Source organism: Phocoena phocoena, chromosome 7, assembly GCF_963924675.1.
Source record: "Phocoena phocoena chromosome 7, mPhoPho1.1, whole genome shotgun sequence".
NCBI classification, from domain to species: Eukaryota; Metazoa; Chordata; class Mammalia; order Artiodactyla; family Phocoenidae; genus Phocoena; species Phocoena phocoena.
Window position 1 is genome coordinate 68,109,778 of NC_089225.1, and position 144,179 is coordinate 68,253,956.

A 144,179-nucleotide genomic window follows, 5' to 3' on the forward strand; every position below is an offset into this window, starting at 1 on the left:
AAACGTTCTTAACCCTTACATAAATATATATCTAATATGTTTAATATGTTATTAAATCTAACTCTGTTCCTCTAGGAACAATGGTTCAGTATTTGCTAATTGAATGTTTGCAGTGACTATATAAAATATAACAAGAAAAATATGAATTGATTACATACAAAATTTTATATGCATTATAAAAATATACAAATGAAACAGAACAATACTACATAACATTAATAAAAGAAGTAATGGCTGACATTTACTGAACAGTTCCTATAGCAAGAAGCTCTAAGTATACGTTATTTTGTTATCTCCTTTAGGCTCTGTTTTTTCTCCCCCTATACAGTTGAGAAAACTGAGGCCGAGAATCTTCTGTAAATCACATAGCTGTGAGGGGTGGATACCAGAGCCGTCTGACTCTGGGCTCTTCTCCATTAACTAACAGTTCTGCCGCTTTAAAATCGATTTGTTGATTTAATCAACCAAGTAATCAGACAACCACTGTTGGGCGTTGTGGCAGGAGCTGGAGATACAGCTGTGAACGTGATGGCCCTGACCCTTGTGGAGCCTACACTGGTGAGGATACAGGCAAGAAAATATCCACTTTAAGTAACAGAGTCCTACGGGGAAATACAAGGGTCATGAAAGTTCATAGCAAGGGCTCCTAATCAAAGCCAAGGGTGTCAGGGAAAGTACCCTAGAGGAAGTAATACCTAAGCTAACCTTGAGGCTCTGTGGGAGCCTGTCAGTTAGAGATGAGGGAGTAGAGTTCCAGGCGAGGAAATCAGTATGTGCAACCTAAATAAGTCTAGTTCAAGGGAATAAAAGAAATCCTTCGTTTCCCTTCCCTTCCCTCCCCCCACCAACCCCCATCTCTGTGTTTATGTAGGATATATTAAAAGATGAGCCTGCATAGTCAGAGGATATATTGTGAAGGACTTTGTAAACCTGTTGGGGATTCTGGACGTTATGCTAAGAGCAACGAGGAGGTACCAGTAGATCTTAAGCAGGGAAGAATTATTATATATGTATGGTATTACAATCTATTTTCCGATGGCTCTTGCAGTATATTTATAAAAATGAAGACATTCTAACATTAATGATTACATTGTATTAAGCATGAACAGTATCATGGATTAGGAACCTGAAAATAACTTCCTAGATCAACCAGCATCTTCCATTCCTTTGTAAAACACACTGGCTGACATGTAAAGTACATGAAATTAGCAGGATACCCTTTCCTGAACATCTGCTTGGTTTTGCCCCCACCGGTTGGTCTGTGTCTGTGCCGAAAGTCAGTTATGTTTGTTTACACAGTTGTTTTTGGCAGTTCTATGTGTTATAAGGTATGGATGAAATATAAATTTAAATGAAGTGTATTTTTCTATGAAAACTAAGTTTAATACTAAGTGGGTGAGAAAATGGTAAAATTGGGGAAAAATTGAAAATAGAAGGATTTGGCATTCGAATTGTTTGTCAGGAGTTTTTAAGAACTCCTTCCACTTAATCGAAAACTGCAATTAATAATAGGGATGCATTGTAATTGTGGTTTACTACTTCAAACCCTAGGATGTGGTTAGATTTAAAAAAAATTATTGGCCCTACATCAAAAGATTGGTAAATGAATATATATTTGCCTATTTTAAGATAAAATAAGCAACATAAAATATATTTTAAATATATTGATTTTTTTTTTTTTTTGTCTCTTGACCTGCTTTTTTGATTCACCAACTACTAGCCCTGATTGCATCCAATAATACGGCTTTTGTATATTGCACAGAAATTAAGCATAAACTATATGAGTAATGGAGCATTTAAAAACCATCTAAAACCCATCTTGATTAGCAAAGCTTATTTCTTTTAAACAGTCTGTAGTATTGAAGGATTTCACATCTACCCTCCACTGAGGGCTGTGAAATCAGCAACTTTGCCTCTGGAAGGTCAGCTTCTAATATATTAAAGATGACTTGGCCACCGTAAGGCAGGATGACAGAAATCCTGGCAGCATTCCTTTCCTTCTGATCTGCCAGTCAGGATTCTGGAGCCATTTCCATTTTCTCCTTTCTTCTCTCCAGGAGCAGAGGTAAATTGGAGGAAAATGCAACAAAAACAGCTTGATGAAACTAATGAAGACTCTCTGCATTCAGCCTCCCCCCCCCCCCCATAATTCCTGCTCACACAGGCGAGGCAAAGCCATGATGGAATAGTGGTGTTTTGTGTGAGGGACCTCACTTTGGCATCTGTCTTCAAAAAATTATGTAGCCCACATTATGTAGTTTATTTTCATCTAAAAAGCAATGCAAGCTCATGGCGAAAGTTTCAAACAGTGCTGAAAGGTAAAGTCACTTCTTATTAGTGTAGCCTTGGGCAAGACAGTTGCCTCTCTGATCTTCAGTGTTTCCATTTGCTAAACAGAATAATGAGAGCTAATTTGTAGGACTGCTTTGAGGATACGAGATAATGTATGTAAAATGCCTATTATTATTAGTTATAGTTATAACTATATAACTATAGTTATAACTATATAACTATATAGTTATGGTTATATAGGCACTAGTTTCACATCCTTGACCAAAGAATAACTTTCCACTAGTGAGAAATTTGTTCTTTTCCGGCATGTTGGAAACATTGGGACGAACACACAAAAGAGTGGTGAGTGTGGAAAGGGACTGTCCAATCAGCCAAATCATCTGAATCAACTATGATGGTAAAGGATGTGATGTCACAGATCACATTTTACATATATTATGAGATGTCCCACAGACATTCCAAATACAAAGAGACTACAACTGAACAAGCCATGGCTTATCACTTATTCTGTAGTCAGTAGTACCAGCTAATCTTGATAATGTCATAAGCAGCCACCCAAGATCTCAATCTGGCAATTTAAGTGTCATACTAGACGTACCCATCTTTCTCCTTTTCTCTTCCTCACCCAAACAATCAACCATTTTTGCTGATTCTAGCCCTACATACTGAATCTCCCACTCCTTTTTTCTCCTTTCTGGTCTCACAAGGTATCTCCTCACTGGCTTTTGCAAACACCACTAAACTGGCCTCCTCTCCGCCAATCTATCCCTCTTCCTCTTCCACACCGATAGCAAAGTGAAAACGCAGACTGGTAGCAAGTCCCTTCCCTGATTAATTTCTTTCACTATTTCATAATCACTTGCAATGTAAATTTCAGTTTCCTTATATAGCATCCAAGGTTATTACAGGAGTTAATGTATATAAAGTGCTTGAACAGTGCCTGGACACAGTAAGTACTATAGAAGTGTTTGCCGTTATTTATTTTTTAAAAAATTTTATTTATTTTTGGCTGCGTTGGGTCTTCGTTGCCGTGCACGGGCTTTCTCTAGTTGCAGAGAGTGGGGGCTACTCTTCGTTGCGGTGCGCGGGCTTCTCATTGGGTGGCTTCTCTTGTTGCGGAGCACCGGCTCCAGGTGCGCAGGCTTTAGTAGTTGTGGCCTGCTGGCTCAGTAGTTGTGGCACACGCGCTTATTTGCTCCGCGGCATATGGGATCTTCCCGGACCAGGGCCCGAACCCGTGTCCCCTGCATTGGCAGGGAGATTCTTAACCACTGCAGCACCAGGAAAGTCCCTGCTATTATTTTTTTAATGACCTGATCTCCACTCTCCTTTTCAATCTAAAACACTGTCACTCTGTCACAATCATTGCTGACAATTTTCCAAGCACACTGTGCTGTTGCACACCTCTGGGCACGTGTGCACGGGCATACACACACACATACACACACAGCTACACTTTTTAGATGACCTGGTTACACCCACCTATGTGTGGAACTCTTATTCTTCTTTAAACCCCAGCTTTCCTAGTGTTTCATAGCCCCCATCCATATACCACATTGTTAATTTCTTCCAATTCAGTGCAATCTCTGCATGCTGTAGTGTTTCTCCAGTGGCAGGCACCACCCTGGATTATAATGTTTATATGTTCCTCTGTCCTAACAGGTAATGAGCTCCTAGAACGCAGGGATTGTATGTTGCTTATTCCAAGCACCTGACTAAATACTGGCACGTGGTAAGCACCTAGCAGGCATTTAGAAAAATATTTTTTGAGCAAATGAAAAGTATAGACTATAATTAGGCAAAACGTAATTAAGAATATTTTACAATATAGAAAGAAATTCCAATTTGGGCAGATAGAGGAATTTAATCAAAATCTGGAGAGCCGCAGTTTAATTTCTAGCTAACCAGTGATGGCTGTGATGCCCCAAAGCCCACATGGTTAAGAGATCCTGGCTTTTTGATCTGCTGGTGCTGCGTTAAGTGTTGTGGGAGCGTAATCAATACACCACCTTCTCTTCTACTTTGCGGTCAGGTGGAGGGAATTTTATTCCACTTTCTGCAAAATTTCCCGGTGTCTCGGTAGGGGCTAGAGGATCTGAAGGTCTACCAGACCCCAGAAAGGCTCTCCTTTTTCGTTTACCCTAGGAAGCCACCACCAGCACAGCGCCCCAGCACCCCGCCGAGCGCGCGCGTCCGGAGCAGCTGAGCCCGGGGTGAGAGCGTAGACGCGGCGCCGGGCGTGGGGCTCGCCCCACCCCGCCCCGCGCGTCACGTGCGCGAGGATGCTAACTTCCCCCTCCTCCTCCTCCCCCGGCGTCTCCGCCGCCCCAGCCTCCTCCTCCTGGTGAGGGTGTGCGAGGCAGACCGAGCGAGGGGGACTGAGCGGGCGGGCGCTGCCAGAGCCCGCAGCCCTGGCGCCCGCTGCCGCCGCCCGGACCTCCGCCGCAATATGCCGCCGCGGCCCTCCGGCTCTCGGCCATGGCGAGGCTCAGCCGGCGCGTCCCTTGCACCCTGCTCCTCGGCCTGGCCGCGGTGCTGCTGAAGGCGAGGCTGGTCCCTGCGGCCGCCAGAGCTGAGCTCAGCCGCTCCGACCTCAGCCTCATCCAGCAGCAGCAGCAGCAGCAACGGCAGCGGGAGGAAGCTGAGGAGGAGAGGCCAGAGGTGCCCGGGGCATCCTCTACCATCACTGCTCCCGGTAGGTCCCGGCAGCCCGGCCCTGCCGTTCCTCCTCTGGTCTTGCTGGCCTCCTCGCCGCTTCCCTAGCCAGATGGTTTCCCATCGCCTGCCTCTACCCCCCCCCCCACCCCAACCCCCCCAAACGCCTGCCTGCGTGACCCGGATTCGGGCTCTACTTTGGTTTTGGGAATCTGCCCTTTGGGTGGTGAGCTTTCTGGGAAGCGCAGAGCACTGCAGTGAGGTGGGGAGGGGTCGGGAGGGATGGGAGTGAGTGACTGCCTGGATTGATCTTTTTCTTCTCCCTCCCTTCCTGAATTTTTCCCTCCGCCCTGGGAATGATTGTATACACACACACACACACACACACACACACACACACTTCTCACATCCTTTTAGCCTTCTGTTCTTTATCCTTTTCTCTCCTAGAGACTGAAAAATCTTGCAGTAGACACCCACACACCCCTTTTCACCATCTCGCTCCGCCTATATATTTAAATTTAGCTCTGGAGAAAAGAAATCTTAATTTATTTTATTATTTATTTCTGTCTCTTCTTATCCCAGGAATGGTTGAAGGCAGTTTGCAAGAATGCCTTCAGTATAATAAGATGAAACAAACCAAAAAAGAAATAGGAGCTTGTGGCTGAAGGAAAGGGAAGAGGAGAGGGGGCTGGATGAGGTGAAGTCTGTAGCGGATGTTAGTACAGCAAAGCCTGCCCCCAGAGAGGGGAATCTCCTTACTTGTTAGTAGAAGGTAATGAGGCAGATTCTCCACACTATTCAGCTGAGGGTGAGGAAAGCCCTTTTGGTATACGTGGCTGTAACAGTCCCTCAGTTCCTGCCTGTTTCCCCTCCATTAAAGCTACACCGGTAAGCAAAAAGCTGGATTATCCATATTAATAGCTTCTCCCTACCCCCCAACCCCAGTCCCCTTCCCAACTGTAGAAGCTGCCTGCTCTTTGGAAAGAAAAAAAGCCATCAGTTTTTTTTGGCAAGTGGGCTTAGGTTTCTGCAAAACCAAACTGAATTATAACATTTGTTTTCGCTTTAAAATCCTGCCTAGTAACGTTATACGAGATGCCAAAAATGAGATTTTAAAGAGTAGGGTTCGGTATCTTATTTTGTACTGCTTGCTCATCATCAAAGAGCAATACTCAGGTACACCAGCTGCGATTCCTGACACAGCCAGAATGATTTAATTTATCAGAGTGCTCTGAGCGTAGGATGAAATCACCAAAGTGTGCCGGAAAGCATGTGTTTCTGACACCCTCTCAAACCATTTAATAACACTTGAGCGTGGCTGAAACTCCTGAAAAATGTGCTGTGTGTGGTGGTTTTCCTACCTGGCTTTTTATAACTGAAAGTGCTAACCACAGGGTACAGGCGAGGCAGCGATTAGATATGCTGTTGGGTAAACTTAAGGAAATGAGAGATAGGAGAGTGATCGAGAGCCTGTCTTCATTATGAGAGGAATTTCATAAATGATGAAACAGAAGTCAGAGTGGTGATGGATTTTATGATTTGCAGTATATTTTTATTTCGATTTATCGTCTTTCTGGAATATTAGTTAAATGGGTTTTGGCTACTACCATATAGATAGGTTGTGATGAAGGTTACAAATAACGGAAATAATATGAGAAACTTCTGTATCCAGCGTATGTGTGAAAATACTTGTTTTCTGATATTTGTGATGTAATATTTTTGAAAAGGGTTATTTTAGGGGAAACTAGCAGTTTTTGTCTTATTTACCTATTAGATTAATGGAGATAAAGGAACCATTAGCCAACAGATCAAACTACAGCCTGAAAAGTAACATAAGATGACTCTTGCATTTCCCTCAAAAACTCTAACCCTCCAAGCCAGTGGCAAACAAGAGAGCAATTCAATTGACTGCTGTTTTAGTTACAGGAGTATTTGGTTTGTATAATGAAACATAACCTATAAACAAATGAACTTAAAATGTTCCTCTGAGCACATTGTGATCTCTAGGTTGAACTGGTCTTCCTGCTTCAACCTTTGTTCCTCTGTCTGTTCTCCTCACACAGTTAGTGATTTTTTTTTTTTTTTGCGGTACGCGGGCCTCTCACTGTTGTGGCCTCTCCCGTTGCCGAGCACAAGCTCCGGACGCACAGGCTAGGCGGCCATGGCTCACGGGCCCAGCAGCTTCGTGGCATGTGGGATCTTCCCGGACCGGGGCACGAACCCGTGTCCCCTTCATCGGCAGGCTGACTCTCAACCACTGCGCCACCAGGGAAGCCCTAGTGATTTTTTTTTTTTTTCCTAGTGATCTTTCTAAAAACATTAAATAGGATCATTTCTGCTCACAGCCCTCCAATGGCTTCCCATCTCCCTCACACTAGATGCCCAGACCCTGAAAATGGCCCACAAAGGCTGAGATCCTCTGTGGCCCTCTCACTCCCGTCTCCCTCAGCTCTGACACTAATTCAGCGCTGGGGCCACACTGGCTCTTTGTTTCTTCAGTTTGCAAGTGGGTTGTGGTGTGGGGCCTTTGCACTTGTCATTTTCTCTGCCTGGAATTCTGGACCTTCGATTCTTCAGGTTTGCTCCAATCACGCTAACAGAAGCCTTTCCTGACAGCTGTATTAAATAGCCATCTGCATGCCCTTTCCTACTGATTCTCCTCCATGGCACTTACTATCCTCAGCCCTTCTTGTAAGCCTATCTCCCCTTACTAGAATGTAAACTCTCTGAGGGCATGAACTTTGCTTTGTTCATTATTACATTGAATTATTACATATATTTCTAGCACCTAGAAGAGCACTTGCTACTCATAGGAACACATATTTTTGAATGAATGAATGAATGAATGAACAAAAATGCTGGCATCAAGGATCTCCTTTACTTTATGAGTATTTGTTATTGCACATCTTGTGAAATTCTTCATTGGAATTTAGCAGGGTCATATAAACAAAGAAATGTTAGGTAGAAATATTTGTAAGTGGAGGTTAGAAAGTATATATATTTTAGACTTTTAATTTTAGCTAATTTCAGTGTTTATCTTATGTTCACTACAGAGAACTGCTAGATACAATACTTAAGTCCACTTTTTAGGTTCTGTCAAGGAGATTCTTTACCCAGGTGCACTTATAATCCTCTTATGGGTATTAACATACCTTTAAATAGCTCTAGGAGGGTATTAACATACCTTTAAATAGCTCTGACTGAGCTTTAATTCATTCTTTGCCTCTGTGTGGTGCTTCTGATTCTTTGGACATGTTTTGTGAAAAGCTATAGGACTTTTCTCAGGCAATATTTAGAAAACTAATAAGACTTGTTTAGTGACTGATACATGATTGAGCCTCATAAGTCCATAGTAGAGAAACTGACTGCTGACTCTGGTTACTCTGGATTTTATTATTTTGAAAATTTATGTCTCTTCATATAAGAAAATGAGGTTAAAAGAAGTTGAATATGAGATTTTAAAAAATCAGGATGTAAAAAAAGTAAATTTTCATTTTCTCATTAACTTCTAAAACACCATCCTCAGAGAGTAATGAGAATAAAGACTAAGGTTGAGATCTGTTTTCTCCGGTGTCTGCAGCAGCTCTGATTTCTCCATCTGCACCAGTATTTGTTAGAAATAAATATTCGAGGGATGAGGGAAGAATTAATTTGGGGGTTGGTGGTAGCTGAGACAACCATATCATATTCAGTCTGATGGCCCATTAGATGGGAGGCATGCTGGGGATGGGGGCAAGGGGAGCTGGAGAAAATAACAAGCTCCATTTCAAATTCTCCATGCGAAGCACAGACACTGGGGATCTCCGTGGATTTTTATAAAAGTCTTCTGAATACAGAGAAAGCCTCTTGAGGGATATATTTTCACAGTATAAACATTTTTGATTGTACGTTTCACTGATCTATATTTTTAAACCTTTTACCTTGGAAAACGTCAAATATATAGAAAGTAAACAGGATAGTATTAAAAACAGCCCATACCCATTACTCAGCTTTAACAATGATCAAATTCTGCTGTGACTGTTTCACTCACACCTCCATCCATTTCCATTATGTGGGATTTTTGGGGGGAGCGGGGAGGTAAAATGTACATACATTAAAATGTACATACCTAAACTGTACTCCTTTTTTTTTTAACAATAAACTATAGTTTATTGGGTGGGGAAAGTGGTGTTTGATTTACAGAGTTGCCACATTATATATATATATTTTTAAATATTAAAAAAAAATATATATATATATATTTTTTGCGGTACACGGGCCTCTCACTGTTGTGGCCTCTCCCGTTGCCGTCCGGATGCGCAGGCTCAGTGGCCATGGCTCACGGGCCCAGCCGCTCCGTGGCATATGGGATCTTCCCGGACCGGGGCACGAACCCGTGTCCCCTGCATCGGCAGGCGGACTCTCAACCACTGCGCCACCAGGGAAGCCCAAAATATATATCTTTTAATTGATGTTAAAATTTTATTATCACTCTGTTTGCCTTACAAAAATATTCAAAAGTAATTTTCAAGTGAGCTTATGATTATATACATTTTGTAAGTATTGGTTTAAAAATATCAAAAGTCATAAAATGAAAAAAAGCTGTAAAAGCTACTTAATGGATGTCCATACTTCAGATTCTGGTATTAACATAAACTGTATTCTCATGACAAATGGATATACCTTTGTAACCATTACCATATCAAGATATAGAACATTTATATCACCTTAGAAAATTCCCTCATGCCCCCAGGCAGTCTTTGCTCCTGACCCATGGACAACTGTTCTGATTGTTTTCGTCACTGATTAATTTTGTGTTTTCTAGAACTTCATAAAATAGAACCATATAGCATGTACTTTTTTGTGTCTAGCTTCTTCAGCTCAGTCTAATTTCCATAGGTTTCATCCATGTTGTTGCATGGATGTGCATAGTTTATTCCTTTCTACTGCTGAGCAGTATTCCATTGTATCAATTACTGCAGTTTGGTTTATCACTTCTGATGGATATTTGGATTATTTCCAGTTTTAGCTATTGTAAATGAAGCTGCTACATTCTTGTACTTTTAAAGTTAAAGATTTTTTTCATATTCTATGTAGCTGGGACCTACGTAACAAAATTTAAAAATACTGAAATTCAGTATAGAGTATTACTGTATACTTTTTATTAAATTCAAATAACTTGATTTAAACTTTGATTTAAGCAAACCTGATTGAAAATCTCCTATCCATGAAAGCATTTGTTTTGTTTTTTTTCCGTTCAAGGAATTTGAAAATCAATAGAGTGGGACTAGACATTGGCTGTTTTATCTAAAGTACTGGTGCTTTGAAGGCCGTATTCCCAGATGGGGTAATTATGATTTCTTTCCAGATTTTAATAACCAAAGGGAGCTATTTCTTGGTGTTGATTACAGGTTGAAAAACACATGCCATTGTGTTGAATTTCAGTCCAGTTTGTTTTAGTGGTGGTTTTTCAGTGTTCTTAATGTGCCTGAACAGAAACAACCAAATATTTTTCTGAAACAGAACTCTTCCCCCTAAGTATATAAATATTGAACTTAATTCTCTTTCAGCGTTCTGACTAGGTACTAGCTGCAGTATTGTTGTCATTCATTGACTTGGCTTAGTGTAATGTGTCTTAATTTCCTTTCCTCCAAGTTGCCTTAGCTAGGAAATGGACATAATATTTTCCATCTGCTATTGATAAAAAGTATGCTTTGGAATAGTTACCTGGAAAATTCTAAAACTATGAAAGCTATGCATTGTAGTGAAATACATCATAGGCTTAAGAAAACAGCTTCTGTTTGCTTTGAAGATTCTGTTTGGAGATGTCTCTTTAATTGCCCTTTTGTATAAGCACAACCCATATGTCCAAGACATATCAGATTCTGTGCCTCTTAAATTTTTGTTTTTTTTTTTTTTTTTCGGTACGTGGGCCTCTCACTGTTGTGGTCTCTCCCGTTGCGGAGCACAGGCTCCGGACGCGCAGGCTCAGCGGCCATGGCTCACGGGCCCAGCCGCTCCGTGGCACGTGGGATCTTCCCGGACCAGGGCACGAACCCGTGTCCCCTGCATCGGCAGGCGGACTTTTAACCACTGCGCCACCAGGGAAGCCCTTAAATTTTTTTTTATGACTGTCTATGTTATGAGGACTAGGCAGTATTCTTAACTACTTGTTGATAATGTCTCGGAGTATAATTAGGCCAGTTCACTTGGGCCTGAAATGAGGAATGGTTTCTGGGTGCCCTTTCATGTAGGGTAGAGGGTGTCAAGGAAATGGCAATTGCTTTCCATGTTAATAACGTGTCAAATCTGTGACCTAGTGAACCTAGACTGTAAAATGTCTCAGCAACGTCTTGGGCTTCTCTGAAGCCTTGAGTTGATAATGCCTGTTAGTTTCTCCATGTTAAGTTTCTGTGTCTTGCACAAAAACCAAGATTTAAAATTAATTTTATTTATATGTGACAGAGATTTCAATTGTTATTTAATGTGGTTTTTTTTCTCAAGTAGGTTTCTATATCATGACACGAGGGTCTAATTTAAAATTAAACATTTGCCAGTATTATCAGTTATTGTACTTAGTTTAGTTTTGTTCCTATTCACTAGAGAAACAGCACTTAGAAACTATATAGTTTTAGTTCACTTGTTAGCTCTGCTAAAATTTAGAACACATATATAGCTAAGCCATTAGCAGTTCATATCTGTGGACCTAAATACTAGTTGGGCTTTCAGTGACCACTTGATCAGTTGGAAACTCTAAGAAATGTCCAGCCTCACCTGGGGCTCATGCTGTAAGGCCTTTGGCTTACCTCGGGGGTAAGTGCTCCAGGGATGTTGTAGAATTCCGTATTCATTGTCCTTTCTAAAATAAAATAAGACCAGTGTCCGTGGTTTTATTCACACCTACCTGTTCCGCCACTTTTTTGTAATAGGAATGTGACACAAACAGAAACAGGATGGTTAGATGGATTATTTGTTTTTTCTAATGGGTTAACTATAACCAGGAGTTGAATAGAAGCTGCAAAGGTCCTGGATTTTGTGACCCATTCCACCCTTGCCTGTTTCCCACCCCTGCCCCCAACTGCCAGTGTTTTTGAAAATGATAGAAATTAAGCTGTCAAAATATGGCTCTATATAGTTAAATGGATTATGTTTCTTCAAAACTTTAAACATGCTGCTAATGTTTTCATATTTGTATGAGTAGGATTTGTTTATAAATGTCTGGGTGACTGAGACAGGATTACCAAAAGAATATCCATTTACTGTAAAAATGAAGTAGAGGGAGGCCACACTTTTTGCGTAAGGGGAAAAATGTCAACAAGGATAATGGGTATAGTATGACTTATTTAATTATTTTACTAAGTAAAATGAACCATGTAAACCAGTAAAATGATCAATAAGTGTGTCATGAAGCTCAGATTATGATTAATTCAGTTTGTGTGCCTGAAGTTAAAAAAAAATCTATCTGGTCACTTACTTTTAAATGAATTGGTGTATTACAAATATTTGCATTTAAAAACAAATTACTTCTCCTCATAAAATAAGTACTTTGCAAAATATATTTTACAATATTTTTATGCTGTTAGATTCTGGACTTTTAGCAGAAAAGCTAGGATTTAATAATTCCCCAAATTCCAGTGTTTCTTTAAAGTAATCAGAATTTAAGTCTCATTCATAATCATATGCAAGAAAAGTATCTCTGTACTAATGTATGAAACAACTAATCTGATCTTCTAATGCTATTTATAACGAAATAATGTCTAATATCAATTAAAATATGCAGTAATTTAAAAAAAACAAAAGTTTTCACTTCATAGATTAAAATAAGACTTGGAATCATAGGCTCTTGGAACTGGGATGAGGTAGAAATGACCTCCTAAGTGCTTTGCTCTGGCAGTGTTTTAAAAGTATATAACATAAGCTGGAACACATCCACGTCTTTTCTTTTTGTTTTTAATCTGGTAATTTGTAAATTTTCTTTTTTTTAAAGACAGTTATTTTATTTTTTATTGAAGTGTCACTGATTTACAATGTTATATTTCAGGTATACAACATAATGATTCACAATTCTTAAAGGTTATTATACACCATTTATAATAATTATTAAATATTGGCTATCTTCTCTGTGCTGTACAATATATCCTTGTAGCTTATTTATCTCATACATAGTAGTTTGTACCTCTTAATCCCCTACCCCTGTCTTCCCCCATCCCTGTAAACACTAGTTTGTTCTCTATATCTGAAGTACTATTTGTTTTATTTTTATTTAAAAATTTTTATTGAAGTATAGTTGCTTTACGATGTTGTGTTAGTTTCTCGTGTACAGCAAAGTGATTCATTTATACATACACATATACTGAATAATATATATTTTTTTTCAGATTTTTTTCCATTCTAGTTTCTTAACAAGATATTGAATATAGTTCCAGTGCTATGCAGTAGGTCCTTGTTGTTTATGCGCTACTCCTAAATTTCTATATGTTATTCCCAAATTTCTAATTTATCCCTCCCCCCGCCTTTCTCCTTTCGTAACCATGTTTGTTTTCTATGTCTGTGAGTCTGTTTCTGTTCTGTAAATAAGTTCATTGTATCATTTTTTTAGATTTCACGTATAAGTGATATACGATATTTGTCTCTCTGACTTACTTCAATTAGTATGATAATCTCTAGGTGCCACATTCACATCTTAAAAGAAATTGTGGTACCACCTGGCAGTTACAGATTCTGATAAAACTGTTACTTAAGGATAACTTGATGATTTTCTTCATAGCAAATATAACTAAGATAAGTGAGCTTTTTAATAGTTTTTCCCTACCAATGGATTCAATTTTGTGAATCAGAATAGTCAAAAGAATGTGCCTTTTAAAATTGCTTCTGTGCCATAGTATTTCAAATAGGAAAGAAGTCTTGTGAATCTGTAAAGCTTGGTAAATATAGGGTGTCAAGATGGAAAAGGTGAAGATTTTGGAGGCTCATAAGAAAAGAGAGAGGTAATATAATTCGCTGTGACAAGTTTGAGGGGAGGTCAAGTAAGTTCATAGGGAGAGAAAGTACTCACAGATGGTGAATCTTCTTCTCCCCTGTTTGTGTAAGGGACTCACTGTCCCTTATACCCTATATGGCAGAGGTTCTAGGGAACCAGTGGAAGGGTGTAGAGGATTTATGAACACCCTGAAATTAATTATACAATCTCAGTTATCTAGTGTTGAGATCATCTGTAAGATTTTCAAAGGAATCCTTGACCACCCCCAAAAGGTTAAGAAAACCTGCCATGGTTGATTAGACCTTTGTAAGTGGACTCAATAAGAAAAGAACAAAGGTAACGTTCAGACTCAAATAACATTTTTGTGTTTTCTTAACATGCGAGGTTTCTGTTATTGTGTACATGTGATGGGTAAAATTAGTAAGCGTGACAGCAACATAACCCGTCCTGCCAGAAGGCCTTAACCCTTGAAGAAACTGATTGTGTGGGATGCACGTACCTTGGTCAGTTCTTTCAACCTTTGGCTTTTCTTTCAACCTTTGGCTTTTCCATTCTGTTTGTATAATGTCTACTAAAATGCAATAATTATCTTTTGATAAACCACATGACTCTGAATTGTTTTATATCCAGGTTTCATTATATAATAACCTAGAGGGATATCTTATACCTGAAAAAACCCTCTGTTCAGAATTTTTTGGCAGTCAACCCAGAAACTCTCTGCATCTTGGCTCCTGGCTCTTGCACTGAAGGATCGGGTCACTAAGACTAAGTTAATAATCTTAATAAGGGCTCTGATTACTTTGTGATTCATCCAGTCCCTCAGGCCTGATTATAAACTTCAATGCATTTTAGCAGATGAGGGCCTGCCCTGGTTGTTATTAGCCTTCAGAGAAGGCATTTATAAAAACCTAAGCCATTTCCCACCTGCTGAAACAAGTACTAATCTTTGGTTTTTTAACAGTTTGGGGGTCAAAATAGTAATTTCAGGCTACTGTGACTTACATCTGTGATTGAACTTGCTCTTTTCATCACCAGTGCTCTTCTCGACTTTCAGAATTAATATCATCGCTAAACTCATTGAAACTTATGTTTTCCTTATTTACTTTTTTTGATTCACACCTCTCCTGGTTTCACTAATAACTGACTACATTGGGAAAGCTAGAAGCTAGGAAGAGTGAATAGCAGAGCGATTCCTTGTTTTGAGGAATGGATTTATATTGCAAAATACTTCTTTCATTTGAAAGTCCAAATGGAAAAATTTGTATTTCAACACATTCTGATGTTCCAAAGATAAATAATAGCATGTGCTGAGACTTGGAAAGCTACAACTTCAGAGAATGGCATGGGGGCACAGACAGGGACGTAAAAAAAGACATAAGCTTCCCCTGACAAATCCATCTTACTGTGGCCTTTGTGTTTCCTGTATGTAAGGACTGGCTCACAGACTGGAACTGTATGCAGGGACTGTATATGGGGCCCTTCATGGATCCAGCAGCTTAGAGATAGATCTGACAAAGGAAGATGAAAATATGGTGACCCAATTTACTCCCGTTTCTTCCCTATCAATATCCTTTGTCAGTAATACAGTCTCAAGTCTGTAACTCTTAAATAATTTGCTATGCAATAATTACATTATATTGTAAAATTATACTTAAGTATTATAGGCATAAAATATTTGATACTGTAATATGTAGGTAATTAAAATATCTTTATATTCTAAAAGTAGAAAAAAATTTTTTCCATTTAATTTAACATTCTCTCTTCTCATTCTCCTCTCTCACAAGGTGATCTCATCCACTCCAGTTGCTTTAAATACCACCTATATGCTAAGACTTCCCAGAGTGCACTCCTGAATATACCCACCAATTATTTTGACATCTTTATGTGGATAGATCACAGGTATTTCAGTTTAAGCATGTCTAAGTCTGGACTCTTCATTTCTCACCAGACCTTCCAGGATAAAAAAAAGTCCCCTTCTTATTTTTTTTAAACTAGGGTCATCATGCTGTACATTACCTTCCAGAACTTACAACTGGCAGTTTTCAGCTTTCGACCACCTTCACCATTCATCCTTCCTTTTGTTACTAAAAACCCCACTGTTATTAAAGTGCCCCTCTGGCCAATAAGGAGAGTTGAGGGTGCTGTCCTTGCCGCTTCCTCTACCTTCCTCTCCTAGTCCATCACCAAACCCACCAAGTCTATCTCCTAAATATTCCTCATCTGTTAACTTCTCTTCATCTTCACTGCCCCGGCTCTAGCCCAGGTCACTCTTAACACTCTAGTTCAGGTTAGCATATTAACTGGCCTCCTTGTTCCATTCTTGGTGTTCTAAAAATCCATACTCCAGTTATGGGAATCCTCCCCCAACACCCTACAAATAGTGTTTATTTTTAAGAACAAATTTTATCAGGCTTCCCATGACATTGAAAACCAGTGACCTATAAGGGCCTGCATGCTTTTCCAACCCCAGTCTCAGCTCCAGTTGAGTGTGACAGGTTTTGTACCTCAGGGCCCTTGTACAGGTTGTTCCTCTGTATTTCTGCTTGCAGTACTTCCCTGATCCATCCAACACACACACACACACACACACACACACACACACACACACACACACACGTACTCTCTCTCTCTGCCCTGGCTAAATTCATTTAAACTTCAGGTATTAGCTTAAGTGCCATTTCATTTAAACAGATTTTCTTTGGCTTTCCAGTCTGAGCTAGGTTCCTTTGTTAATGTGCTCTTGTAAGCACCTCCTAATCGCTCATGGTCTGTAGTTGATCTGTAGCTAGGCATCTATTCCATAATTCCATATTTGTCTTCACCTCGAGATTGGAAGCAAGATGAAGCCAGGCGCAATAACTGTTTTGGTTGGGACTGTATTCCTGTATAAATAGTTGTTGAGTGAATAAATGAATGACTGAATATAGATAGATAATTGTGCAGTTGATTATCTTCTTTCATCCCCAAGCTTGAGCGGGCTTCTCTAGAGAGTATATATATGAAAAGAATATTGTATAGGGAAAAGACTGTAAGACATGCAGAATGAAGTGGCCAAAGTATGCAGGTTTTATATAAAGAGCAATTCCATGATTTGAAAAAAATATACTGAAAGAGGAACTGGTATTTATTTGGATTTAACACATCATATGTTGGTTTATATATGGGGCTAGAGATAACATAAAGATTCCTACAGTAAATGATTTCATTCATTTTTTTCTTCTTTTTTTTTTTTTTTTAAACAAATCGTACTAATTGCAGAGAACACTTGGTGGGGACATAGAGAGACCACAAATGATAAGAGTGTGATAAGTGCTTTATTTGAGGAGTATATAGGAGACTGTGGGAACACAGGTTTGAGGGGAAATAATTTGGCCTGTTTCCTGGAAGAATGCACATTTAAAGTGTGTCCCAAAGTGATATAGAAAAGCAAAAGGAAATAATTTATTATTTTTGATTTAGGTCTATTTTTTCCATTTCTTTTGTGATTAACAGTATAATAATTCTGTTCCTTTTATCATCATTCCATGCTGTTAGAAAATAATAACATAGTTCTTCCACCGTTTCCTCATTTCTTGAAGACACCAGATGTGCCCTCTCCTTTCTAAACAAAGGGATTGAATTCAGGATTTAAACATAAGCCCCATTTCTATCAATTTAGGTCTGCTGTGAATTAGCAGTGACTGTGTCTTGCCTTTACATTGATATATAGCAGAAATAACTCTCCCCTGCCTTTAACAGTGGGGTATCACCACCTTGACCAAATTGTGCTGTTTTCTTAACATCTCAGTTCTCGACATGAACACAGCACAGAAAGCTGTGTCTTGACGTCTCCTGTAACCTCTCTCTCCCATCTGGGCCAGCCTGTTGGCCATTTCCCCACCCTATCATGGGAACAACTTGGCTTCTCTTCTTTCCTCCTTGGTGACCCCAAATTTCATTTCCACACCCCACCACAAGGCAGTGAGTGATTTAAGATTTATTTTGTTAATGATTGTGTTTGCACCATCCTAATTGAGACTTTAAAAAAATGTAATTGCACATAGCAGTTGCCTGGTTTTCTGCTTAATCAGAAAGAATATGAAAAATAATAGATAGGAATTTTATATATTCATGAACTTTTTCTCCATTAAGGTTAATCTAGAGGTGTACTCATAGCAAGAGGCCATTTAGCTGAAATTACCAATGCATGAGAAAAGTTCTCACATTTACTTGCAGCTATATACATTGAGGTATTTTTGTGGATATAATCGAAGTTTGCTCTTACCACTTTAAGGCACCCTATTATGCAGTTTCTGCATTTTTAAAAAATCCCTGAAATTCTGTAAATCTTCCAGGCTAGGGGAACTGAGACACTGAAACAGGTGGCTTAACAGGGGGAGCATATGGGCTGACTCTGGCTGTTTTCCCCCAGGCTCTAGCCCAGTGTGTCTGCCTCTCGTTCTTAGGGTGCTTGTGTGGTACGTTGTCTTTGGGTTTTCACGGACTATAGGAGGAGATTATACCACATAGTCAGCATATGAACTATATTTACATGGAAGAGGCAATATATTAACGTATTTAATGAAAGACATTGTCTTAACCCGACAAATCTGTTCCCTGCTTTAGACCTTATCTATTTCTATCCCTTCCCTAATCATTTGACTTGGGGAACCAGAGATCATCATTGATTCTGTCTTCTCTCTCTCCCACACTCACCTGTCACTCACTGGGTTCTTTTAAGTATTCATCACAGTCTTTAGTATCCATTCCTTCTGTTTCATTTTCACAGCCACCTTCTCAGTCCAGCCCGTTGCTGCCCTGCGCCCCATCTGTTTGGACTTACACAGTAATCTCTTAGGTCTCTTATTTTTTACTACTTCTAATTCAAACCATACCCTTTCTACATGTATCTTCCTGAAATACTACTTTCATTTTTTATGCTTTCATTATATTGTCATTTAAAATTTGAAGTCTTCTGTCAGGCTTCTACTTCCCTCCAAATTTTTAGAATGAATACTTTGAAATATTGTATACTGAAAAATTCAATTAGTGTAATGGGTATCCATATATCCTCCAAGATGCAATAGTTGTTAACATTTGTCATTTTTGCTTTATCTCTATTATTGTCTTTACACACACACACACACACACACACACACACACACACGGTATTGCAGAACCAATTGAAACTTAAATTTATACATCCTGACTTCTCATCCCTAAAAGCTTTAGCATGCTTCTCTTAAGATCTGGGGAACATTCAGTGGGCAAGTAACACTTTTTTTGAAATGGTAAAACAATTATTAAAAAATTTTAATTGAACTGTATAAACATCAATGAAGAAAAGGTATAGAGCTTCAAGTAAAGAATGAATGAGTAAATGAATCTTATAGATTGTATATAGAATTTTTAAGAAGGTTTCACTTTGGCTTGTTATATTTGTGCAAATAACACATTACACATCCACCAGGTTGTGATAAGACTGAGTTTTGTATAAAGGTAGCAATTTAGCTACATTATGCTACAAAATGGGAGGTTCTGCCAGGCTTTCAAGTTACTTTGTTTTTTGGTCATTTCCCACCAATCTAGGATCAATTCCCATTAATCAAATTTTTACTTGTAACTTTTATGGTGGATGTATATAGAACTGTCTGTCTGGTACCTATCTTCCCCTTTCTTCTGCTTATGCCGCCCTTATCCATCCACATTTGATGTTGGAAATGGTAAGATGTAAAACCTGAGAGTTGTCATCAGCCATGCTGCCTACCATGTGGAGAAAGCCTATGAATGGAAATGATGAAGCCAGTATTCAGAGATGGAGTTCCTGGTCCCAGTCATTCTCCAGATCAGCTGGATAGTTGCCATCCCTGTGGTTTTCTTGTACAACCCTTTCTTGTATCCATCAGTTGATAAATTTCCGTTTTGCCTCAGGAAACTCTGGTTGGATTTCTATAACTTTAGTCGAAAAAGTCATAACTAGCTTAATAGCTTAATATGTTATTTCCCAAGCTAAGTCCTAGCTCCAAGGAAATTTTAAATCCTTTGACTCTTTTCCCTCCCCGTTGGCACTGCCCTACCTCTTTTTTATCTCTAACTCCACCAGAAACCAACTTAGCTCTACTGTTTTTTTTTTTTTTTTGCAGTACGTGGCCCTCTCACTGTTGTGGACTCTCCCGTTGCGGAGCACAGGCCTGGACGCACAGGCTGAGTGGCCATGGCTCACGGGCCCAGCCGCTGTGCGGCATGTGGGCCGGACCGGGGCACGAACCCGTGTCCCCTGCATCGGCAGGCGGACTCTCAACCACTGCGCCACCAGGGAAGCCCAGCTGTACTTTTCTCATGAAGCTTTTTCGGTCCACAATTATTTTCTCTTACTACATCAGTCAGTCTCTATTTGGTGATTCAGTACTTGATAATATGGTGTTTAGAATTAGTCCCTAATTGTTTCTGGTGTGTTTATTTTGTCTTTCTTGCGCTTCTGAATTCCTTTAGAGCATAGATATATTCCTTCATTCGTTTTTACATTCCAGAATACCTAACACTCAGTAAGTGCTCAATAAAAGCATGGCATGTTGATTCGTAACATGCTATGATAGTATATATTAAGAGAACTATCTAAGAACCAAGGATCTTTTGTTATTCATATTATTCATTTACTCCTCATGCCTATCACGGTGCTAGACACAGGGTAGGTGCTTTAGAATTCATGTTAATGAAAAAATATTTGTTCTTAGATTTATGAGTTTGGGGTAAATGCTGATGATATTAAAATGAATTTGAGGATGATGATTTGAATAATACTTTATGATGCTTTAAGATTGTGAACTGTCAGTCTTAAACCCAGAGTACTTTGTCAGAGCCATTTTCTTTCCCTTTTCTATATTTTTGTTTCCTTTTACTCCTACCTTTATTTTTTATCTCTCATTAGCACTTAGTTTTGTCACTTTCTGGTCCGTGATGAAAAAACATCATGCCTCTCACTCCCGCTTCCCATTTTTTCTCACTTACATTTCCCCCTCACTTCACAGTACTAATTTAGATGTCCTTAGGTTTCCATAAAGGGATCTTATTTTCTCCGAATATTGCCCTCAGGCCTCTGACTCACAGAAGCAAATTTCTAAATCTACATTGCAAACACGTACATTTAATTAATCTAGTCCTCAATAATTATCAAATAAAAGTTCTGTGTCACAAAAAGCATAATAAATGAGGGTAGTCGTTAAAGATTATTTTTTGGCACTTTAAAAAACTGGGCGACTAGCTGAATTGCGGTTCATGATTGTAATTTTGGAGAGGAAAGGCCTTGGTGAGTTTGAGCTGTGGAAGAAGGCCTGTGTGGCTGCCCTGGGGAGAGTGAGATGAGAGGGTGGGGGGATGGGGTGGTAAAGGGATGCAGGGCTCAGGTATGGTTGGTTATGGCAGCACATTGGCTTCCGTGCACTCCTACTTGCTTCTGTGGTTGATGTCTTTACCAGAAGAGGAATCCTTCTAGGGTGCATGGTTTGGTGGCTAGACCATGGCCTTTGGAGTTTGAGCAACTGGAGTTCAAAATCTGCACTGCCTCTTCTTAGGTATGCTCTTGGGCAAACTAATTAAACTTTCTCTGAGACAGAGATAATGATACTTACCTTGCAGCATTGTTAAGTATTAGAGGTGATGTATGTGAAATACCTAGAACTTAACAGATACCTATCAATTACTGCTAGTATTAGAGATGATTTTTAGTAAATTAAATACTTCAGAGATATGAATATTCTGTCTTGATTTATATCCTATGGTGGTAAGGATTGAATAAGTAGACAGAAAAGGTAACGTGTCAGTTTTACCACTTTCTAGTAAATGAGGCTGGATTTCTTTTCATTGCTTTATTGCGTTTCCTATAAATTGACTCTAAAGAGAATATGTTTATATAGTAAGACGTATTAAAACATATCGTGGAATAAAATTTCTGTTTTTCCTTTAAAGCAACCTAGAAACAACATTGTCTTTGGAACGTTACCTCAAGCAAGCAAGCAAAATATATTTGAAAGCCAAAAATCAGAGGGAGGGTATTCATCTGTGAGCTTCATGTTTTCACTACTATATTGATTCCTTTTGTTTTGCTGAGAAGACAAATTGGCTCTTAAGAAAGGCTGAATTCAAACAGTAGTTTTTATTATTCTTTTTTCTGTCTAGAAAATCTTAACATGAGCTGGAATATTCTCAGCATACAAATAAGCCAATGGATACTGGCTGTGGTCCTTTGGAAAACTTTGTATGGAAAAGAGTGTTTCTTCTTTATGGAACAAACAGGAATGTTTTGCAGCTCGCCTCCTTTCTCTTTTTGCTAGCCTTGGCATTGTGCTGGGGAGTCAGATCTGTCCATTAAAATGGTGTGTCTTGAAACATTCTCTTTAGAAAAGAATTCTGCAAAGCAGACGAAATCTTAATTTATTTTTGAATACGTGTCTCAGAGGAGTAGTAAACTATGTTTCTTTGTAGTATTGCGGTTACTACCCCACAGCAGAGAAGGGCATTGACATCCTAGTGGAGCCAGCTGATTGATTAACGTTATTGATTAGATCTGGAAGACTGTGTTCTGTAAAATTCAAGGCTGATTGAATTCTCGATTGGTATGGCAGTTGCATCTAACCAGTTTAAAATTTTCTAATGTTAACAACATTCACAAGTAAAACAACATTTTAAGGAGTTTTCATTAAAAGATGGGATGAAAGAATGAAACAGAATTATTATAAACTACACATTAAGAGAAAAGGATTCTGAAATTATTTGCCATTCTTCTCGCTATAAGTAGGAAGCAGGAGACAGTCATGAATTGTAAAGGCCAAATAGGATTCATCAGGAGTTTACTGAAAATTCCTAGTCATGATGATACAGTTGTGTTCAAATTTAAGTAGTAAACCAGGTGAAGGTTTACAAAGTTCGTAGGACAAAAATAAATCAGAGCAAGTAGTTTAGGAATTATTTTTAGTCCACTTTGAACGTACATGGAAACAAAGGATTCAGCTATGTCAGACTGATTTTTTTTTTTTCCTCTGTACTTTCAGAGCCTGGCAAGTGGCAGGAAGGCATTATCAACCCTGGACTTGTGTTGGGTTCACAGTAATAGCTTACTGAATGGTTGGATCAGTGGATAAATGTATGCTTCCTGATGGGTTAGGTGGAATTGATTGACCGGTGTGGCAAAGGCTAATAAGGCAGCTGTGTCTAAAGTGATGGCTGGCTAAATATAAGATTTGATCTCTACTGCTCAGTTCTTAACCTAAAGCAGCTTTTGCTATCTTCTCAGGCATTGTCATGAGAAAGAATTAGAAGCACTTAGTTTAGAAGCGGTAGTTTCTTAATCTCTTAAGTCCAACAGTTAAAAATTAAATGATATACTGAAGTTCTAAGATGGAAAATTATTCAGTCAGAGAGATGGGCGTATAGTCTAAACACTCAACGTCAATATAGCAACTGCAGGTGAACATTTATTATGCAAAGTCTCTTTGACTTTTTGAAGGAACTTTGAAAAGTAAGGTTTTTGCTCTCAAGATACTTAACATTTAATTGATGGAGAGGGCATAAACATATGTAAATATAATTTAACATAAGTTGCCATAATATGCCCCATTAAGAGTTTCAAAGTGCTGTGGGAACCTAAGGGAAGGAGAGACAAACTTTCAATCATTAAGGGACTGATTTCCCAACTGCTTATGGTTTAATTACCTGCTTTTTCGTCACCACAGTTTTAGAGCCTACATTACAGGGGGTGGCTCGAAAGCAAGAAGGAGAATGTTTTTTGTGCTGATTGTCTCTCAGTAGAAGGCCAGATGGTAGAAGGAGGAAATAGAAACTAAGATTTTTGTTTGTGTTTTTATATTTACTCACCTATTCACTGTAGGAATACATTTTCCCACTTCTATTCTGTTTTTATTTTTTACGATTTCATCTTAATTATAAAAGATTTCAAACATAGAAATATAGTCTATATAGTTTCATCACTGAAATTAATCAAATATTAGCCTTTTGCTCTATTTGTTTCAGATTTCTCTCTCCGTCTTTTTTTAGGAAATAAAAATTAAAGGTCAAATCAAGCCCCACTTTCATCCCCTTTCCCTCATTATCCAGAATTCATCACTATCCTGAAACTGGTGTTAATCTGTTTCAAAAACTGGAACAGATGTGCATACATATTATACATATCCTTTAGCAGTTTGATTTTTTTTTACTCAATATCATGTTCATTGTTGATACATTAACATCTCATTAATTCAGCTTAATTGCTCCATAATATTCCATTGTATAAAAAAGCCACACTGATGGGCAGTTAGATTTTATCTAGTGTTTTTTCAGTTTTCAATAAGCTTCAAGAAATATGAGAAAATTTAAAAAGCGCCTATACTTTTTATTCAATATGTACAGTTATTTGTATTTGGTGCATAATAATTATTTAAATATGTATTCTGTTCTCTTTATGAAGTAATACTGCTTTCAAAGCATTCAAAATGAAAGCAATTCATAAGGAAAACGATTCATGTCATACCTAGTATTGGTGTGAAGGATGCGGTCTTAGGCTTGGAAGGGTGTTAGCAAAATTACTTTTTAATGTGGTAAATATTACTTTCGATGTTTGCTTAGGCCTGACACAGCATGCTTTGTGTCGAAGGATGAGACGACCTTTCGGTATCTGAAACAAAAGCAAAATGCTGAATTTGTTGCATGCTTGATAGGGAGAGCTATGTTGGTCGGGCACAGTTTTTCTCAGTAGAGCAGGAAACTGACCTTACATGGAGGTTTTTGAGGAAGTGTTGAGTTCTGGGATTGGCGGGCTTTCAGAGGTGTTGTGGGATGACGTTGGCAGAGGAATCTGGCTTCTCCGGTGAGGCTTTTGCTGTTTGGGTGGCAGGGCAGAGGCACAGTCGCTGCAGAGTCTGCTCCCGATTGGCTGATGCTCAGGAGTGTTGGTCACTGAGTGGTTGCCTTACAGAGGGGCGTTCACTGAGGCAACTTGTCAATGTTTGATTGGTTAAAGGAGTTGCAGACCAATTCTGTGAAACTGAAGGCCCCTAACTTTGGTGCCCTTTCTCATGCTAGTCCTTCTTCCTGATGTGACCTTGCGTCAAGTCTGCATTTTAAAATTTAGCTACTCTTTCGAGTTTAGCCTCAGTTAATTCCTACTTGAAAATACCTCACATTCTCACTTAGAATTCATATTTCCCTTTTCTGCATACCTATAATACTTTGTTCATATCATTTTTGTATGCCTTTCCTGCTAGGTTTTGAACTGTTTCAGACCTGAAACTAGGTACTATTAAATAGAATAACATAAAAATTTAGCAGAGCATAGTTTCTGATACAAAGATGGTGTTGAATAAATAAAAGTTATGATATGTGCTCCACTGGATCTGGCATTTAACCTGATGCCTGGTCAATATTCAATAACTGGTTACTCAAGTGAATTTCATCTGGAGTTTTGAAAATATTGTGATGCTACCTATGGACCTTTCTTTCATACAAAATGCATACTGCTTTACCTTTTAAGATCTTTTGATTTCATGTTATTATTTTCACTGAAAAAAGAAATTAATGATTTGTTTTGCTTGAAATTTCCAGGCCAGTATATTGCCTCTCTGCTAATACTGTAAACTGCATCCCATTCAGGCTGTAGTAGTCATGCTATGGTCATGCTTTAGGCACTCGTTCTTCAAACACCTGAATTTCTGTTTACTGGTCAGTATTCCTTTCAGATGTCTAATTAAAGGGAAATTGCTACATTTTACTAAGTTGTCAGAGGAGCATTGGAGAAAATTCTGGTACTCATTCTGTTTAAATCTAACCACTCTCCCCACAGGGTGGGTCTCATCTGCTTAAACGAAATGCTGACAGTGAGTTTAAAACCCTTTTAAAAAAGCCATGCTGAAGCATGTATCTGGCAGGTTCTAAATAAGTTCCATTTTCTCTGTACCGATTTAGACATATTTTGCATGTAGAAAGAACAAGGAGAGAACAAGGAGAATGTCTTCTGAAAAAGGGAAAATGGATGTTTTATTAAGTCCTTTCCACTTTATTTTACCGTGAATAAAGTCTATAAATTCACCAATGCCATCCCAGAACAACAAAATACGTAGTATATGTTGGGCTCTTTCTCAGGCTATTGTTTGTCTATTTAGTTTTGTTCATAAGAAAGCTCTCTCAACCTATCAAGAGGGTGTGAGGGAAAAAAACAACAACTAACAGTGTTAGGAATGAAATTTAAAGTAGAAGGAAAATAGAATAAATGATTTCAAAACTTTACTGAATATTTTTCATGGTAACTCCCTGGGGAGACAGGAGCAGTCATATTGATATATTGACTACAGCAAAATAAAATATGAATACTCTTCTGTTTACACTATAATTGGTATCATATTCTGGAAAGCAGTTTAATAATACATATCAAGAAGCTTTAAACAGTTTATACATTTTGGCCTATTATTTTTCCTCCCAAGGAAATAATTGAAAATTCAGATGGAGATATATGTACATGGATTTTAATTAAAGCATTGTTTGCAAATGCGAAAAATTATAAATGACTAAACATACACTAATGGGAGAATAGGTAAATGAATAACAACCCATAGAATATTCTTCACTAATGAATATGGTAATTTTGAAAAATATTTAATAACATGGATACATGTTCACAACACAATCTTAACTGAAAAACACAGCATATAACATTCTTTATCTATTTTCTTTTTTCTTCTTACTATAATGCATTCTCACTGTAGTAAGTCACATCACATGTTGTATGTAGTAAGTCAGATAGTATCACCCCATGACCCAATTAATAATAGTCAGTGTTGGGCTTCCCTGGTGGTACAGTGGTTGAGGGTCCGCCTGCCGATCTAGGGGACACGGGTGCGTGCCCCGATCCGGGAGGATCCCACATGCCGTAGAGCGGCTGGACCCGTGAGCCATGGCCGCTGAGCCTGCGCGTCCGGAGCCTGTGCTCCGCAACGGGAGAGGCCACAGCAGTGAGAGGCCCGCGTATCGCAAAAAAAAAAAAATAATAATAATAATAGTGTTAACAATTTGGTCAGTTTCCTTCACACCTTACTTCATGCTTATATAAACATATACACAATTATATACATATATACAATATGTTTTTAATTTTATAAATCTATTTATAGATTTTAAAAGTACTGGGTGGAATCCAGTACTGTATGGAATCCAGTACTTTTTAAATCTATAAGTAACTTGGATGGAATCCAAGTTATTTCTGAGAAATTGGATTAGGAAATTTTTTTTATTTTTCTGTATTTTCCAAATTACCTATATAGAACATTAAAAAAAACAGAGTGAAGCCATACCTGAGTTAACCAGGTATTTTGAATGTGAGAAGGACACAGAGATAAATGATTAAAAAATAGCAGATATCAGTGATTTAAAAAATACCCAAAACCACCAACAATAACTATTAGTAGACGTAGCCACCAAGGTCAGCTTTCTTTCATGTCAGTATCCCACATCTCTGATTCCCTGGGGTGCTTATGCAAGCCATGGAATAAATGTGCATGCCTGTTTCAAAGATAAGAAGTTTAAATTCTTTTATAGTAAAAGAAACAGAATACTTGAAGAGGATGGCTTTAGGTCATGACCCTATCCCCTTGGGATATACTTATTGTTTAGGTCAGTGGTTCTCAACCTTGGCTGTACATTAGAACCATCTGGGACCTTATGAAAATTTGATTCCCTGGACTGCATCTGCAATGATTCTGACTTAATTGGACTGGGGTGGGGCCTGGGAATATACTAAAGGTTCCCCAGGTAATTTTGATATCTACACAGGGTTGAGAACCACTGTCCTAGGCCAAGAGAGTTGCACATGCTGGAAAAGGTAACAATAGTAACACATCATGCAAATTGATAATTTTGAGGTTTTGTTAGATTTTCATTTAATATTTCATGTATTTGTTTATTCAAGCAATTAGTCACACATTCAGAAAATAATTGAGTAGACACATGCATGTTTACAATTCTAAATGTGTTTTTTCCAAAGAACAGTTGTTTTCTGGAATGTTCTTACTAAGACAAAGTGAACAGGCACTTTTAGAAAGATGGATGCTAAGAGTTCACATGTGACTCGTTTCTTGCCTAACATTGTTAACCAGAATAATTTGATCATACAATTCTCTTAACTCAAACATCTTATGTGCACTTTTTTTTGGCACTATCACTCTTTTCATTTGATTCTCTCAGGTAGATATTTGAAGGCAACTAATGTCTTTGTATCTCTCACAGTGACTAGTACAGATCATGCATATTGTAGGTGCATGTATAGCATAAAATGACTGCTCAAACCCAGACTCTGGAACTTTCTTGGTTCACAGTCCTTTTAGTGCCTCAGTAATTTTTTTTTTGTGGCCGGACAGCAACTTCTAACAACTTAGTAGTCATTTGAAAAAAATAATCCATATTTGCTAATAACTTAATGGGATGTACTTGTCTGTTAGACACTGCACAACTTCTCTGACCCTGGAGTGAGACGGAACACTGCCATCCTCATTTCTGTTCAACATTGGTTTTCATGCAGTGTTTACTTTTTAGCAGAACAATCACTGAGCACTCAACTTCTCAAAGATCTCATGTCATTGATTTGAGTATAGAATGTTGAATTATGGACTCTCAAATTAGTTTGCTTTCATGAAAATTTCAAATATCTTCTGACGCCTCTGAGTTTGTTGTGTCACCTTTGGTGGCTTCGAGCATAGTTTAGGTTTTTGTGGCCCCAAATCTGGGGCTTCTGATGTTTTTCTGTTATAGGCACGACAGAGGATTTGTCTACTAAGTTTTTGTTGATTATGTTGTTTGCTTTAGATATCCAATTGCTAAGCCTACGCATACATTCTAACAGAAGACTAATCATGGTCTTTCTTTTTTATAGCATTAAGATGTGGAACCACTAAAAATAGATACTTAAAAAAAGCACTTGGATTCAAGGCACTGTACTAATAAGTACTTTATAGTATCATATTCTTTGATTCTATCATGTTTTTGAAATTGAACGATCTCACAAAACTTCCCTGCTGCAGGACAGAGAGGAATAGGCTGTCTGTCCTGTTGTGTTGGGCTTAGAGATGGTGGTGTTTGGGCAGTGCTTGACTGTTCTCTTGGCAGGAGGTGGAGGGTGCTGGCCATTCCAGTTGGGATGGACCGTGACCCTACCTGAAAGCTCATTCCGGAGAAACGTGATAACACGGGCTCCAGGAATGAGTTCTCTCTTACGCCAGGTCCCCTGCGGCCCAAAATAATAATCACACTTTACAATTATTTGCTCTTTGGAGTATTACATCCTTTCTGGGAACTTGGTGGGGAATATTACTTTGAGGGAGGCATTTTTAGTTTGGTACACTAAATCTTTTTCAGGATATTAATTATATAAATAGCAATAGCTTGATTCTCCTATTGGCCTGGATGACATAGTCCTTTCCAGACTTCATCCATCAATTTTACTAAATTAGGGATACTTAAGGAAATTGAGTCATTAAGTTGCAAAGGAGGCTAGAGTACTCTGTGTTCAGTTCAAAGAGTTCATACTTAATTCATTCCCAAGCGGGTATTGTACACCAGCTAACACATCTAACCCGATTTCCATTGTTACATTCACGAGAGGGAACATTCATTGATTGTTGGTTCTCTAAAGGTCTTCTCTCCTATATACGATCATTAATATATTTGAAATACCTAAGGGAAAAACATTTACCACTCACAGATTCCTAATGGACTTTTCCTTTTAAATAGCGTTTTATTAAGAAACCTGAGTCTGTGTGAAATAGATTTTGTAACAACTTTATATTTTTAAATTCAATTATTTTCCCAAATGGGTTTTTTTCCCTTATAGCAGTCTCTTGTTTTCACCCATATTACTTGTTTCCATTTTTATTGTCAACTTCAATTTTGGCTCCTTGATGATCTGCCACAGAGATTTTTCCAATTAATTATTTAGAATTGGGTAATAATTGGTAGAACTTAATCTTCATTTAATTGCTTTTCTAAGGAAAAGCCACAATGGTTGCCCTAATCTTGTTTTGTAAAGTCCTTTCTCAACATTACAAGAGTGAACATATCTGTTGAAGAAGTTACTGAAAGAAGAACTGGTAAAGAATCAAAGAATCTGTACTCTGCTTAAAGTACGTAACTTATGAATGTTCTCTGCACAGAAATGGTTGCTTACACATTATCTCCTTGCCCCTCCCTCCACTGCAAGATGTATGTACTTCATATTCACACACTTGAATCCTCCCTTGCAGTTATTAAGTGGACCTCTCTGGGCATGGCTGATGCATTTATTTTTCATGTTGTTTTTTACTCTTTATCCTTTTGCTGTTACAAATCTTAGTTGTGAGTGTGACCTGCCAGTAAGTGGTACCTTTTGCCTTCTGCCGAATCACTGAACGTGAAAGTGGTCTTGGGACCCCTGAGACATAGAGCAAGAAGGACTGGGAGGGTAGGACTCATGAGAAGTATAATTTTGACACAGACTTTAAGGAGGTGAGAGTAAGACATTTGGATATGTGGGAGGGGGCGGGGGGTGGGAGAGAGAACTCTAGGCAGAAGGAACAGCCTGTGCAAAGACCCATAGGTGGGCACTTGCCTGGCTCAAGGAAGTGCAAGGGGCCGATGTGGATCAGAGGAGTGAGGATGGAGTGGCGAGGATTAAGCTCAAAGACTCAGTGGGACACGTCATCTCAGGCAAGGACCTTCTTGAGGGAAGGGGATGATGTCAGTCAGCATATGCTTGCTGGGTAAGTCACTAAATTCCCGTCTTTCCTCTAAGGAGGAATATCTGCTTCTCACATTTTCTTAGCTCAATCATTTGTCTTTGGTGGAGACTTCACATATTCTGTTTAACCTCATTGTTCTTTCCTCAGTCTTTAAAATTTTTTTTGCTGATTTTTCTCAGGAAATGAAGTCTCTCTTTCTCTCAGTCTTTTCATCTGTGATGCCATTGGGCTGTCAGTTCTTCTGTCACTCCATACTTAGCACCTTCGTATATAGTGTACGTAATTAATGCATGTTGGGCGAAATTTGTGAGTGAATGAATAATTGTGATTCTGAGGCAGGATGAAAAATTGAGAAGACAAGATAAAAGTTAGGATGAGAAATGCCTGTGGAGTGAGCTTGGGCAATATGTTTTAGGATTTTGATTTGTTTATTTATCAAACTGATTTATTTCTACTGAGGGAAGGGGCCCTTTGGGTAGGCAAGAAGGAACTGAGTCCAAGTACTAATGGTTCACTTTCTCATTTGTTCCCTATTCAGTCATCTGCAATGTGCTTGTTCTTAAGTTATAAGGACTCTTTTTTATGTCATTCATTAGTTTTGGTGAAACACACTCATTTAAGATTCTGGTCCTAATGGAGAAAATGTGCACTTTACTTGGTCTATAACATTTTTCACCTTTGGAGATCATGTCCTTATTCTATCTCTGTAATTTCTTCTTAGATTTGACATTTTCTCTGTAATGAATATTAGTACAATAAATTTGTTTTTGCTTCAAACAGGCACAGATTTTTTTTCTCTTAAACTCCACAGCCAGTACGAATTTTGGATCCAATCTGATGCTTAAGCAATGAAAAGGAGGCTTTTCTAACTTATTGAACTTTTTCTTTAATTCAGCTCCCTTTTGTTCCTTTAAAAGAAGGAGGCTGTGTGTCCATATTTGAAATGCTGTAAAGATTAAACTGTTGAAGCCCTTTCCACCCTGCTTTACAGAATGTGGAATAATATGTTCCTTTCTTTCACAAGCCCCTTTGTTGTCCTCACTCTTTCCTAAACTTTTGGCCCTCCTTCCAATTAAATAGGGAAATTGTGCTGGTACCCGGGAGAGAGAATTTTAAAACTACTTTGTTGGTATTGTTTTGTAATAGTGAAAGTAAAGTTAATCTTTGATGTAATACAATTGCATTATATTTATTTAGCAAGTTTTGCTACTTATGTGTTCTCTAGTCAAAATTTCCAAGTTAAATATTCTTAGAAAGAAGGAAAAGTCGTATTAATTTCCAAAAGGAAAAGGAATCTTAATATTTGTTTTTGTGATTATTGTAATAATGTAAAATGTTTCTTATTGGCAACTGTGGGATTAAGCTCAAAATTTCACCAAATACTGGGGCCGGAAAGCTGGCTGTAATTTCAAGTGGCTTCTGTAGAAATCCTATAATTATTCTTTCCCCAGTTCGTGGTCACTTCTGATCATCTCTTCCTCTCTTCCTTCATTTCTTCTCTTTTTCCTGCTCTTCTCATCTTCCCTCCCTTCCTCCCCACCCCTGTTGCATTCATCTAGAATCTACATGCTAAACTCTGGCAAAACACAAGGCTGAGTTTGAAACAGTATTGGCTGTCAAGGAGATTGTTCTCACAGAGAAGACAAATGCACAGAAAGTAAAACATACACCATAATATACTATGTGCTATCAGACGAATCAGTACAGAAGAAAAGAGCCCATCTAACTGGGATAAGGCCACATTTATTTGAAGAGTGTCATTTGACCTAAACTTTGAAGGATAGCTTAGGATTTTTGATGGGTAGAGATTAAAATTAAGATTTTTTTCAGATAGAAGAAAGGAATGATATAGCAGGAGAGTGGGTTGGTCTTGGATAGTGACTAGTGACCCACACATGTGACGATATAAAGCAGAGTTCTGCAAACTTTTTCTGTAAAGTGCCAGAGAGCAAATAATTTCTTCGTAGACCATATGGCCTGTGCTGTTGAAGCAAAAGCAGCCATAGGTAATCCATAAATGAGTATATTGGCAGTGTTCCAATAAAACTTTATTTACAAAAACAGGCTGCAGGTCAGAGTTGGCCTGCGGGCTGTAGTTTGCTAATCCCCATAAAAGAGTGGTTAGTGGGAAATACGGCTGGAATGGAAGGTGGTAGCCAGATGTCAGCTTTTGAATGCTAGGCTAAAGACTTGGGAATTAATTGAAACTCTCTTTAGTGAAACCATGATGATGTCTCTACTAAAGGCTTTAAATACCTTAACATTTAAATGTGGAACCAGATGTTTTCTATTTACATCCTAAGATATCTGTATAGCTAGCTCTATACCAAGATTTCTCTGAATATCTTGTATGAAAATGGTGGGTGGAGAGCAAACTCTAGGCCTCTGAATGCCCCCAGTAAAGTTTGATTTGAGTCATAACATCTTTGAGTCATAACATAAAGTCTCCACTGGAATGGACCAAAAAGTCAGATCATGGAAAACAGGAGAGAATGAATGGGCAGGCCCTTTGGAGATCTGAGCTCAAAATGTCCACAGTTTCCCTGTTCAAAAAATGATAATGTGAACTGATTCCAAAATAGATACGAGATCCACATTTTTTAAAAACCCTTTTATTGAGGCATGGTTGACATGTAAAGGCTGTAGATATTTAATGTATGTAACTTAATGAGTTTGGGGCTAACTATACACCTGTGAAAACATCGCTACCATCAAAACCATAGACATATCCATCACTTCCCAAAGTTTCTTCCCGCCCCTATTATTATTATTATTTTGTGGTAAGAACACTTAAAGTAAGATCAATTCTCTTAGGAAATGTTAAATATATAGTACAGTATTGTTAGCAATAGGCACAGTGCTGTATACTAAATCTCTAGTATTATTTATCTTGCGTAACTGAGACTTCACACCCTTTGACCATCACCTCCCCATTTCCCCCTCCTCTCAGCCCCTGGCAATTACCATTCTAATCTCTGCTTCCATGAGTTTGAGTATTTAGTTTCCACATATAAGTGAGATCATACATTATCTTCTTCCTGTGTCTGGCTTATTCCACTTAGCATAATGTCCTCCAGCTCCATCCATGTTGTTGCAAGTGGCAGGATTTCCTTTTTTTTTAAAGGCTGAATAATATCTCATTGCATGTATATACGAGTTTTCTTTATCTGTTCATCTGCTGATGGACGTTTAGGTTGTTTCCATATCTTGGCTATTGGGAATAATGCTGCAGTGAACATAGGAGTGCAGGCATCTCTCTTTGAGACTGATACTTATAGGAATAGTGACACATGTTGATTCTGAATTTCTACATAATTTCATAGAAGGTTGTATTAGGTACTATAGAAAGTTGTTCTTGGTTTCAATATTGCCTTTTTAAAACTTCCTCTATAGTAATATCAGATAATTCTGCAGTACTGTTTTTTCACGTTTCCTTAGAATCTTCCTCAGGGTAAGAATGCATCCTATTAATGTTTGCAGCCCCATTACCTAGCTAGTGCGGATCTGGCCAAAGTCAGGCAGTCAATAAATATTTGTTGAATGAATCAATGTAGGTAAACATTTCTAATTGTTCCCAACCAATTATTTAATTTCACTATATTTTTGTGTTCTTTATTTTTTTATAGCTCTCATTTAGAATGCATAAGCCTCAAAGTTTTAAAATTTTCATTGTTAAAATATTTTATTAAATTTTATCTGTGATCTGTTTATAAAAACTTTATCTACCTAGTATATTTTTAGCACTATATTCCTAGAGAGGAAAAAGGTTGTATATTAAATTATTGTAGATGCTTGAAACATAATTGAAAAGAAGTAGCCTAGTTTTTGTACTTGGAGAAATCTGAAAAAGTTTCTCCATGGGTATAGTTGTAACCTACATAATAGTAACAACATAATAAGATGATGTCAGATTCTCTTGAAAAGAAGTGGGGTTGTAATTTCTCAGCGCACCCCACTCCAGATGTCGTCAAATAAATAGCTATTTTGGACTTTGATTTACCTATCTATATCCTGTAGCAAAAGCATAATACAGTGTTGATTCTAATATGCTTTTTCAAGAACATTTCTTTATACCTATTTGTCTTTTGAATTTGTGATTCTCATTCCTTAATGCTTCTAATCATGTGGTAAGTAGTTAAATCTTTGTCAGCAACCTCAGACCTTGCTCATGGGTGTGTATTTTATTTTTCCTTGTTTCTCTCAACATTTAGATTATATGTTTTCTTAGGGTGCAGTTGAAATCATTTGATATTGAACCATTTTTAAACCAATGGTGACATACTGAAAAGAAAATTATGTGGGCAAGACATAATGATTATAGTTACATGACAGAGAAAATAATATGGGCATGGAAAGCTGAAAAATACAATGGAGAAGAGTAGGTAGATTATGGAGACAATAGCACCTCTGGTTGAAAATCATTTATTTAATCACACAATCTGCCCCGTCTAAATGCCAGAGTATTTTTGTTGGAGAAGAGAGCTAGTGATGGGGATTATTATGGATATATATTACTTCTGGCTGCCAGTGCTGTTTGCCCGGTCAAATTTGACATCACAGAAGTCAGAGGCATTCTGTTTAAGTCAATGGCAGGTAATTCTTTATAACTTTTTATTTGAAGGAAAAAGAGTTGTTTGTGCCTCTTTAATTGCTGTAACCAGGCTTTCAGCCAAGATTTTGTTTTTCGGGTTTTTGTTTTTTTTTTAAATGCTATTTTTGCTGCTGCTTATGTCGGGGCCAGAAAAACCAGGCTGAGAGAGGGAATGAGCAGGTCAGAGAATCAGCAAATGAGTACTTCCTTCTCTGCACTGGTTGGGAGGAAATAAGTGAGCTAGTGAATATGATGGAAACCAAATTCCTAAGGCTTTTCAATGAGAAAGAATGTGGAGTAAAACACATGGAACTTGGAGTAAAATGAACCTGTTCATCCTGCCTGTAATTTATTAGCTGCTCAACTTTAGCCTCGATTTCCTTGCCTTAAAAGGGGGAAGTTTTGCAGGTTTGTATTAGGATAAAATTGGACAACATGTGTAAAGTTTCTAGAACTGGGCCTGAGGGAGCAGGGTGTGTGTGTGAATGTGTGTGTATTATACAAATAGCTAGTTTTTCCCATTTGAGCTAGAGAGGACAGTGCTGGTCAGGCCTACAGTATGTCTTAAGTCTGTTAGGCAATCTAAGGTACAGATATAGGGGATCTCCACAGACAGGCTATGAGTTTGATAGCCAAGATTTGACCTTTGCAAATTGTTTTTTCTGAATTTGATACTCATTTTCTCATCAAATTTATTACATTAACATTAGCACATGTGGAAAAAAATCATCCATTCTGGATTAGAAAACATTTTATGAATCAAACCCAGCTTCAGAATGCCAGGAGGCTTTAGGGTGTCTTATTTTGGCAACTGTACTTTTACAAAGATGAAACATATGGAATATGCAGTTTTTTTTTTTTTTTTAATGAGTTTAGCTTAAGATCTTACTACACATTGGACTTTGTCTATAAATCCAAAGGCTCTGAGAATTTCTAAAATCTTTGGAGCAAACAAATTAATAAAAATTCCCTGTTGAGTCCCATTCCTGAAAATGCTGTTGAAGGAACCATTGTAGGTACATTTGATTTGAATAAGACCCATTACCAAATTTTAATAGGGAATGTTAATTCTCTTATCTTCTAGTTATGTGCAGTCTCCCTCTTATGTGGTTTCTCATATTTTTGGTACATTAGCCTTCCCTCCTTTGCCTTCTCTTATAAAAGATAGGGTAGCCTATTAAATAAAATATCATATATTTACAGTTGTATCCCATGTCATTTAAGGTACTTGCTTTGGAAGCAAGCAACAGAACCCAACTCTGGCTACAAGATTCGGGGGAGGGATTTTGATATAGCTCACAGATCAGCAGAGGGACAGTACAACCCAGCTTCTGGAAGGAGAGGGACATGTAAGCACTGGAAATCACAGAGAGTAGGAGTTCATAGACTCTCTCAGATGATTCAGCTCCAGCAACTGTTAGCCTCTGTGTATCTTTATTCACATTTTGAGGGCCTGACAGACTGTCTGGCCTGCATTAGTTAGATGCTTTATGCCAGTGGCTCAATAAATTTTGTCTAGGGGATTAGGGGCAAGTGACTGGGGGAATTATTTTGAATTGAGCAGCAGCTACTTGTCCTCTACACATAACTAGTGTTTTGTACTAGGTGGCTCTATTCAAGGACATTGGTTTAGAAACCCATCATGCCCTATTTACATATGGCAACCTTTTATTTTTGGCCTAAGAGTTGTATTTCCCATTTGAATTTGAAGCCATGGTTTGGCATCAGCATGTATGTATGATTACTTTTTTTCTTTTTAATTGATGTTGTATAAGAATTTAAGTTCTCAGTGATGATTGCAATAATACATTCCTTGAATTAACTTGAGTAATATGACCCCAGGACTCACTATAACATGATGTAAAGATGGCTTTGGAGTCATTCATGGGGGGGACACTTGAAGGCTGACACAGCTTCTTTTTTTTTTCTTTTAGCATCTTTATTGGAGTATAATTGCTTTACAATATTGTGTTAGTTTCTGCTGTATTGACACAGCTTCTTAATGACTGTGAGATTTGAGGCAGTTTGCATAGCTGCCTGAATGTCTGAAATCTCACTTCTTCATCAGTAAAATGGACTTGATATTATATATTTTACAAAGGTATATTGAGATTTTTTTGATAATATACACACAAGGCTTGGCAACAGGAACATGTATTTATTCCTAGTCCTTTTTCATATTTTGATTTTAAATTGTTAGCAACATGATTTATTTTAGTGTGAATTTATATGATGGGGAGGTAGTTAAATAATTTGAGGAAAGCTTGGAGTTATGGCCCAAGGCTTAGTTGACCTTTTAGTACCAGATGCTCCTGAATTTTTCTATTAAAAGTAATGACTGCTCACAAATAATTTAACCTCCCACAAAGGCTTTTTATTATTAAAAATGCCGAGAAAGTAGAGGTGTGGATGAACATCAGTTATCTATATTTTCCCTTGTAATCTATTCTCCATATTTACATTTGAATATATACAAAATTGTTTTGGAAATTAACCATTTTTCAGATATACTAATGGAACCTCATTTTAAGGTGTGACTCTACAGGAGTCATTTTTTCCCCCAGTTCTTCCCATTTCCATGCTCTAAAGTGGTACTAGAGTAGCTTTTAAGGGTATAATCAGGCAATTGTAGTGCAATAAGAGCACAAGCTTTGAGGAGAGACTGTGGCAAGTTTGTGTCTGGTTTCCTCCATGGCTGACTTACAAACCGTGCTAACCTGCAGTTACCAATATATGAAATGAAGACAGTCGTATCTATCTAATGGGGGTGTTTTGAAGAGAAAATGGAATGATGCACTTAAAAATTAACACAATGCCTGGTTCATTAACCGCCAACATATTTTAGTTCTTATTAGAGTTAATTATTATCATGTATGAGGAAATATATGAAAAATATGTTTGTGTCTGAATATGTAAAGAATTGTGTTTGGATAACATTTAACCTCATTTTTTGATTCTTAAAAGGATAAGGACTATTTTATAACTTGCTGAATGGTACCTTTCCTAGGACTGGGCAGTTACAGTGGTTCTATTTGTATTTAAAATGTCTTTGTATGGTCAAAAGCAATTTAAAGTCTAGCTTATCTTAACAAAATATAGATAAGGTGTGACAACAGTTTTGTAGCAATATTGCAACTCAATCATTGTTGACTAGGATTTTTTACCTGACGTGATGTTCTTGCTAAAAATTATTTTTAAAAAATGGGTTTGTTTACACAAATGCATAACAGCATAATTAATCCTTATGAGATGTTTCTTATTGAAGTACTCATGTTTATGAAGTGGTCTCCAGTTGTGAAGTAATAATTTTTGTTATAAATAACGATACTAACATTAGATGTGACAACCATACACTGTACTGAGCACATTATTTGCATTATTTTATTTTACTAGCTCAAAATAGTTGCTATCTCCTGATTTTACAGATGAGCAAATGGACTGAGAGGTGAGTAACTCACCCAAAGTCACATGTCTAGGGAATGGCAGAGATGGACCTTGACTGGCTGCAGAGCCCATTTATGGTAGAAGATAAGGCATCTTTAGCAAAGGTGTTATGATACAGGCTTTGCAAAGGCATTTCCATGATGGTAAAAGTTCTTTTGTAGCCAGACATTATCATTGGTAAATGCATGGACACATTGTCAAGATCTATAAGGCTGGATGTTTAAGTAGAAAAAGCTTTAATTCTTATTTTCTTGACTTTATTATTTTCACATGTTGTGTCTATATATTTAATGGATAATGTTTTTTTATATTTTAGAAAAAGGTTTTTTTTAACTTAAGTATAGTTGATCTACAATATTAGTTTCAGGTATACAGCATAGTGATTCAGTATTTTTGCAGATTATGTTCCATTATAGGTTATTACAAAGTAACGGCTATAATTCCTTATGCTATACAATACCTTCTTGTTGCTTATCTATTTTATAGATAGTAGTTTGTATCTGTTAATCCTATACCCCTAATTTGTCCCTCCCCCTTCCCTCTCCCTTTTGATTACCTTAAGTTTATTTTCTATGTCTATGAATGTGTTTGTTTTGCATATACATTAGTGTTATTTTTTAGATTCCACATATAAGTGACATCATAATATTTATCTTTCTGACTTATTTCACTAAGCATAATATTCTCTAGGTCCATCTGAGATTCTGTTTTGATATTTTGTAATTTGGAACTAAAACACATCCCCTGCTTTCCAGACAACAGAACAAAATAAAGGAGCTAGCCATGCACTAATGGGTTTGGTGAGATGGCATTTTATTCTAAGACCTTTGACTGTATTTTAAATTAGTATTAAATCTATATAACTTGATAATATTAGAAATTAGTAACATAAAGTAAAAATTATTTTCCTAAAGCCAGAAACTCTTTCCATTATTCACTGTTCTCCCTTCTTCTTCTAAATGGCAGAGAAAATGGAGTGATAATACTGCGCCGTATTAATAATAAATTCAAATTTATTCAGTTTTAGGGAGAATAATGAATTTTTTGGAATATTTAACACCTCTTTCTATCCATCCATGTGTATGTATTTCCTAAATTTTTCAACAGTTTTGTACTGTTGGTTCAGGTGTCTTAAATGACATTTTAAAGTATAGTGACATATGCTTTCTAGGATATAACGTGCTGCAATTTTCTTTTTCTCTTCCAGTGTCTGTATTTATGCTGAAAGTCCAGGTGAATGACATCATCAGTCGTCAGTACCTGAGTCAAGCAGTTGTAGAAGTGTTTGTAAACTACACGAAGACAAATTCCACAGTAACTAGAAACAATGGAGCAGTGTTGATAAGAGTACCCTACAAGTTAGGACTCAGCCTAACCATTATTGCTTACAAAGATGGCTATGTGCTGACACCTCTGCCTTGGAAGACTGGAAGAATGCCAAGTAAGCAGTTAAACAATGTTTTGCTTTCACTAAATGTAAATGATTTTTTTCTCTTGTTCTGATAAACCGAAAATGAGACTATGTGAAGCCAATATAAGGAGGTTAGAAAGGCGTGCCAGTTTGAAGAAAACATGAAGGTCTTTTTCCTTCTACAGAAGCTTAAAGGAATCCCGAGCTACAGCTCTGCTCTGGCACAGAGCTTGTCTGCAGGTGGCGGAGAGGGGTGTGGCATGCCCAAAGAATTAGTTAGAAGCAGGATAGTAAAGTAAAGTAAATTATCTGGCCCAAAGTAAAGTAAAGGGCCAGATAATTAAAGGACAGTCTCAAAAGCTAAGATGAACAGTTTAGATTTACGTGACGAATAATAAAACAGTTCTTGTAGATTCTTGAGCACATGAAGTAAGTTGTTTAGAAACTGAATTTACAGTGTATAAAGAACAGGGCAACAGCAGGGCTAAAATGGATTCAGGGAGCCTGGCTATGAAGCTGTGGTTGTGCTGCTGGACAGTAGCCTGATGTAAGAAAGGAAATGGAAAGGAGAGGTGAGAGTACAAGAGGCATACTGGAGAAAGAATTATTAATTATTGTGGCAATCATTTCACAATATAAAAACATATATCAAATCATCACATTGTACACCTTAAACTTACATGATGTTAGCTGTCAATTATATCTCAATAAAGCTGGAAAAAAATTGGTAGGAGTGATTATAACTAATTGAATACTGGGAAAATTGGCCATACAAGGTACCAGAATACAAGTCTGATTGACTGGAAGGATGATACATTAGGTAGTCAATCTTTCTAAAAATTTTATTTTTTATTGTGGTGGTTCTTGTTGTTAGGTTTTAGATATTTTATTTAGTTTCATAATGGAAACATTTGAATTCTTGAACTATTTAAATTTAGAATGAGAAAGAAAATGAAAAATGAATTAGATAATTTAATAAGACTCATGTGAATAAAATTGTAATAAAATGACTGGAAAATCCAGATAAGGATGTATTTGAGGTGACTTCATGGTCTCAAATGCTTTAAATTTTTTTAAAGACAGAAATTAAGTACAACTATTCATTCAACAAAAGTGAGAAAAATAATGAAAGAAGAAACCAACTAAAATGGGAAAAAGGAAATAAAAAGATTGAAGTAGATTGGCATATATTAGAAAAATATAAAGAAATAATTGACAGAGTGTTAGTTCTTTGAAGTAAATTATACACACATCTAGCTAATTTAAACAAAAATGAGAGAAATAAAGATAAAAATACATAAAAGCTTTAAAAATCATAAAAATTATCAAAAAATTAGGCAATAATCTTAAAAATCCAATAAAACAAACAATTTTGTGATAATATAAATGGTATATTGATCTTAGATGAGGTAGATTAATAACCATGGGTAAAATGTTCTGGGTAAAAATAACTTCAAAGGCTATAAGGAAAAGTGCCCCAGATCATTTTACCAAATCAGTACAGCCTTGATTCTGAGACCTAACAAAGGTAATACAAAATTAAATGCCCTCATGTGTGCATACTGTCTCTCATATACACACACCTCTCTATTGACCAGTCATACTTATAACTCTAAATGTAAAATTCCTAAACAATACAGAAAAGAATTTCACCATTATTAAAATATAGGATACTGTCAAGAGCAAGTAGGATTTTTCTTCTTTGCAGAACTATAAGGATGTCAAACTTCATTAATTTTATGTATCATATTAGTAGAACAAATTAGAACTAATATGTGATAATATCAACAATTGTCTGAAATGTTGCCTGAAATGCATTTTATAAGTTCACCATTCATGCCTAACCAAGAACACACTCTTTAAAAACTAGGACCACAAAGATATCCTTAGGTATCTCAAAATCATACTTAACTGTAAAATATTAGAGGTGATCCTACTAAAATAAGAAACTAAACACAGATGTCTATATTATTTTACATTGTAGTAGAAGTTATTATCAGAGCAAAAAGATATTAACAGATAAAAAAAGGGAATAGCTATTAGGAAGGAAGAATCAAAACCATTTTTTCTGGTTATGATCATATCCCTGGAAAACTACAAATTAGTATTGCTACAAATCAATACATGTTCTTATATACCAGAAGTAATAACCAATTAGGAAAAATAATGAAAAGAAATCCCTCTCAGAACAAGAACAAACAAAATATGCAGGGAAACCTACAGAAAAAAGTGAAGTAACTGTGGGGAGGGAAAATAAAACTACCAAATGTTACTGATAGACCTAAAAAAAAAAAAAAAACCAAATCAACTAAAACACCAGAAACTGGAAAAATATTTTTTCTTAGCTTGAATATTGTAAAGATTTGAATTCTTCCCAGATTAATTTATAGATTTAATGCATTAACAAAACACTTGGCAAAATAACCCTTAAAGAACAGATGTGTCAAAATACCTGAAATCTTGTTTTAAAAGACAATTTACTAGAGGCAATTTGCCATTCCAGATAACTAAAATATATAGCTACAGAATTAAGTGATATTGTACTATGATTTGTAATGTGGTACAAATCAGATACTAGTAGGCATAAAAAATATAATCTATGATAGGAATCATAAATCATTGAGGAAAAAGCTGAATATTCAATAAGTAATATTGGGATACTTTGGCTAACTATTTGGAGTAAATTAATTTGAATCCATATTCCAAAATATATTGCTCAAAAAGTTAAAATATGGAAAATTATATTAAATTTAATAAACTATCTTATTTTTTTAGGATGGTCTTTTTAAACTGAAAAGCAATGAAAGATGTCATAAAAGGTAGATTTCCCCATAATTTTAAAAAGTAGTAAAAAAAATATGAAATAATAAGGAATGATATCCTTAATGTGTTAAGAATTCATACACATCAGTAAAAAACCAAGGCCCTGCCTAAATAAGGCAAATGGATAAAATCATGACTTAGTTTTCAAAACAGGAAATACAAATTATTAGTAAATATGATAAAATATTTTACCTTCCTAATAATCTAAGTACGCCTCCAAAATACACATTTCTTAGATTTTTTCACTTTAGAAACATTTTTAAAAAGTGAACATACTCAATATTGACAAGCGGGGCAAGATGGCCATCCTCAAACACTGCTGGTGGGAGAAGTCGGCAGTGTTATCTGGATAACAACTTTGAAATGTGTGTGTCAGTGTCTTCGAAATCTTCATCATCATTGACTGCTGGGAATATATCCTAAAAACATACAAATAAAGTGGACAGATATCTGTGCACAAGGATGTTGAGTCAAATATTATTTTGTAATAGTGAAAATGGAAACAATCTAAATATACAGTATTGTACAGTGTAGTGGTTAAGTGAATCTTGATACTTTAAGAAATATGTGACCTTGAAAATGTTATGAAAGTTTCTATTGAGGAACAGAAATGCTTACAATATTATTTTAGGTGAAAAAGCAGGGTGAAAATATTCTGTATACAATATCATACTCCCTCTTTTTAAAAACAAAATCACAGGAAAAATCCAGGAAGAGCTACACTGAAATACTAATAGTGGTTGTCTCTGTGGTGGTATTGTGATGACCATCATTTTCTTCTTTCCTTTTCTGTATTTCTCAACTTTTCCAGAGTGGATATATATCCCATTTATAATCAGAAACAGTTTTTAAAGTCAAAGGAAATCTGAATCCAAGTTTAAGTGACTTTCTGAAAGATTCTCCTCAGGTTTAATAGAAAAGCCCTTTTTAACCTACCTGGGACTAAGAAAGTATCCAAATATGGGATACAATCATCTCGGGGTCCAAGCTACTACCCTAACCACCTCCTCTCCACTCTGATAAGTCTAACAATCCATCTAAATGTTAGTGTATTCTGAATTAAAATTACTTTCATTTGGTGGTCCTCTATTCCTACTTAAGAAAAAAGTATATTATTTTACATCCACCCATACATCATTGTATACTTTTAATATTTTATCCTGTCTTTTCCGTATTTCCTTTACAGCTCTTTGAAATATCTCCAAATTTTAAAAGTATTCTCATGCAAGTGTGTTTTATCCTTTCTTAAGTGATTTAGGGTTTGTATCATTTCTGTTGATAATTACTTGCATTGCATGGAGGATAGAGATCAGTGAGAACTTGAACTCTAGGTGATGCCTCAGAACTTATTTTTCTTTTGCAGGATTGGTCAGGTTGTTTGATTTGGTCTTGCTTATAAAACGATGGTCTTCTGTCCCTGCCTCTTGTTCCTGATCTTGAAAGAATTTAGTTATCTTTCAGGGGATCTGCACTTAGTCATCCCACCAGGCATTTCAGGTGCCTACTCTTGTAGGCGGGTCCAGCCCCATCCTCCCTACTACTACAGGTTGCCTCTGGATCATTTTATGTGTTAAACTGTTTCTTCCTTTGGCAAAGCACAGTCTGTTTGGCGAACCACACTGTGAAGAAGAGCACTGCACCTTTGTATGGGAAGTTAAAAAAGAAGAGTGGATGTACTCCCCATCTGAGAGAACCTTGAATCATGGGGCCAGGAAAAAATGGCTTAAAAATTATTCAGTATAAGAAGGAAATAAATAACGATTATATAGAGAAAATAGCAGAGGGTTGTTTAAGCATTTAACTTGACCAAATATATCTGGGGTTAGTTAGAGAACATTATTAGTCACCTTGGTACAAACTACTGTACAAAAATTTAAAAAATTAGTAAAATAGTGATGCCAAATCGTCTCACTTTATTATGTTCCTTTTTTTCCTCCATCATATTATACATGCATTCTTCCTTTGTTTTGAATTGCTTTTCTCATCACAGAATTTCTTTTTCCCCACAATTTTAGGACCGGCCAGAGCAGAACTATATTTGTCCCAGTTTTCCCCCCCATGTCTAATAAAATATCCTAATTATGCTATATTTCACAGTATATTCATCAGTTACACTTTCACTGTTCCCGCAAAGCCAAGCAAATATATGGCTATTTGAAGACACTGTTTTAATTACTGGAAAATTAGCTGGTAAGTACACCACTTCTTACTTAGCTAGTAAGTAAAGAGACTATATTGTGACTGTATTGTATAACTGTACTTCTTCACCAGTGGATCAGTGTTGATTATAAGGTGGGAAAAATCTAAGTTGATCAGGGATGATTAGTACTGACTATAAGTTGATCTGAACTGATTCTTATTTCACTATCAAACTGTAGCGTGTGTGTGTGTGTGTGTGTGTGTGTGTGTGTGTGTGTGTGTGTGTGTGTGTAGTGGGAATCATTCTCTCTTTTACCATTTTAGCCACCCCCAGTAGAACATCTGACTTGCAGAAGTACTGGAAAGAGTCCCTGAACTGCCTTCCAAATCACATCTCTCACTGAGCTTTAGTGGTTGGTGAAATTGGGAAAAGGACTCAGATCTCTGGGGCTTTCTAGTTTGCAGGTCACCTTCATTCCTGCTTCTGACATTAATCTTGCTGCCTGTGTGGGAAGGGTCTCAGGCTGGGGGGTTAAGTATCTGCTTGGCAGACATGATTTGCCCCACTCACATATCCCAAGGGCAGGAATACGGGAAGCATGATTTGGGGTCTGATTCAAGCTGTGTCCTCCAGCTCTGCTTTACCAACCACGAAGATGATAGTTTTATCCTTACCTCACCTCCTCACCCCCTTAACTAGTCCCAGCATTTTGTGACTCTTAACTGCATATTATGTAAAACCTCTATAAATGGCAATAATTGGCTTTTTTGTTTCTTTTGGGAAATTAATGTTGAGAACTAAAGCATAATAAGAATGACTGGTAAAGGCAGAAAACCTCAAAGTCCAATACAAGAGTCATGGTAAAAAGAACTGTTTTTGAAGTTCTCTTCATCTTCAGAAGCTTATCTTATTTAGTCCTAATGTATTAAAAAAGAAAGCCTAACACTATCATTTGGAAAAAATTAACTAGGGCTTGATTAATCTTAGAGTAATTTACTGAGCAAGGCAGTAGAATCTCTTACTCTTGCACTGAGTTTGCCGGTGCATGGCAGAATGGGTGGATGTAGCGTTGCGTATGAAAGGTGGAAAGTAAATAGGAACTACATGTTTGCAGAGAGAGGCCACGTTGTACACTGCTGGGACCTTAGTGAAATCAGGTTCTCCACAGTCCTGCTTCATTTGTTTGTTTTGGTTTTATCTTGACACATCCTACTCCTTCCTGGATTCTTCAAACCCCATCACAAATTGTAATTTCTGCTGGGTTATATGAAAAGGGTCAGCGTGAGCATGTTCATGTACCACTCCTTTGCCACTGTACGAAGCAGTGGTGAGCTCTCGTCTGTCTGGGTGGCACTGCACATGCCACGTGCCCATCTCTGTGAGAACACTGTGAGCCCTCTGGAATTCCTTTTACTGCCTCATTTCCCTAAGAGCTGACCTATTGGTGAGGCCAACCAAGGAAGGATGGATGTTTCTGATGATGTTAAATCTTTCCTTAGGAAAGTACACATGCTCACTTCTTAACTTCCAAAAAACGTTTATATTTTTCCTTCTAAGATTTTATCAGGAAGTTGTTCATTTTGTGTAGTGAAAAATGTGTTAGGCCTGTGTGTAAATATATTTGTAGTAAAAGGAGCAGCAAAAATTGGGAACTTCAGGAATGTGTAAAACCTTAGAGAAGTTCAGTTGGACATTTCCTTTAGTGTACATGTTTTCAGTTGTAAAGAAGTTTGGATTTTCATCATAATTAAGCCACACATTTTAAAAAAGTAAGTTGTAGATAGTACCTGTAAGGGATCAAAAGGTATTACATTGTTCCCTCAAAGCAATTTAACAAGGATAATATAGATGTGTTGTTTTTTTCCTTTATATCCCTTAACTGTTTATTTTCCAGGTACCATTTTTCTAGCTTCATACGTAAATGATAAATAAAACAACGTAAGATAATTCTCAGTCAGTGTATAGTTTATTTTTTATCGTCATGTAACTTTAAAAATGGATACTTTTTTCATCCTAAGAACTTAACTGATTGTTTCTGATAATTTTTAGTTTTAATGATATGAGTTGACCCTTGAATTGTTAAAGATCTGCTGAATACAGAAAAAAATCAATATTGTCCCTGGGTTCTCGATAAATTAGAGGATAGTCAATTCAAAGTTATTTACATGAGATAATATTTATAAATTGAATGCCTGGCATTTGAAAAACTTTTAATGCATGTTTAATTGCCTGATGCAGAAACCTACCCACTTAAGTATATGGCTTATCATCAAAGATACTTTCTGTTGCAAGTTGCTGAAAACCCAACCCGAAACTAGTTTAAGCCCAAAGGAAGCACTTATTTATTGCTCAAATGATTGATAAGTGTAGGAATGGGACCAACTTTAGACATGGCTTGATCAGGGCTTCAGTTGAAATAATTGAGAACTAGTTTTACTGTTTGTTTCTCAACTCTCCGGTCCTTAAATATTGTCTCATTTTCAAAGGAGCTCTCATTTTTGGTCACAAGATGGCTTTTGCAACTCCCAGACATATATCTGCTCACATAAAATCTAGTGGGGAATAGAAGGTCTTTTCCCCTAGAAGTCCAAGCAAAACTCACATTGCATCTCATTAACTGTGGTTGTCACAAGTCCCATAGTTCAACAAATCACTGTGGCCAACAGGATAATGAGTTGCTTTTGATTGGTTTCAGCCCATTCTGGCATGCACCATTACCTCTACTCTTGTTACAGAAATGAAACCCCAAGTGAACCACATGGGTCAATGTGTGGTTCCCTAGAGTGAAACTCAAAGGGTGTGAAGAAATTCTGGGCAAGCAAATCAAGCACTCTCTAGGCTAAAGGTGCCTTGTATGATCTAAAGAAAGGGGCATTTCTTATTTATTCAGATCTGAATATAAAATAATAATTATAATTAGGAGATGTCAGTAATGTTTTAGAAATAACTGGTTCACTTAGAGTAAAATGTCCTGACCAATAGTGCTGTGCTTAATATGCATTTGTTTTGTCTATTTGCTAATGAGGTTTCCTTTTTCCAGATGCCAAATCTCAACCAAGTGTTCAGTTTTCAAAAGCCTTAATTAGACTACCCAACAGCCATCACATTAGCAACGTTACAGGCTACCTTACAGTCCTACAACAGTTTTTGAAAGTGGATAATTTTCTGTATACGACTGGAATTACTCTCAATAAGTCAGGTATTTTCTAATTTTTTATAATCTAATCTATTTATAAAAACAGTACATAAATCTCTCATCAAGTACTATTTATTTAGATGTCTGAAATTCATTTAAGCTTTGGAGGAGACATGTCACTTTTGAAACATAAATATAGTTATTAAAGTGTTTATAGGCAGTCCCTTTGATCCAATGAAAGATTATACCAGTCTTCTGCGTACATTATTTCAAATTAATAGAGAGTTTAATTTACAGGATATTTTTATCCAAAGGAGGTAATCAAGGTATAGAAAATAGTAATGATTATTGTATAATTGTGCAAATTAAAAAATATTGAAAGTGGAAATTTGATTAAGAAGTTTACATATATATTATAATTTGACCTATTCATTCTTTTCAAATTGATCAGCAGTGTCAATAATTGTTAGATATAAAAAAGTCTATAGATTAGAGTAAGCAACTAGAAATTTTTCTTTTCAAATATATTTGATATACTCTGAGTAAAACGGTAATACTGAAAAGTACTTTTTATATTCAGCAGCACTAGTACACTTACATAAGGCTGTCATGACCTACATTACAAAGATAATGGAATCTTACACTTTATTTAACAATTAACTTATGAATGACACCTGTAAAAACTGTATCTTCCCTCTGTACATCCACACTCGTTCTACCATTTCTACCAGTTGTTGCAATTAACAAACTCCACTGTTTTTATTTTTTTATTATTATTTTTTCACTTTGAAAAGTACAGTGTATTTTCACTTTGAAAAATACAGTGTATTTTGCTAAAACTTTACAAGGTTTGTTATTCTTTTAACATCTTTATTGGAGTATAACTGCTTCACAATGGTTTGCTAGTTTCTGCTGAACAACAAAGCGAATCAGCTATACATACATATATCCCCATATCCCCTCCCTCTTGCGTCTCCCTCCCACCCTCCCTATCCCACCCCTCTAAGTGGACACAAAGCACTGAGCTGATCTCCCTGTGCTATGCGGCTGCTTCCCACTAGCTATCTCTTTTACCTTTGGTAGTGTATATATGTCCATGCCACTCTCTCACTTGGCCCTTCCCCCTCCCCATGTCCTCAGTCCATTCTCTACGTCTGTGTCTTTATTCCTGTCCTGCCCCTAGGTTCTTCAAAACCTTTTTTTTTAGATTCCATATATATGTGTTAGCATACGATATTTGTTTTACTCTTTCTGACTTACTTCACTCTGTATGACAGTCTCTAGGTCCATCCACCTCACTACAAATAACTCAATTTCATTTCTTTCTATGGCTGAGTAATATTCCATTGTATATGTGCACCACATCTTCTTTATCCATTCATCTGTCAGTGAACACTTAGGTTGCTTCCATGTCCTGGCTATTGTAAATAGTGCTGCAGTGAACATTGTGCTACATGACTCTTTTTGAATTATGGTTTTCTCAGGGTATATGCCCAGTAGTGGGATTGCTGGGTTGTATGGTAGTTCTATTTTAGTTTTTTAAGGAACCTCCATACTGTTCTCCACAGTGGCTGTATCAATTTACATTCCCACCAACAGTGCAAGAGGGTTACTTTTTCTCCACACCCTCTCCAGCATATATCATTTGTAGATTTTTTGATGATGGGCATTCTGACCGGTGTGAGCTGAAACTTCATTGTAGTTTTGATTTGCATCTCTCTCATGATTAGTGATGTTGAGCGTCCTTTCGTGTGTTTGTTGGCAATCTGTATATCTTCTTTGGAGAAATGTTGATTTAGGTCTTCAGCCCATTTTTGGATTAGGTTGTTTGTTTTTTTGATATTGAGCTGCATGAGCTGCTTGTAAATTTGGGGGAATAATCCTTTGTCAGTTACTTCATTTGCAAATATTTTCTCCCATTCTGAGGGTTGTCTTTTGGTCTTGTTTATGTTTTCCTTTGCTGTGCAAAAGCTTTTAAGTTACATTAGGTCCCATTTATTTTTGTTTTTATTTCCATTTATCTAGGAGGTGGGTCAAAAAGGACCTTGCTGTGATTTATGTCATGGAGTGTTCTGCCTATGTTTTCCTCTTAAGAGTTTGATAGTGTCTGGCCTTACATTTAGGTCTTTAATCCATTTTGAGCTTATTTTTGTGTATGGTGTTAGGGAGTGTTCTAATTTCATTCTTATACATGTAGCTGTCCAGTTTTCCCAGCACCACTTATTGAAGAGGTTGTCTATCTCCATTGTATATATTCTTGCCTCCTTTATCAGAGATAAGGTGACCATATGTGCATGGCTTTATCTCTGGGCTTTCTATCCTGTTCCATTGATCTTTCTGTTTCTGTGCCAGTACCATACTATCCTGATTACTGTAGCTTTGTAGTATAGTCTGAAGTCAGGGAGCCTGAATCCTCCAGCTCTGATACTCTTTCTCAAGATTGCTTTGGCTATTGGGGGTCTTTTGTGTTTCCATACAAATTGTGAAATTTTTTGTTCTAGTTGTGAAAAATGCCATTGATAGTTTGATAGGGATTGCATTGAATCTGTAGATTGCTTTAGGTAGTAGAGTCATTTTCACAATGTTGATTCTTCCAATCCAAGAACATGGTATAACTCTCCATTTGTTGGTATCATCTTTAATTTCTTTCATCAGTGTCTTATAGTTTTCTGCATACAGGTCTTTTGTTTACTTAGGTAGGCTTATTCCTAGGTATTTTGTTGCAGTGGTAAGTGGGAGTGTTTCCTTAATTTCTCTTTTAGATTTTTCATCATTAGTGTATAGGAATGCAGGAGATTTCTGTGCATTAATTTTGTATCCTGCTACTTTACCAAATCATTGATTAGCTCTAGTAGTTTTCTGGTAGCATCTTTGGGATTCTCTATGTATAGTGTCATGTCATCTGCAAACAGTGACAATTTTACTTCTTCCTTTCCGATTTGTATTCCTTTCATTTCTTTTTCTTCTCTGATTGCTGTGGCTTAAACTTCCAAAACTATGTTGAATAATAGTAGTGAGAGTGGGCAACCTTGTCTTGTTCCTGATCTTAGTGGAAATGGTTTCAGTTTTTCACCATTGAGAATGGTGTTGGCTGTGGGTTTGTCATATATGGCTTTTATTATGTTGAGGTAAGTTCCTTCTATGCCTACTTTCTGAAGGGTTTTTATCATAAATCGGTGTTGAATTTTGTTGAAAGCTTTCTCTGCATCTATTGAGATGATCATATGGTTTTTCTCCTTCAGTTTGTTAATATGGTTTATCACACTGATTGATTTGCATATATTGAAGAATCCTTGCATTCCTGGGATAAACTCCACTTGATCATGGTGTATGATCCTTTTAATGTGCTGTTGTATTCTGTTTGCTAGTATTATGTTGAGGATTTTTGCATCTATGTTTATCAGTGATATTGGCCTGTAGTTTTCTTTCTTTGTGATATCTTTGTCTGGTTTTGGTATCAGGGTGATGGTGGCCTCACAGAATGAGTTTGGGAGTGTTCCTCCCTCTGCTGTATTTTGGAAGAGTTTGAGAAGGACAGGTGTTAACTCTTCTATGATGTTTGATAGAATTCCCCTGTGAAGCCATCTGGTCCTGGGCTTTTGTTTGTTGGAAGATTTTTAATCACAGTTTCAATTTCGGTGCTTGTGATTGGTCTGTTTATATTTTCTATTTCTTCCTGATTCAGTCTCGGAAGGTTGTGCTTTTCTAAGAATTTGTCCATTTCTTCCAGTTTGTCCATTTTATTGGCATATAATTAGTTGCATGCATTAATCTCTCATGATCCTTTGTATTTCTGCAGTGTCAGTTGTTACTTCTCCTTTTCATTTCTAATTCTATAGATTTGAGTCTTCTCCCTTTGTTTCTTGATGAGTCTGGCTAATGGTTTATCAATTTTGTTTATCTTCTCAAAGAACCAGCTTTTAGTTTTATTGATCTTTGCTATCGTTTCCTTCAGTTCTTTTTCATTTATTTATGATATGATCTTTATGATTTTCTTCTGTTAACTTTGGGTTTTTTTTGTTCTTCTTTCTGTACTTGCTTTAGGTGTAAGGTTAGGTTGTTTATTTGAGATGTTTCTTGTTTCTTGAGGTAGGATTGTAGTGCTATAAACTTCCATCTTAGACCTGCTTTTGCTCCATCCCATAGGTTTTCGGTCATCATGTTTTTATTGTCATTTGTTTCTAGGTATGTTTTGATTTCCTCTTTGATTTCTTCCGTGATCTCTTGGTTATTTAATAACGTATTGTTTAGCCTCCATGTGTTTATATTTTTTACAGATTTTTTTCCTGTAATTGATATCTAGTCTCATAGCATTGTGGTCAGAAAAGATACTTGATACAATTTCAATTTTCTTAAATTTACCAAGGCTTGATTTGTGAACCAAGATATGATCTACCCTGGAGAATGTCCCATGAGCACTTGAGAAGAAAGTGTATTCTGTTGTTTTTGGATGGAATGTCCTATAAATATCAATTAAGTCCATCTTGTTTAATATATCATTTAAAGCTAGTGTTTTCTTATTTATTTTAATTTGGATGATCTATCCATTGGTGAAAGTGGGGTGTTAAAGTCCCCTACTATGATTGTGTTACTGTCAATTTCCCCTTTCATGGCTGTTAGTATTTGCCTTATATATTGAGGTGCTCCTATGTTGGGTGCATAAATATTTACAATTGTTATATCTTCTTCCTGGATTGATCCCTTGATCATTATGCAGTGTCCTTCTTTGTCTCTTGTAATAGTCTTTGTTTTAAGTCTATTTTGTCTGATATGAGAATTGCAACTCCAGCTTTCTTTTGATTTCCATTTGCATGGAATATCTTTTTCCATCCCCTCACTTTCAGTCTGTATGTGTCCCTAGGTCTGAAATGGGTCTCTTGTAGACAGCATACATACAGGTCTTGTTTTTGTATCCATTCAGCCAGTCTGTGTCTTTTGGTTGGAGCATTTAATCCATTTACATTTAAGGTAATTATTGATGTGTATGTTCCTATTACCATTTTAATTGTTTTAGGTTTGTTATTGTAGGTCTTTTCCTCTCTTGTGTTTCCTGCCTAGAGAAGTTCCTAGTTCCTAGCATTTGTTGTAAAGCTGGTTTGTTGGTGGTGAATTCTCTTAGGTTTTAATTTCTCCATTGCATCTGAATGAGATCCTTGTTGGGTAGAGTAATCTTGGTTGTAGGTTTTTCTCCTTCATCAGTTTAAATATGTCCTGCCACTCCCTTCGGGCTTGCAGAGTTTCTGCTGAAAGCTCAGCTGTTAACCTTATGGGGATTCCCTTGTGTGTTATTTTCTGTTTTCCCCTTGCTGCTTTTAATATTTTTTCTGTGTATTAATTTTTTGATAGTTTGATTAATATGTCTCTTGGCGTATTTCTCCTTGGATTTATCCTGTATGGGACTCTCTGTGCTTCCTGGACTTGATTGACTATTTTCTTTCCTATATTATGGAAGTTTTCAACTATAATCTCTCCAAATATTTTCTCAGTCCCTTTCTTTTTCTCTTCTTCTGGGACCCCTATAATTCGAATGTTGGTGCATTTATTGTTGTCCCAGAGGTCTCTGAGACTGTCCTCAATTCTTTTCATTCTTTTTTCTTTATTCTTCTCTGTGGTAGTTATTTCTACTATTTTATCTTCCAAGTCACTTATCCATTCTTCTGCCTCAGTTATTCTGCTATTGATTCCTTCTAGAGAATTTTTAATTTCATTTATTGTGTTGTTCATCACTGTTTGTTTGCTCTTTAGTTCTTCTAGGTCCTTGTTAAACGTTTCTTGTATTTTCTCCATTCTACTTCCAAGATTTTGGATCATCTTTACTGTCATTACTCTGTATTCTTTTTCAGGTAGACTGCCTATTTCCTCTTCATTTGTTAGGTCTGATGGGTTTTTATCTTGCTCCTTCATCTGCTGTGTATTTCTCTGTCTTCTCCTTTTGCTTAACTTACTGTGTTTGGGGTCTCCTTTTCACAGGCTGCAGGTTTGTAGTTCCCATTGTTTTTGGTGTCTTCCCCCCGTGGGTAAGGTTGGTTCAGTGGGTTGTGTAGGCTTCCTGGTGGAGGGGACTGGTGCCTGTGTTCTGGTGGATGAGGCTGGATCTTGTCTTTCTGGTGGGCAAGACTGCGTTCGGTGGTGTGTTGTGGGGTGTCTGTGAACTTTTTAGGCAGCATCTCTGCTAATGGGTGGGGTTGTGTTTCTGTCTGGCTAGTTGTTTGGCATGGGGAGTTCAGCACTGGAGCTTGCTGGTCATTGAGTGGAGCTGGGTCTTAGCGTTAAGATGGAGATCTCTGGGAGAGCGCTTGCTGATTGATATTACATGAGGCTGGGCCAGGAGGTCTCTGGTGGACCAATGTCCTGAGCTTGGCTCTCCCACCTGAGAGGCTCAGGCCTGACACCCAGACAGATCACCAAGACCCTGTTAGCGACACGGCCAGGTACGTGGGCAGTTTCTTGCCCTTTGGGAAGTTTGAGGTCTTCTGCCAGCATTCAGTAGGTGTTCTGTATGAGTTGTTACATACATGTAGATGTATTTTTGATGTATTTGTGGGGAGGAAGGTGATCTCCACATCTTAACTCCTCCTCCGCCATCTTGAATGTCCCCTGGCAATTATTTTTTTTAACTTCTATTTATTCCACTGTTTGTTTTTAAAATCACCTCAGACAATATGTAATTTTTATGGTTTCCTCTGAGTCAAATTTTTGGTCCATGTCGTTTGGGGAGTAGTCAGAAATTAGAGTAATAAGCATATAGATGTTATGGTTAGATAGGCTTTTTTTTTCTTTTTTTTCCTAACTTGCTGTAGCTGATGCTGTTGATACCCCAGCCAGATGACCCTGTCTTCTGTTACAAGCCTATGTTTCCTACTGCACACATCTGTGACTCTGCCTAAGGGCATTCCCTGGTCCAGGATGCAGACTTGGCCCTCACAAGGGGCAAGCTCTCAACCAATGACAGATAAAGAGCACATAACGCATACACACCTGTTCATTAACACATCCTGTGTTGGCTTCCTTCTTCTGTGTTACTCCTCCATTCCCTCAGTGGTGGGTGCTTCCTCCATATTGTTATTTCAGGGTTTGCTTCTTGAGGAAGCCAATCTAAGATACCTGCCAAAGTTTTCCAGTTGTAAGTTACAGGATGCTTTCAAAATAAAAACATCACAAGAATGGTACCAATATATACACTATTGCAAATGAAGCTCATGGTGCATTGGAGGGTTTTTATGAACAACACTCATTAGATTCAGTGGGAAGGAGTCATAATGTGCTCTGCCCTTCAGCGTTCCTTTACCACCTGCTTTTGAGATTATTCATTAAACATTTCAATTGTCCTGAGAATGCTGCTAACATTTTCAAAGTTCTAGAGCTGTGCTGCCAAATGGGAGTGTTCTGCTCTGCCCAGTCTGGTAGCTGCTGAGCCACGTGTGGCTGTTGAGCTCTTGACACATAACCAGTGCACTGAGAAACTGTATTGCTCATTTCATTTAAATTTAAATTGCTGCATGCTGCTTCTGGCTACTCTACTGGATCGTACGGTTCTAGAGCTGTACGAGTATGAAAATTCTTTGTGAAAGTTTCCTCCTCATTGTTTTTCAGACTCTTTTTTCTTTCTTCTTTGAGTTGGCCTTATCCCAAACGGTGGGATGCTGATTTCATCAGTTTCAGCTGCATTCACTATGTGAAGCCACCGGCTGTATAAAACTGAGGGGTGGAGTTAAGAAAGCCAGCTGGCTTTATAAATAGTTTGATTAAAGAGATTATAATTACTTACAGATTACATAGTACTTTTTACAGTGCATTACTGACCAGTGCAACTAGTCTACAGAATATGTATGGCATTATTTTGCTTACCTTATGGTTAGAGTTTCAGGACGTTTGCAAAGGTTAATTCTCTTACATTTAACAGAAGATTTCCAATAAGCCAGTGGTTGCCCTGTCTGGTAACTGAAGACATATACCAGATTCGGTGGCAGCGATAATAAGCATTCCTTTCGATGGCCTCCAAGGCGCTATGCTATTTCCATCTCTCTCTCTGACCTCCAGGCTTCTTTCTTTCTTACACATGCCAAGATCACTTCCGATTTGGGAGCTTTGTGCTGGTTTCTTCTGCCTGGAAGGCTCTTCTCTGAGGTCTCTTCATGGATGATGGCACCTTCTCATTTGGCCACTGCTCAAATGTCTCCCCCTCAGAGAGACAGCCTTCCTGTTGGTTTTGTAGGTTTTTAAAAACATTGAATTAGATTCCAGTGACCTTAAATCAGAGGACTCAGAATTTGATCTCTAGGCTCATACTGATTTGTCAATGTTACATAAGTATAGCATTTATTTATGATATATTATATACTTTAAAAATCCTTAAGTAGAATCCAGTATCTATTTGATATTAAAATGGATAACCCTCGGTGAAATAGAGGAACTAGATATTTTAGGCCCATATTAGTCTGTTGTTAATACACAACTACAGTTTGTGTTTTACATATGATTTTAATGAACTGTCTTCTGTTTTTAGGTTTTGAAGGCAATGAACTGACTCCTCTTGCTGCAATATGTGTGAAAATATATTCTGGAGGAAAAGAATTAAAGGTGGATGGCTCTATTCAAATTTCTCTCCCACTTCTACGTACAAATGGTATAACTGCAGGGGATCACATACCTGCCTGGACATTTGATATGAACACAGGTATGTGAGCTAGGTGAAAACGTTCTGAATATTTGAATATTTTAGAAATATGTTTCTATATTTTTATTTAATTTTTCATCTTTATTAAGGTATAATTGACAAATAAAACTTCTATATTTTATATACAGTATTAAATTTTAATATGCATTATTTAAAACATTAAAATATTTATATTTGAATGTTTTATCTTTAGTAGAGTACTAAATCAGTAATATTATAATTTTAAGCACTTTGTTAATGACGAAAAGTGACCCTACTTTGATTAAAACAATACAATTGTGGGAAAAGGATATCACTGTTACATTTTAAGATAGCATTATTTACTCATATTCCCATGTTTTTATATTTTGAGCAGAAATAAAATTTTTAAAATTATTTCTGCTCTAATGAGTTTATTTTTGTTTTGATAGGAAATATGAAATTATATATAAAAGCTTGGCTAAAGCAATTGATAAATATATGCTAATTTCATGAAAATAACACTGTTTTTTATATGTGTGTGTGTATATATGTATGTGTATTATATTTATAGAGGGAGAGAGAGTAGAGAGATTATTTTCCAAAAAAAAATCTTTCGTACCAATTTTGTTCCCTGAGTTTAGCCTCCTAAATAGCAGCTGGATGCACTTTTTTCCCCTTCTGCTTCTCTTGGTTTTCTTGTGTTTCCATGTAAATAAGGTGGGAATCTTTACCAAAAAACAAAAACAAGAAAAGATGATCAGTCCAAAACTGGGTCCAGGGGTAGAACTGTCTTGGGTTAAGTCATGTTACACAACCTAGACAGTTTTGCAGGACTTGATTTCTTTCTCATCTGTTTCCTGTGTTGATACCTTTCTGGAATAGGATTTCCCTTCTGAGTGTCAAGAAGGCTGTAGGTGCTCTCACTTTATACTACCCAGGTTATATACTACCCAGGTTAAAGTCCAACGGAAAGAGAAATTCTTTTCCTAGTAGCTATTACCTAAGCCCTTGGATTCACTGCATTTGTAGAATGGGGTTTGCATGCCCATCTTGGAACCAATCTTTGTGGTCTGCAAATAGATTGCACAAATTTATTTAGGCTTAAGTCATGTGTTGGAACTGGGATTGGAGCCCTAAAGTAGTCATGTGGACTGAGAATAGGGAGCAGTAGATCCTCAAAGGAGATTTGGAATGAGGTTTCACTGTAACTGGAAGGGTAGGTAGTGAGGCACAAACACACACATGTTCACTATAGAAGATAAAAACATGGGTATATTATTGTTTAAGAAAAACTGGAAACTATATAAGTAACAATGGTAGTTGGAAGGGACAAACTCTTCTTCTAAAACTTCACTTCTGGTCACCAAATGTGAGGGTGTTTTTTCTGTACCAAGCAGGACTCTTAACACGAGCTAATAAGTGTCCTAAAATTTCATTCAATTTAGACACTCTCTACCTGGAGTTAGTGTCAGATCCTACAGGTTAAGGGCTCAGTCCTGCAGCCCCCAACTCAAGAGGCCAGTTGCAAGTCCAGCTTGTCACCCATGCTTCTGCCCAGCTGGCTATAAATTGGAGGTTCCCATGACCCTCTCCTCGAGTTTGATAACTTGCTAGAACAGCTCACAGGAAGACAGTTTACTAACTAGATTATCAGTTTGTTATAGAAGGGTACGACTTGGTAATAGCCAGATGGAGGAGATGCACAGGGCAAGGTATGGGAGAAAGGGCCTGGAGCTTCAGTGCTCTCTCCTCTGGGTGCTCCACCCTCCCAGCACCTCCACGTGTTCACCAACTCTGCTCTCTAAACCCTGGAGTTCAGGGATTTTTATGGAGGCCTTATTATATAAACATGCTTGATTAAATCGTTGAACACTGGTGATTGAGTTCAAACTCCAGCCCCTCTTCCTCCTCTACAGGGGTGCGTAGGGGTGGGGACGAAAGGTCCAACTCTGATCACGTGGTTGGCTCCTCTGGCAACCAGCCTCCTATCCACAGGGACTTTCCAAAATTCACCTCATTAACATAAACTCAGGTGTCATTGAAAGCAGCTTGTTATGAACAACAAAAGACACTCTCCACCTTTTTGGACCTTATCAATCACATAGGAAATTCCGAGGTTTTAGGAGCTCTGTGCCAGGACTGGGGATTAAGACCACATATATATTTCTTATTATAAATCACAATGTCACAGTGGTATACTACTGTTAAACATTGGATTAAGAGCTCTAAGACCTGGATTCTGGTCCATTTACCAGCAGTGTGATTTTGAACAAATCATTTAATTTATTCCGGCCTCAATTTCCTAATTTGTTGAATGAGAGAATTGTTTTAAGACACTTTAAAGAAGAATATCTTCTTTGAGTTCTACTTTCTGATTGTTTCTCCTGAAAAAGGCTTTTGTCTCTAATGTACCTTCCAGTGGCAAAATTTTTGAATTAATTTGTCACATACGTAATGCTTAGTTTTAATGTGACTATTTAAAAAGCAGTAGGTTGACTTATTCTGATAATTCCAAGTTTGTCTACCTTATTAAAAACACTGTTTTACATGTTATAGATATACATCATTACAAGGAACCAATAAACCAAATACAACTATACACCAAACTTATAAATAGCTTTGTTATGCTGGACTTCATAAAAGATACTGGCTTTACTGAATGCTTTTTTCTGTGGATAACATTTAATTGAATCCGAATAGCATTTTTAAAAAAGTTTTTAAAAAGTGAGCTCTAAAAGAGCCATGCCAGCAGTACTAGAACAAAACAGTATTTAATAAATAATAAGGCCATAAAACATAGACTATAAGTGTTTAATCAGAATCCCAGAATAGGTAACAACCACCTGTTGATAAATTTGGATTTAATTACTCACATTCTTATTAAGACATATCTCAATATGCACAATGTAGACATTATTTGGAGTCATGATTTCCCTAAATAGATCTATATCCTTAGTTTATTAGTATTGATTTTATTTCCTTTAGTCTTAACAAATCAGATTATTCTATTTAATATAATATGTACTGTATTATGATGTAATATATATATATTATCCCATGATAATATATTGCCACAGTTTTCATAATCTTTGAAAAAGTCCTGCAAAGTATTCTATACATGACTATCAGCAAACTCCTATCAGCATTAAAGATATATAAACTAATTGATTAGTATTTTTTACTTGCCTTCCTTTGTAGGTGCTTGGGTAAATCATGGCCGGGGAATGGTCAAGGAATATAACAATCATTTAATTTGGACATACGAGGCACCTCATTTGGGCTACTGGATAGCAGCTCCACTTCCAGGAGCTAGAGGTATGGTAAAAATGAAACAAAGAGTAAATTTTAAAAAGTCCAAATAGTCATGCTGAAATTGATATTAGGAGATTCCTATTTTATTCTGAGCATTGCCACTTACTGTATGACACTGGAAAAAGCTTTTAGTCTCTTGATCTCAGCTTTATTTTATTTTTTCCATGTGTATCAGGAAAGATTAAATTCCATGAACTCGAAGGTCCTTTGTAGCTGTAATATCTGATGAATCTGAAGTATGAAGTGTATTCAAATCAAGAATTTCCTTAGTTTACTTTTTATGAATAAATTCTACCCAGATCAGTTAGAGTTTTTGGTTGCAAAAAACAGGAATAGATTTTAGATAATTAAAAAAATGTGTTAGGATATAGGGAGTTTGCAGAATCCTAGGGAAAGCTGAAGAAGCAGATTATAAAAGGCAGGAATCCTAGAGGGCCCAGTTAGCAGACCTACTTGACTGTCTTTGGAAGACTGCTGCTTCATAACAGCTGATACTAACCCTTTGCAGTCCTTTCCTCATACTGTTCCTGATCTTTCTAGAGATGTGGAATTTAGATGGGCCCAGACTTAGGTCGTGAGCATTCTCCTTGGTGGGGCTGCGGTGGGGAGGAGGAGGGGCTGTTGAATAATAGTGTCCCCAGACTGTTTCCGAGATAAATAGCTCAAATGGAGAGTGGCCTGACATATGCACAGAAGGTGGACAAAGACCAAGAGCTATCTGCTAGGAATGGCCTATTCATATTCTAGGAGAAATAAGTATTTCATTTTTCCTAGATTTAACATGGTATCAAATTATCTATTTACTTTGTACTTAAACACAACTCAAGATGTAGGATTTCTATCTCAAAATACTCAAACATTGCATGTTTCATCCATTAATTCATCTTAAAAAAAGAAATACTCTAACCTACTGTAGTGTAGACTGGTTGCATGTTTCATCCATTAATTCATCTTAAAAGAAATACTCTAACCTACTGTAGTGTAGACTGGTTGCATCATGGACCTGCTACCACTTTCTAGGGCATCTGGGTGTTCACTGGTATAATTCTTGGCTTTCCCTGCTGCCAGCTCTGCTAAGTCAACTTTCCAGCAGTCAGCATCTTGTTGCTCTTGTCTCTTATCTCAGTCTGCCTTAACCTATGGGTTTTTGTCTATTTATAAAAACAAAACATCATCAAAAAGTCTACAAACAATAAATGCTGGAGAGGGTGTGGATAAAAGGGAACCCTCTTGCACTGTTGGTGGGAATGTAAATTGTTACAGCCACTATGGAGAAAAGTATGGAGGTTCCTTAAAAAACTAAAAATAGAACTACCATACGACCCAGCAATACCACTACTGGGCATATACCCTGAGAAAACCATAATTCAAAAAGAGTCATGTACCACAATGTTCATTGCAGCACTATTTACAATAGCCAGGACATGGAAGCAACCTAAGTGTCCATCAACAGATGAATGGATAAAGAAGATGTGGCACATATATACAATGGAATATTACTCAGCCATAAAAAGAAATGAAATTGAGTTATTTGTAGCAAGGCAGATGGACCTAGAGTCTGTCATACAGAGTGAAGTCAGTCAGAAAGAGAAAAACAAATACTGTATGGTAACACACATATATGGAATCTAAAAAAAAAAAAAGTTTCTGAAGAACCTAGGGGCAGGACAGGAATAAAGATGCAGACGTAGAGAATGGACTTGAGGACACAGGGAGGGGGGAGGGTAAGCTGTGACAAAGCGAGAGAGAGGCATGGACATATATACACTACCAAACGTAAGGTAGATAGCTAGTGGGAAGCAGCTGCATAGCACAGGGAGATCAGCTCGGTGCTTTGTGACCGAGGGGTGAGGATAGGGAGGGTGGGAGGGAGGGTCAAGAGGGAGGTGATATGGGGATATATGGATACATATAGCTGATTCACTTTGTTATACAGCAGAAACTAACACAGCATTGTAAAGCAAGTGTACTCCAATCAAGATGAAAAAAAATAATATAAAAAAAGAAAAACAAAGCTTTCAGTGTCATTTTAGTAAAGTTTAGGGAAAGTGTGAAAGGCAAATGCATATGTCATTCCTTCATCTTTAATCATGTGTCAGAGAAAATTCTTTTGGTTTATCTAGTGTCTTGGTTCCCAGCTGAAAGGCAGCTGCAACCTGGCTATTTCATGCTGTTCAGGAATAGTCCCAGTGCACACCGTGATCCAGGATGTGGATGATATTTTACATACATTTCTCTGTAGCAATTTATCTGCTAACTTTGTTAGCAATTTATCTGCTAACTTTGTTAGGCTTTGATTTTTTTCTGCAATTTTAAAAATAGTTTGATATTTTCATTTTACATTTGACAACCTTTGAATTTTAAACCATGCAAGGTAACAAGACTTTTTTTCATTGAAGCTAAAATTTAGTATTTCAATAGAAGAAATATGAGCTATTAATATTAACCATTACGATCAAGAGGATGTTCTGTTTTTGTTTGAACTTAGTGCTTATGAGATTTATTCAGAAACCAGAGGGTGATTACTTTTGTTTTTCATGGTGCAAGATATCATGCAGTCTTGCCAGCTCTCTGACCATATCCCATTCTAGATTTGCAACTATAAAATGATGAAAAGATGAAAAAGAACAATATTTAATACTTCAGCTAAATCCAAGTTCTTTCATTTCTAACAAAAATGACCTAAGGGGCACTTGAGTTTTATAGAGAAGTGTGCTTTCCACTGAAAATATACCTGAAGCAACCAATCTATACAAGATGACTATGAATTATAAAAGCTGAAATAATTTTCTAAAATAGGTGGAAGTTTTGTTTTAGCTTATATGTCAAGAACGATTTTGTGTGAATCAGAGTACTAACATAGAAGTGTGGGATTCCCGTTCAGTTTGAATTAGATACCTTCTAGTGATGGTGTTGAAAAATCCATACGAGAAATATGGATAACTTGATAACTTGACTGTAGTTCTGGCTTTGACAGTAATTAACAGGGTAAGCTTGAAATAGGTACTTACCCATCTGAGTATTAGTTTTCTTTTTTCTAAATTGCGGAAGTTGGATATGAGGATCACTAATGTCCCTAAACATTTTAGGGTGCGAGTGTTACAGTAAACTCAAAATTGGTCCTATGATGGGCCAGTTAGTGTCTGGTGTGCTAGAGCTACTTTAGTTATAATTTGGTTAATAATATACTAAATCTGTTTTTAAAGTAAATCTTAATATTTTTTCAAGGAATTCTAGAAATCTGTTTAAGTGCAAGAAATTAAAATCAGTTGGTTTTTCACAGATTGCTACAGGTAAGTAGGTGGCTGAGTATAGAATTTATTAAACAAGTACCATTACTTTTTTTAAACATGCATTTTCAGGTATATTTGAATGAAAATATATTATAATTTTCTACCTTTCTAACCCCTTTTGGGCATGCGCATGTACACCCAGTGCGCCCACACACACATGCAGATGTATGCTTTTTTGCTATTGTCATACCTATAAGATTTGGGACAGATGCAACAATGTCAGCCTCTTAATTCCAAAAGTGAGTTCTGTTGGAATTCTGTGGAGTGAAAATTGTTAGCATTACTCTATTGTGGAAATATATATTCAATATTCTTTTGGAGAAGAAGTTGAATTTCACCCAGTTAATAGCCGAACTTTACTCTGTTGCAGCTCTGGATCCTGAATAAGAATCTGTAGGTAGAATTGTTACTCTTATCTCTTTTCTGTTTGAAGAAATTTCATATTGTGCGATGCTGTGCTTGGTTGCCTATTCAATATGATAAACATTTTATTATCAATTACCATATAGGAAAGCATGGCCAATACTGAAGTGCCTGTTCTATAACCTTGATGTTTCATTTAACAACAGTGGTATAATATAGCTAACACTTACTGAGTGCTTATCATGTGCTAAGCGCTGTTGTAAATATTTATACGTATTGACCCATTTAATCTTCGTAACAACCCACATGGGTGAGGTATGACAGTTATGGACTGAGACACAAGTAAATGAAGCCTGCCCAATACCTCACAGGAAGAAAGGGTGAGGCCAGGATTCCAGTTCAGGCATTCTGGCTCTAAAGTCTGAATGCATAACCACAACACTGCTTCTCCAAATCCTTTAATATTACTATTACTTTAATCAACTTAGATGATGCAAAAGTTAAAGGATCTAAAGGCCTCGTGATCCTTAGTCTTTCCAATGTCCTTGGTGAAGCTGAAAGCTTCATGCTGGACATCTTCTCATGGTCAAGATGACCAGAAAATCGGATGTCTCATCACCTTGAATACATATTAAAATCCAGTTGATACTGATCAGTAGAGTTGTTGTTACATACATTTTTGAGCAAAATTAGGTCTTAGTGACGTTGAAACATTACCTCAAGATAGATAAGTTGCATTTATTTTCACGCAGAATATTCATAGCCTGCACTGATCATCCCAGTGCTTAGTCTGCTTTTACTGCAGTTAAGCTAATTACAACAGCACTGTATACATGTGCTCATTGTATATATGTGCTCATGAAGAAGAATAATGGCTCACCTGTGCCGCTGCTGGGCTTAGCTTGCTGGGATCATAGCATCATCTTGTTCTGGAGTCCAGCCTGCAATTAAAAGTTGCAACTTTTAATTCTTCAGGTCCCCCAGTTTTTGCATTCTCTTTGGTCCTTTTCATCCCTGCTTACTTTGGCAAATTCTTTTTGAATTTATCTTTAAAATTTCTTTTTCAATCAAATGCAGCTAATCATAGTCAACACTCACTACATTCTATCTCAAAACCTCTTTGCACAAAGCTGTCGTTAGAAATATTTTCTCCCAGTTTATGCCAGCAAATATTTTGCTACCACATGGCTTGGGCCACCATTTTTATTGCCTCCTGCAACAGTTTCCTCACTGCCTGGCTTGGAAGCCAGTGTCACACATTTTAGGTTTTGTCATAGCAGCAGTTCAGCATCTCGCTGCCACTTTCTGCAATACTCAGCCATCAGTAACAAACAAACCTGTTATCTCAGCAGCTAACGATAGCAAACACTTGTTTGTTGCTTTCACTTCATGACTGTTGGGCTTGGCTTGGTTCAGCTCAACATTTTTTCTCGTTCCAGAACCTAGGTTGAAGGAATAGCAAAACTTTGGGATATACTATTCACATAGTAGAGGGCCTTAGCAAGAGGACAGGCCATTCAGGCGGCCTCATTTAAGATGCTCACGTTTCACTGGGCAGAGCAAGTCAATTGATTAAGCCCAAAGTGGGTAGGGAAAGTAATGTCCACCCACAGGGAAGCCTGCCATGGGAGGGGAGCAAATAAATACAACTGTGTATACACATATTTAGTCTGCCTTGCCCAAGATAGGACATTGAAAATTTGACCTAAAATAATATACTTTCTCTTTGTTTATTTTGAACCATTTAGGGTCAGGTATAAATGGAGATTCAAAGGACATAACTGCCTACCACACAGTGTTTCTTTCAGCCATATTAGGAGGAACAATAGTCATTGTCATTGGATTTTTTGCTGTACTTCTTTGTTATTGCAGGTAAGAACAATATTAATGTGTATGAACACAGAGACTATCAGGTTATAGTATCATGTCAGTTCTGTGTATTACAATGTTAGTAGAAATCAATGGTTTGATCTTTAAAATATGTAGATTAAAATAAAAATGGATATATTCTTAGAGTAGCATTGCATATATTAATAAACATATTATGAGATGATATTTTAAAATGAAACCTTCTAGATAAGTTTTAAACATTTTTTTGCCTTCTCTTCTACTCTAGGGATAAGTGTGGTACTCCACAGAAAAGAGAAAGAAATATCACTAAACTTGAGGTCCTCAAGAGAGACCAGACAACTTCAACAACTCACATAAATCACATCAGTTCAGTCAAAGTTGCATTAAAAACCGAGGACAAGTCACAGTTATTCAGTGCCAAAAGCTCCTCGTACAACCCTCAGAAAAAGGAACCATCAAAGGTAGAAGCAGAAGAAAGAGTTTCCATGGTAAAAACTCGGGACAGTTTAAAAATCTACAATGAAGATGTTTCATTTCTGTCAGTCAATCAAAATAATTACTCAAGAAACCCAGCTCAGTCTTTGGAGCCCAATGTAGGGTCCAAACAACCTAAACATATTAACAACAATATATCTTCATCTCTAGGTGATGCTCAAGAGGAAAAGAGGTATCTCACAGGTAGTGAAGATGTGTATGGGCATTCTCACATTCCAGAACAGCTTATGCATATCTACAGCCAGCCCATTGCCATCCTTCAGACATCTGACCTCTTCTCCACTCCAGAGCAGTTACATACTGCTAAGTCAGCTACTTTGCCAAGAAAGGGACAGTTAGTCTATGGCCAATTGATGGAACCAGTAAATAGAGAGAACTTTACACAGACATTGCCCAAAATGCCAATGCATTCTCATGTACAGCCTCCAGATGCCAGGGAAGAGAATATCCCACTCGAAGGTCAACAGAGCTTGCCATCCCAAACTTCAGATTGGAGCCGGTATTCAAACAGCCTACTAGAATCTGTTTCTGTTCCTGGAACACTAAATGAAGCTGTTGTAATGACTCCCTTTTCATCAGAGCTTCAAGGAATTTCAGAACAGACCCTCCTAGAACTGTCCAAAGGAAAGCCCTCCCCCCATCCCAGAGCCTGGTTTGTGTCTCTTGATGGAAAGCCAGTCGCACAAGTGAGGCACTCCTTCATAGACCTGAAAAAGGGCAAGAGAGCCCAGAGCAACGACACGAGTCTGGACTCTGGGGTAGACATGAATGAGCACCACTCAAGTAGAAAACTGGAGAGGGAAAAAACGTTCATCAAAAGTATGCATCAGCCTAAGATCCTTTACTTAGAAGATTTAGACCTGAGCAGTAGTGAGAGTGGAACCACTGTCTGCTCCCCTGAGGACCCAGCTTTAAGGCACTTCCTAGATGGAGGGAGTGGAGCTATCATGGAGCACCCTGGGGAAGAGTCCCCAGGAAGAAAAAGCACCGTTGAAGATTTTGAAGCCAATATATCCCCCACTAAAAAAAGGGGAAGACCACCACTCGTCAAAAAAGATAGCAAGACTAATATCTGGAAGAAGCGAGAGGAACGCCCACTGATTCCCATCAATTAACACCAAGAGTGGTCGTGTCTCTGCTGTCTCGTGCTGTTTAGTCTTGCTTGTTGTTGTAAACTGCCGTATGAACTTCTGCAGAAGTTGAGACTGAGCAATCTCATGGTCCCTGGACATGTCTCAAGCAGAGTAAATAGTAAAATGGTAATTCAGTAGTGAGAGAAAGAAAGATACCAAGGAATGCTTTTTCTGGCCTATTCTTTTCATTTATTTTTGGGTGATGAATTTGAAGTATCCAAGAGTTCAAAATGTAAAATAGCTTCAAGATGTTAGTTATCCAGAAATGTTGCTCAGTCAGCAAGTTGAGTCCTGACTCTGAAGAATAACAGTGAAAAGTGTACTACTAAAAAATGTTGCTTCTGCTTTGATGACTACCCCTGTGAAATGTATAGAAATGAAACTGTATTCTTCAGGTATCATATTCTTGTGAAATGTTACTATCATGTTTTCCACTGCCTATACTTGAAAATAACTTGATAAATATTCTGGATTGATGTTATTCTAGAGTTCAAAGGCCAAACCTCATTTTCTTTCTTTTTTAAACAGCATGTGTATTGTTATCAACCCAAAAGTAAATTCCATACTCACATAAGATGGGCAAGAAGCTACTTGGTTGTTAGAGAGGGAAATGCCAGCTCTTTGGTTGTTTTTGGATACAACGTCACAGAATAAAAAGGTGTTAGTTTATTCAGAAATCTGAGAAATGAATGCCCTGATACTGAATTTTTATTTTAAAATGTCTTACCCCCTTCCACATCACCAAAAGTGAAGTGAGCTTAGCTGTCAAGGAAAACTTTTTACCAATCTAAAAAAAAAAGAAACCCAAACATTCCTCCCCCTCCCCAATTTTTAGTTTGACTCACTGATACATGTAGGCTAAAATCAGTTTTAAGGTATTTCTTCTATTTAAAAAAATTTAGTCACTTAAACACTATTAAACTTGATTTAAAAAATCAATGAATTGAAAGTTTCTTATGAACACTCAAAATTAAAATATGTGGAGCTAAAGGAAGTAAATATTTCAATATTTTCTGAAATGTCAAGCAGAAAAAAAAATGCCATTTCCCTGAGACTCAAAAATACCTTCATGATACTAGGTGTATATCCAGATCTTTTTTTTCAGTTGACATTCATAAAAAACGTTTGGGAAAAACAGTTTCAATTTCATGGGAAAAGTAAAAGATTTTTCTTAAATCACTTAAATGCTTTAAGTTATATAACATTTTTTCCAAGTTTGGAAGTCATATATTCATATTCTTTTCATCATAGCAAAGAATTCAGTGTGAACACATTCAACAGCTGTTTTTAATTATGTGTTTTCAACTCCAAATTATCATTCATATGTCCTAAAAATGAAGCTCTTTGTTAATTAAAATCAGCTCATCCCATTTTTTCTTAATTTCCATAAAGACAGATGTCTGAAGCAGCTTCCCCTTTCCCCTGGGGAAAAAATGAAACTAAATTGCTTTATTTCTCATGCCCTACTAATTAACTTGGAAGCAACATAGAGACCCAAGGCACATAAACAAGTTGAAAGAACTAAAATTAGCCACATTAGCTTGAGTCAAATTATATAGATATACAACAAAAGGCAACAGCTTTTTCCCCAAGACAGTAGACTTCAGCCAGTTTTTTCCTGCAACCACTTCTGAAGCATCTAACATGTCAGATGACACTCCTACCTTTCTGTATTAACCCGAAGAATTTAAGACCTAGGCAAAAGTTTGCTATATTCTACCCCAATCCATGAAAGAGATAAATGTTTTGGATAATACCTAGATTTACTTTTTTTTGGGGGGGGGGAGTGATAAGGTCCAAAATTAGAAGCGGCTTTTTATTGGTTTACACAGAAAGATGTAGTAAAAGCGGCATAAATGAAAACAATTTGGAAAAGGTTAAGGAGTTAGTGCTCTGCTGAAGTGCCTTTGATATAGATTTGCTTTATTAGAAGGATATGATAACATCTTTCTTAAATGTGCATTTTCTTTCTGTTAGCCAAATTAAACAGATGTGCCGTTTTATTAATTAAAAATATAGACCTCGTGTTTCACGTTGGAACAATGAATTTTGCATGCAAGTGACATCTCTTTGTGTGTTTAATTATTGTTTGAATCCAGTTTATATTGATACATTGTTTATGTTGGAATGAAGTTAGAAACTATATAGTAATATATTGCACTTCAATATTTTAAGTGTATATTTTCCCCACCCTTAAAAATGTTTAATCTCTTATCTTGGTAATGGAATACACACATTGATATAAGGGTATACCATTCAGGTATGCCACTTACTCATTCTTGTATAAAGGAAATGAGAAGATGTATCCCCAAGGGCTTTTCTAGAAATACTTTTTTTGGTTTCAGAATAAAGTCTTATTTTTTTATACACTGCACATTCTGTTCTCAATTGGGAAGTATAGGCAATTTATCTTTTCTAATGATCCAAACAAAATGTGTAACTTCTCATTTGTGAGTAGTTCACAAATTTCCTGTTAAAAAGCTGAAGCCATCTACTTTTTCTTAACCCAAGTGATAATAAACCTGCAATATTCACAACTTTCTTAAAATTTTTAAATTGAAAACTAAGTTTTTTGCAAATGAAAACCTTGAGAATTTTGGTCACAAATTGTTAACATCTGTGGATCCTTTATATATACTTTGGATATATCTTAAAGGCAAAATTATCCCTTAATTAACTGATGGGTTCGTTTACTAAAGCACCAGCTATATGTATTTTTGAATACATATTATCTTGAATTTATAAAATCCATTTTTATGACATTTATGCAGTTGTATAGGGATTATGCCCTTTTATAATACACAGTATACCACGAAGGTCACCAGTATTGAGGAATAAAAGCACTTCTTTGCTTTGGCAGTCATTTTCAGATCACTTTCTATGTGTTTGAATCCTCTGGTATCAATACATAGTATAGAGTTTTAGGGGTCTGTGGGTCAAATTTTGTCCCTCAAAACTTCCCAGGAAGGTGAAGCTCCAAGTTACATATTCATTTATAGGGAATGAAGTACTCATTTCTCCATGTACTAGAGTTGTAAAGAATTTGACTATGTTAATTTCCATCTCAGACCTAGAGTTGACATTTTGCTCTCTTGTTTCCAAGTGTTTCTATCTTTTGTATTCTTTCATCAGAGGAATCTCACATTTCAGTGTACTTAGTGCCATTACTAGGATATTTACTGCTGAAAACTGTTAACAATCTGAAGATTTGAAAAATGTTAAACATAGTTCAGTAAAGATAATAAAATAAATCTAAAAATGTACTTGATGCATTGTTTTATTTTGGGTAAACTATGAAACATTCCTCCCTAAACTGTTGTTTAATATAGTGGATATTCAATTATTTTTTCTTTATTACACTCCCTACAGTAAAATAAACATATTTGAATACCCTTTGTTTATATAATGAACTTGATTTCTCTTTGTATTTCACGTTCTCCAAGGTTCACATTTTTACTACTAAAGCTGAGTATAGACATTATTTTTCCATTCAATGAGAATACTTTTCAAGATAATCTGATAGATATTTAGGTAGTTGCAGTTTTATATTCTAAAGGAGAAATGCTATAATACACCCTCCCACAGCCCCTGCAAAAAAATTTCTTTTGACTTTAAACCAAAGACTAAATGATGACACAAAGGCTGTTTACACTTAGAGAGCTGGATCTCCTTCAAGACCCCTTCTGCTCAGTTAATTGAACAATGCCCAAGTTCATGCAGTCTGTATTTTGGGGCTTTAGAATATCTTTTAGAATGATTATCCTGACTTCATGTTTTTAGACATTTTGTACAACTTAAATAAATATGGTACTAGAAATACCTGTGGTCAGTTCTAATGGGAATTGGGCTCTGAATCTACTCACAAACACAGTGGAGATTATGACCCTCAACACTGGTGTTGAAATAGACACTTCCGCTTGGATCCCCAGGTGCAAGCCAGGCTATGGCCACCTTTGTCAGGGCCTGGTCTCCATCGAGGAGAGTGTGGAGTCTTAATAGAAATGATGCAGCCCCCGGAAGAGTCATGCAGGACCCAACCTCACATGGAATTGGTTGTAACAGAAAAGAGATTTCATAAACCACAATCAGAAATTTAGCTTCCAAAAAGACTGAAGTTCATGAACTGTTCATCACATTCTCAAGGGAAATTAATATGGGAAGACGGATATGTAGGAACTACAGGAAAAAAAGTGAATGGAGTTAGTAGGTATTTTTAAAAGTTTATCAAAAGTCTTCACTCATCAATTCTTGATAATTGTGACAGCTAATCAGGGACCCTTCCTTTGAACTACATGCTGGAAAAATGTTAAACTATATGGTACTGTTGCTTTATCTAGACTTCATAAAATCATCTTTTGGCCTTTTTATAGGTGGATTTCTTTATCATAAGCTACAGTGAGATAGCTTAATTCCAACAGTAAGCTCTCTCTAAATAAATTGCGTTAATTTCTTTTGCAAAATCAGCCCTATTGTCTTAGATTTGGATATGTTTTCTCCATCAGAATAGATACTTTTTGGGCTTCCCTGGTGGCGCAGTAGTTAAGAATCCGCCTGCCAATGCAGGGGACACAGGTTCGAGCCCTGATCCGGGAAGATCCCACATGCCGCGGAGCAACTAAGCCCATGCGCCACAACTACTGAGCCTGCACTCTAGAGCCCGCGAGCCACAACTACTGAAGCCCATGTGCCTAGAGCCCGTGCTCCACTACGAAGAGTAGCCCCTGCTCGCCGCAACTAGAGAAAGCCCACATGCAGCAATGAAGATCCAACGCAGCCAAAAATAAATTTATATGAAGAAATAAATATTTTTCCTTTGACTTGTTTTCTTATCTTTTTCCTTTATTTTGGGCCTCTAATTTGGGACTGTGCACTTCTCACCATTGACTTAGTATGTTTTCGTTATAAAAACATTTTCAGTTTGACTAGAGAAAAATTGATTTCTAGGACTTCCCTCGTGGCACAGTGGTTAAGAATCCACCTGCCAGTGCAGGGGACACGGGTTCCATCCCTGGTCCGGGAAGATCCCACATGCCATGGAGCAACTAAGCCCGTGCACCACAACTACTGAGGCGGAGCTCTAGAGCCCACGAGCCACAACTACTAAGCCCATGAGCCACAACTACTGAGCCCGTGTGCTGCAACTACTGAAGCCCATGTGCCTAGAGCCCATGCTCTGCAACAAGAGAAGCCACCACAATGAGAAGCCCACATTGCAACGAAGAGTAGCCCCTGCTTGCTGCAACTAGAGAAAGCCCACGTGCAGCAATGAAGACCCAATGCAGCCAAAAATAAATAAAATTTTTTAAAAAAAAAGAAAAATTGATTTCTAGACAATTACAATTTATAATGCTAAATACCAAAAGTTAACTCAATTACAAATGATGGAGAAACATTTTCATTAGATATATATGAAAAATTTCTTAAGGGAAAAATAACTATTTTTCTTGATAAATACTTTCTTCCTAAGATAGCTAAGATTAAAGATCACATTTTAAAATTACCTGTGGTGTTTGTCAAAACACTGCAGTAAAACTTTCCTCCACTTTGTGTTTGCTATAGTAGATGAATATCTGCCTGTTTCTGTTGGGAAAGTTCACGTGTTGAGAAGAAGCATATGGTATTTTTTTTAACCTTTGGTGGCAAAACTTTTCTTGGTTGAACTCTATATTTCCTCATTTTCAAACCTACACTTGTTACAATTGTAAATAATATTCCACAGTCCGGTAGGGATACTCCAGTTTCCCAAATGATTTAGTCTATTTTTTTCTACTTATATTCTTCAGGTTGACTAGAAGTTTCATAATTCATATGTTGACTGGTTCTAATCCCTATAGACCTTATTAAAACACTAGGCTAACTGCAGACATTCTAATTCAAAACAAACCTGATAATTACGTTCCCAGGAGTCTCTGGCCTTGTTACACTTGAACACCTTGGTTAAGAACATTTCCTAAATACTGTACTGAAAAGTAGAATTGTAGCTATTAAGTAACGTGCAGTAGATATATATTTTTTCAAAATAATTTTTATTTTATATATCCCCATATTTCAGTCTGGAAAATAAAGATTTTTTTTGTTTTATGTAGAAAATATTTTTAAAGTAAATTTATTCAGCTTAAATTTATCTCTAATATCCAGCATTCTGAAATAAATACTATCTTGAAACCCTGAGTTCTAACTTAGATAACTTCTGAAAGACTTGTGTCCATTAAATACAGAAATGTTTAATTATTAACATGTACTTTTACATATATTCTTATTATTAATTTTTTAATTTGGTGTTTGTTACTGATTATTTGGGTAACTAGGTGACTGCAGGAAAGCTTGAGAGGAGATCTGTCATTTTCTTTTGGATATTCTAAGTTAAAAGGATCAGTGTGGTATCTAAGAGATTTCCTGTGCACCTTTGAATCCATCTTGGGTTAGCTATTAGGGTCACATCAGATGTTAGATATGCAGGCAGTAGAGATTTGGAGAATTTCAGATGGTTGTTTGAAGCTACAGGCGAAGGTGAGATGGTCAAGAAAGAGTATGTATGGTGAGAAAAGACTCCCACTGATGTCATTAAATTATTTATGTAAAAAATAACTTAAAAATATAAGTAAAATATCAATTCTATTTAAGAATATTGGTTTTACAAACAAACTGATGTGTATATATTTAAGTTGAAAGTAAAAAAGACAGTGACTTCAGCATCTCCTCTTATATTTCATAGATACGACTTTCACTTTACATCTCAAGCTGAATATAATTTTAATTTTTGTAAGTAGAATCTTATTTAAAAATAAGTGGCAAATAAGTCAATTTCTTCATTACTAAATTTGTTCTTTTTTCCTATCTTGCATTTTCACAATGTAGATTTTCAATAAATATTTTACAAGTAATGGAGCAAACGTTAGGAGATCTGGGTTCAAGCCATGACACTTCACATTTCTAGTAAACTTCAGTTTCCTCATGTTACGTGGCTCTGACAATGTTCAGGACAGTAATATTGTAAGACTGAACGTGGTACAAAGGAAAAGCACAGACCTGGCAAATATTAGTTATTGACCTATGGCACTACGTTTGATGAATTTACAAATTACAAGGGGTCACTTTTGTGATTCAATCCTTTTTAACCCATAGGACTATCTCCAATTAAGAGCTGATTATCACTGCACACTAACACCTATATCACTGATAGCTAATTATCAGAGTGTAGCCTCCAGATGCCAGAGTTCTTCTTACAGCCACTATTGTGCTTTTTCACTTAGGACCATTAGGAATTGGGGAAAGAAGAGAACCACTCAAATTATTTAGGGAATTTGATAAATTGGGGTACAGCTCTCATGCATATCCTGCCTCCCATACTTCATATTGTCTCATATAACTCAATAACTGCTCAGCTATCTAGAATGATTTAGCAACAACCATCAAAGAGGCATAAAAAAGAGGGTTTTTATGGACCCATTATTCAGTGATTCATGAATCAAAGAACCTGAGTTATTTCTAAACATCCTCACCCTAGTAGTTTTCTCCTACATTTTTATTAATCTGAAATATATGTTATACAAACTAGAAGTATTTAATTATACAGTTTCCTTCAGAAACAGATTGTTTCTAGAAAACTTTTTCTTGATCTCTTCACTGATATTTTTAATGTATTCTAAAACTTGTAAAAAATGGACCAAAACATTGAGTAGGAGCTTTCCTGGTAGCCTGAAGAATGAAGTCCATAGAAGAAGAATAAAACACGTGTGTTTTCAGTCCAGAGAACCCTCAGTTATCAGGTCAACCGTCTCTTCAAAGTGTCTGTTGAGAGCAGCTTTTTTGCAGAATTGGTGCTAACTTCACCCCCCACCCCATTTCATTAATGCAAGAGGAAGATGGGGAAGCAGAGAAGTGCCCTTTCTGGGGAGAGGTTGTCATTGAAGGGAGCTACCCCTCACCTCACCCCCTGTAGTGGTGAAAGGAGCATTTTACTGGTACTCCTCCCAGAAGTTTCAGTGGGGGGACAAGAGGACCACCAGTGAAGTTTGGGGGTATCTACAATAAGGGGACACAGACATCTCTTTCTATGATTGGATTGCTGTCCTGTCCTAGTGCAAGTGGGGGAAAAGTACTGTGGGAGATGGCATTGTGATGCCACCAGGTGGGAATAAGAATTATTTCTTTTTTGGATCAGATCAAGATGGCAGAGGAGTGGGACATGGAGCTCACCTTCTCCCACAAATACATCAAAAATACACCTACATGTGGAACAATTCTCACAGAACATCTACTGAATGCTGGCAAAAGACCTCAGACTTCCAAAAGGGCAAGAAAATCTTCATGAAACTGGGTAGCACAAAAGAAAAAAGAAAAAAAAAACGAAAGGAATTGTGATGGGACCTGCATCCCTGGAAGGGAGCTGTGAAAGAGGAAAGGTTTCTGCACACTGAGAAGTTGCCTCACTGGTGGGGAGGTCAGCCAGGACAGAGGGGGAGCTTTGGAGCTTCAGAGGAGGGTGCAACAACCAGTTTGCAGAAGGCAAAGGGGAGAGAGACTTGCAGAGACAGTCTGTGTCACCGCCTGGTACTCCCGGGCCTGAGATGCTTGCTCATCTACTGTGGTGGGTGGGGGCTGGGTGTTGAAGCTCGGGCTGTGGAGGTCAGACCTGGGGAAAGGACTGGGGTTGGCTGTGTGGAGACAGCCTGAGGGGCCTGGGGTATGGTGCGCCCCAACCAAGGGTGTATGGGAAGAAGCCTGGGCCCACCAGAGAGGCAAGGAGAGGAGGGTGTGCAAGGAGAGGGGTGGGACCACCATAAGAGTTTCTTTTTCTGTGTGTGTGCACTCTCAGGCAGGAGGGCACTGCCTACACAAGCTCCAGGGGTGCGTGCAAGACACCGCTGCCATCTCAGACTCCAGAGGTGGGTGCAGACTGCTGTCACTGCCAAGGGTCCTGCGAGTAGGTGTCACTTGCTGCCCCCACCTTCCCAGGGGCAGGCACAGGCCACTCACCTGCACAGCCCCTATCAAGGGAACAATGGCCAGCACATGCTAAGGAAAGAGACAGCCAGCATCCGAACCAAAAACAGCCCTCATGTGAAAAAAATATTAAACCCACACAAGCTAGGCGGGGACACTCCCACATATAAATAGCCCCACAAGACTATAGTAGATAATTGTCTCTCCTAAGCTCACAGAGTAAAAGAAATATAAGCAGAATGAAGAAGCAGAGGAACCACTCCCAGATGAAAGACCAAGAAAATTCCCCTGGAGGAACAAACGGTGAAACAGACCTCTTCAATCTAACAGACACTGATTTCAAAAAGGAGGTAATGAAAATACTGAAGAAATTAAGAAAGGCTATCAACAGAAATGTAAAAAGGAACTAGAAACTAAAAGGAGGAGCCACGAAAAATTAGAAAATTCATTTGCTGAGATGAAAGCCGAGCTAAAGGCAATGAATAGCATAATGAATAATGCAGAAGAAATAAGTGATCTGTAAGATAGAATAATTACCCAATCAAAACAGCAGATAGAAAGCCAAATAAAAAAAAAAAAGAAAGCAATATGAGACCTATGGGATAACATAAAGCATGCCAATCTAGGCATAACAGGGATTCCAGAAGGAGAAGAAAGAGAAAAGGGGATTTTAAATGTATTTGATGAAATTTTGGCTGAAAACTACCCAAACTTAAAGAAGGAAACAGATATCCAGATACAGGAAGCACAGAGAGTCCCAATCAAGATGAACCCAAAAAGACCTACACCTAGACATATAATAAAAATGGCAAAAGTTAAGGATAAATGACTCTAAAGGCAGCAAGAGAAAAACAAAGAGTTAATTACAAGGGAACCCCCATAAGGTTATCAGCTGATTTCTCTACGGAAACTCTGCAGGCCAGAAGGGAATGGCAAAATATATTCTAAGTCTTGAAAGGGAAAAATCTTCAGCTTAGAATACTCTACCCAGCAAGATTATCATTTAGAATAGAATAGGAGGAGAAATAAAGAATTTCTCTGGCAAGCAAAAACTAAAAAAATACAATACTAAACCTATCCTAATAGGTTTAGTGTTGAAATATTGAAATGTCTTCTTTAAATAGAAAAGAAGAAGATACAGGAAGGAGGAAATCACAGTTGGAAAGTAAATCACTTGAATAAGCCCGTATATAGATCAGAAAAAAAAAAAAAAAACCATTTGTGAAAGCGATGATAATCACAAGGAACAGCAAAAGAATTAATATAAAGAAGTAAAAAATGACATCAAAATCATGAACTGTGGGGAAGGAGAGTATGAAAATATAGATTCTTACTTATAAGAATGTGTTTGAGCCTATATGACTATCAGTCTAAAGCAAGGAGATATAGGAAGGGGTTAACATACTTGAAAAACAGGGCAACCACAAGTCAAAAACATGCAATAGATTCACAAAAACCAAAAATAAGAGAACACAAGCATAAAAGGAAATCATCAAACCACAAAAAGAAACAAAGAAAAAGAAACAAAGAATAAACATAGAATCTACTGGAAAAAAAGGTTTGAAATGGCAATAAATAAATATGTATCAATAATTACCTTAAATGTCAATGGACTGAATGCTTCAATCAAAAGACATAGAGTGCGGAATTCCATGGCAGTTCAGTGGTTATGACTGCGCTTCCACTGCAGTGGGCATGGGTTCACTCCCTGGTCAGTGAAATAAGATCCCACAAACCATGTGGCACAGCCAAAAGAGGCTGCAATATGCTGCCCACAGGAGACGCATCTTAGGGCAAAGGACACACATAGATTGGACATGAGGGATGGAGAAAGATATTTCATGCAAATGGATATGAAAATAAAGTGGGAATTGCAATACTCATAACAGACAAAATAGACTTTAAAACAAAATAGACTTTAAAACAAAGGCCATAAAGAAAAATAAAGAAAGACACTATATAATGATAAAAGGATCAATAAGAGGATTTTACACTTGTCAACATATATGAATCTAATAGAGGAGCACCCAAATACATAAAACAAATACTAACAGACAAAAAGGGAGAAATTGATGGGAATACAATAACAGTAGGGGACTAACACCCCACTCACATCAATGGAAAGATCTTCTAGATGGAAAATCAATAAGGCAACAGAGATCCTAAATGATACAATAGAACAGTTATACTTAATGGATATTTTCACAACATTACATTGAAACAAACCACAGAATACACATTCTTTTCAAGTGCACATGGAACATTCTCTAGGATTGACCACATACTAGGGCACAAGACTAACCTCAACACATTTAAGAGTATAAAATTATTTTAAACAACTTCTCTGACCACAACGGCATGAAACTAGAAATCAACCACAGGAAAAGAAATGAGAAAAACGATTACATGGAGGCTAAACAACATGCTACTAAGAAACCAATGGGGATGGAAGAGGGAGCAGATGGTGGAAGAGTAAGATGCAGAGCTCACCTTCCTCCCCACAGATACATCAGAAATACATCTACACGTGGAACAACTTGTACAAAATACCCACTGAACGCTGGCAGAAGACCTCAGACCTCCCAAAAGGCAAGAAACTCCCCACGTACCTGGGTAGGGCAAAAGAAAAATGAATAAACAGAGACAAAAGAATAGGGACAGGACCTGCACCAGTGGGAGGGAGCTGTGAAGGAGGAAAGGTTTCCACACACTAGGAAGCCCCTTCGCAGGGGGAGACTACGGGTGGCGGAGGGGGGGAGTTTCAGACCCACGGAGGACAGCACAGCAACAGGGGTGGGGAGGGCAAAGAGGAGAGATTGCCGCACAGAGGATCAGTGCCGACCAGCACTCACCAGCCCGAGAGGCTTGTCTGCTTACCCACCGGGCCGGGCGGGGCTGGGAGCTGAGGCTCGGGCTTCGATCGCATTGCAGGGAGAGGACTGGGGCTGGTGGCGTGAACACAGCCTGAAGGGGGCTAGTGCGCCACAGCTAGCCGGGAGGGAGTCCGGGGAAAAGTCTGGACCTGCCGAAGAGGCAAGAGACTTCTTCTTCCCTCTTTGTTCCCTGGTGCGCGAGGAGAGGGGATTAAGAGCGCTGCTTAAAGGAGCTCCAGAGATGGGTGAGAGCTGCAGCTAACAGCGCCGACCCCAGAGACGGGCATGAGACGCTAAGGCCGCAGCTGCCGCCACCAAGAAGCCTGTGTGTGAGCACAGGTCACTATCCACAACTCCCTTCCGGGGAGCTTGTGCAGCCCGCCACTGCCAGGGTCCCGTGATCCAGGGACAACTTCCCTGGGAGAATGCACGGCGTGCCTCAGGCTGCTGCAACGTCACGCTGGCCTCTGCCGCCGCAGGCTCGCCCTGCACTCTGTGCCCCTCCCTCCCCTGGCCTGAGTGAGCCAGAGCCCCCGAATCAGCGGCTCCTTTAACTCCGTCCTGTATGAGCGAAGAACAGACGCCCTCCGGCGACCTACACGCAGAGGCGGGACCAAATCCAAAGCTGAACCCCGGGAGCTGTGCGAACAAAGAAGAGAAAGGGAAATCTCTCCCAGCAGCCTCAGGAGCAGCGGATTAAATCTCCACAATCAACTTGATATACCCTGCATCTGTGGAATACCTGAATAGACAATGAACCATCCCAAACTGAGAAGGAGGAGAGCAAAATATATTATTTTTCCCCCTTTTCCTCTTTATGTGAGTGCGTATGTGTATGCTTCTGTGTGAGATTTTGTCTGTATAGCTTTGCTTTCACCATTTGTCCTAGGGTTCTGTCTGTCCGTTTTTTTTTTGTTTTGTTTTACTTAAAATAAATTTTTTAAAATTATTTTTTATTTTAATATCTTTATTTTATTTTATCTTATTTTATTTTATGCTCTTTCTTTCTTTCTACTTTTTCTCCCTTTTATTCTGAGCCGTGTGGATGAAAGGCTCTTGGTGCTGCAGCCAGGAGTCAGTGCTGTGCCTCTGAGGTGAGAGAGCCAACTTCAGGACACTGGTCGACAAGAGACCTCCCAGCTCCACCAAATGGCGAAAATCTCCCTGAGACCTCCATCTCAAAACCAACACCCAGCTTCACACAATGACCAGCAAGCTACAGTGCTGGACACCCTATGCCAAACAACTAGCAAGACAGGAACACAACCCCACCCATTAGCAGACAGGTTGCCTAAAATCATAAGTTCACAGACACCCCAAAACACACCACCAGACGTGGACCTGCCCACCAGAAAGACAAGATCCAGCCTTATCCACCAGAACACAGGCACTAGTCCCCTCCATCAGGAAGCCTACACAACCAACTGAACTAACTTTAGCCACTGGGTACAGACACCAAAAACAACAGGAACTACGAACCTACAGCCTGCAAAAAGGACACCCCAAACACAGTAAGATAAGCAAAATGAGAAGACAGAAAAACACACAGCAGATGAAGGAGCAAGATAAAAACCCACCACACCTAACAAATGAAGAGGAAATAGGCAGCCTACCTGAAAAAGAATTCAGAATAATTATAGTAAAGATGATCCAAAATCTTGGAAATAGAATAGAGAAAATTCAAGAAACATTTAACAATGTCCTAGAAGAACTAAAGAGGAAACAAGCAATGATGAACAACACAATATATGAAATTAAAAATACTCTAGAAGGGATCAATAGCAGAATAACTGAGGCAGAAGAATGGATAAGTGACCTGGAAGATAAAATAGTGGAAATAACTACTGCAGAGCAGAATGAAGAAAAAAGAATGAAAAGAACTGAGGACAGTCTCAGAGACCTCTGGGAAAACATGAAACACAACAACATTCGAATTATAGGGGTTCCAGAATAAGAAGAGAAAAAGAAATGGACTGAGAAAATATTTGAAGACATTATAGTTGAAAACTTCCCTAATATGGGCAAGGAAATAGTTAATCAAGTCCAGGAAGCACAGAGAGTCGCATACAGGATAAATCCAAGGAGGAACATGCCAAGACACATATTAATCAAACTGTCAAAACTTAAAAACAAAGAAAACATATTAAAAGCAGCAAGGGAAAAACAACAAATAACACACAAGGGAATCCCCATAAGGTTAACAGCTGATCTTTCAATAGAAACTCTGCAAGCCAGAAGGGACTGGCAGGACATATTTAAAGTGATGAAGGAGAAAAACCTACAACCAAGATTACTCTACCCAGCAAGGATCTCATTCACATTTGATGGAGAAATCAAAACCTTTACAGACAAGCAAAAGCTGAGAGAGTTCAGCACCACCAAACCAGCTTTACAACAAATGCTAAAGGAACTTCTCTAGGCAAGAAACACAAGAGAAGGAAAAGACCTACAATAACAAACCCAAAACAATTAAGAAAATGGGAATAGGAACATACATATCAATAATTACCTTAATTGTAGATGGATTAAATGCTCCCACCAAAAGACACAGACTGGCTGAGTGGATACAAAAACAAGATGCATATATATGCTGTCTACAAGAGACCCACTTCAGACGTAGGTACACGTACAGACTGAAAGTGAGGGGATGGAAAAAGATATTCCATGCAAATGGAAATCTAAAGAAAGCTGGAGTAGCAATTCTCATATCAGACAAAATAGACTTTAAAATAAAGACTATTACAAGAGACAAAGAAGGACACTACATAATGATCAAAGGATCGATCCAAGAAGAAGATATAACAATTGTAAATATTTATGCACCCAACATAGGAGCTCCTCAATACATAAGGCAAATACTAACAGCCATAAAAGGGGAAATCAACAGTAACACATTCATAGTAGGGGACTTTAACATCCCACTTTCATCAAAGGACAGATCATCCAAAATGAAAATAAATAAGGAAACACAAGCTTTCAATGATACATTAAACAAGATGGACTTAACTGTATTTATAGGACATTCCATCCAAAAACAACAGAATACACATTTTTCTCAAGTGCTCATGGAACATTCTCCAGGATGGATCATATCTTGGTTCACAAATCAAGCCCTGGTAAATTTAAGAAAATTGAAATCGTATCAAGTATCTTTTCTGACCACAATGCTATGCGAGTAGATATCAATTACAGGAAAAGATCTGTAAGAAATACAAACACATAGAGGCTAAGTAATACAATACTTGATAACGAAGTGATCACTGAAGAAATCAAAGAGGAAATCAAAAAATATCTAGAAACAAATAACAACGGAGACACAACGACCCAAAACCTATGGGATGCAGAAAAAGCACTTCTAAGAGGCAAGTTTATAGCAATACAATCCTACCTTAAGAAACAAGAAACATCTCAAATAAACAACTGAACCTTGCACCTAAAGCAATTAGAGAAAGAAGAACAAAAAAACCCCAAAGTTAGCAGAAGGAAAGAAACCACAAAGATCAGGTCAGAAATAAATGAAAAAGAAATAAAAGAAACAATAGCAAAGATCAATAAAACTAAAAGCTGGTTCTTTGAGAAGATAAACAATATTGATAAACAATTAGCCAGATTCATCAAGAAACAAAAGGAGAAGACTCAAATCAATAGAATTAGAAATAAAAAAGGAGAAGTAACAACTGACACTGCAGAAATACAAAGGGTCATGAGAGATTACTACAAGCAACTCTATGCCAATAAAATGGACAACCTGGAAGAAATGGACAAATTCTTAGAAATGCACTACCTGCCAAGATTGAACCAAGAAGAAATAGAAAATATGAACAGGCCAATCACAAGCACTGAAATTGAGATTCTGATTAAAAATCTTCCAACAAACAAAAGCCCAGGACCAGATGGCTTCACAGGCGAATTCTATCAAACATTTAGAGAAGAGCTAACACCTATCCTTCTAAAACTCTTCCAAAATATAGCAGAGGGAGGAGCACTCCCAAACTCATTCTACGAGGCCACCATCACCCTGATACCAAAACCAGACAAGGATGTCACAAAGAAAGAAAACTATAGGCCAATAACACTGATGAACATAGATGCAAAAATCCTCAACAAAATACCAGCAAACAGAGTCCAACAGCACATTAAAAGGATCACACACCATGATCAAGTGAGTTTTATTCTAGGAATGCAAGGATTCTTCAATATATGGAAATCAATCAATGTCATCCACTATATTAAGAAATTGAAGGAGAAAAACCATATGATCATCTCAATAGATCTAGAGAAAGCTTTCGACAGAATTCAACACCCATTTATGATAAAAACTCTCCAGAAAGTAGGCATAGAGGGAAGTTTCCTCAACATAATAAAGGCCATATATAACAAACCCACAGCCAACATCGTCCTCAATGGTGAAAAATTGAAACCATTTCCTCTAAGATCAGGAAGAAGACAAGGCCGTCCACTCTCACCCCTCTTATTCAACATAGTTTTGGAAGTTTTAGCCACAGCAATCAGAGAAGAAAAAGAAATACAAATTGGAAAAGAAGAAGTAAAGCTGTCACTGTTTGCAGATGACATGATACTATACACAGAGAACCCCAAAGATGCTGCCAGAAAATTACTAGAGCTAATCAATGAATTTAGTAAAGTAGCAGGATACAAAATTAATGCACAGAAATTTCCTGCATTCCTATAAACTAATGATGAAAAATCTGAAAATGAAATTAAGAAAACACTCCCATTTACCACTGCAACAAAAAGAATAAAATACCTAGGAATAAACCTACCTAAGGAGACAAAAGACCTGTATGCAGAAAATTATAAGACACTGATGAAAGAAATTAAAGATGACACAAATAGATGGAGAGATATACCATGTTCTTGGATTGGAAGAATCAACATTGTGAAAATGACTCTACTACCCAAAGCAATCTACAGATTCAATGCAATCCCTATCAAACTATCTTTGGCATTTTTCACAGAAATAGAACAAAAAATTGCACAATTTGTATGGAAACACAAAAGACCACGAATAGCCAAAGCAATCTTGAGAACAAAAAATGGAGCTGGAGGAATCAGGCTCCCTGACTTCAGACTATACTACAAAGCTACAGTAATTGAGACAGTATGGTACTGGCACAAAAACAGAAATATAGATCAATGGAACAGGATAGAAAGCCCAGAGATAAACCCACACACATATGGTCACCTTATCTTTGATAAAGGAGGCAAGAATATAAGTGGAGAAAAGACAGCCTCTTCAATAAGTGGTGCTGGAAAACTGGACAGGTACACGTAAACGTATGAGATTTGAACACTCCCTAACACCATACACAAAAATAAACTCAAAATGAATTAAAGACCTAAATGCAAGGCCAGAAACTATAAAACTCTTAGAGGAAAACATAGGTAGAACAATCGGAGACATAAATCTCAGCAAGATCCTTTTTGACCAACCTCCTAGAGAAATGGAAATAAAACCAAAAATAAACAAATGGGACCTAATGAAACTTAAAACCTTTTGCACAAGAAAGGAAACCATAAACAAGACCAAAAGACAACCCTCAGAATGGGAGAAAATATTTGCAAATGAAGGAACTGACAAAGGATTAATCTCCAAAATTTTCAAGCAGCTCATGCAGCTCAATAACAAAAAACAAACAACCCCATCCAAAGATGGGCAAAAGACCTAAATAGACATTTCTCCAAAGAAGATATACAGAATGCCAACAAACACATGAAAGAATTCTCAACATCATTAATCATTAGAGAAATGCAAATCAAAAGTACAATGAGATTTCATCTCACACCGGTCAGAATGGCCATCATCAAAAAATCTAGAAACAATAAATGCTGGTCAGGGTGTGGAGAAAAGGGAACACTCTTGCACTGTTGGTGGGAATGTAAATTGATACAGCCACTATGGAGAACAGTATGGAGGTTCCTTAAAAAACTATAAATAGAATGACCATATGACCCAGCAATCCCACTACTGGGCATATACCCTGAGAAAATCATAATTCAAAAAGGGTCATGTACCAAAATGTTCATCGCAGCTCTATTTACAATAGCCAGGAGATGGAAGTAACGTAAGTGTCCATCATCAGATGAATGGATAAAGAATATGTGGCACATATGTACAATGGAATATTACTCAGCCATAAAAAGAAACGAAATTGAGTTATTTGTAGTTAGGTGGATGGACCTAGAGTTTGTCATACAGAGTGAAGTAAGTCAGAAAGATAAAAACAAGTACCATATGCTAACTCATATATAAGGAATCTAAGGGAAAAAAAAAAAGTCATGAAGAGCCGAGGAGCAAGATGGAAATAAAGACACAGACCTACTAAAGAATGGACTTGAGGATATGGGGAGGGGGAAGGGTAAGCTGTGACAAAGTGAGAGAGTGGCATGGACATATATACACTACCAAACGTAAAATAGATAGCTAGTGGGAAGCAGCCACATGGCACAGGTAGATCAGCTCGGTGCTTTGTGACCACCTAGAGTGGTGGGATAGGGAGGGTGGGAGGGAGGGAGATGCAAGAGGGAAGAGATATGGGAACATATGTATATGTATAACTGATTTACTTTGTTATAAAGCAGAAACTAACACACCATTGTGAAGTAATTAGACTCCAATAAAGATTTTTAAAAAAAGGAAACCAATGGTTCAAGGAGGAAATCAAAAAGGAAATTAAATAATACCTTCAGACAAATGACAATGAAAACACAACCGTACATAATCTATGGGATGCAGCAAAAGCAGTTTGTACAGGGAAGTTAATAGCGATACAGGCCTTCCTCAAAAAGAAGAAAAATCTCAAATAAACTACCTGACCTACTGCCTTAAAGAATTAGAAGAAGAAGAACAAATAAAACCTAAATTCAGCAGAAGGAAAGAAGTAAGATCAGAGAGGAAATAAATAAAATAGAGAGTAAAAAAAATAGAAAAAAATCAAAGAGCTGGTTCTTTGAAAGGGTAAACAAATTGACAAAACTCTGGTCAGGCTCACCAAGAAGAAAAGAGAGAGAATCCAAATTAAAAAAATAAAGGAAAAATCTCAACTGATACCACAGAAATACAAGACCATAAGAGAATACTATGAACAATTATGCGCCAACAAACTTGACAACCTGGAAGAAATGGACAACTTCCTAGTAACATACGGCCCACCAAAACGGAATAAAAAAGAAATAGATAATTTGAACACACCAATCAGTAGAAGTGAAACAGAATCTGTAATAAACAAACAAAAAAACTCCTTACAAACAAAAGTCCAGGACAAGATGTCTTCACAGTCTAATTCTACAAAACCTACAAAGAAGAATGTACACCAATCCTTCTGAAACTCTTCCAAAAGGCTGAAGAGGTGGGAACACACCCAAAGACATTTTATGAAGCCAGCATCACCCTGATACAAAAACCAGACAAAGATACCACTAAAAAAGGAAATTACAGGCCATTATCTTTTATGAATATAGATGCAAAAATTCTCAACAAAATATTAGCCAGCTGAATCCAACAGCACATAAAAAGGATCAGACACCAAGTGGGATTCATCCTAAGTTCACAAGGATGGTTCAAAATATGCAAATCAGGGCCTTCCTTGTTGGCGCAGTGGTTGAGAGTCTGCCTGCCAATGCAGGGGACACGGGTTCGTGCCCTGGTCCGGGAAAATCCCACATGCTGTGGAGCAGCTGGGCCCGTGAGCCATGGCCGCTGAGCCTGCGCATCTGGAGCCTGTGCTCCACAACGGGAGAGGCCACAACAGTGAGAGGCCCACATACCGCAAAAAAAAAAAAAAAAAAAAAAGCAAATCAATCAATGTAATACACCACATTAAAAAAGAAAAGTCAAAAACCACATGATCACCTCAATAGATGCAGAAAAAAGCATGTGACAACATTCAACATGCATTTATGGTAAAAACTCTTAACCATAGTGGGTATACAGGGAACATATCTCAACATAATAAAAGCCATTTATGACAAACCCACAGCCAATATAATACTCAATGGTGAAAGGCTGAAAGCCTTCCCACTAAAATCTGGAACAGGACAAGGATGCCCACACTCACCATTTCTATTTAACATAGTATTGGAAGTCCTAGACACAGCAATCAGACAAGAAAAAGAAACAAAAGATATCCAAATTGGAAGAGAAGAGGTAAAATTTTCATTATATGCCAATGACATGATACTATATATAGAAAAGCCTAAGGGTTCCACACAAAAACTACTAGAGCTGATAAATGAATTCAGCAAAGTAGCAGGATAGAAGATTAATATTCAGAAATCAGTTGCATTTCTTTACACTAACAATGAAATATCAGAAAGGCAATGTAAAAAGACAACACCTTTTAAAACTGCACCAAAAACAACACAAAAAACTAGAAATAAACCTGACCAAGGAGGTAAGACTTATATGCTGAGAACTGTAAAATATTAATGAAGGAAATTAAAAAAGGTGCAAAGAAATGGAAAGATATCCCACGCTCTTGGGACTAGAAGAATTAATATTGTTAAAATGGCAATATTATCCAAAGCAATCTGTAGAGTTAATGTGATCCCTATCAAATTACCCATGACATTTTCCACAGAACTAAAACAAATAATCCCCCAATTCTTATGGAACCATAAAAGACCCAGAATTGCCAAAACAATCCTGAGAGAAAACAACAACAACAAAGCAGGAGGCATATATCTCCCAGACTTCAGACAATACTGCAAAGCTACAGTAATCAAAACAGTGTGGTACTGGTACAAAAACAGACATAGGATCAATGAAACACAATAGAGAACCCAGAAATAAACCCACACACTTAGAGTAAATTAATCTTTGACAAAGGAAGCAAAAATATAAAATGGAAAAAAGACATTATCTTCAGCAAGTGGTGCTGGGAAAGTTGGACAGCTGCATGTAAACCAATGAAGTTAGAACACACCCTCACACCATGCACAAAAATAAATTCAAAATGGTTTAAAGACTTAAACGTAGAACATGACACCATAAAACTCCTAGAAGAGAGCATAGGAAAATATTCTCTGACATAAATTGTATGAATGTTTTCTTAGGAATTGCTCCCAAAGCAATATAAATAAAACCAAAACAAACAAATGGGACCTAATAAAACTTACAAGTTTTGCACAGCAAAAGAAACAATTAAAAAAACCAAAAACCTATGGGATGGGAGAAAATATTTGCAAATGATGCGGCCAATGAGGATTAATCTCCAAAATATACAAACAGCTCATACAACTCAACAACAAAAAAACAAAACCCAATCGAAAAATGGGCAGAGGACCTAAAGACACATTTCCCCAAAGAAGACATACAGAGGGCCAGTAGGTACATGAAAATATGCTCAACATCACTAATTATTAGAGAAATGCAATCAAAACTACAATGAGATACCACCTCACACTGGTCAGAATGGCTATCATTAAGCGTCTACAAATAACAAATGCTGGAGAGGGTGTGGAGAACGTAAGTTGGTACAGCCACTATGAAAAACAGTTTGGAGATTCCTCAGAAAACTAAAATAGAGCAATCCCACTCATGGGCATAGACCTGGACCAAACTGTAACTCAAAAAGATACATGCACCCTTATGTTCATAGAAGCACTATTTACAATAGCCAAGACATGGAAACAACCTAAATATACATCAACACATAATGGATAAAGAAGAGGTGCTACAGTGACCAGCAAGATGGTGGAGTAGAAGGACGTGAGATCACCCCTTCTTACAAAAATACCAAGATCACAACTAACTGCTGAACAACCATCAACAACAATAACAACAAAATGCTGGAACCTACCAAAAAAGATACCCTACATGCAAAGACAAAGAAGAAGCCACATTGAGATGGTATGAGGGGCACAATCATGATAAAATCAAATCCCATACCCACTGGGTGGGCAACCCACAAACTGGAAAATATTTATACCACAGAAGTTCTCCCATAGGAGTGAAAGTCTTAAGCCCCACATCAGGCTTCCCAGACTGGGGTTCTGGCAACAGGAGTAAGAGACCCCAGAGAAGCTGGCTTTGAAGGCCAGCTGGGTTTGACTGCAAGAATTCCATAGGACTGGGGGCAACAGAAACTCCACTCTTGGAGGGTGCACACAAGGTCCCATGCACACCAAGACCCAGGGAAAAAAGCAGTGACCTCATAAGAGACTGAGCCAGACCCACCTCCTAGTATTGAAGGGTCTTCTGTGGAGGTGGGGGGTGACTGTGGCTCATTGTGGGGACAAAGATACTGGCAATGGCAGTTCTGGTGAGTACTCATTGGCATGAGCCCTCCGGAGGCTGCCATTTTCTTCCCAAGACCTAGCTTCACCCAACAGCCTGTAGGGTCCAGTGCTGGGGTGCCTCAAGCAAAACAACCAACAGGGTGAGAACACAGCCCCACCCATCATCAGACAGGCTCCTTAAAGTCTTCCTGAGCATGGCCCTGCCCACCAAAGGGACAAGACCCAGCCACACCCACCAGTGGGGAGGAAGTCTTCAACCAGGAAGCCTACACAAGCCTCTTAGACAGCCTCATCTACCAGAGGGCAGACAGCAGAAGCAAGAAGAATACAATCCTGCAGTCTACTGAATGCAAGCTGCAATCACAGAAAGTTAGACAAAATGAGATGGCAGAGGAATAGGTCCCAGATGAAGAAACAAGATAAAGCCTGAGAAGAACAACTAAATGAAGTGGAGATAGGCAATCTATCAGAAAAATAATTCAGAGTAATGATAGTGAAGATGATGCAAGATCTTGGAAAAAGAATGGAGGCACAGATTGAGAAGATGCAAGAAATATTTTAAAAAGACCTAGAAGAACTAAAGAAAAAACTAACAGAGATGAACAATACAGTAACTGAAATGAAGAATATACTAGAAGAAATCAATAGCAGAGTAACTGAGGCAGAAGAATGGATAAATGAGCTGAAAGAATTGTGGAAGTCACTGTCATGGAACAGAATAAAGAATGAAAAGAAATGAAGACAGTCTAAGGTAGGGGTCCCCAACCCCTCGGCCACGGACCAGTACTAGTCCATGGCCTGTTTGGAACCAGCCTGCAAAACAGGAGGTGAGCAGCGGGTGAGTGAGTGAGTTTCATCTGTATTTACAGCCTCTCCCCGTCACTGGTGTTACCGCCTGAGCTCCACCTCCTGTCAGATCAGTGGTGGCATTAGATTATCATAGAAGCACAAACCCTACTGTAAACAGTGCATGCAGGGGATCTAGGTTGCATGCTCCTTATGAGAATCTAATGCCTGATGATCTGAGGTGGAGCTGAGGCAGTGATGCTGGTGCTGGGGAGTGGCTGCACATACAGATTATCATTAACAGAGAGGTTTGACTGCATAGTGACCATGATAAATCAATTGCTTGCAGACGCACATAAAAACCCTATCAGTGAGTGGAAAGTGAAAACAAGCTCAGGGCTCCCACTGATTCTGCATTATTGTGAGTTGTATAATTATTTCATTATATATTACAATGTAGTAATAATAGAAATAAAGTACACAATAAATGTAATGCACTTGAATCATCTCAAAACCATTCCTCTTGCCCTGGTCCATGGAAAAATTGTCTTCCACGAATCCAGCCCCTGGTGCCAAAAAGGTTAGGGGCTGCTGGTCTAAGGGACTTTTGGGACAACATTAAATGCACCAATATTCACATTATAGGGGTTCCAGAAGGACAAGAGAGAGAGAAAGGACCTGAGAAAATATTTGAAGAGATAATAGCTGAAAACTTCTCTAACATGGGAAAGGAAACAGTCACTGAAGTCCAGGAAGAGCAGAGTCCCATACAGGATAACACATGGAGGAACACAGCAAGACACATAGTAAACAAACTGACAATAATTAAAGACAAAGAAAATATATTAAAAGCAACAAAGGAAAAGCAACAAGTAACATACAAGGGAACTCACATAATGTTATCAGCTGATTTCTCAGCAGAAACTCTGTAGGCCAGAAGGGAGTGGCACAATATATTTAAAGTGATGAAAGGGAAGAACCTACAACCAAGAATACTCTACTCAGCAAGGCTCTCATTCAGATTCAGCAGAGAAATCAAAAGCATTACAGACAAGCAAAAGCTAAGAGAATTGAGCACCACCAGACCAGCTTTGCAACAAACACTAAAGCAACTTCAAGTGGAAAAGGAAAGGCCAGAACTAGAAACAAGAAAATTATGAATGGAAAAGCTCACTGGTAAAGGCAAACATAAAGTAAAGGTAGGAAATCATCTTCACAAAAATAAATCAAAACCAGCAACTGCGAGGAGAGCACAAATTCAGGATACTGGAAATTCATTTGAAATTAAAAGACCAGCAACTTAAAATAATCTTGTTTATATACAGACTGCTATATCAAAACCTCATGGTAACCACAAACTGAAAATCTACAATAAATATTCACACACAAAAAGAAAAAGGAATCCAAACACAACACTAATGTTAGTTATCAAGTCACAAGAGAAGAGAACAAAAGAGGAAGGGAAGAAAAAAGACCTACAAAAAACAATCCAAAACAATTTAGAAAATGGTAATAGGAACATACATATCGATAATTACCTTAAATGTAAATACATAGACTGGCTGAATGGATACAAAAACAAGGCCCATATATACGCTGTCTACAAGAGACCCACTTCAGATCTAGGGACACATCCAGACTGAAAGTGAGGGGATGGAAAAAGGTATCCCATGCAAATGGAAATCAAAAGAAAGCTGGAATAGTAATACTCTTACCAGACAAAGTAGACTTTAAAATAAAGACTGTTACAAGAGACAAAGAAGGACGCAACATAATGATCAAGGAATCAATCCAAGAAGATATAACAAGTGTAAATATATATGCACCCAACATAGGAGCACCGCAATATATAAGACAAATACTAACAGCCATAAAAGGAGACATAGACCGTAACACAATAATAGTGGGGGACTTTAACACCACACTTTAATCAATGGACAGATGAACCAGGTAGAAGATCACTAAGGAAACACAGGCCTTAAATAACAAATTGGACCAGATCAACTTAATTGATATTTATAGAGTATTCCATCCAAAAAAACATTCTTCTCAAGTGCACATGGAACATTCTCCACTATTGAGCACTTGCCAGGCCTCAAAGCAAGCCTCGGTACATTTTAAAAAACTGAAATATCAAGCATCTTTTCCTGCTACAACACTATGATATTAGAAATCAGCTATAAGAAAAAAACTGTAAAAAAACCAAACATGTGGAAACTAAACAATATGCTACTAAAAAACCAATGGATCACTGAAGAAGTCAAAGAGGAAATCAAAAAATACCTAGAGACAAATGAAAATGAAAGCATGACAATCTGAAACTTATGGGACATGGCAAAAGCAGTTTGAAGTGGAAAGTTTTTAGGAATACAATCTTATCTCAGGAAACAAGAAAAATCACATACAAACAACCTAACCTTACACCTAAAGCAACTAGAGGAAGAACAAACAAAACCCAAAGTTAGTATTATAGAAGGAAAGAAGTCATAAAGATCAGAGCAGAAATAAATGAAATAGAGACAAATAAAACAGTAGCAAAGATCAATGAAACTAAAACCCGGTTCGTTGAAAAGATAAACAAAATTGATAAACCTTTAGCCAGACTCATCAAGAAAAAAAGTAAGAGAGCTCAAATCAATAAGATTAGAAATGAAAAAGAAGTTACAACTGACACCACAGAAATACAAAGGATCATGAGAGAATACTACACGTAACTACATGCCAATAAAATGGACTATCTGGAAGAAATGGACAAATTCTTAGAAGGGTATATAACCTTCCAAGCCTGAACCAGGAAGAAATTGAAAATATGAACAAACCAATCACAAGTACTGAAAATGAAACTGTGATAAAAAAACTCCAAACAGACAAAAGTCCAGGACCAGATGGCTTCATAGGTAAATTCTATCAAACATTTAGAGACGAGTTAACACCTTTCTTTCTGAAATTATTCCAAAAAATTTCAGAGGAAGGAATACTCCCAAACTCATTCTATGAGGCCACCATCATCTTGATACAAAAACCAGACAAAGATACCACAAAAAAAGAAAATTATAGGCCAATATCACTGATAAACGTAGATATAAAAATCCTCAACAAAATACTAGCAATCCAAATCCAACAATATATTAAAAGGATCATACTCCATGATCAAGTGGGATTTATCTCAGGGATGCAAGGATTTTGCAATATCTGCAAAGCAATCAGTGTGACACACCACATCAACAAATTGAAGAATAAAAACCATATGATCAGATCAATAGATGCAGAAAAAGCTTCTGACAAAGTTCAACAACATTTATGGTAAAAATTCTCCAGAATTTGGGCATAGAGGGAACATATCTCAACATAATACAGGCCATATATGACAAATCCACAGCTAACATCATACTCAGCAGTGAAAAGCTGAAAGCATTTCCTCTATGATCAGGAACAAGATAAGGATGTCCACTCTTGCCACTTTTATTCAACATAGTTTTGGAAGTCTAGCCACGGCAATCAGAGAAGAAAAAGAAATAAAAGTAATCTAAATTGGAAAGGAAGATGTAAAACTGTCACTGTTTGCAGATGACATGATACTATACATAGAAAATCCTAAAGATGCTACCAGAAAACTACTAGAGCTCATCAATGAATTCAGAAAAGTTGCATGATACAAAATTAATACACAGAAATCTGTTGCATTTCTACACACTAACAATGAAAGATCAGAAAGAGGAATTAAAGAAAACAAAATCCTATTTACCATCACATAAAAAAGAATAAAATACCTAGGAATAAACCTACCTAAGGAGGTAAAAGACCTGTACTCTGAAAACTATAGGATGCTGATAAAAGAAATCCAAGATGCTGCAAACAGATGGAAAGATATACCATGTTCTTGTATTGGAAGAATCAATATTGTGAAAATGACTGTACTACCCAAGGAAATCTAGAGATTCAATGCAGTCCCTATCAAATTGCCAATGGCATTTTCCACACAACTAGAACAAAAATCTTAAACTTTGTATGGAGGCACAGAAGACCCCAAATAGCCAAATGAATCTTGAGAAAGAAAGACAGAGCTGGAGGAATCAGGCTCCCTGACTTTAGACTATACTACAAAGCTACAATCATCAAAACAGTATGGTACTGCACAAAAACAGAAATACAGATCAATGGAACAGGATAGAATGCCCAGAAATAAACCCAGTCACCTATGGTCAATTAATCTATGACAAAGGAGGCAAGACTATACAATGGAGGAAAGATAGCCTCTTTTAATAAATGGTGTTGGGAAAACTGGACAGCTACATGTAAAAAACCAAATAGAACATTCTTTAACACTATACACAAAAATAAACTCAAAATGGATTAAAGACCTAGATGTAAGACTGGATACTATAAAACTCTTAGAGGAAAACATAGGCAGAACACTCTTTGACGTAAATCACATCAATATCTTTTCTGAGCCGTCTCCTAGATTAATTGAAATAAAAATATACAAATGGGACCTAATTAAACTTAAAAGCTTTTGCACATCAAAAGAAAGCACAAACAAAACAAAAAGACAACCCACAGAATGGGAGAAAATATTTGCAAATGATGTGACTGACAAGGGATTAGTCTCCAAAATTTACAAACAGCTCTTGTGGCTCAATATTAAAAAAACAAACAACCCAATCAGAAAATGGGCAGAAGACCTAAATAGACATTTCTCCACAGAAGACATACAGATGGCTAACAGACACATAAAAAGATGCTCAACATCACTAATTATTAGAGAAATGCAAATCAAAACTACAATGAAGTATCACCTCATTCTGGTCAGAATGGCCAACATCAAAAAGTCTACAAATAATAAATGCTGGAGAGGGTGTGGAGAAAAAGGAACCCTCCTACACTGTTGGTGGGAATGTAAATTAGTACAGCCACTATGGAGAACGGTATGGGTGTTCCTTAAGAAACTAAAAACAGAGCTATCGTATAATCCAGCAATCCCACTCCTGGACATATATCCAGAGGAGAACATGGTTTGAAAGGATACATGTGGGTCTTCACTTGTGGTCCACTGGTTAGGACTTTGTGCTCCCAATGCAGGGGGCCGAGGTTCAATCTGTGGTCAGGGAACTAGATCCCGCATGTCACAACTAAAAGAGACCGCACACCACAACTAAAGATCCTGCATGCTGCAAGAAAAGATCCTCCATGCCAAAAGTAAAGATCCTGCATACCGCAACTAAGACCCAGCACAGCCAAATAAATAAATATTTTTTTAAAAAAGAAAGGAAACATACACCTTAATGTTCACTGCAGCACTATTTATAATAGCCAAGACATGGGAGCAGCCTAAATGTCCACTAACAGAGGAATGGATAAAGAAGATGTGGTATATATATATATATATATATTTACATATATATACACACACACATACATACATATACATGCAATGGAATATTACTCAGCCATTAAAAAAATGAAATAATGCCATTTGTAGCAATATGGATGGACCTAGAGATGATCATACTAAGTGAAGTAAGTCAGATAGAGAAAGACAAAAATCATATGATATTGCTTATATGTGGTGTCTAAAACAAATGATACAAACGAATCTAATTACAAAACAGAAACAGACTCATAGACATAGAAAAACACCAAGAGGAAGGAATACACCAAAACTGATTTTACAAGGCAAGCTGATACCAAAAGTAGACAAAGACACTACCAGAAAAGAAAACTACAGACCAGTATCCCTGATGGATATAGATGCGAAATTGTCAATAAAATACTAGCAAACCAAATTTAGCAACACATTTAAAAGATCATTCACCATGATCAAGTGGGATTTATCCCTGGAATGTAAGGATGATTCAACATTCACAAAATCAATGTGATATCACATTAACGAAATGAATGAAAAAAATATATAATCATCTCAATAGATGCAGAAGAAAAATTTGACAAAATTCAAGATCGGTTAATGTAAAAACTCTTAAAAATTATGTATAGAAGAAATGTACCTCAACATAACAAAAGCCACATGCGACAAGCCAACAGCTAACATATTTAGTGGTGAAAGTAGGAAAGCCTTTCTGCAAAGATCAGGAACAAGACATGGGTGCCTACTCTCCCCTATTCAACATAGTAGTAGAAGCCCTTGCCAGAGTAATCAGGTAAGAAATTTTAAAAGGTCAGAATTTGAAAGAAAAAAGTAAAATTGTGTCTATGTGCAGATAACATGATTTTTATTAGAGAAAATTCTAAGGACTCCACAGAAAAAGTATTATATCTACCCAGTGATTTCAGTAAAGTTGTTGGATACAGTATTAGCAAAACAAATCATTAGCATTTCTATACAATAATAATACATAATCTGATAAAAAATAAAGAAAATGATCTCATTTAAAAGAGCATCAAAAATAATAAAATACTTAGGAATAAATTTAACCAAGAATGTGAAAACTTTACACTGAGAACTACAAGACATTGATGAAAGAAATCAAAGAAGACAAAAATTAACGAAAATTTACCCCATGTTCATGGATTGGAAGAATTAATATTGTTAAAATGTTCATACTACACAAAGCCATCTATATATTCAACACAATCCCTGTGAAGATTCCAATATTTTTTTCACAGAAATAGAACAAACAATTCTAATACTTGTATGGAATCACAAAAGTCCCTGAATAGCCAAAGCAATACTAAGAAAAGACAAAGCTGGAGGCATCATGCTTCCTTATTTCCAACTATATTATAAAACTACAGTTTTATAACATAGTTTTTAAACAAGTTTTAAACAGTTTTTAAAACAATATGGTAATGGTACAAAACCAGATACATAGACCAATTAAATAGAATTAAGAGCACAGAAATAATATTAGTCAATATTAGTTGACCATGTATATATGGTCAACTAATATTTGACAGGGGAACCAAGAATACTCAGTAGAAGTCTCTTCAATAGGTGGTGCTGGGAAATCTGGATATTCACATGTAAGAAATAGAACAGACCCCTATTGTACACCATTTACAAAAATTAATTCAAAATGGATTATAGTCTTAAATGTTAGATGAAAAACCATGAAGGTCCTAGAAGAAAATGTAGAAAAGAAGGAAAAAGAAAAAAATAAAAGAAGAAAAGCTCCTTGACATTAGTTTTGGCAATGATAATTTAGACATAACATATAAAGCACAAGTAACAAAATAAAAAATGAAGAACTGGAAATACATCAAACAGCCTCTGTACTGCAAAAGAAACAATCAGCAAAATGAAAAAGACATCCTATGGAATGCGAGAAAATATTTGCAACCCATGTACATACATATCTTATTGTATTGCACTCCACATTGTTAGGCTTAGGAGATACGGATTTTTTTACAAGTTGAAGGTATGTGGCAACCCTGTATTCTAACATGATGATTAGTACTTTTTAGCAAGATATCTTTAAATTAAGGTATATAGTTTTTTTAGACATTATGGTATTGTACACTTAATAGACTACAATATAGTGTAAACATAACTTAAAAAAATTTTATTGGACTATAGTTGATCTACAATGTTGTGTTAATTTTAGGTGTACAGCAAAGTGATTCAATTATACATATATCCATTCTTTTTCAGATTCTTTTTCATATAGGTTGTCACAGAATATTGAGTAGAGTTCCCTGTGGTGTACAGTAGATCCTTGTTTGTTATCTATCATATACATAGTAGTGTGAGTATGTTCATCCTAAGCTCCTGAGTCACACTTACCCCACACATTTCCCTTTTGGTAACCATAAGTTTGTTTTCAATATCTGTAAGTCTGCTTCCTCTTTTGTAAATAAGTTCATTTGTATCATTTTTTAAAAAATTAGATTCCTCATGTGAGTGATATCATATGATATTTGTCTTTTTCTGTCTGACTCACTTCACTTAGTATGATAATTCCATTCATGCTGCTGCAAATGGCATTATTTCATTCTTTTTTATGGCTGAGTAACATTCCATTGTATATATGTACCACATCTTATTTATTTATTCCTTTGTCGATGGACATTTAGGTTGCTTCCATGTTTTGGCTATTGTAAATAGTGCTGCAGTGAATATTGGGGGAAACGTATCCTTTTGAACCATGTTCTTCTCCAGGTATATGCCCAGGAGTGGGATTACTGGATCATAATCATAACTTTTATATGTATTGGGAAACGAAAAAAATTGTGTGATTTGCTTTATTGTGACATTTGCCTTATTGCAGTGGTCTGGAACCAAATCTGCAATATCTCTGGGGTATGCCTATATCTGATAAGGGCTTAATATCCAAAATATAAAAAGAACTTATATAACTCAATAGCAAAGCCCCCCCAAATAATCCAATTTTAAAATGGGCAAAGGACATGAATTGATATTTTTCCAAATAAGATATATGAATGGCCAACAGGTACATGAAAAGATGCTCAACATTACTGAAAATTAGGGAAATGCAAATCAAAACTACAGTGAGATATCACCTCATACCTGCTAGAATGGATAACATCAAACAAACAAGAGATAACATAGCTGGTGGGGATGGGGAAGAAAGGGAACCCTTATGCCTGTTGGAGGGATTGTAAAGTGGCTAATCCCAGCCAATATAGAAAACAGCATGGACGCTACTTAAAACACTAAAAATAGAACTACCAGATGATTGAGCAATTCTATTTCTGCAAATATATTGAAAGGAAAGAAAAACACTATGTTGAAGAGATATCTGCACCTCCATGTTTATAGGAAAATTATTTCCAATTTTCAAGACATGAAACCATCCAAAGTGTTTTGACAAATGAATGGATAAAGAGATTGTGAGACATATATATATATATATATATATATATATATATATATGACAGAATATTAATCCAACATGAATAAAAGAGAAAATCCTGCAATTTGTGACAGCATGGATGGACATAGAGGGCATTATGCCAAATGAAACAAGTCTAAAAGAGAAAAACAAATACTGTGTCATCTCACTTATGTGTATAATCAAACAAAAACAAAAACAAAACTCATAAAAAGAGATCTGACTTGTGGTTACCCGAGGTGAGAGGAGGGGAAACTGGATGAAAGGTGTCAAAGGATACAAATTTCCAGTTATAAGATTAAAAAGTACTAGAGTTATAATGTACAACATGATGACTAAAGTTAACCCTGTTGTATGGTATATATGAAAAATGTTAAGAGAGTAAATTCTGAGCTGTCATCACAAGGCACAAAATATTTTTTCTTTTTCTTTCCTTTATTGTATCTGAGATGATGAATGTTATCAAAATTTATTGTGGTAATCATTTCACCATGTATGTAAGTCAAATCATTATGCTATACACCTTAAACTTATACAGTGTTGTATGTCAATTATATCTCAATAAAACTGGACAAAAGGCATACAAATTCCTCAACCAAATATTAAGAAACTGAATTCAACAATACATTAGAAGGATGATATACCATGATCAAGTGGATTTATTCCAGGGGTGCAAGATTGGTTCAATATCCACAAAATCAATGTGATGCATCACATTAATAAAATGAAGGATAAAAATCATATGATCATCTCAATAGACACAGAAAAACCTTTTGATCAGATTCAACATTCTTTACAATTAAAACTCTCAACAAAGTGGATACATAGGCAACATACCTCAACATAAAGTCTATATGTGACAAGCCCACAACTACCATCGTACTCATTGATGCAAAGCTGAAAGTTTTTCCTCCAAGATCAGGAACAAGACAAGGATGCCCACTCTCAACACTTTTATTCAGTACAGTATTATAAGTTCTAGCCAGAGCAATTAAGCAAGAAATAAAAGGCATCAAAATCAGAAAGGAAGCAACAAAACTGTCATAGTTTGCAAATGAAATGATATTATGTATAAACACTCTAAGGACTCCACCGGAAAACTGTTAGAACTAATAACCAAATTGAGTAAAGTTGTAGGATACAAAATCAATATACAAAAATCAGTTGCATTTCTATACACTAATAACAATCTGTCAGAAGAAATTAAGAAAACAATCCCATTTACAATTGCATCAAAATGAATAAAATACCTAGGAATGAATTTAACCAAGGAGGTGAAAGGCCTGTATGTTGAAAACTATAAGACACTGATGAAAGAAACTGAAGATAAAGCAAATGGATTGGAAGGATATTGTTAAAATGTCCATACTACCCAAAATATTCTACAGAATCAATGCAATCCCTATAAAAATTAAACGGCATTTTTTTCCACAGAAATAAAACTAATAACTGTAAAACTTGTATAAAACCAGTAAGAACCCTGAAGAGCCAAAGCAATATTGAGAAAGAACAACAAATATGGAGCATCACACTTCCTTATTTCAAAGTATATTACAAAGCTATAGCAATCAAAACAGTTTGTTATTGGCACACAAAGAGACACATAGATAAGTGGAACAGAGAGCCCAGAAATAAACCTACTCATATATTGTCAATTAATTTATGACAAAGGAGGCAAGGATACACAATGGGGAAATAACAGTGTCTCCAATCAGTGGTGTTGGGAAAAAGAATGAAACTCGACCACTATGTTACACCATATTTCACCATACACAAAAATCAACTCAAAAATAGACTAAAGTCCTGAATGTAAGACCTGAATCCATAAAATGTCTAGAAGAAACCATAGGTGGTAAGCCCCTTGACATTGATCTTGGTAATGAGTTTTTTGCATTTGATACCAAAGACAAGACAACAAAAGCAAAAATAAACAAGTGGGATTACATCAAACTAAATGCTTCTGCACACCAAAGGAAACCAGCAATAAAATGAAAAGGCAACCTATTAAAGGGGAGAAAATATTTGCAAATCATATATCTGATAAGGGGTTAATATTCAACATATATAAAGAACTCACAAAACTCAAGAGCAAAACAAAATATATGATTAAAAAATGGGCAGAGAATGTGAATAGACATTTTTCCAAAGAATACATACAGATGGGCAATAGGTACATGAAAAGGGACTCAACATCAATAATCATCAGGGAAAATGCAAATCAATGTCATAATGAGAGATCACCTCACACCTATTAGAATGGCTATCACCAAAAAGAGAACAAGTGTTAGCAAGGTTGTGGCAGAAAGGGAACCCTTGTGCACTGTTTTCGGATTAAATGGGTGCAGTCCCTATGGAAACAGTTTGGAGGTTCCTCAAAAATAACATGTTATGGTGACTATAGTTGATAACTCTGTATCATATAATTGAAATTTGCTAAGAGAGTAGAACTTAAATGTTTATATATGTATGTGTATATGTAAATACACATAAGTGTATATATATATGTACACATACATATATATGTATGTATTACTAGATGGGAGGAATCCTTTCACAATATATATATCTGTCAATACATATACATTGACAAACATATGATGTACACTTTAAATATCTTACAATTTTACTTGTTAATTATATCTCAATAAAGCTGAAAAAATAAGAAAGTTAGTCTTTAGTGAATTATGTGGAGAACTACTAGGAATTGTATAGCTAAATTCTCATACAGAATATTAAAGATATGTTCTTGCATATTCCTTTGGTTATATTTTTCTCTAGACAACATTCTTTCCCATTTAATTATGTAATACTCTCTCATTAAAGTCCAGGACTCCCTGGCTTCTAGGAACTCAGGTACTGTCATTTTTATACCATCCTTCAAATATACTGAAGGCATTTGGATAGTTAGAGAATACATGCAGATATGATGCATTTCAGATTTAATTTTTTTAAATGCTTTAAACATCAGATAAAATACTAATTTTCTAGAGGTAATATGAGTGAATTTACACTGGTTACAACATATAACACTCAGCACTTTTATTCAGTGTTGTATATATACAACATATATTTTAGGGGAGGAGATTAAGATGGCAGAATAGGAGGATGCTTAGCTTACCTTCCCCTATGACCACATCAAAAATATATCTACATATGTAGCAATTCTTACTGAAAGCAAACTGGAAACTGGGAGAAAGACTCTTATACAAAGAAAGCTGTAAAGAAATATCTACTTGGAGTCAGGTAGGAAGGGAAGAGAAGTGATCATGTAGGGATATGCACCTCTAGGAGGGGACACAGAAATGGGGGATTACACAGGTTCAGATATCCTCCCTGGGGAGTGAGCAGTTTGAAACACATATGGGGTACCCAAGCCCTGGGATTCAACACTAGGAAACTAGTCCCCTTGGCTAGTTTGACAACTAGTGGGATTGTCAGGGGTGCTTGAGCAACATGAACTTCATTCATAAAGAGCATACACATGGTTGCTTTTTCCCAAAACAAGGTGGAGGAAGCAGGTTGAGAGTGCCTGGGACTCTGGCCAGTTTCCTGTGATAGCCCAACGCATGCTCTTGCCCATGTCAAGTGCTCAGTCTTGCCCCTCCTGCTCCATGATGCAGCTCCCCACTAGGGTGAAGGTTGTCACTGCTGATGAGAGTGCTCAGTTGTGAGGGATAGTGCTGTCTAGGACCTGGCAGTACATCTGAAGGAGGCAGGGGTGGCCACTGCTGGCATGCTAGGAGGCAGCAGATCAGGAGCAGTCTGGAATTCTGACTGGTGTGCTGGGACCACCCCAGCATGTGCAGTAGCATGCACTGGGTGCCCAATCCAGCCCCTCTTTCTCCAGATGTTGCTCTCTTCTGGGGCAAAGGTGCCAATGTTGGGATGGGGGAGAGCACACAGAGGGAACAGAGCCAGCCCCTGACCCTCAGGGCTTCTGCTTCAGCACCTTGGGACCTGACCTTGTCCCCAGTAGGATGGTGTCAGCCACTAAGCCTAGGAGAAGTCCTGACTCACACCTGGTTCTAGCTCTAGCCTCTCCATCTCCAGCCCCACTTCCCAGCAAGGTGATAGCCACTAGCACACCCTGGGGGAAGACATGTCTCTTGCTCACTTCAGATCCAGCTCTCCCACCAAAGACACTGGGCACTTTCAGACTGTATAGGGATGTACCCACACAAGGACATCCTTTTGAGACTGGGATAGGTAACTGTTTCACCTAATCTCATGGAGAAAGAGAAGGTGGAACAAAATGAGAAGACAAAGGAGTTTGTTTCAAATAAAAGAAAAAGAAAAAAAAAACCCTGAAAAACAACTAATGAAACAGAGATAATTTACCAGATAAAGAGTTCAAAGCATTAGTAATAAGAATGCTAACTGAACCAGGGAAAAGAATAGATAAATACAGTGAGAATTTTAATAAGGAACTAGAAAATATGAAAAAGAATCAGTCAGAGCTGAAGAATACAATGACCAAAATGAAAAACACACCAGAAGGAATAAACAGCAGACTAGGTGATACAAAAAAGCACATAAGTGATCTGGAAGATAGAATAGTGGAAATCACCCAGTCAGAATAGCAAAAGGTAAAACAAATTTAAAAAAATGAGAACAGTTCAAGGGATATCAAGCATACCAACACTTGCATTACAAGAGTTCCAGGAGAAGAGAGAGAGAAAGGGGTTGAAAATATATATGATAAAATTATGATTGAAACATTCCTGAACCTGAGGAAGGAAACAGATATCCAGGTACAGGAAGCAGAGAGAGACCCAAACAAGATGAACCCAAAGAAACCCATACCAAGACCTTTCATAATTAAAATGGCTAAGTTAAAGACAGAATTGTAAAGGCAGCAAGAGAAATACAATGAGTCACATACAAGGGAACCCCAAGAAGGTATCGGCTGATTTTCTGCAGAAATTTTGAAGGCCAGAAGGGAGTGGTATGATATATTTAAAGTGAAAAAATTACAACCTAGAATACTCACCTGGCAAGATTATCATTCAGAATTGAAGGAGAGATAAAAAACTTCTCAGACAAGAGAAAACTAAGAGTTCATCAATAGAAAACAGACCCTAAAAGAAAGGTTAAAGGGTTTTATCTAAGTGGAAAAGAAAAGGCTACAACAAGAAGTAAGAATCTATATAAGGGGTAAAAATCCCTCTAGAAAAGGCAAATATACAGCAAAGGCTGTGATCAACTACTTAAATAAGCTAATATAAGGATTAAAAGACAAAAAAATTGAAAATCAACTATAACTACAATAAACAGTGAAGGGACAAAGATGAAGATGTAAAATATGACATAAAAACCACAAAACGTGGGGAAAGGGAGTAAAAACATGTAGATCTTTTAGAATATGCTTGAAGTTAAATGACTACCAGTTTAAAACAAATTTTTTTTTGCAGTATGCGGGCCTCTCACTGTCGTGGCCTCTCCCGTTGCAGAGCACAGGCTCTGGATGCGCAGGCTCAGCGGCCATGGCTCACGGGCCCAGCCGCTCCGCCGCATGTGGAATCTTCCCGGACCAGGGCACGAACCCGTGTCCCCTGCATCGGCAGACGGACTCTCAAGTACTGCGCCACCAGGGAAGCCCACAAATATAGTCTTATGTCAAAGTATATAAACCCCATGTTAACAACATCAAAAACTTAAAATAGATATACAAAAACTAGAGAGAAAGGAACAGAAGCATACCACTAAAGAAAACAATCAAACCACAAGGGAAGAAACTAAAAGAAGGAAAGAACAGAGAAGAATTACAAAAACAAGAGAACGAGTATCAAAATGGCAGTAAATATAAAGCTATCAGTAATTACCTTAAATGTCAATAGACTAAATGCTTCAATCAAAAGACATAGGGTAGCTGATTAGACAAAAAAAAACAAGACCCTATATACTGCTTACAAGATATTCATTTCAGAGAGAAAGACACACGAAAGTGAGGGGATGGAAAAATATTTTATGCAAATGAAAACAACAAGAAAGCAGGGATAGCAATATTCATATTAGACAAAACATACTTTAAAACAAAGGCTATACAAAAAGACAAAGAAGGGCACTCTGCAATGATAAAGTGATCAAAACAAGAAAAGGATATAACACTCGTTAATATATATGCACCTAATACAGGAGCACTTAAATATATAAAGCAAATATTAACAGACATAAAGGGAGAAACTGACAATAATATAACAATATAGGAAACTTTAACATCCCACTGACATCAATGGACAGATCATCCAGCCAGAAAATCAACAAGGAAACAGTAGTCTTTTTTTCTAATTTAATTTTTTATACAGCAGGTTCTTATTAGTTATCTATTTTATACTTATTAGTGTATATATGTCAATCCCAATCTCCCAATTCATCCCACCACACACCCCCCCCGCTTTTCCCCCTTAGTGTCCATATGTTTGTTCTCTACATTTGTGTCTCTATTTCTGGCTTGCACACAAGTTCATCTGTACCATTTTTCTAGATTCCACATATATGCATTCATATATGATATTCATTTTTCTCTTTCTGACTTACTTCACCCTGTATGACAGTCTCTAGGTCCATCCACGTCTCTACAAATGACCCAGTTTTGTTCCTTTTTATGGCTGAGTAATATTCCATTGTATATATGTACCACATCTTCTTTATCCATTCCTCTGTCAATGGGCATTTAGATGGTTTCCATGACCTAGCTATTATAAATAGTGCTGCAATGAATATTGGAGTGCATGTGTCTTTTTGAATTATGGCTTTCTCTGGATATATGCCCAGTAGTGGGATTGCTGGATCATATGGTAATTCTATTTTTAGTTTTTTTAAGGAACTTCCATACTGTTCTCCATAGTGGCTGCATCAATTTACATTCAAGGAAACAGTAGTCTTAAATGACACATTAAACCAGTTGGACTTAAAGATATCTACATGACATTCCACCCCAAAACAACAGAACACACACTCTTTTCAAGTGCACATGGAACATTCTGCAGGATAGATCACATGCTAGGCCACAAAACAAGTCTCAATAAATTTAAGAGGATAGAAATTATATCAAGCGTTTTTTTTAACCCACAATGGTATGAAACTAGAAATCAATTACAGAAAAAAAAGTGGGAAAAACACAAACATGTTGAGACTAAACAATATGCCACTAAAAAACTAAAAATATGCCACTAAAAAGAAATCAAAAAATAACTTGAGACAATGAAAATAAAAACACAACTTTCCAAAAACTATGGTATGTGAAAAAAATCAGTTCTAAGAGGGAAGTTTACAATGATACAGGCCTTTCTCAAGAAACAAGAAAAACGTCAAATAAACAACCTAACATATAATCTAAAGGAATTAGAAAAAGAATAAACAAAGCCCAAAGTCAGCAGAAGGAAGGAAATGATAAAGATTAAAGAGGAAATGAACAAAATAGGTACCCCCCAAAAAAAAACCAACAATAGAAAAGATCAATGAAACCAAGAGCTGATTTTTGAAAAGATAAACAAAACTGATAAGCCTTTAACCAGGATCATCAAGAAGAAAAGAGAGGCCCAAAATAAGAAATGAAGGAGGAGAAATAACAACTTATATCACAGAGATACAAAAATCATAAGAGAATAAAACAAACAGTTATATGCCAACAAACTGGACAGACTAGAAGACATGGACAAGTTTCTAGAATATACAACCTTTCAAGAATGAATCAGGAAGAAACAGATAATATGAACAGACCAATCACTAGTAGTGAAATTGAATTAGTAGTAAAAAATTTCCCAGTAAACAAAAGGCCTGGACTGGATGGATTCACAGGTGAATTCTGCAAAACATATAAAGAAGAGCTTATACTTACCCTTCTCATACTATTCTAAACAACTGAAGAGGAGGGAAGACTCCCAAATTCATTCTATGAGGCCACAATTACCCTGTTACCAAAACTAGACAAAGACACTACAAAAAAGAATTATAGGCCAATATCTCTGATGAATTTAGATGCAAAAAATCCTCAACAAAATATTAGTAAGCCTAATTCAACAATATATAAAAAGGATCATACACTATATTCAAGGGAGATTTATCTCAGGGATGCAAGGATAGTTCAGTATACTTAAATCAATCAATGTGATACACTGCATTAACAAAAGGAATGATGAAGATCACATGATCCCCTCAATAGATGAAGAAAAAGCTGTTGACAAAATTCAACATCCATTCATGATAAAAACTCTCATCAAAGTGGGTATAGAGGGAACATATCTCAACATGATAAAGGCCATGTATGGCAAACTCACAGCTAACATCATACTCAATGGTAAAAAGCTGAAAGCTTTTCCTCTTAAATCAGGAAAAAGCAAGGATGCCCACTCTCACCACTTCTATTTAACATAATATCGGAAGTCCTAGTCACAGCAATCAGAAAGAAAAAGAAATAAAAGGCATCTAAATTGGAAGGGAAGAAGTAAAATTGTCACTATTTGCCGATGACATGATACTATATATAGAAAACTCTAAAGTCTCCACCTCAAAACTATTAGAATTAATAAATGAACTCAGTAAAGTTTCAGGATACAAAATTAATATACAGAAATGTGTTGCTTTTCTATACACTAATAATGAAATATCAGAAAGAGAAAATAAGAAAACAATCCTGTTTAAAATTGCATCAAAAAGAATAAAATATCTGGTAATAAACTTAATCAAGGAGGTGAAGGGCTTATATTCTGAAAACTATAAAACACTGGTGAAGGAAATTGAAGATGATACAAAGAAATGAAAAGATATCCTGTGTTTATGGATTTGAAGAATTAATATTGCTAAAATGTCCATACCACCCAAAGCAATCTACAGATGTAATGCAATCCCTATCAAAATACCCAAGACATTTTTAACAAGAAATAGAACAAACAATTCTAAAATTTATATGAAACCACAAAATACCCCAAATTGCCAAAGCAATCTTGAGAAAAAAGAACAAAGCTGGAGGTATCATGCTCCCTGACTTCAGACTATACTACAAAGCTACAGTAATCAAATCAGCATGGTACTGGCACAAAAACAGACACATAGATCAGTGGAACAGAAAATACATCTCAGAAATAACCCCAGGTACCTATGGTGAATTAATCTATGAAAAAGGAGTCAAGAATATACAATGGAGCAAAGACAGTCTCTTCAACAAATGGTGCTGGGAAAACTGGAAAGCTGCATGTAAAAGAATGAAGTTAGAATATTTGCTCAATCATGTACAAAAATAAACTCAAAATGGATTAAAAGCCTAAACATAAGATCGGAAACCATAAAACTCCTAGAAGAAAACATAGGCAGAACACTCTTTGACATAAATTGCAGCAATTTTTTTTTTTGGCCCTGTATCCTGAGGCAAAGGAAACAAAAGCAAAAATAAACAAATGGGATCTAATTAAACTTAAAAGCTTTTGCACAGTAAAGGGAACCATAAACAAAAAGACACCCTACAGAATGGGAGAAAATATTTGCAAACAATGCAACTAACAAGGGATTGATCTCCAAAATATGCAAACAGCTCATACAGCTCAATATAAAAAAGAAAAAACAACCCAGTCAAAAACTGGGGAGAAGATCTAAAAAGACATTTCTCCAAAGAAGACATACAGATGGCCAAAAGCACATGAAAATATGCTAATCATCATTAATTATTAGAGAAACGCAAATCAAAACTATAATGAGGGGCTTCCCTGGTGGCGCAGTGGATAGGAATCTGCCTGCCAAGGCAGGGAACATGGGTTCGATCCCTGGTCTGGGAAGACCCCACGTGTTGCAGAGCAACTAGGTCTGTGTGCCACAACTACTGAGCCTGAACTCTAGAGCCCATGAGCCACAACTACTGAAGCTTGCATGCCTAGAGCCCATGCTCTGCAACAAGAGAAGCCACTGCAATGAGAAGCCTGCACATGGCAATGAAGAGTAGCCCTTGCTCGCCGCAACTAGAGAAAGGCTGCGTGCAGCAATGAAGACCCAACACAGACAAAAATAAGTAAAAATTAAAACAAAACAAAGCAAAAAACTATAATGAGGTATCACCTTACACCAGACATCAAAAAGTCTACAAACAGTAGGTGCTGGAGAGGGTGCAGAGAAAAAGGAACCCCCCTACACTCTTGGTGGGAATGTACATTGGTGCAGCCACTATGGAGAACCGTATGGATATTCCTTAAAAAAGTCAAAATAGAGCTACCATATGATCTAGCAATCCCACTCCTGGGCATATATCAGGAGGAAACCATAATTTGAAAAGATACATGCACCCCAATGTTCATAGCAACACTATTTACAATAGGCAAGACACAGAAGCAACATAAGTGTTCATTGACAGATGAACGGATAAAGGAGATGTGGTATATATATACAGTGGAATATTACTCAGCCATAAAAAGGAATGAAATTATGCCATTTGCAGCAACACAGATGGACCTAGAGATTATCACACTAAGTGAAGTAAGCCAGACAGAGAAAAACAAATATCATATGATATCACTTATATGTGGAATCTAAAAAAAGGATACAAATGAACTTATTTACAAAAAAAAAATAGACTCACAGACAGAAACAAACTGTGGTTACCAAAGGGGAGGTAGAAAGTGTTAAATTAGGAGTTTGGGATTAAAATATACACACAAAACAAAAGGGGCAGTGAAAACCCTGGAGAGTAGCACATGCTAAAACATGAACAACGAATATTTGGAAATAATAAGATGTTAAACAGGAGTGGAATAAAGGCTGATTGAGAAAATGAGTGATGGGAATGTAGGCAGAACAAGTAGTTTAAGGTCAGATTATAAAATGATAGATTATAAATCATATAGTTGTGAAGAACTCACAGACATAGAAAACTTATGGTTACAAAAATGGGGTGTTAAATTAGGAGTTTGGGATTAAAATATACACACTATCTATAAAATGGATAATCAACAAAGGACCTACTGTATAGCACAGGGAACTATATTCAATACCTTGTAACAAACTATAATGAAAGAGAATGTAAAAAAGTATAAATTAATATATATTTGTATAACTGGATCACTTTACTGTACACTTGAAACTAATATAACATTGTAAATCAACTATATTTCAATAAAAATTTTGAAAAAAGCTTGCATGGCAAAGGGAACCATCAACAAAATGAAAAGACAACCTACTGAATGGGAGAAAAGATTTGCAAATGATATAACTAAATAGTGTTAATATCCTTGATATATAAACAACTCACACAACCCAATATCAAATAAACAAACAATCAAAAAATGGGCAGGAGACCTGACTAGACATTTTTCCAAAGAAGACATACAGATGGCTAAAAGGCACATGAAAAATGCTCAACACTGCTAACCATCAGAGAAATTCAAATCAAACCACAATGAGATATCACTTCACACTTATCAGAACGGCTATCATCAAGAGGAACACAAATAATGAATGCTGGCAAGGATGTGGAGAAAAGGGAACCCTAGTACACTGTTGGTGGGAATATAAATTGGTACAGCCAGTGTAGAAAACATTACAGATATTCCTCAGAAACCTAAAAATAGGTTTGTTTTTGTTTCACTCCTGGATTTCACTCCTGGATATACACCTGAATAAAATGAAAATGCTAATTTGAAAAGATACATACATCTCAATATTCGTAGCAGTATTATTTACAATATCCAAGCTAAGATATGGAAACAACCTCAGTGTCCAACAGATAAATGGATAAAGATACACATACCACATGGCACATAACACACGTACACAATAGAATACAACTTAGCCATAAAAAAGAATGAAATTTTGCCATTTGCAACAATGTGGCCGTCCACATAATACCTGGAGGGTATTACACTTAGTGAAATATGTCAGACAGAGAAAGACCAAAAAAATACTGTATGTTATCACTAATATGTGGAATCTAAAAAACAAAACAAATGAATGAATATAACAAAACAGAAAAAAACTCACAGATATAGAGAATAAACTAGTAGTTACCAGTGGGGAGAGGAAAGCGGGGGACAGGCATGATAAGGGCAGAGGATTAAGAAGTACAAATTACTATGTATAAAATAAATAAGCTACAAGGACATATTGTATAGCACAGGGAACATAGCCAATATTTTATAATAACTTTAAAAGGTTTATAATCTATAAAAATATTGAATCACTTTGTTGTACATCTGAAACTGATATAATATTTTAAATCAATCGACTATATTTCAAAAAAATAATACATTTTAAAACTCCCTATTGTCAAAATAATCAATGGAAGGTTAAAAATATTACATTTGAGAATTATCATATTCTTTTTTTTTGTTTTTTTTTTTATGTACGATCCCTTAGCAGTCTACAGTGTACAGTAAAATCAGGAACTGGGATTTTTTAAATTACATTTTTTGAAAGTTTTCTTATAAACAAAAGTATACAAATTAGTGCTGCTTCCATATTTTATTTTCAAAATCTGTGTCATATTTATAATGGTTTTATTATTTTATTTTAAAGTAATTATATAATTAGTACTACAAATTGAAATAAGCAGCATCTAGTCATTTTAATAATCTTTTGTCCAAAATAACTGATTTTTGAAATTTTGTGTTTGAACACTTTGACTATTAGATTCTTATTCTATTTTTCTTCTGTAATGAACATTTAGAATTTTAGCATTTTAAAGTTATTAATTATTCATAGTGAGAAAAAACTAATAAGCAAATTATTTCTGTTTTAATTAACCAGTGACAGGCATGTAAATTTTTGGAAAATTAACTATTATAGTCTAGTGTTTTTATAAGGTATAAAAGGAACATATGTTATTATTTCTAGCTTGAACATGTTTCTCCTAAATTTATAACTCATATAGTAGTATTTTTTTGGAGAGAGGAATTTTTATTAGTATACTTTGATTGTTTTACTCAGATATTACTGAAATATCATTGAAACATACCTCTAGTCCATGGTTGATATTTTTCAAATAAAAGCAACTACTTTAAAAAATTTACATTTTCTTTCTTATCTTGCTCCTTTATACTATAAGAATAATATACTAGTACATAACTACTAAATTAAAGTTGTATCTGAAGCACAATTTCATCCTTAGTATTACATCTTCTAGTCCTTATTCTGAGGATTTTAATGTTTGAACAAGCATACATTTTGGAAATGTATTTTAATTATGAAACAGATGGCCGCAAAACAGTATAATTTATTTAGAAACTGAAATCCAGCTTTTAAACACGAGAGCCTTTTCAGTGATTTAAACCTCTGTGGTAGGCCAAATTGTCTTTTAGATGAATCAGTGTTTTCTACTCAAATTTGAAAATGCTTCCTCTACTCCAGGGAGATCAGTCACTCACCCAATAATAATGACATTTTAACTTAAAAGAAATTGGTCATCTTCTTTAAAGAGCACATTAAAAGAACTTGTTTCACAGTAGTCATCACTTAGAAAAAAGCATTTCCCTCAGTTTTGAATCCTCTAATTGCTTTTTTGAAATGTTCCTGCAATCATGTCACTGAATATTTCATTATAATGGCTTATTTGAATAAAATATTTATTACCATATGTACAAGCATATATATGTATATATATATATGTAGTTACTAATCATGATAATGAAGGTATTTATTCACTATAAAACTGACTCTATAAAAGTTAACTACACACCACTGTTAAGAGCAAAATTTTATCTAGAGAAAACATTATCTAGCCATAATAAGAAAGATTAGTTTAAAATGGGATAATACAACACTCCCTCAATTTAAAGCTGAGAGAGATTGAAAGAGGGAGAAGGAAAAAGTTGAGAGAGAGAGAACGTCAAACTAGGAGGAAGGAAATGTGGATTTTTGGGGTATAGTTTTGGCTACTTATCTTGGGTAAAATATTAAAGCCCTTTAAACTTCATTTTCCTCATAAAGAAAACAGGATTTCCAAAAATTCTTTCAGCTCTTAAACACTGTGACTGGAGAAAGGCTAAGGGAAATCAGGAGACCACAGAAAAGGGTCTGAGCCAGCCGCTGGCCTCCAGTCTTCTTTCACCCAAGTCTCCTACTGTAATCCCCTCTTGGACCTTTTTACCGTTGCTCAGCCCCACTGACCACCAGCCTCCTGTTCACTTAGGCTCCTGCTGCCTCTCTATATGTTTTTCTGCTGTAACACTTGGCAACATGATTGGGCCTCATATTTGCTGCCATCAGACTGAGGGTCAGGAGCATACAGTGCTAAAGCTCACATCCACCTGTGGATCTCTCCACCTAGCCACAACCCAGCAGGGGCTAAAACTCTTAATAATCTTTGAAATGACCTGTTCTCTCTGCCTCAAATTCCCATTTCTCCGTCACTTCTCAAGTCCCACCTTCTTTCCTCTTATTTCAGATCACAGCTCCAGACATTCTTATAAAAATGCCAGTTCCGGGCTCCCCTGGTGGCTCAGTGGTTGAGAGTCCGCCTGCCGATGCAGGGGACACGGGTTCGTCCCCCAGTCCGGGAAGATCCCACATGCCGCGGAGCGGCTGGGCCCGTGAGCCCTGGCCGCTGAGCCTGCGCGTCCGGAGCCTGTGCTTCGCAACGGGAGGGGCCACAACAGTGAGAGGCCCGCGTACCGCAAAAAAAAAAAAAAAAAAGAAAAAAGAAAAAAGCCAGTTCCTTTGACGGGTTTACCATTTTTTACTCTCCCTTTATATCCCCTCATCTGTAGACATTATAGACATTCCGTCACTGAGGATTTTTGGCAACGTGTTTACAAACTTTCTTTCCTCCCTAACTCCTGTTATCAAGAAGGATGTAATGTCCAAGAGGCTGACCCAGTTATCGCCATTGCTGCTCAGTTTCCTTTGTGTTTTCACCCCTGCAGCCCTCTCTCTGTTACCTCCCCCAACCCATGGCCACACCTGGGACCTCACTCAAACCTGCCCCACCTCTGAAACCTCTTCTTCAGGCATTACCTTCTCTGATCCAAACTTCCTATTTTTGCAGCTTGCCTGCCTAAGCACTCTTTTTTGACCAACCTTTGTCCTCTGATTCATTTGCTCGTTTATTTTACCTATGGGTCAGCCTTCTTCTGGGTTCTCTTCTAATCCAGTTTAGATTTTGAGTCTCTTTTCAATCACTCCCTTGTTGAGGCCCCAAACTTTCTTGTCCATTTTCCTTTAATTCCAACTGCCTACCAAAACTGCAACTGTGAGTGACTCCAACTCTTCAACTTCTCTGTGCTTGCACAAAGATTGTTTTGGCAGCTAAAAATCTTCCAAGGAAGTCAGATTGGTAACTATATAAATTCATAGCCAACAAACTTAAAAGGACTTTAAAATCGTGTGAATTTCTGTCATGGGTCAGTAGTCAGTTCACTTTCTATTTCTCTGAGGAAAGTAAAAGGTTCTTTAATCTTTTTCGATGACTGTGAACCTCTTCATTCTTTATTGACCTAGATTACAGCTTTACCACCTCCTGCCAGCAAATATCCAAACATGCCTACATCTGTAATACCCTCCCCCTGCCCCTATCTTCCTTCTGTTATAGGGGATAGTCCCTGCATCCTACCATAGGCTACCCCAGCACCTGTGCTCTAGATCCTCGTTAGTATCAATTATCACCAGCTGTATCTTCAGTGACTCAAACGTTTGAGTCTTAGTTTTAAAAAAAACCCTGAAACAAACACCCTCTTCCAGTTACTTTTATCCCTTTATTCATAATGATAGTTATCTATACATCCTGTTTCTGTGTCCACACCTGCCACTCTGTCTTCACCCCAACCCAGCCTGGACTTTGCTCCCACCACTCCACTAAAAGTCTCCTAGCCAGGATCAGGAATGCCCTCCTAATGGCTAAAGCCAAACTGCATCCCTCAGTGCTGTTCTTATTGACCAGTCCCTGCTAGCTGACTACACTTTCTTTCTTTGGTTTTCTAATACCACATATTTTTACTTTCCCCTCCACTTCTTATCTGGACATTTTTCTTTACAATTCAAATATTATAGGATATCCATGTATGTCAAGCACTGTATGTTGAGCATGTTAACAGCGAGAAAAACCAGGCCTTTGCCCCTAAGTACCTTATATTTTAAGGGAGGAGAGATTAAGTAATGTCATATAGCCTTCAAAAGTGTTATGAAAATAGTAGAATAGTTATATTAGATTCCAGATTAGAGTATTTCTCACTCTTTCTCAGCCTCCTTTGCTACAGTCTTCTCCTGAGTTTTTTTTTTTTTTTTTGTGGTACGCTGGCCTCTCACTGTTGTGGCCTCTCCCGTTACGGAGCACAGGCTCCGGACGCACAGGCTCAGCGGCCGTGGCTCACGGGCCCAGCCGCTCCGCGGCATGTGGTATCTTCCCAGACCGGGGCATGAACCCGCGTCACCTGCATCGGGAGATGGACTCTCAACCACTGCGCCACCAGGGAAGCCCTTCTCCTGAGTTTTAAATGTTGGAGCTCTCTAGAGCTCTGTCCAATGCCCTCTGTTTACTCTGTATTCACTCCTTAGCTGATAGCTGATCCTGACACACTAGATATCACACAATTTACACTTTTCGTCTACATGCCTATAACGCCTAAATTTAAAATCTCAACCCAGACCTCTTCTGAGCTCCAAACTTACATTTAAGTGCTTACCTCAAGGACGCAGGCTGCTGGAGGATCCACTCTTTTGTTGCTGTACCACCTGGAATATGTGGCTTCCCAAATACTGTAGCTGGGGAAGAGAGACTGGATGGTGAGGGAACTTTTCACTGTCTCTGGCTGGCAGTGGTGTACTTCAGCTTTTCTCACATTTCATTCGTCCTGAGCTAGTCCCAGAGCTCTACCTGACTACAATGGGGCTGGGGAGTGTGATTTCCCAAAGGCCCAGAAAGGAACCAGATATTGATGAGCATAGGTAATATCTACCACAAAAAGAATTATTTTAGACTTCTTTTTCCTCCTTTCCCTTGCCAACAACCTCTAAATGTTTCTTTAATTCAGTAATTTCTTCATCTATACTTACAGTAAACAGGAGATGCACTGCACACAAATCGGCCTTCCCGGAAGGACTTGTTGCCTGGGCTGCTGGGATTGCAGTTAGAAGACAGCCTGCAGCTGTCAGCATCTCTTGAACCTGCCTCAGCTGCAGAGCATTACCTAGGCCAAGAGCACACCCTTCCTGCTATGGCAACATCTCATGATTGATTGTGGCAGGAGTATGACCAAGGCTTTACAGTTCTACTTCTTTCTCCAACAAATCTGGTTTTCTTTCCCCAGGGAAGGGACTAGGGTGAGGAAAGATGATGAACAAAACAACAATGTTTTAAATAAAAACAGAATCAGGTGCTTCCTTCCCACAGGTGTTAATGCTTAATAAATAGCTTGTACATCAAATTCTATTTAAGCATCTGTTTTTGGAAGAAATAACTTATGCCAGTTGGTAATGGGAGGTGTCTGAAAACAGAAGATAAGATGAGGGTTGGGAGTAAGATCACTTTCAGCCCAGCTGGTGATGAGGACCCTGTCATTGGTAAGGGGAACACAGACATGTCTGGACATAAGGTGGATGTCCAGTTATTAAAACTCTCTCCATTGGTGAATTATGATGTATACCACTGGGGGAGGGGAGTATGCATTAGCTTGTGTAAAGATTCAGACCTCTGAGAAGAACTGGGAAACAAACTTTAAAAATAATGGGAATGAATGGCTATTGTTAAGCCCATTGATACCCTAGAAAAAGATCATGGAAAGGTGTGGGCAATTGATCACCAAGCATGAAAGTCAACGCAGTAACCTTCCTGATAGCTTACAAAAACAGTCTCCTGCAGCAGGAAGGCAGAAGAAGCTGAAGACCAGGAGTTAATGGAGCGGTAGAGCTTCAGATAAGATTAAATGCCCAATCAAGGCAGGTTGGTTACGACAAGATCAGGGCCTGGTTGGGATAAAATGGGATCTTGACATTTGGAAAGAGAACATCTGGGTGGATGATCCTGAACATTTTGAACCTCCAGACTCTTCTGAACTCTGCAATGCAGAAGTGAGCCACCCTTCCTTCCTTTGTCTTGAGGGCTAGCCTGCCCCACCCCTCCTTGCTTGAAGGCAAAGCAGAGTTCTCTCCCCAAGAAATATCATGTGCCTCCTGCCTTTCAGGATTTGCCTTTACCTTCTGTTATGGCCGTTAGGGTATATAATTAGGGTTAAGTCATAGCATAACTCAGCCAGTGATACACTGGTGTTAATTATACCTAATAACCTAAAGAAGAAAAAAACTTTAGCCATTGTGTATTGCCAGGTGCTGGAGGAGAAACTGTGGGTCTGAATTCTAAGAGTGCTTAATTAAGGGGACTAGACAATAAGATTGGTCAAGAGAGCTTATTTACTTAGGAGCTTTCTACTGATATTGGATTGAACAGTTTGGTGAGGACTCCAGCTGATGGTGCATACTCACTACTGAGATGACTCCTAGAGGCCTAGAAAAAGCAATGGCTAAAGCTAATTGAAGTTGATATGCCAGAATGCCGTAGTAGACAATAGGGGATTAAAAAACCCATGGAAGCCAGCATGCTGGAATGAATATACTTTGTAAGTCTAGGAGCCCTACCAGATGGTTATGTTCTATGGGAAGGCAATACATTATTTACCAAAGCCATAAATAATGTGTTGGTGTGGGGCACTAGAATCACTAAGAGTTCAGTGGTGGTTCTCTTCTATAATCCAAGGCTTGATGGTAGGATAGGCTCCTACTATTGGGATCACTTATAGCAATGGGGATGATTGGACCCAAATAAAGGCCAGGTGGTAGCACTTAACTGACAAAATCCAGGTGGATAAAAATATCGTAATAACTGGTAGCATCAAAGTAGCAGCCAGGAGGCCTGACATAATAGTTGGAGATGGTTAGTCAGATTAAATGTCTGTTTTGTCACTAGGGGCAAAATAGATGGGAATCCAACAAAGGTATCCTAATCAGCTTGCAGTATCATAAGAAATGAAGAACAGATGACCAGGAGGCCAAGGGCAATTGCCTTAATTAAAAGTTACAATCTAGTGCCAAGTTTCTGGATCTGAGGTTGTTTTCAGACGCAGATCCCCTCTACTGAAGAGGCCAAGTCCCTGATAGGAAGGAAATTGCAATAGCACAGAAAATATGCTCAGTAATGATTTCCCCACTATTGCCCCCAAATTGTTTACTTGGGTGACTGTTAGAGTGGCTAACAATCACAGATTTCCCAGAATTCAGGGGGTTCTTGGGACATTGAACATTTTTTTTTTTTAATTGGGAAAAGTCCTGAGCAAGTTGGGATGAGCTGGTCACTTCAGTACTATAAGTTACAGAAAGGGGAATAGCCAATATTTCAAGAACTGTTGGACACAGTCTGAACTGACAGCGATACCCAGAAGCTTGAAGCCCTATTATGGTCCTTCTATTAGAGTGAGGGCACATGGGGGTCAGGTAATTAATTGAGTCCTGAAAAACATCTGGCTTGTGATGGGTCCATTATTTCTTCAGATCTATCCAGCAGTTATTTTCCTCAGTCCCTGACAGTATAATTGAGAATAACATACTAAATAATTAGCACAAGCTCCACTTTGAGTTCTTGGTCTATGGGATAAGGATAATTACACCCAAGTAGAGGCTTCTAAAACTGCTCCCCAAACTCAGCTGAGATAATAAAACAAAAACAATGTTACATCCCAAGGGGGATGGTGGAAATTAGTGTCAACCTTAAGAATCTAGAGGATGCAGGGGTGTTGGTCCCTATCAAATCTCCATTTAATTCACAATTATGACCCTTGCCAAAACTGGAAGAATCTTGGAAAGATGACAGCAGGCCACTGCAAACTCAACAAGGTCATAATCCCAATTGCATGGCCATGCCAAGATGTGATATTTTTGGTAGAGAAGATCAATATGTCCTCAGGTTCATGATATAAAGACATTGATATGGTGAATGCATCCTTTCTCTTCCAGAGAGAAAAAAAGGATCAGAAGGACTTCTCATTCACATGGAATAGGTAATAATATACATTTCTTCTTTTGCTCTAGGGCTATGTTAGTTCTCCTGCCTTCTGCACCATTTGAACATCCTGCAGAACATTACTAGTTGATTCACTACACCGATGCCATTACATTAATTGGGGAAGATAAACAAGATGTTGCTATCATGCTCCTTGGTAAGATATATGTGTTCTAGAGGATGGGAGACAAACTGAAAGAGATTCAAAGCCTTCTCATTAGTAAAATGTTTAGGGTTCCTATGGACAGAGGCATGCCAGGATATCCACTCCAAAATAAAAGACAAATTATCACGTGTTGCACTTTGCACAACAAAAAAGGAAGCTTAACTAACCTGGTCAGTATCTTTGAGTTATGGAGGCAGCATATTCCACTATTCCAAACCTGAGAATACTGCTGTTGGCCCATATGCTGGATGACACTAATGGCTACCAGCTTTGGTGGGACCTAGAGCAGGAAGGACTTCTGCTACAGGTCTAGAGTATAATGTAAGCAGTTCTGCTGCTAGGGCCACACAGTCTCAAGGTGTTAGAGGTATTGGTGATGATACAGATGACCTATGGAACTCACGGCAAGCCCATATGGGGGAATCATATGTGGGTTCCTGAGGTTTTTGGAGCAAGGTCATGAAATTTGCCTTTTGGAAAACAATTCACAGCATGCCCTGATAGAGATGGAGCCCCTGACCATGAGATACCAATAGCTGGATCATGTACCCACAAAAGCCAATCGTGAGCTGGGGTGGGTCAGATTCATCATGTCATAAAGTTGGTTAGGCCTAGCAGCAATCCAGCATAAGATGGAAGTGGTACATCCAGATGGCATGAGCAGTATCAGAAGGCAAGCTGCATGACAGAGGGCCCAGACCTCCATTTTAGCCAGCAATGTTAGATAATGTTGGACCAGTGCCCCTCCTTTGGCTAATATCTATGACCAGCTGACAGAGAAAAAAATCTGAGCTTTGTTTCTGGATGGGTTGGCTGAATATGTGGGTACAAATTGAGGATGGAGGGTCAACTGCCCTGTAGCCTCACTAGTGGCTTCAAGAGACAGTGGTGAGAAAGAATTCTTATAATGTATATTTTTGGCCCTACCTTTATATATCAGAAACAAGTCAAACTTTCCATTTGTTTTTAAAATTCTGCTTATGCTCTAATTAACTCTTGTTAATTAGAGTTAGTTATTGTGACTAACTACATTTTAGTAATTACTTTTTGTTTGTAATTAACCTCAATTTAATCAATCATTTCTTTAAATTCAAATGCTGTTTTCAAAGAACTTTCCCTTTCTGATCTCTTCAAGATTTGTTTCATAGAACTATGTATTCCATTACCATCATGACAAATATTATGTGAGGTTCTTTTCCTTTGCTATAGATAATAAAATCAATGAAATCATCAATTTTTTAAAACAATAATAAAATTAAAAAAGCTACTGAGCCACAGAATTTAAAAATGAAAAAATAAGAATCTAAGGCTTATATTTTTCAAATGAACATTTTGAAACAATGGTTAATTATTTTGGAAATAGAGCCAGTTTAAAAGAAAAAATCAGATCCTTTAATAGTGATTGTATAATAAGAAATTTTTTTGGTGGGGGGCGTGGATCAAGACGGTAGAGTAAGAGGACATGGAGCTCACCTCCCCTGACAAACACATCAAAAATACATCTACATGTGGAACAATTCTCATGGAAAACTAACTGGAAACTGGCAAAAGAACTCCTATACAACCAAGGTTGCAGGAAAGATTCCCACATAATTGTGTAGGATGGGAAGAAAAGCACTGGGTCAGGACCTGTGTCCCTGCAAGGGAACTAAGAGGAAAAGGCTGATCACATGGGTAGACACTCACCCTGGGAGTGAGTGGGTCAAGTCCCAGTCCTGGTGCCCTATGCTGAGGAGACAAGCACCCTCGGCTGCTTGGGGAACTGCTGGGACAGAGAGAAAGGCTGGAGAAGCCTAGACTCCACTTGTGAGAAGTGTGTGAGTGCTGGCCTGCCACCAGATATGGCAGAGAGAGGTCTGCCTTAGTGGCTGCCACTTTGCTGCCCTCCCCAGTCTGAGCTGAGCAAATACCCAGGCCCCACTTACTCCACAGCACAGCTTGGCACTGGAACTAGGGCAGCCAGACCTGAGAAAAGACTTGATCTAGGGTTGCAGAGGCAAACTGGGGGCCCAGGGAGTAGTCCAGGTGGGGCAGTTGTGGCCATTGTTGACACTTTCTCAGACTGTGCCTCAGAAGCAGCTCAGACTTCTGAAGCAGCACGGCTGCTTGAACTCTTGTGACCAACACACCATGATCCCACCTTCAGCTGAGCAAATCCTTGGGCTCTACCCACTCTACACTGCAACCTCACACTTGATGTCAGATGACCACAACAGGAAAAGATGCAACTTTGGGCTGCAACTGAGTGGAGCTGCAGATGCTTATACAGGCAGTGCATTGGAACTCTGTAGTGCATAAGCCCCACTTGTTTCAGCACTCCCCTCCTTTGCAGCAAATGTCCCAATGTGGGGAGAAGGAAAAACACACACTTAAAGGGAATAGAGTTAGCTCAAGCCTGACGCTCAGGGATTCCATTCCAGCAACTTGGGAGCAGATCCCACTCCTGACAGGGTGGCGAATGTCACTGACCAGAGAGGAAGTCCCTCCTGAGACCCTGAACACACTCCAGCTCCTCTAACACCAGCCACACCTCCTATCAAGGTGATAGTGGACAGTACACCTTGAGAAACGACATGGCTGGCATCCATGTCAAATCCAACCCTCACACCAATGTCATTAGTCACAAGCAGTCTACAGAGGGATGCTACCACAAAAAAACTCTTTCAGGACCAAAATAAATAACTGTTTCACCTAAATTCATAAAGGCAGATACAGTTAAGTAAAATGAAGAGGCAGAGGAACTACCTGCCTTTTCAATTGAAAGAGCAATAGAAAAACTCTGAAAAAAAATAATGAAAGAGATAATCAGCCTACCAGACAGTGAGTTTAAAAATTTGGTAATAAAATTGTCAACAATTAAGAAAGAGAATCTAAGCACAGACCATTTTAACAAGGAATAAGAGGCTATAAAGAAGACCTAATTAAAAATAAATAATTCAATTTCTGAGATAGAAAGCACTCTAGAAGCAATTAATAGAAGACTAAAGGACACAGAAGAATGCACATGTGATCTGGAAGACAGAAAAATGGAAATCACTCAATCAGAACAGCAGACAAATACAAATGAAGAAAAGCACAAGAAACAGAGAAGATTTATAGAATAACATAAAACATGCCAACATTCACAATATAGGGGTTCCAGAAGGAGAATACAGAGAGAAGGGAATCAAAAATATTTTTGAAGAAATTGTGGCTGAAAACTTCCCAAACCTAAAGAAGGAAAGAGATATCTAGGTACTGGAAGTACAGAGGGTCCCAAACAATATGAACCCAAACAGACCCACACCAAGACATGTAATTAAAATGGCAAAAGTTATTTCCGACCACAACGCCATGAGACTAGATATCAATTACAGGAAAAGATCTTTAAAAAATACAAACACATGGAGGCTAAACAATACACTACTTAATAATGAAGTGATCACTGAAGAAATCAAAGAGGAAATAAAAAAATACCTAGAAACAAATGACAATGGAGACACAACGACCCAAAACCTATGGGATGCAGCAAAAGCAGTTCTAAGGGGGAAGTTTATAGCAATACAAGCCCACCTTAAGAAGCAGGAGACATCTCGAATAAACAACCTAACCTTGCACCTCAAGCAATTAGAGAAAGAAGAACAAAAAAACCCCAAAGCTAGCAGAAGGAAAGAAATCATAAAAATCAGATCAGAAATAAATGAAAAAGAAATGAAGGAAACAATAGCAAAGATCAATAAAACTAAAAGCTGGTTCTTTGAGAAGATAAACAAAATAGATAAACCACTAGCCAGACTCATCAAGAAAAAAAGGGAGAAGACTCAAATCAATAGAATTAGAAATGAAAAAGGAGAAGTAACAACTGACACTGCAGAAATAAAAAAAATCATGAGAGATTACTACAAGCAACTCTATGCCAATAAAATGGACAATCTGGAAGAAATGGACAAATTCTTAGAAATGCACAACCTGCCAAGACTGAATCAGGAAGAAATAGAAAATATGAACAGACCAATCACAAGCACTGAAATTGAAACTGTGATTAAAAACCTTCCAACAAACAAAAGCCCAGGACCAGATGGCTTCACAGGTGAATTCTATCAAACGTTTAGAGAAGAGCTAACACCTATCCTTCTCAAACTCTTCCAAAATATAGCAGAGGGAGGAACACTCCCAAATTCCTTCTACGAAGCCACCATCCTTGATACCAAAACCAGACAAGGATGTCACAAAGAAAGAAAACTACAGGCCAATATCACTGATGAACATAGATGCAAAAATCCTCAACAAAATACTAGCAAACAGAATCCAACAGCACATTAAAAGGATCATACACCATGATCAAGTGGGGTTTATTCCAGGAATGCAAGGATTCTTCAATATGCGCAAATCTATCAATGTGATAAACCATATTAACAAATTGAAGGAGAAAAACCATATGATCATCTCAATAGATGCAGAGAAAGCTTTCGACAAAATTCAACACCCATTTATGATAAAAACCCTCCAGAAAGTAGGCATAGAGGGAACTTTCCTAAACATAATAAAAGCCATATATGACAAGCCCACAGCAAACATCATCCTCAATGGTGAAAAACTGAAAGCATTTCCACTAAGATCAGGAACAAGACAAGGTTGCCCACTCTCACCACTCTTATTCAACATAGTTTTGGAAGTTTTAGCCACAGCAATCAGAGAAGAAAAGGAAATAAAAGGAATCCAAATCGGAAAAGAAGAAGTAAAGCTGTCACTGTTTGCAGATGACATGATACTATACATAGAGAATCCTAAAGATGCTACCAGAAAACTACTAGAGCTAATCAATGAATTTGGTAAAGTAGCAGGATACAAAATTAATGCACAGAAATCTCTGGCATTCCTATATACTAATGATGAAAAATCTGAAAGTGAAATCAAGAAAACACTCCCATTTACCATTGCAACAAAAAGAATAAAATATCTAGGAATAAACCTACCTAAGGATACGAAAGACCTGTATGCAGAAAATTATAAGACACTGATGAAAGAAATTAAAGATGATACAAATAGATGGAGAGATATACCATGTTCTTGGATGGGAAGAATCAACATTGTGAAAATGACTCTACTACCCAAAGCAATCTACAGATTCAATGCAATCCCTATCAAACTACCACTGGCATTTTTCACAGAACTAGAACAAAAAATTTCACAATTTGTATGGAAACACAAAAGACCCCGAATAGCCAAAGCAATCTTGAGAACGAAAAAAGGAGCTGGAGGAATAAGGCTCCCTGACTTCAGACTATATTACAAAGCAACAGTAATCAAGACAGTATGGTACTGGCACAAAAACAGAAAGATAGATCAGTGGAACAGGATAGAAAGCCCAGAGATAAACCCACGCACATATGGACACCTTATCTTTGATAAAGGAGGCAGGAATGTACAGTGGAGAAAGGACAGCCTCTTCAATAAATGGTGCTGGGAAAACTGGACAGGTACATGTAAAAGTATGAGATTAGATCACTCCCTAACACCATACACAAAAATAAGCTCAAAATGGATTAAAGACCTAAATGTAAGGCCAGAAACTATCAAACTCTTAGAAGAAAACATAGGAAGAACACTCTATGACATAAATCACAGCAAGATCCTTTCTGACCCACCTCCTAGAGTAATGGAAATAAAAACAAAAATAAACAAATGGGACCTAATGAAACTTCAAAGCTTTTGCACAGCAAAGGAAACCATAACCAAGACCAAAAGACAACCCTCAGAATGGGAGAAAACATTTGCAAATGAAGCAACTGACAAAGGATTAATCTCCAAAATTTACAAGCAGCTCATGCAGCTCAATAACAAAAAAACAAACAACCCCATCCAAAAATGGGCAGAAGACCTAAATAGACATTTCTCCAAAGAAGATATACAGAATGCCAACAAACACATGAAAGAATGCTCAACATCATTAATCATTAGAGAAATGCAAATCAAAACTACAATGAGATATCATCTCACACCAGTCAGAATGGCCATCATCAAAAAATCTAGAAACAATAAATGCTGGAGAGGGTGTGGAGAAAAGGGGACACTCTTGCACTGCTGGTGGGAATGTGAATTGGTTCAGCCACTGTGGAGAACAGTATGGAGGTTCCTTAAAAAAATACAAATAGAATTACCATATGACCCAGCAATCCCACTACTTGGCATATACCCTGAGAAAACCAAAATTCAAAAAGAGTCATGTACCAAAATGTTCATTGCAGCTCTATTTACAATAGCCAGGACATGGAAACAACCTAAGCGCCCATAATCGGATGAATGGATAAAGAAGATGTGGCACATATACACAATGGAATATTACTCAGCCTTAAAAAGAAATGAAATTGAGCTATTTGTAATGAGATGGATAGACCTAGAGTCTGTCATACAGAGTGAAGTAAGTCAGAAAGAAAAAGACAAATACCGTATGCTAACACATATATATGGAATTTAAGGGAAAAAAATGTCATGAAGAACCTAGTGGTAAGATAGGAATAAAGACGCAGACCTACTGGAGAACGGACTTGAGGGTATGGGGAGGGGGAGGGGTGAGTTTTGACAGGGCGAGAGAGAGTCATGGACATATACACACTAACAAACGTAGTAAGGTAGATAGCTGGGGGGAAGCAGCCGCAAGGCACAGGGATATTAGCTCGGTGCTTTGTGACAGCCTGGAAGGGTGGGATGGGGAGAGTGGGAGGGAGGGAGACGCAAGAGGGAAGACATATGGGAACATATGTATATGTATAGCTGATTCACTTTGTTATAAAGCAGAAACTAACACACCATTGTAAAGCAATTATACCCCAATAAAGATGTTTAAAAAAAAAAAAATAAAATAAAATGGCAAAAGTTAAAGATAAAGGCAGCAAGAGAAAAACAAAGAGCTATATACAAGGGAACCCCATAAGGCTATCAGCAGATTTCTCTGTAGAAACTTTAAAGGCCAGAAGGGAGTGACATGATATATTCAAAGTCCTGAAAGGGAAAACCCTGCAACCTAGAATATTTTACCCAACAAAATTATCATTTAGAATAGAAGGAATGATAAAGAATTTCCCAGAGAAGCAAAAACTAAAAGAATTCAGCAATACTAAGCCTATGCTAAAAGAAACGTTGAAGAGTCTTCTCTAAATGGAAAAGAAGTAAGAATCTACAGGAAAGGGAAAAATCTTAATGGGAAAGGCAAATACATAGTAAGGATTGAGGTCACTTAAATAAGCCAGTACATAGATTAAAAAAAAAAAATAGCAAAGCAACTATAACTACAATAAACAGTAAAGGGATAAGCATGAAAATGTAAGATACATCAAAAAACACAAAATGTGCTGGAGGGGAGTAAAACATGTAGATCTTTTAGAATGTGTTTGAACTTGAATGATTATCCGTTTAAAGCAAGTTGATATAATTATGGGTTAGCATATGTGAACAACATGGTAACCACCAATCAAACAACAAAATAAAGCAGGGGTAGCAATACTCATATCAGACAAAATAGACTTTAAAACAAAAGCTATAATAAAAGACAAAGAAGGGCATTCTATAATGATAAAGGGATCAATATAAGAAGAGGATACTATACTCATCAACATACATACACCCAACACAGGAGCACCTAAATACATGAAGCAAATACGAACAGACATAAAGGGAGAAACTGATAATAACACAATAATAGTGGTGGGAGACTTAATTTAATACTGCACTGACATCAATAATAGATCATCCAGACAGAAAATCAGTAAGAGAACAGTGTTCTTAGATGACACAATAGACCAGTTCAACTTAATAGATATCTACAGGACATTACATCCACACAAACAAGCAAACAAAATACTAGGATACACATTCTTCTCAAGTGTACATGGAATGTTCTTCAGGATAAGCCACATTCTAGATCACAAAACCATCCTCAACAAACTTAAGAGGATAGAAATTATATCAAGCATTTTTCTTAACTACAACTGTATGAACTAGAAATCAACTACAGAAAGAAAAATGGGAAAAGAACAGAAAAGTGGAGACTAAACATCATGCTACTAGAAAATCAATGGATCAACAATGAAATCAAAAAGGGAATCAGAAAATACCTCAAGAGAAATAAAAATGAAAACATAACTTTCCAAAATCTGTGGAATGCAGCAAAAGCATAGAAGAGGCAAGTTCATAGTGATACTCAAGAAACAAGAAAAATATCAAATAAACAATCTACTCTACCACCTAAAATAATTGGAAAAAGAACAAACAAAGCCCAAAGTCAGCAGAAGGAAGGAAATAATAAAGATGAGAGAGGAAATAAATAAAATAGAGATAAAAACATAGAAAAGATCAATGAAACCAAAAGCTGTTTTTTAAAAAAGATAAAATTGATAAACTTTTAACCAGGTTTATGAAGAAGAAAAGACAGAGGACCCAAATAAATAAAATAAGAAATGAAAGAGGAGCAATAATAACTGATACCACAGAGATACAAAAAAATCATAAGAATACTATGAACAGTTATATGCCAATGAATTGAACAACCTAGAAGAAATAGACAAATTTCTAGGAAAAGACAGCCTGCCAAGACTGAGTCTAGAAGAAAAGACGATTTGAACAGACCAATCACTAGAAGTGAAATTGAATTTGTAATTTAAAAATATCCCAGAAAACAAAAGTCCAGGACTGGACAGCTCCACAGGGGGATTTGACCAAACATATAAAGAATAGCTTATACCTATCCTTCTCAAACTATTCCAAAAAACTGTAGAGGGGGGAATACTCCCAGATTCATTCTACAAGACCACCAGTACCCTGATACTAGACAAAGACACTACAAAAAAAGAAAATTACAGGCCAATGTCTCTGATGAATATGGATGCAAAAATCTTCAACAAACTATAAGTAAACTTAATTCAACTATAGGATCATACACCAGGATCAACTTGGATTTATTCCAGTGTAACAATGATGATTCAACATACTCAAATCAATCAAGTGGACACACCACATTAACAAAAGAAAGGATAAAAGTCACATGATCATCTCAATAGATGAAGAAAAAGCCTTTGACAAAATTCAAATCCATTTATGATTAAAAACTCTCATCAAAGTGGGTATAGAGGGAACATATCTCAACATAATAAAGGCCATTTGTGACAAACCCACAACCAACATAATGCTCAATGGTGAAAAGCTGAAAACCTTCCCACTAAATTCAGGAATAAGACAAGGATGCCCACTCTCACTACTTCTATTTAACATAGTACTGGAAGTCCTAGTCAGACAAGAAAAAGAAATAAAATGTATCCAAATTGGAAAGAAGTAAAACTGTCACTATTTGCAGATGACATGATACTCTATATAGAGAATCCTAAATTCTCCAACATCAAACTATTAGAATAAATGAATTCAGCAAGGTTGCAGTATACAAGAAATCTCTATACACTAATAATGAAATATCAGGAAGTAAAAAAAAAAAAAACTATTTAAAATCATATAAAAGAAACCTTCAAATAAACTTAACCAAGAAGATGGAAGACCTATACTCTGAAAACTATAAAACACTGATGAAGGAAATTGAAAATGATTCAAAGAAATGGAAAGATATCCTGTACTCTTGGATTGGAAGTATTAATATTATTAAAATGGCCATACTATCCAAAGTCATCTACAGATTTCATGCAATCCCAATCAAAATACCCATGACATTTTTCACGGAACTAGAACAAGTAATCCTAAAATTTATATGGAACCACAAAAGAACCCAAATTGCCAAAGCAATCCTGAGGGGGGAAGAAAAAAACAAAGCTGGAGGCATAACTCTCCCAGACTTCAGACTATACTACAAAGCTAGAGCAATCAAAACAGCATGATATTGGCATAAAAACAGACACACAGATCATTGGAACAGAATGGAGAGCCCATAAATATATCCATGCATCTACAGTCAATTAATCTATGATAAAGGGGGCAAGAATATACAGTGAAGAAAAGACAGTTTCTTGAACAAGTCATGCTGGGAAAACTGGACACTACATGTAAAACAATGAGATTAGAATATTTCCTCACACCATATACAAAAATAAGCTCAAAATTGTTTAAAGTCCTAAATTTAAGATGTGAAACCATAAAACTCCTAGAAGACAGCATAGGTGGAACATTCTTTGACATATATTGTAGCAATATTTTCTTGGATCAGTCTCCTAAGGCAAAAGAAATAAAAGCAAAAACAAACAAATAGGTTGTGTTTGGATTCCTTTTTCTTTTTTTGGTGTGTATATATTGTAGATTTTCAGTTTGCAGTTACCATGAGGTTTTGATATAGCAGTCTATATATATACAAAATTATTTTAAGTTGCTGGTCTTTTAATTTCAAATGAATTTCTAATATTCTGCATTTGTACTCTCCTCGTCTCACAATTGCTAGGTTTGATATCATATTTGTGTGTGGATGATTTCCTACCTTTACTGTATTGTTGCTTTTACTGGTGAGCTTTCACATTTGTAATTTTTTTGTTTCTAGTTGTGGGCTTTTCTTTTCTGCCTAGAGAAGTTCCTTTAGCGTTTGTTGTAAAGCTGGTTTGGTGGTGCTGAATTCTCTTAGCTTTTGCTTGTCTTTAAAGCTTTTGATTTCTCTGTTGAACCTGAACAAGAGCCTTGCTGGGTAGAGTGTTCTTGGTTGTAGGTTTTTCCATTTCATCACTTTAAATATATTGTGCCACTCCCTTCTGGCCTACAGAGTTTCTGCTGAAAAATCAGCTGACAACGTTATGGGGATTTCCTTTTATGTTATTTGTTGCTTTTCCCTTGTTGCTTTTAATATTTTCTCTTTGTCTTTTTTTTTAATATTCTGATTGGCATTTAAAAATTTTATTCATTTATTTTTTGGATGCATTGCGTCTTTGTTGCTGTGTGTGGGCTTTCTCTAGTTGCAGTGAGCAGAGGCTACTCTTTGCTGCGGTGTGTGGGCTTCTTATTGCAGTGGCTTCTCTTGTTGTGAAGCATGGGCTCTAGGCGTGCAAGTTTCAGTAGTTGTGGCACACAGGCTCAGCAGTTATGGCTCATGGGCTCTAGAGCAGAAGCTCAGTAGCTGTGGTGCATGGGCTTAGTTGCTCCGCGGCATGTGGGATCTTCTTGGACCCGGATCGAACCCATGTCCCCTTCACTGGCAGGCAGACTCTTAACCACTGCACCACCAGGGAAGCCCTTTCTCTTTGTCTTTAATTTTTGTCAGTTTGATTACTATGTGTCTCACCGTGTTCCTCCTTGGGTTTATCCTGTATGGGACTCTCTGCACTTCCTGGACTTGCGTGACTGTTTCCTTTCCCATGTTAGGGAGATTTTCAGCTATTATCTCTTTGAATATTTTCTCAGGCCCTTTCTCTCTCTCTTCTCCTTCTGGAGCCCTTATAATGCAAATGTTGGTGTGTTTAATGTTGTCCCAGAGGTCTCTTAAACAGTCCTCATTTCTTTTTATTCTGTTTCTTTATTCTGTTCCACGGCAGTCATTTCTACCATTCTGTCTTCCAGCTCACTTATCCGTTCTTCTTCCTCACTTATTCTGCTATTAATTCCTTTTAGTGTATTTTTCATTTTAATTATTATATTGTTCATCTCTGTTTGTTTGTTCTTTATATGTTCTAGCTCTTTGTTAAACATTTCTTGTATTTTCTTGGTCCATGACTCCATTCTTTTTCTGAGACCTTGGATCATTTACTATTATTACTCTGAATTATTTTTCAGGTAGATTGCCTATTTCTACTTCACTTACTTGTTCGTTTGGGGTGTTATCTTGTTCCTTTATCTGGAACATATTCCTCTGCCATCTCATTTTGTCTAACTTTATGTGATTGTGGTTTCCATTTCGGAGGTTATAGCTCCTCTTGCTTCTGGTATCTGTCCCCTTATGGGTGGAGCTGGGTCTTATCCCTCTGGTGGGCAGGCCATGTCAAGGGGTGTGTTTAGAGATGGCTGTGGACTCAGGAAGATTTTAGGCAGCCTGTCTGCTGAAGGGTGGGGCTCTTTTCCCACCCTGTTGGTTGCTTGGCCTGAAGTGTCCCAGCACTGGAGCCTACAGGCTATTGGGTGGGGCCAGGTCTTGGTGTCAAAATCGTGGCCCCCAGGAGAGCTCATGCCAATGAGTACTCCTTGGTACCTCCACCACCAGTGTCCTTGTCCCCACAGTGAGCCATAGCTGCCCCTGCCTCCCCAGGAGACCCTCCAAGAGCAGCAGGTGGGTCTGGCCCAGGCTCCTATGAAGTCACTGCTTTTTCTCTGGGTCCAAGGGGACACAAATCCTTGTGTGCACACTCCAAGCATGGAGTTTCTGTTTTCCCCAGTCCTGTGGAGTTCCTGTGATCAAGCCCCACTTGCCTTCAAAGCCCAATGCTTAGGATTCTCCTCCTCCTTCCAGTGCCAGACACCCAGGCGGGGGAGCCTGATGTGGGGCTCAGAACTCTTACTCTGTGGGAGAACCTCTGCAATATAATTATTTTCCAGTTTGTGCGTTGCCCACCCAGCAGGTATGGGATTTGATTTTGTTGCAAATGGGCCTCTCCTACTGTCTTGTTGTAGCGTCTTCTTTGTCTTTGGATGTAGAACATCTTTTCTGGCAGGTTCCAGTCATTTTTATTGGTGGTTGTTCAGCAGTTTGTTGTGATTTTGTTGTTTTCATGGAAGGAGGTGAGCTCAAGTCCTTCTACTCCAACATCTTACATTAAAAGAAAACTTGACAAATACATGTTGAACAAAAAGCAAATGCTCTCAAAGGAAAGTTTTTTACTCCAACAAAATAAAATTCAATTCATCAATCCAAAAAAGCCAACAACGAAAAAACAAATGTGACCCAACTAAACTTAAAAGCTTTTGCATGGCAAAGAAAACTACTGACTGAACGAAAAGACAACCTAAGGAATGGGAGAAAATATTTGCAAATGATATGACCAACAAGGGGTTAATATCCAAATATGTAAACAGCTCATACAACTCAGTATCAAAAAAACAATAACCCAGTCAGAAAATATGCAGAAGACTTGAATAGACATTTTTTCCAAAGAAGACATACGGATGGATAACAGGCACATGAAAAGATGCTCAACATTGCTAATTATTAGAGAAATACAAATCAAAACCACAATTAGGTATCACCTCAGACCTGTCAGAATGGCTGTCATCAAAAAGTCTACAAACAACAAATGTTGGAGAGGATGTGGAGAAAACGGAACACTTGTACACTTGGTGGAATGTAAATTGGTGCTGCCACTGTGGAAGAGATTCCTTAAAAAACTAAAAATAGAACTACCATATGATCCAGCAATCCCACTCCTAGGTATATATCCAGAAAAAATTAAAACACTAATTTGAAAAGATACATGCTTCCCAATGTTCAGAGTAGCACTATGTACAATAGCTAAGACATGGAAGCAGTCTAAGTGCCCATCAACAGATGACTGGATAAATAAGAGGTGGTGTGTGTGTGTGTGTGTGTGTGTGTGTGTGTGTGTCTGTATGTATATATATATATATATATGTATATGTATAATGCAATATTACTCAGCCATAAAAAAGAATGAAATACTGCCATTTGCAGCAATGTGGATGGACCTAGAGAATATTATGCTTAGTGAAATAAGTTAGACAGAGAAGAGAAATACTACATGATATCACTTATATGTGGAATCTAAAAACTAATAAAATGAATTTATATACAAAATAGAAACAGACTCACAGATATAGAAAACAAACTGTGGTGACCAAAGTGGGGAGGAAGCAGGGAGGGACAAATTAGGGATATGGGATTAACAAATACAAATTACTATATATAAAATAGATAAGCAACAAGGCTATACTTGGGAGTTATACCCATTATCTTGTAATAATCTATAATGGAATAGCACAGGGAATTATACTCATTATCTTATAACAGCCTATTCTGGAATATAATCTGCAAAAATACTGAATCACTATGCTGTACACCTGAAACTAACACAATATTATAAATCAACTATACTTCAATAAAAGAGGGGGAATTTGGTAGTACTTATATATTTCTTGATGAAAAAAAAAACCCAGTAAAACCACTATAAATGTGGCATAGCTTATAGCATTGTAAGGATATTTTATTTCATTTCCTATACAAGAAACCTCCTTTAAGGAATAAAGTAAAAAAGAAAACCACCATCTGGATTTTCCTATAGGTTTGTGGTGATTATTAGTGCAAGAAAATGTAAAAATACCTGGAAAGAGTCCCTGTATGTTACATGTCATCAAGTGAAATGTTTGACAATAGTGACTCAGGGCATGGAAAATCTATTTCCTTAATTAAAAACAATTATTTTAATTAGTGTAAAGTCATATGTGAAAGTTCTAAAAATTATTTATAATTCATAACATACTGAACATACTCATTAAGATACCTAATTCTTTAAGTCTTATAAGGAATGAGGCCATTTCCTTTAGCTGTAGGTCATTATTCATAGACAAGTAGGCAAAATAACAACAGAGAATATTTGTCAAGAGTATATAGTGTTTTTATGTTCTACAAAAAAAATTTTATGTTCAATATTCAAATATTTTCTGATTTTAATAAAATACATTTTTATAACTGAACTCCTTCTAATATTAAAGATAACTCAGTACTTTTTGTACTTAAGGGGTGAGATATAGGCCTTCTGGATAAATGACTACATTTTGGTCTAATTTTCCCCATACAATTATTATACCTCTTAGACAAACTAAGCTTAGCTGTACCCCGATTGACAATAAGATTTAAATCTTCTGGAAGCAAAGTATTTGGTCTCGTGTTGTCCTCTCTTATTTTATTACCAAGAGTCTTCTTTGAATTGTGGTTAACACGTTTACAGTCTTTGTTTATCTTCTGGCTTTGACCGGCATGGTGTTTTTTACTGATACATGGGTTTTCCGCTCCAGTTGGATATATAATATTCTTGTGATCAATAGAAGGAAAAAACGTTTGAGATGATATTTTTCCAAAGGATCCAGTGGGTAAATCTTGGAGATAGCTGGGGAAATGTTGGCTAATTTTATATTCATAGATTGATTTTCTTGAATTTGAATCATCTACTTTGACAGAATACAGATCATCTATTGTTATATTCTGATAAGTATCTATTGGACTTTGAGGTGTATTCAACTTTTCAGAATTATGCTGAGGTATGATAGGTAAAATTCCAAGTCCATTTTGTTTTAATACTAATCCGGTACCAGGAATAAAAAGTTCTGGTTCTTCCTGTTTTGACAGATGAATGATGTTTGTGTTTGAAACAGATTGATGTGCATGTCCACTCACTGCTCTATCTTTCCAGATTAAAGGGTTATATATAACTTGTCCATCAATAGGGCATGAATTGCACTTGTGGAGTAACCAACTGTCAATACATTTCCTATGAAACTTAAAAGAAAGTTATAAGTTAATCAGAGATATATTATCTTGTTTATAATGTATACTATCTATGTAAAATTTCCCCACTTTCATTATTGTGTTACTTTTAACACTGTTTCATAATATTGGAAGGTAATAAAATTCATCAAGTTTTATGGAAATATTTTGAAGTTCTCTTAAAAATGTAATTGGTTAGAGACTGATCTTCATTTTTCATATTAAAACGAAAAGCCTTCTATGGATGTCATTTTTTCAATTTCATTAAAAACTCACTACTTATTCAAGCCATTAATTTCACTGTTGCTTTCTAATGAATGAAAATTATTAAGTAATAAAAATGTCATAGCCAACTAGAGTTGAAAATTGATATGATGGTAAGACATAATGTGACAAATCACCTTCTAGGGAAGAAAACAAATTATCAGTCATTATAAGTAAGGGTGACTCTAAAGCTATAAAAGTTTATTTATTAAAACAACTTCATCTCAGAAAAAACCTGGTTACCACTACATAGTGATTCAGCAACTTTAGACTTTGATTCCAGTAAGTTAATTTGAAATAATAATAAACTATGTCAAATTAAGCATTTCTGTTTCATCTAAAGAATCATAAAATTAACATTAAAAAGTTAGTATTCTATAAGCCTTTTACAGGTAACTAAAGCAGATAAAAGAATCTAACTTAAAGTGCCATTTTATCTTTCCTCAATAGTTTATACAGAAATGAATCCTAATTAATAGGAATCCATCCTTGGGGGGCAGAACTGCCTTCTCAATAGTCTCTGCTCTAGCTTTCTGCACACACTGTTCAATTTGAACATCTCTGCTCATAATTCAACTAAAAAGTAAAAGGAGAGACTTAAATTGCCACTTCATTTGTGAAAACTGGCCCTACAGGGAAAGTCAAACTAAAATGATGTGACTTCTACCTTGTGAGTACATGGTAGCAATCTTGTATGCTGACCAGGACAAAATGCCTTCAAACAAAGTCGACACTGGTAGCCTGGAGCAAGCAGCTTACTATTCTTTGTGATCAGTAAGAGAGGCAGTGACCTTACCACGTGTTTTGGTGTGTAAACTTGGCTAAATGAGAATAAACAGAGAGACATGAATGGTCATATGTGATTGTAGATAAGGAAGTAATCAATAAATAGTACAGGTAATAACCTCCAAATAAATAATGCAAATGAACCCAGTGCCTTCTAGAACTGAAGATAATAAATCTCGTACATTATAAAGTTACAAAATCTATTGTATTGATCTTGAACAAGATGGATCCAACTTCAACATCAACTTCATCAGGAACAAAATTTAATTTAGTCATTTCAAATAAAAATACTAACCTGAATTTTTTTGATTTGTACTTTTTAACATCAGTGAAACCAGAACATAATTTTGAGAACCATATACTCAAATTATTTCAGACTGAGCCAACACACAGGCTTGTGTTTAGAAAAATACAACCCAATTCACTCTGTCATCTGGTAGGAAGTAAGATGCGTGGTAAACCATATTAAATATTCCAGGCTACTATTATAAACTGGTAGGTCATAATCTATGAGGAGACTTATTTCACTTGGGGTATATGCTTATTACTTCTGTATTGTTAGACCATGTTAATGAACTCTAAAGATACAAACCCCATTTTTGTAGCAAAAGTACCAACAAACTTAACTAAGATTACACAATGTAAATTTGATGCCACTAGCAACTGATAAAACACGTAAAACAAATATTTAAAAACAAAATCTTGGTTAAAAGGTTAGATGCATTCCTATTATTCAAAAGTCATTCAGAATAAAGCTCAAATATATTCTTTAGACAACTTTATACTTCTCATTACTCTTCAGATAAACTTTCATAATGCTACAAAAATTGCTTTTACCAAGGTCATTTAATTGTCAACTAAAAAAAATCTGTGTGTTTCTATTATTTCAGGTTGTTAATCACTTTTTAAAAAAAATCTTGAAACTCTCTCCTTTTATTTATTCCATTTTCTCTGCCTAGAATGTCCTTCTACCCCTAATATTCTCTTGTCTCCCCCTACAATATCTCCTAAACCATTAGTTATACAATTTATCATTCTAATAGGTTGAAGTGTGATACCCAGCCAGGGCCAAGGGAAATGGAGATGGAGAGCCTTTGTATAGGCTCCTTTCATACACACAAAGCATTTTATGCTCCACAAGAGTTGTAGTCTCTGAAGTGTGTGGAGCACCCACAGGGCATGGGTTAGATATCCACTGGGTTGGATAGAAATCTATCTATCTATCTACTATATATATGTGGGATAGAAATACATATATACACACATATATATGTATAAACAAGCACAATTTTTGTTTGGTTAATTCATTGAAATGGTCCTTTAAAAAATATTTCAATTTTATCCCATCCTATTAAAATGAGCTTTGTATATATTTTATAGTGTACCTAATATGTTGATTATACACGGTACGTTTAATTTTCTTTAATTGATACCAAGTATGGCAAAAGGTCTGGACGACTGTCCACTAGTCAGGGTTTTGACATACAACCAATCCCCTTAGCACTCTCCTTCCCTGGGGGTGGAATAGAGGGCAATAAGGAAAGAAAGACTTCCTTCCCATAGAGGTCATTTACTTCAAAGCAAATCTCAAAGCTCCCTGTATTTTTTCTTTACATAACATATATCAGTTTTAATTTTACATTTATTTAGATGATCACTTAATTGCTGAGGAAACTAGATATCCCTAATACCTAGTACAATCTCTGGTAGAATTAATAATAATAATAGACAGCATTATTTGAGTATTTACTGTGTGTATTAATTCATTTCATATGCACAACATTACTATGAGACTGGTTTTATAATTATCCCCATTTTAAAGATAAAAATGTGGCAAGGAGATGTGAAGTAACTAGCCCAAAAGTTGCATAGCCAACTTATGGTTGTACTAGGATTGGATTTAAGCATTCTGACTCCAGAGCCTTGCTCTTCACTTGAATACTATGTCACCTAGTATATATAAGTACTCAATACATATTTATTGAATAAAGAAATGAATAAAACTTATCTGAACTGAAAAATTGTTTAAATATCCTAAGAAATATAAATTTCACTGAGAATCTCACCCTTGCTTTTCTTGAAAATGTGGCATCTTTTCTATCTCATTTTTAATATCTATATATTTTACAGTTTCATCTGATCTTTTTTCCAACAATCTCCATTTTTGATTTCTCTTCTGTAATAGGTAAAAGGTGAATGTTACTTTGTAAATTGTGGAAGCTTTTATCTTGTGCATGAAACCAGTAGGCTGTGTATCAATAACATAATAATGTAGATAAAGACTCATCATTTTAAAAGATAGCTTTTTAACACATTAAAGAATTTGCAAATTATTAGTGAGTCTAATATACTGTTGCACAGCTACTATAACATTACTTTTTAAGGTAAAAATATTTATCTTTTAATCAATAATGGTAATTGTGGATGTTTTATCTTGTGTAGTAAATAGAAGGTAGCATTATTATTCAGCATCAGGAGATACTTATTTGCTTGTTAGATTCAAATGATAGCAATAAAATTCCATGATGTAAGAAATTTTAAAACCGTAAATGGTTGTCAGTAGCATTTTAAGTCATTTTGTAGTGTTGAGATCTTTTTTTAAAATGAATTTTCAAGCTTGATGGCTGTAATTTCTGTCCTTAAGATTTATGTATGATATCATTACATATTTGTTATTATATTAGATTTTGTAAATTACCAATGTAAAAACTGATTGCCTATAAATCCTTATGAAAAAGAGTTCTCCAAAAATTATGGTCTTTGGTTTTTATTCAAACACAGTCAGCTCTATTCCAGAGAGTTACCTATTCTTAGATTTTACTTAGATTTACAATAGGAAAATACAAACACTATATGAAATTCAAGATGGATACTGTACCTCACGAAATGTAAATGAGTGAGAAAGATGGCAGCAGCTATCAAAACAATCCTGGCATAAGTGATATTCTATACATTTGGTACACCTAAAAATGCAAAACACCAAAACATACAAGAAAAAATCCAATTATTTTGATTGTTTTTGGTGAAAAATTCTGGCCAAGATTTCCTGGGAACTATGCAGATATGACAAGGCCCATCTTAAATCTCACCCCATATTAGCTTCCTGTTGCTACTGAAACAAATTACAACAAATTTAGCAGCTTAAACGCTTTATTATCTTACGGTTTTGTACGTCAGAAGTCTGACATGGGTCTCAATGGGTTTAAAATCAAGGGGTCCACAGAATGGCATTTCTTTTTGGAGGCTATAGAGATCTGTTTCTTTGCCCTTTCTTCTAGAGGCTGCCCACATTCCTTAGCTTAGCTTTGTGGCACTTTCCTCCATCTTCAAAGCAAGCAATGCAGCACCTCTCTGTGCCTTTCTTCCATATTCACATATCCCTTTGACTCTCTTCTTTGCTGCCCTCTTCCACTTTTAAGAACTCTTGTGATTATACACTGAGCCCAGGCAATCCAAGATAACCTCCTTATTTCAAGGTCAGGTGATTAGCAACCTGAATTTCATCTGCAACCTTAATCCCCCTACAACATGTAACCTAACACACAGGTTCTGGGCATGGGGATGTGGATATATTTGGGAGGGCATTATTTTGCCTACCACATATCCCTACCATGATGTCTTCCTGGAATGCTTTATCTTTCATTTATCTCTTTTTCTAAGTTCCTTTAGGATGTACAGCCTATTGGACATTCTATCATTTGATTACCCAGTGTTTTCCCATTATTTCATGAATGCTAGAGTTAGCAGAATACTTCTTGAAAACAGGAATTGCACTATATTCCTTCTCTGTCCTCACAAAATAGAAAAAGCTATATGTATAAAAAGTTTGCAATAAAAATCATTGATATACTAAAAAACTTCATTTTCCACAAAGCTCAATCTAAACATGTATCACTTATAAAAATTTTGCCACAAGCAGAGCATTTTAATTTACTTTCAGCAATATTCACCAGAAATAACATTTCAAGCAAATAAAGTTATTTTCTTGCTCAAGTTATCAAAGAATTAGAAGATTGTTTCCAAGAGAAATCTGGGAAAATATATCCTTCAGACATCTTAGAAGCAGCAAGTATTAATTTATTCATTATTATTGTTTATACATACAGGGAAGATTCTTAATAATTAACATCAACCAATCAAAGCAATGGTGCAGATTATTCAATACATCAAATTGTGCTGGGCTTCAAAAAGTTAAGTATCTCTATATTTTAATATATATATATATGATAGTTTTGGAATTAACTTCTTAAAAGGTAAGTAGCTATATTATGAAACTTTAATGAAGAGGAACTGAAAAGCTTTCTAGTTTACCTTATCTCCTACTCAAACCATTACTAAAACTACCAGAAGTCGTTTTTTCAGGCTAACGGCTGAAATGCTAGCATTTGAGGGAGTGGCAGGAGATATGGATGTGAATAATTGTGAGCCAAATGCGTAGAGAAGTTATTCTGAAAGGAGAGTGCAGAGCAGCAGGCAGGAAGCAGAACAGTGGAGAATGCCTGTATTGAGGGGTAGTAGGAAGAATCACCCTTGGGGACAGAAAGCAGTCAGAGGGACAGAGGAAAGCACTGTCATTAACAAAATACTTAAAAGCAAGATTTGAGATAATTTACCAAAGCCACCCACGCATTAACAATTTGAGGAATACATCACTATAAAAACTGAAAATTTTACACCGTGGCTTTCACCTGTCCTTGTCACCCCCAGCTGTTCCTCCCAACCCACCTTTCCACATGTTACCTTAGCCCCTTATTGTTCTTACCCACTCCTTTTGAAAAAATTCAGATTGCCCCAAAAATGGCTGCTAATGCCAAATATCAAGTCTTTCCTTTTCCTAGAACTCTCTTTAACCAACATTCCTGAAACTAGCTGAACACCTCCTGCTAAACTTTATAAAAATTCTGCCCTTCTTCCTCAAGTGAGCTTTCTCAGGCTTGCTGTTTTCAATAAAGACTTTTGCTAATGGTGCTCTAGTTGATTTACTTCTATGTGACACATTGAGAAAACAAAGGACTAAAACAGTTTAAAGGAGAAAGGTATCATTCACCTTTGGGGGTGATTAAAAACAGTTTTATGGTTTTATGAGAGGGTTTTAAAAATATTAATTAGACTCATCATAATGTAATTCCAGGAAGACTGAAAAGTAAACTGATGCATTTTAGAAAAAATTTTAACAAAGACTGAAGCAAAATATTTTCTTCTTAACATACAGTTAAGATTTCAATTAAGAAAGCACAACATCCCAAGCATAGCAATTAATTGATGTTTTATTGTGGAATTGTGGGAAAGTTTGAGGAATACTCAAAAAGTAATGAAAATCTCTTTCTCTAATAAGTATCTTGTTGTTGTTAAGGTATAAGATGTGAAAGAAAACAAAACATGTATCATTGCAGTTTGGAGTTGGGGAACTCCAGTTCAGTTGATCTAGTCAATATCCCTCTGGCTCAGTCCTAGGAGTTTTTGGCAATGACCTCATTGGTGGTTCAAAGAAAGTTACAGGGGTAAGAGGTCTATCTAGCAGGGCTCTGAGCTTGGAAATTCATTTAGGTCAAACTACAAAGCCTGTGTTCAGAGCTTCCAAGAAAGGATGCTACTTCAGACTCTCAATCTAGACTGGAATGCAAAGCCAATACTCTGTGTGAGTAAAGAAAATAAAACAACTGAAATTCTTAAGGTACTGGGCTGACATAGATCACTAGTCTGAAAATCCTAAGTAAGTAGCCATCTTTAAGGCAAACACACTATATAAAGGGGGAAAAGAAGAAGGCTAAATGATTAGTACTCTAATGTTCAAAGTTTCCTAAAATTAAAAAAAAAGTTAGACTACAAATTTATAATATTACTGATTGATACTTACTTATAACACTTCCCCTCAACTGGAAACTGTCGACAGTTATTACAGGGAATTCCAAGGTGTTTGTCTAGTCGCTCTTTCTCAGCTGTAGCCACAAGTTTGCTAGAGTTTTTGAATTCCTCTAAAATAAGTTTTAATGGTGCAAAGTCTTTCCTACACAAGGGACATTTCAACATGGAAGTGTGTGATATCTTATCCTGATAATTAGCTAAGATCTTCATGCATTTTATATGAACACTATTGCCACAGCCAAACCTGTTAGAAATAAAATCCAAGTCTACCATTTGTATACAGCAAAGTTTTATATATATATATATATTTTTTGTGCTACCATCTTTATTTCCTATAAAAATAGATTCTGAACTGATTATCCAGATATAGCTTGATTACACACATAAACACTATTTTATCTATCTAATCTAATCTATCATATTTAATTTAGTACATCAGAATTCCAAACAAAATCTTTCCCATTTCAATGAAATGGTGGTAAAAGATTTTGCATCATTATAATATTTTTCATTTTTAAAGTGAGAATGCATATAGTCTTAACAAAAAGGAAAAGTATAACAATAATTATTTTTAAATAAAAAGCATCATTGAGAGCAGGGGTGTCACCTTATTTTTCTAGAAATCACACAATATGAATGTGGTTGTACCCAATAAATATCTGCTGAGAGAAATAATATTTTGGGAAATAGTAACTTTAAAATATGCCAAAGAAGCAGCTATGTGAAAAAAATACAATGTGGATGAAAATTTTGGTAAATAATCAGGAAAAAAAAAGAATTGAAAAGTTCAATACCAAATGGTTGCCCAAATTTTCCAAGTCCAAATTTACAGTGCCTTTGAAGCATAGTTAAGTACAATACTCTCAATAAACATTTATGTATGTGATATTTTGAATTATTTAGTTTTAAAGATAAAATTTAGAAAAGCTGAAGAGAATTTTTATCATTTTAAAGTAAAATAATCTTCACTTTCAGAAAAACTGTTTGTAACTACTCTAAGCCGTGGCATTTATTCATGTGTATAAAACAGAAACATGAAAATTATCTACTTTAATAACTTAAAGTGAAAAAGTAAATAAAGTGGAGTTATTTTTTAACTTTCACCCTTTAAAATGTAGCCCAGAAATATTTAGAGTTAGAACAGGACCTCTCACAACATGTTAGGAAATAAAAGGTGGTCAATTAAGTATAATTGTTTAAATATGTATTATTTTTCAATCAACATGTTTCATAACATATTACAAATATATTAAATTAGAATTTTTTCATAAGTTTATAGAATCCAAAGAAAAATCATGTCACCTGCAAAAGGTGACAGGAACCTTTTTCTCTAAAAGTACTTCTTGACAAATAGAGCATATATCATCTGAACTAATTTCCTTCTGTTTAATGTAACCATCTTCTTCAATCTGTGCATTTTCATTGTTCCTTCCTTGTTGGGGAGTTTGAACTCGATGTATCCCTCGAAGCAAGTCGCTGATTTCTCTTTCCACAAGACCTAATTGCAAAGCAGCTAACGATAAATTCCAAAGTATTAAAATTCAGTGGCAAATTGGAGACAAAGAAACAACTTAGGCAGAAAATTAGCATTTTTTTCCCAAATATCAGAAAGTTTGGTTGAATTATTACACTGACATTTACCACTTATTGTATTCCTTTCAGAGCCAAAAGGTCAGAAAAGAGTCATTTATAAAAAGAAGAGAAGTTATCTCTTGTTTTCCTGTTACTGAAAAGAGTCAGTGTAACCAGCACATTATAAAGGTTTCAGATTAATTATAAGACAGTGTTCCTCCTTGGATTGGTGCTATAATCATCTCTTACATTTTGATCTGTTCTCTTGTTCATAAAAAAATATTTATCATCATACAGGAGTATTAAAAGAAATGGGCATAAATACAGAAAGGAGATGAGAGATTCGAGTGGTTAGTGTAATTAACATTTGTTAGATGAATAAATTAGTAAATAGATAATGAGAGAGCAAGACACAGTTGCGCCTACTTTCCTTAGTTTTACGTCTCTACAAGTGTCTCGGTAGCCACATTCTTCATAGATTTGGTCAGTATTCCTCAGGACAATCTGTTAGGAACTATATTGCCTATACATTTGGGATACACAGTCTTTGAATTCTGAATTTTCTCCATCCTGCTGTCCTTCTAAGAAATGGTGTACTAAGTGCATATAGTTTTGATCCAGGCATCTTAGATTCCCTTTTTCTCTGGCCCATTCCCATGCCCCTCCTCTTTCCCTCTTCTTAACATAATTTAAATGCCAGTTGTTATTGGTCCCCTTGAGTTCTATTCATTTTATATATTCTTTAATACATAGAGATTAAAAAATCATTTGCAAGATAATGAAAAGCTCCATTTTCCCTTAAAAGATTACCAATTAAACATTAACAATACTGAAAACATCACAGTTACATTTCAATACAGAAATCTCTGTTCCTTGTCTGAGGTGGCATGGCAGGTGGAATGTGGGAGGGTATCATACTTTAATTAACCATTACTTTGGAGGATGAGGGCTATTTGTCACAGAGACACAGCAAAATCTGCTCCCTAAAAAAATGAGGAGGAAAATGAAGAACAAAAGATTGTGCTTTGGGGGATAAAGATTCTCTAGAGCAGCAGAAATACTGAAATATAAAATTTCATAAGAGGAGTTGGCTACAAACTGTTCTTTGTGGTATAACATGAATTGGAGAATAAAAGGGAGAAACAAACTCTTCTGAAATTAATTTGGAAAAATTAATGTATGAGACTATAAAAGAATATTCTTTCATAAAGGAGAGCAAGACAGCTAACCGTATCAGATATCATAA

The 144,179-nt window shown here is 36.9% G+C and overlaps 2 protein-coding genes across 2 annotated transcripts in view; one reads left to right on the forward strand and one right to left on the reverse strand.

Annotated features, from left to right (window-relative positions):
* The first annotated feature begins 4,770 nt into the window (after positions 1 to 4,770).
* Positions 4,771 to 70,529, forward strand: FAM171B (family with sequence similarity 171 member B). The gene is made up of 8 exons (XM_065880813.1): positions 4,771 to 4,987; positions 39,879 to 40,112; positions 45,003 to 45,095; positions 48,086 to 48,244; positions 56,688 to 56,858; positions 60,018 to 60,134; positions 65,536 to 65,659; positions 65,904 to 70,529. Exons 1-8 carry the CDS (start codon positions 4,771 to 4,773, stop codon positions 67,246 to 67,248), a joined length of 2,460 nt encoding a protein of 819 aa, XP_065736885.1. The 3' UTR covers positions 67,249 to 70,529.
* Positions 70,530 to 133,645: 63,116 nt separating this feature from the next.
* The window catches only part of ZSWIM2 (zinc finger SWIM-type containing 2), an 18,295-nt gene continuing 7,761 nt past the window's right edge, over positions 133,646 to 144,179 (reverse strand). The window contains exons 4-9 of the mRNA XM_065881066.1: positions 142,664 to 142,874; positions 141,354 to 141,605; positions 138,375 to 138,459; positions 137,563 to 137,672; positions 135,378 to 135,531; positions 133,646 to 134,458 (exon numbers count right to left, since the gene is read on the reverse strand). Of these exons, the coding sequence (XP_065737138.1) occupies positions 133,646 to 134,458; positions 135,378 to 135,531; positions 137,563 to 137,672; positions 138,375 to 138,459; positions 141,354 to 141,605; positions 142,664 to 142,874 (1,625 nt within the window). The remainder of the gene's footprint in view (positions 134,459 to 135,377; positions 135,532 to 137,562; positions 137,673 to 138,374; positions 138,460 to 141,353; positions 141,606 to 142,663; positions 142,875 to 144,179) is intronic.

What these genes read in the sequence shown, in the direction of transcription:
- FAM171B (XM_065880813.1), top strand. Translation starts at nt 4,771, where the DNA reads ATGGCGAGGCTCAGCCGGCGCGTCCCTTGCACCCTGCTCCTCGGCCTG. An exon ending in GACATTTGATATGAACACAG is followed by an intron (nt 56,859 to 60,017) that starts GTATGTGAGCTA and finishes CTTCCTTTGTAG; the next exon opens with GTGCTTGGGTAAATCATGGC. An exon ending in TCCACTTCCAGGAGCTAGAG is followed by an intron (nt 60,135 to 65,535) that starts GTATGGTAAAAA and finishes TGAACCATTTAG; the next exon opens with GGTCAGGTATAAATGGAGAT.